The 138,052-nt window shown below is 58.3% G+C and overlaps 3 protein-coding genes and 1 long non-coding RNA gene across 7 annotated transcripts in view; 2 read left to right on the top strand and 2 right to left on the bottom strand.

Moving 5' to 3' along the window:
* The window catches only part of OPRL1 (opioid related nociceptin receptor 1), a 13,190-nt gene extending 4,714 nt beyond the window's left edge, over positions 1–8,476 (top strand). Inside the window, exons 2-4 of one of the 2 annotated variants that reach the window (XM_020281913.2) lie at positions 1,684–1,711; positions 3,355–3,710; positions 3,826–8,476. In XM_020281913.2, coding sequence (XP_020137502.1) covers positions 1,684–1,711; positions 3,355–3,710; positions 3,826–4,349 — 908 coding nt within the window. In that variant the 3' untranslated portion in view covers positions 4,350–8,476. The remainder of the gene's footprint in view (positions 1–1,683; positions 1,712–3,354; positions 3,711–3,825) is intronic. The other variant, XM_012773040.3, reaches the window with a different exon arrangement.
* A 1,233-nt stretch (positions 8,477–9,709) lies between these two features.
* Positions 9,710–10,711, bottom strand: NPBWR2 (neuropeptides B and W receptor 2). The gene has a single exon (XM_075993346.1). The coding sequence runs from the start codon at positions 10,709–10,711 to the stop codon at positions 9,710–9,712; it is 1,002 nt and encodes a 333-aa protein (XP_075849461.1).
* Positions 10,712–55,144: 44,433 nt separating this feature from the next.
* MYT1 (myelin transcription factor 1) lies at positions 55,145–131,013 on the top strand. Of its 3 annotated transcripts, none has more exons than XM_012773048.3 (23): positions 55,145–55,480; positions 77,151–77,251; positions 83,340–83,394; positions 84,366–84,396; positions 88,500–88,562; positions 90,048–90,295; positions 92,065–92,937; positions 95,472–95,606; positions 96,289–96,379; positions 97,534–97,647; positions 100,696–100,910; positions 102,666–102,790; positions 103,421–103,690; positions 107,008–107,162; positions 108,248–108,310; positions 108,424–108,492; positions 113,193–113,255; positions 113,662–113,745; positions 117,647–117,868; positions 122,774–122,865; positions 123,555–123,658; positions 126,100–126,243; positions 126,652–131,013. In XM_012773048.3, the coding sequence occupies exons 3-23, from the start codon at positions 83,340–83,342 to the stop codon at positions 126,790–126,792; spliced, it is 3,357 nt and encodes a 1,118-aa protein (XP_012628502.2). In that variant the 5' UTR covers positions 55,145–55,480; positions 77,151–77,251; the 3' UTR covers positions 126,793–131,013. The 3 variants fall into 3 exon arrangements, with proteins under 3 accessions (XP_012628502.2, XP_012628503.2, XP_012628505.2); XM_012773051.2 differs by lacking the exon at positions 55,145–55,480 and adding an exon at positions 55,508–55,936; XM_012773049.3 differs by lacking the exon at positions 77,151–77,251.
* LOC142876838 (uncharacterized) lies at positions 114,161–116,019 on the bottom strand. The gene is made up of 3 exons (XR_012923652.1): positions 115,955–116,019; positions 115,693–115,810; positions 114,161–114,239 (listed from the first exon to the last, which is right to left on the bottom strand). It is a non-coding gene; the product is annotated as an uncharacterized LOC142876838 (long non-coding RNA).
* Positions 131,014–138,052: the final 7,039 nt, after the last annotated feature.

The raw sequence follows: 138,052 nt of genomic DNA, 5'->3' as shown, positions 1-138,052 counted from the left end.
GGGGACAGCATGGGGGGACATTGAGGGGACAGCATGGGGGGACATTGAAGGGACAGCATGGGTGACATTGAGGGGGACAGCATGGGGGACATTGAGGGGACAGCATGGGGGATAGCATGAGGGACATTGAGGGGAAAGCATGGGGGGACATTGAGGGGACTGCAAGGGGGACCATGGGGGGACATTGAGGGGACAGCATGGGGGGACATTGAGGGGACAGCATGGGGGAACAGAGTGGGGGACAGCATGGGGGGACATTGAGGGGACAGCATGGGGGAACAGAGTCGGGGGACAGTATGGGGACAGTGTGGGGGAACAGGGTGGGAGGACATTGAGGGGGACAGCAAGAGAGGAAAGAGTGGAAGGACAGCATAGGGCAGATGCTGAAGGGGACATTGAGGGGAGCACAGTGGGGGGACATTGAGGGGACAGCATGGGGGGACATTGTGGGGGAGATAGGGTGGGGGAATAGGGTGGAGGGACATTGAGCGGGACAGGGTAGAGGGACAGCGTGGTGGGGACAGTGTGTGGAGTGACAGGACCCTTCCCATGGAATGTGCATTGGGCACATAGAGGACAGAGGTGACCCAGGCAGAAAGGGAGGGTTTTATGGGCAGAGGAAACGAGGGACCCCACCCATCCAGATAAGAGAGAACTGAAGGGGCTGGGGCGGCAGGTGGAGTTTTGCATGGCAGGCCAGGAGACGGTTCTTACGTAGTAGGGCGCCGTGGGAGGTGCCCAGGCGAGAACATGGCACGGCAAGAATTAAGTTTCTTACTGATCCAGGGTGTGTCCTGAGGAAAGTGCTCAGAGCTCTAAAGAAAGTGGTTCCTCCTTATAACCTCAAAGGCCCCAACCAGGGGTGTCAGGGTAGGAACGGTGTTGGGGAGGCAGGGCAGGGAAGTGGGGGTGTCCAGGCCCTGCCTCCCCAACCCCATCCTCTGAGTGTCTCTGAGAAAACCTTGTTCCCTTCTGGCCCTTGTTTTTCTCATCTGGAATGTGGAAGGTGGATCACATAACCACATGCATGTGCATGTGTGTGTACATGTGTGTGTGATGCATGGTCAGACAACAGGGTGGGAAGGGCAGCTGCCTCCTCCCCAGTGCCAATCCCCATGGGAGGATTCTGGGGAGACTCTTCCATGATCCACCTGCCCCTTTGTGGCTGGAGGGTGTGTCATGGGTCAGAAGTACAGCAACCTGAGGAGGTCCGTGTGTCTTGACCACCCTTCCTGTTGTCAGTGCTTCCCTTCTCTGTCTCTCCTCTGCAGTGGGGCTTAAAATTCTCAGAGCCACTTCCTGGATTAAAGCAAACAGGGAGGGTCATCTTGCCCATCAGATCCCCAGAGAGAATGATGCTCAGGAACTGCCAGCCACATTGGCCCGAGAGGCAGCACACGTTGTCTTTGAGCCAGCGGACTGGGGTGGAGTCCCTGGAGTCCGGCACACCTGGTTCTGAGCCCTGCTCTGCTTCTTACTGGCCCTAAGGTCTTAAAGAAGCAACTTAGATCCTCAGTTCCCTCCTTGATAGAGTAGGGATCAGTACGGCATTTTTGTAAGTCTTAAGTGAGATAAAATCCATGTGAAGACCTTGGCACAGGTATCTGCCATGATCATTTTCATTATTGCTGTTTGGTTGTAATTGAGGCCTTTTTGTGCTTATTCATAATTCCTCTCTAAGAGGCAGAACTAAACCCCAGATGGAAATCTGGCAGCTAAACTGATATAGAATATTGTTATCTCTGGAGCTGCTGCCACCACCATCATCATCACCACTATCATCCCCATCACCATCATCATCATCACCACCACCACCATCACCATCATCATCACCACTATCATCACCATCACCATCATCATCATCACCACCACCATCATCACCATCATCATCATCACCATCACCACCATCACCATCACCATCACCATCATCATCATCACCACCACCATCATCACCATCATCATCATCACCATCACCACCATCGCCATCACCATCATCACCACCACCATCATCACCATCATCATCATCACCATCACCACCATCACCACCATCACCATCAACATCATCATCACCATTACCACCATCATCATCACCATCATCACCATCACCATCATCATTATCACCACCACCATCATCACCATCATCACCATCACCACCATCATCATCATCACCATCACCATCACCATCACCACCATCATCACCATCACCACCATCATCATCATCACCATCACCATCACCATCACCACCATCATCACCATCACTATCATCATATCATCATCACCATCACCATCATCATCACCACCATCACCATCACCACCATCATCATCATCTGTCACCACCACTGCCACCACCATCACCATCATAATTCCCCCCTCTAATAATACAATAATTAATTAATTCAATAAAAAATTATTAATCACCTACAACTTTCCCAGCTCTGTTCTAGGTACTTGGATACACTCAGACCCCATTAGCCTCCCTCCTGTCCCTGTCACCATCTTCTGTCTCCATTACTGGATAGCAGTGTGGACGGGGAAGGCCTTTTTTTTTTTTCGTTTTGAGACAGAGTCTCACTCTGTTGCCCGGGCTAGAGTGCCCTGGCGTCAGCCTAGCTCACAGCAACCTCCAACTCCTGGGCTCAAGCGATCCTTCTGCCTCAGCCTCCCGAGTAGCTGGGACTACAGGCATGCGCCACCATGCCTGGCTAATTTTTTCTATATATTTTTTAGTTGGCCAATTAATTTCTTCCTATGTTTAGTAGAGATGGGGGGGTCTCACTTTTGCTCAGGCTGGTTTCGAACTCCTGACCTTGAGAGATCCTCCCATGTCGGCCTCCCAGAGTGCTAGGATTACAGGCGTGAGCCACTGGGCCCGGCCGGGGAAGGCCTTCGATATGCTCTTATGACTCCGGAGCCCTCAGAAACCTCTGGCAGCTGGAGGGTCAGCATTTGAGTCTACGAGGGGTTTTGGGGGAGACTCAAAAGGGAGGACAGTTCTTTCTCTTCTTATTCTACCCCTTTGCTCCTGTGCAGAGTCCATGTGTGCTCCAGTACCCCACATGCCCCCGCTGTTCAAAGCAGACCAGTCTTTAAGGTTGCAACCCTTTTGTGTGTGTCAGAATCACTCAAGGAGCTTGTCACAGTGTTTGATTCCAGGCTCCATCCCCTGAGGTGACTCAGTGGGTCTCCGTTTGGGTCCAGGAGCCTACCGTCCTACCAGCCCCTTGGGGACATGGATGTTGAGGGACTCAGAGATGGTGCCCCTCGTTGGGGGCCAAAGAGATGAACCCCTTGCCCTTTGCTGCCAGGTCCAGCCAGGGTGGCCAAACAAAGCCCTCTCCTCCCTGTCCTCTGCAGGCACACCAAGATGAAGACAGCCACCAACATCTACATCTTTAACCTGGCCCTGGCAGACACCCTGGTCTTGCTGACGCTGCCTTTCCAGGGCACAGACATCCTCCTGGGCTTCTGGCCATTTGGGAATGCCCTGTGCAAGACGGTCATTGCCATCGACTACTACAACATGTTCACCAGCACCTTCACGCTGACCGCCATGAGCGTGGACCGCTACGTAGCCATCTGCCACCCCATCCGCGCCCTTGATGTCCGGACGTCCAGCAAAGCCCAGGCCGTGAACGTGGCCATCTGGGCCCTGGCCTCCGTGGTCGGCGTCCCCGTTGCCATCATGGGCTCGGCACAGGTGGAGGACGAAGGTTGGTGGGCGGCTCCCCTCCCCGTGCCAGGCTCCCTGTGCTTCCGGGGGCTCTTCTGAGCCGCCTGCCCTCCCTGTCTCCTGGGGCCCGCTCTGACCCGTCTCTCTTCTTGCAGAGATCGAGTGCCTGGTGGAGATCCCCACCCCGCAGGACTACTGGGGGCCCGTGTTCGCCGTCTGCATCTTCCTCTTCTCCTTCATCATCCCCGTGCTCATCATCTCCGTCTGCTACAGCCTCATGATCCGGCGGCTGCGTGGCGTGCGGCTGCTCTCGGGCTCCCGCGAGAAGGACCGGAACCTGCGGCGCATCACGCGGCTGGTGCTGGTGGTGGTGGCCGTGTTTGTGGGCTGCTGGACGCCCGTGCAGGTCTTCGTGCTGGTCCAGGGGCTGGGCGTTCAGCCGGGCAGCGAGACCGCCGTGGCCATTCTGCGTTTCTGCACCGCCCTGGGCTACGTCAACAGCTGCCTCAACCCCGTCCTCTACGCCTTCCTGGACGAGAACTTCAAGGCCTGCTTCCGAAAGTTCTGCTGCGCGTCTGCCCTGCGCCGGGAAACGCAGGTGTCTGACCGCGTGCGCAGCGTTGCCAAGGATGTGGCCCTGGCCTGCAAGACCTCCGAGACTGTACCGCGGCCGGCATGACTAGGCGTGGACCTGCCCATGGCGCCTGTCAGCCCACAGAGCCCGTCGACGCCCAACACGGAGCTCACGCAGGTCACTGCCCTCTAGGCTGACGCAGCCTGAGCCCTCAGACCAGAGCCTTGAGTGGGCTTTCTTCCCCTTTGGCCCAGGGACACTCGGTCCCGTGACATCACGGGACAGGCCACGGCATGAGGGCTGCCTCCGCGGCCCCGGTCAGATTAAAGCTGCCCCCCCCCCCCGTGCAGGGCTGGGGGGCACATGGAGCATCCATTGCCCTGGTGGGCGTGCCCGGCTGGAGCCCATGCACTTGCTTTCTCCAGACTCTCTCTGGCCTCTCCCCTTGTGGAGTCTGTGGACCTACGTCCTCTGGACGGGACACCCGCGGGTGTGACGGCAACTGTGCGGCCGTGTGCAGCCACGTGCCGGGCACTGCGTGCACAGCGGGGCTCTGGCAGCCTTGGGCCCTGTGGTCTCTGCTCAGGGCAGCTGACAGGCTTGGCGCCGCCCAGGACGTGCGTCGGGCAGCGTTTCTTTGGGGTGGGACTTGCCCTGAGGTTGGAGCTGCCACCTGCCTGCCCTGACCCCACCTGTGCAGCCAGGGTTGCCTACGGAGGGTGTCCTGGTGGCTGGAGGCCCTGGCGGGCCCGGGCAGCTGCTTCTCTGAGCGTTCTCCGTGCGCTGGGGGCCGTGGGCGTGTTCTCGCCTGTGTCTCAGCACGGCTGCCGCCTGACTGCTCGCGCCCAGCCTCCGCCTGGCTCTGGGCCTGACGCCCACCTCCCTGCAGGACTCCAGCAACCCTTTCCGGAAATGCGACGGGCTGCCATCCTCGGCCTGTCCTGTGAACTCCGCTTCTGCATGTGCAGGATGCGGCCCAGGAGGAAGGCGCTGCTCCCTCACGCACGAGGTGGACGCCCTGCATTCCCAGTCGTGGCCGTTCTGTCTGAGGCAAGGCAGGGAACATTCCCTGGGGATCCCCACGTCCTCCCAGGACTCCACCACAGCCCCTCCTTTGCTTGAAACCAGAGCTCGGCGGCGGTGCTGGGCTGTGCGGGAGGATTTCCCGGCGTGACCACCTGCTTCATCGCACCCCTCGGGGAGTCTCTGGGTAAGGCCTGAGCTTGCTGCCAAGTCAGAGGACGGCTTTGCACACAGAGCCGGTGCCAGGGACGGGCCTGCAGGCCTTGCTCGAGCCACGCTGGGGCTACAGGATCACTGTGGGGCCGTCTCTGCACCTTGGGATGCCCAGGGACTCACCTTACCTGGTCTGCAGATGGAAGCTGCAGGTTGGTGTCCCTTCCTGCAGACGAACTATTGACATATCTGCAACATTGAAAAGACTCTGTTGTTTTTTTTTTTTTACTGAGACCTTGGCCAGGTGACCTTAGGCACCTGCAAAAAGCAGAAGCGCTGGCTAACTCAGCCGCAGGGCCTGGGCTGGCTCCTGCCTCAGAGAACTGTGGTCCTGGGGATTGTTCCTGGGGAGGCTGGGCTCTCCCCGATGCCTGTGCTAGGAGGCTCTGAGGGCAGGAGCTGGCTGGCTGCGCTGTTTTCTTGCCAAGGCTAAAAATTCGTGAATCTGTGCTGGTGTGGTGTGCATCTTCGTGTATTTATGCATGCAGCAAGTCTCATCTCCCATGCACGTGGCCAGCCCTGCACCTGTCTCTGCGGCAATGACGGGGAGCCCTGACACCTGCTCGCTGGCCGGGGCTCTTCTTTCTGCATGAGCTTCTGAGTCCTGCCACGAGGTGGTTGTTGGCCTGTGGGTGGGAGGGGCTTTCGGGTATGGGTCAAGGATCCTCCTACCTACTCCGCTGTGCTCTCAACAGGCCGGGTTCTGCCTTAGTGGGGGGGTCACCCAGGATGCCCAAGCCTGGGAGAGTGAGTCTGGTTCACGGTGTATTGGCAGGGGCTGCTGCCTTTGCTTCAGCACAAATAGTTTCTCCTTCAACAACCAACTGCTGCACCTCTCTCTTGCCTCCCGTGGAGAGAGGGTCCTCTGGACCGGTGGGTAGATGCCTCTCCCACCGGGGCGGCAGGGATTTCTTCCTTCCCTCTCAGCCCAAGCCCACTCCTGCCACGTCCCTGGAGCAGGTCTGAGGACAGTCTTGGCGGAGCATGAGCAGAGTGGCCCCTCGGAGGCTGAGCCTTCCCCGGCTCCGCCTGGGCCCAGCTCTGCCCAGGTTGTCGGAGGGGCTCGGGTGGGGCGGGGTGAGAGTGCTCCGGTCGAAGTGCTCATCTCCAGGGCTGGTTTTGTGCAAGTTTTAAGGATGAGCACTATCTTATCCCGGCTCCCGTAACAAGACTCCGCAGACCAGGCGGCTTATAAACAGCAGGCATTTATTCCCACAGCTCTGGAGGCTGGAAGCCCCATCGGGGTGTCCGTGGGGTCAGCTTCTGGCGGGGGCTGTCCCCGACCCCACGCAGGAGGCCGAGGGTCCACCCTCCTGCCCCGATCCCCCAAGGCCCCACTCCTCATCCCTCACATTAGGGGTCAGGGTTTCAACACAGACTTGGGGGGACAGAGAGGCCGTAAGACACAGCGCTGCGCAAACACATGTTAGCATTGAGGAGGCATTCGGGAGGGTGGACAGGCCCCACGGTGCAGGGGACGCGGTGACCTGGCCAAGGAGGCCCGGTCTGGGGTCCTGGGCTGCTGACCCTCCTCCACCGTGGGGGGTCCGGGGCCAACACCACAGCTGGCGTCTGCCAGGAGCCAGGTCTGGCAGGGGCGAGGGGCCGCAGGAAGGGTGGGGGTTCTCCAGGACTGTGCCCCCTCTTCCTCCCCTGCCTCCCCTCTGCCTGCACCCCCTCCCCTGCTGCTGGGCTTGGTCAAGTCCTTCGACTTCTCTGAGCCTCAGTTTCCTCCTCTGGGCAAAGGGGACTGTGGAGCCTTCCTTGTGGGGCCGTGGGGAGAGGCTGGCGGGGTCCTGAGGGCTCAGGGGTCCCACCCCACCTCAGGAAACCTGGGGTCACCAGTTGCTTTGGACTCTGCCCACCAGGGGGCGCAGTAGGCCCGCGCAGGCCCAGCTGAGGGTCCCAGAGGGGACGGCAGTGAGGTTTGGGGTCTGGAAGCCTGGACCAGGCTCTCCCAGAGCTGGGGGCAGGGCAGGGTGAGCCCCTCAGTGTGGGCCCCTTCCCCGGGCCCCACCAGTCTCAGGCAGTCCTGGTGCAGGGCGCAGACCCTGGGGAGGGCTTGCCTCTCCCTCCCTCTTGGCTGGCTGTGGCTCCCTAGTCCCTGGGTCTTGCTGGGCCCTGGGGGAGGGCCCCTCTGTCCTTGGCTGTGCCTGACCTCTCCTGGTCCCCAGGGGAAGACACTGGGCTCCCTTGCTGGGCGTGGGTGGGGCGGGTCTGGTTCTTAGAGGAAGCCTGGGCGCACCTTACCTGGTGTGGAGGTGGGGCGGGCAGGGGCACTGGCCCTGCCTCTTGCCTGGCCTGGTGCCCCTCCCTGCTCCTCAAGCCCCCCCACCTCCTCTCCACCTCCCTTGTTGGCACCTCCTCAAGCCTCACACCTGGCTCCCCGTTCGAGCTGGGCCCGGCGCCTGGGAAGCGCAGGCCAGAGTCTGAGCGTCTCCTCGAGGAGCTCTTAGGGACTGAGAGGAGCTCTTAGGGACTGAGCGGAGGCGGACGTGGTAATTAGGCTTGAGGTGTGACTGCAGACGCTGAGGAGAGACAACGGCTCCAGGAACGGCGCGTTCCCTGGCTCCGCGTGGCGTGGCGACTTGCTCCTAACGAGCACCATGCGGTGGAGGGGACGCGGGTGACCCTGAGACTCCGTCACCAACGGCCTTGAGGCTCCTCCGGGCCCTCTGGGACCTCGCGGCCACCGTGCGTGGGGAGGGGACTTGGGTGACCCCGAGACTCCGTCACCAACGGCCTTGAGGCTCCTCTGGGCCCTCTGGGACCTCGCGGCCACCGTGCGTGGGGAGGGCCGAGGCCTCCCGCGGGAATCGCGCCGGGGACGCCGTCTGGCAAGCAGCTCCTCCAGTCCCTGCCCAGCCCTTGGGTGACCAGAGTCTTGGCCAATGTCTCGACTGAAGTCTCACGAGAGACCCTGAGCCAGAACCGCCCGAACAAGCCATTTCAAAAGCCCTGGCCCACAGAGGCTGTGAAATAATAAACGTCGTTTGAAGCTGCTTAGTTTTGGAGGAATTTGTTAAGCAGCCATAGGCTGAGCAGTTCTGTGTCCGCAGGCAGGGCCCCCTGGCCTGCAGTGGGGGGTGGGCAGGTGGGCGGTCCCCCCGGGGCAGGTGGGCGGTCTCCTCGGGGCAGGGCACTCGTGGGGTGGTAACTGGCGGGTCCTGCATGCCAGCTGGGTGGACTGGTCAGTGCTCTGGGTCATGAGAGCGGAAACCATTCCGGGCAACTCACCACCACACAGCAAGGCTGGGGCCAGCCCAGAGCTGGGACTGAGGGGGTCTGGCCACGGCGCACCTGCGTGGTCTTCCAGGACCTGCCTCTGGCCTCTCCCACCCACAGTCAGGGGTCTCCGAGCAGCCTGCTCCGCAGAACCCTCCACCTGGGCTTTCAGCTCACAGCTCCTGCTGGCTGAGTCCAGGCCAGGCCACACCTGGGAGGAAGGAGTCAGGGTGACAGATGGCATGGGGCATGAAGGGGCGGACGGGCCCCTGGGGAAGGGTGGCCTTGCTTCCTCGCGGTGGCTTTCATGGTTTCGTTCTACATGTGCATCCTCAGCCTTTGCAGCCACAGGACAGCAGTCCCAGCATTGCAGCCCGAGGGGCCCGCACTTGGGTCGCCTCCCAGTCCTGTCTCGGAGGAGACCAGGGGTCCTGGCTGTGGACCTCAGTGCTCAAGGACAAGGCCACAGTCCAGGTCCCCTCCCCCAAGACCTATCTTTAGGGCTTTCAGGTCCCCAGAGAGGGGCTGTCCGCTGTCCAGGGGGCCGTCTGTCTCCCTGGGGCGGGTAGCCCAGGACACCTGCTGCGTGGGGATCTTCTGCCCGGACCCAGGTCCCTGCCGCTGCCTTCCAGGGGCTGCCCAGGGAGCAGAGACGTGGCAGGGACACGTCATGGCCGTCTTGCAGGGCTGTTGGCCAGTCTCCGAGGGTCTTAGTCTCTCTGGGTGGAGAAGACCAGACAGCCATGAACAGATAGATGCTCCCTGGGGGGTGGGGTGGGGCGCTCAGGGGGTGAGGGTGGGGTGCTCACGGGCGGGGGTGGGGCGGGGTGCTCAGGGGGTGGGTTGGGAGTGGGGCGCTCGGGGTGGGGGTAGGGGCGGGTGCTCAGGGGGTGGGGTGGGGGTGGGGGTAGGGACGGGGTGCTCAGGGGGTGGGGTGGGGACGGGGCGCTCAGGGGGTGGGGGTAGGGGCGGGGTGCTCAGGGTGTGGGGTGGGGGCGGGGCGGTCAGCAGCGGAACACAGCGTGGAAACTCTTGCGGAAGCCGTCGTCCAGGAAGGCGTAGAGGAAGGGGTTGAGGCAGGAGTTGGCGTAGCTGAGGCCAGTGATGGCGTAGGACACGCCGATGACCAGTGACGTCTGGGGCAGGTCCGTGGTCAGGGCCACGATGGAGGCCACGTGGAAGGGCGTCCAGCAGAGGAGGCACACGGCCAGCACCACGAGGACCAGGACGGTCACCTTCCGCCGGGCCTTGCTCAGAGCCTTGGCGCCCGTGCGCAGCCGCACGGCCCGCAGCCTGCGCAGCAGGTCTGCGTAGAGCGTGCAGATGGTGCACACGGGCACCAGGAAGCCCAGCACCAGCGTGTAGACGCGGCTGGCCTGGAGCCAGGCCCGCTCGGGCGGCGGGAAGCTCAGCCCGCAGCTCGGGACCTGCAGCTCGTTGCTGTAGACGCCGGCGAAGCAGAAGAAGGGCAGGACCAGCACCGTCATGCCCAGCCAGACGCACAGGCTGGCCACCTTGGCCGCCCGGCGGGTGCGCCAGGGCGCGCGGCGGGACCGCACGGTGGCCAGCACCACCAGGTAGCGGTCCAGGCTCATCGCGGCCAGGAAGTAGACGCTGGAGAAGATGTTGTAGTGGTCGGCGGTCAGCACCAGCTTGCAGAGCGGCTCCCCGAAGGGCCAGCGCTGCAGCAGGTGCTCCGCGATGTTGGCCGGCAGCACCAGCGCGAAGAGCCCGTCCGCCACCGCCAGGTTCAGGATGAACACGTTGGTCACCGTCTTCATCTTGGGCGCCCGCAGGATCACGAAGATGACGGCCGTGTTGCTGGCCAGCCCCACGGCGCAGATGGTGGCGTACACCACCGGCAGGGCCACGTAGAGGGCGGGCAGCGGCCCGGGGAGGGTGGCGTTGGGCCTGGTGCCGTTGTCCCGGGAGACGTCGGTGCCCGACTCGGCAGGGAAGGGGAGACCCCCGTCCTCGAGGGGCTCCGGGTGCCCGGTAGCCTGCATCACGAGCCCGGACTGCCGAAGGCTGTGCCCCGGGCGGGCGAGGTGCCCGGAGCTGGGTGTCTGGGCGGGGCCCTCCTTGGCCTGGAGTCTGGGGAAGAAACAACCGTACACTTTGGGGTCCGGCTGTGAGAACAGCAGCCACGCCGAGTTCTCTGGCAGAGGTTGTGGCCACTTGGCTGGGTCAAGGGCACACGGGGTCACTCTGTCCCTTCAGGTCTTGGGGCCAGAGGGAGCCCAGAGGGGCATTCGGGGGCCTTCTCTGCCCTCCCCTGGGAGGCACTTTTGGTCCCCAAACCATTCCCGCTGACCACACCCTCCTGGGAGCGGGGGACTTGCCCGTGCCCCCCTGTGCTGCCCTGGAGGTCCCGGTGCACAATCCAAATAAAGTCAGGGTGGGCCCGTGGCAATGCACCTCCCCATGCATCTCCAGCCCCTGCGAACCCCAAAAGCCTTCTTCCCGGTGTCCCAGAGCATACGCCCGCCCGGCACCTGCCCGGTGGTGCAGGGCCTCCCTGCTCCCACTGACCTGTCCTGTGCTTCGTGGCCAGAAGTTGGTGGCCTTGGTGTGCTCTGTGCTCTCTGCAGGCAGTCGCTGGAGCAGGTGGCGGGAGGGTGCAGGGGAGGCCTGGCCGTCACTGGTCACTGACAGACCCCAGCTGGGGGGTGGAGGGAGCTTGCAGGACCTGCCTGGCTGGCTGCCGCAGCCCCAGCCCGCTGGCTCCCTGAGAGGCAGTGCTGAGGGAGGGAGGCGGGCCCACTTGCTGGAGGCAGTGCTGAGGGAGGGAGGCGGGCCCACTTGCTGACGCGGAGCCAAGGGAGGTGCCCCCTCGTGCTGCAGTGGCGCCTGCCACTGGCTGTCCCAGGGTCCCCGCAGCACTCACTCACCCAGGCGGACGCCCCAGTGTGCACGTGTGTGCCTGCGCGTCAGGAAGGCCCAGGTCTGCAGGCGGTGGGCACTGAGGGCACCTGTGCCTCTGTCTGTGGGTCGCTATGGACGTGTGCGTGTGCGTGTGCGTGGCCTGTGTCTGCCTGCACGGGGGCTTCTGCGGGGAGCTCTGTGCTGCGTCTGAGGTGGGCTGTGTGTCCTCAGCTGAGTGTGGGGTCTGTTTGTCCTCATGTGGAAGCAGAACTTGGCCACAGACAATCCAACTTCTCTTTTGTCTTTTGCTGAAAGAGGAGCACAGACTCCCGCAGAACTGGGCCAGCCGTGAGAGGCTGCAGAGAACCCACCCTGGCGCCCACCTGAGCTGCCCGCTGCCACCAGCCACAGGCGAGTCTGCTTGGGCGGTGAGAGGTTGGGCTTCAGTTCCCTCCCGTCCCCCACGTTTCTTCCTTGGCTAGTTGCACCCCGACTCACCGGCCCCAGTTTGTGGACGGCGGGCTGCTCTGGCCGTGTTCCGCAGGCAGGCGTGGTGGCCAGCCCGTCCCAGGCGGTTCCTGGGGTGGACTTGGGGGGGCGGGTCAGAGGGCCCCTGTGCTTTCAGCCGGCTCCCGCACCCACAGTCGGCTCCTTCTGCAAGAGCCCTCAGGCCTGGGGTCGGGTGCGCTGCGGGGGCTCCCCCGCCCCCGTCCCCTCCCCAGACGGCCGGAACACTCGGCCAGCTCCAGCGAGCCGGGTCTGTTCTTACTGTCATTTCACAGAGGATATGGCGGCCACCCTCGCCTCTCCTGCAGCGCTGCCTGTGACTCGGGTCTCCACACACACATGCACACACATGTACCCGCACACACAGCACACGTACAGACCCACGTGGAAACGCTTGGGTGTGTGTTGGCCATGTCAGCTCTGGCAGGTGGGGGGCTCTGCCCGCACGTGGAGTCCAGCCACGTGCCCTGCTCCCTGCCTCCTGGCGGCTCCCGAGGACGGGGACGGGCCACTAAGGCCAGCAGGAGGCCCGGCCCCAGCCACCTCTAAGCAGGTGACTCTGGGCGGCTTCGCTCTTCAGAGCAGTGGCAGTGATTCCACGCCAGTCTCCCGGGATTCCAGGTGGATTCTCAGGGAAGCGGAGAGAACACAATGTATTTGTAAAACCGGGAGGGACCAAGTCTCACCCAGGACACCCTGCACGCCCCTGGTCACCTGCTGCCTCTCTCTGCTCTGCCAATCAGCACTGAGCCACCCCAGGGGGGCCTCGGTTTATGGGTTCTGATCCCCGACCCGCCCATGCAGGCAGGGCCCTCGGCTGGGGCAGGTGAGAGGGCTGGGGCAGGTGAGAGGGCTGGGGCAGGTGAGAGGGCTGGGGCAGGTGAGAGGGCTGGGGCAGGTGAGAGGGCTGGGGCAGGTGAGAGGGCTGGGGCAGGTGAGGGGGTTTCGTGCAGGGGCTTCTCAGCCACCTCCCAAATACCCTACCCTTAGGCCCTGAGTCTTTCACTGACTTTGCAGATACTTACCCAGGAATGTAGCAGGGAACAAAGAGGAAAAACTCCTGCTCTCACAGGGCTGACCCTTCAGCAGGGGAGGCCGACAGTGACTAGGTAGTGAGTGCGAGTGTGTGTACAGGGAGGAGCTCTGGGAGAAACAGCGGGGAGGTTGGTAGGGGAGGCCAGGCAACTGGGGGAGGCCAGGGCCTCGAGGAAGGGAGGGCCCAGGGGTGAGGTCCTCTGGCCAGAGGTTGGGGCAGAAGGGGCTGAGCAGGCTGGGGCAGACGCCATTGCAGCGGCCCTGCCCTGGAGTTGTCCGGGGCAGGGAGGTCAGAGGTCGGGATGGCATGCCAAGTCCTGTGGGCAGCAGCACGGCCTTCGGGTGGTGGGGCTGGCAGAGCAGCCGGGGCGTGGCGCCTCCCTTTTGCGCTAACGCTGAGCCTGCCCTGCCCGTGTGCCGCCCCACCCTACATGGCGCATGTAGGCGGCAGGTCCCTGCTCAGGGAACCTGTCTGCAAAGCTTCCATCACGACTTGCACACACAAACAGGAAGGAGGCACGATCAGTCGCTCCCTGGAGGGCCCAGGCTGGTCTCAGGGCTGGGGGTGGGTTGTTTAAGTCACCTACAAAGCGCTTGCTCTGCTCCCTGCTTCCTCCCACAAAGGCCCCGAGGGGCCACCTTCCCCAGCCTTCCTCCCTGGGTCCCCCGTGGTAGGAGAGGCTGAAGGGGTCTCACCTGTGCCCAGGCTGGAGGCAGCTGTGGTCACGTGGAGATCACGGCAGAGCGGGAGGGGAGGGCGATCTCCAGTGGGAGGGTTAGTCGGGCGCTCAGTTCCCGTGGACACGCATGAGGGTGGGCAGGAGGGCGTGTGCCCTGTGACTTCTCCACCGGTGCCCGCAGGGTGGCCCAGGCCGAGTCTCTCCCAGGCTGCGTGTTCTTGCCAAGAGATCCTTGGACAGCAAGGCTGGTTCATGCCTAAGTCCCCGGGCTTCCGGCTCCATCCTTGGCTCCTGCGGAACCACTGTGGCCAAGACAAGAAAGCCAGGCCTTGCTATGGCCCCACAGGCCTGGGGGCTCGTCCTTCTGCAGGGGCCCGGCTGGCTTCCGGGCCTGTGGAGCGTGGGCATCAGCTCTGGGAGCTGTAGTGGCCGGGACTGTCGACCTCGGGCCAGGCTCTCCCTCCGTGGGCAAATGAGGCACGGGTGGAAGGTTGGAGGAGAAAGGCCGGGCTGAGGCAGGTCCCATCTTCCGGAAGCCACAACCTGGGGCTCCCGGGCAGGGGAGAACAGGTCCAGGCTGGCAGCTGGCAGGGCCAGAATGATGGGCTCTTTTAGTGGTCAGGGAGCTTCTGGCCTGGCCCATTTCCTTCCCCTTCTATCTGCCTGGCACCAACCCGGAGCTCAGAGGAAGGAGCTGGCCTGAGCCTCCTGCAAAAGCCTCAGCTGTCCTGGTCAGTGCTGGTGTCCTGAGCATAGTGCACACACATGCACAGACACACGCCTGCACACAGATTCCAGCACACGCACACATGCCCTCCCTCACACAGTCACATACGTGCACCCCACATTTGCACGGACGTCTCCAGATCAGTGCTGGACCGTGCATTGCCGTGTCCTGCTGACACTGCTGCGTGCGGATGGTGGGGTGAGGATCTCTTGGGCTGGGCTGGGGGAGCTGGCAGGAGAGGTCTGGGGCGGAGGGGGCGTCAGAGGTGGAGCAGGAGGTCAGCACAGTTGCGGAGCCCCGCGGCCACATGGTCACTGTCCCACATGCATTTCCTGTCCTCTGTTCATGGCATCTCACCCACATGTGCCGTGTTCACATGCCCCGTCCCATTTGCTCATGCTAGGCTGACACGGTTGGCTCCACTCACATTCACACGGGTGACTTGTGGATGCAGTTCCACGCCCCATTCGGGCCTGCACACACGTCTCACGGACATGCTCTGAGGCTCTCTCCCAAGTACGGAGCCTGAGGGTGCCTGTTACCTGGGGGCCTGTGCCCGGTGCCGCCTCTGCTCGAGGGGCCGTGGAGCAGTGCCCGGTGGGCGGTGGGGAGGGCTGGCAGGACACATCTGCTGCCCACATGCTCTCTGTGGCCCCTTCGTCCGGCGAGCAGGGTGCCGCTGTGCGGAGCAGGTCATGGTCTAGGGGACGCCGGGGGGCGTTGGTGAGCTTCAGGACTCTGTGGGCCCTGATCCTGGGAGGGGTCCGAGGCGGCCCCCCGGGCTGCAGGGGTGGCATCCAACCATTGGGCCTGTTGTACCATCTCCCTCTGGATCTCCGTCCTCTGCACGGGGGGGGAATTCTGCTGTGCAAGCCAGGACAGGGGTAAAGGCACCCTCAGCCCTGGGGCCCCCAGCCATGGCACTAGCCCCCCCCACCCCCGGCCTCCTGCAGGTAGGGCTGCCCCGGCCCCACTTTCTCTCCTTTGCTCCCGTGTAAACAGACACCCGTGTGCCCCACCAAGCACCACGCCCTGGGCTCAGTGCTGGGGGCCCAGACTGGGCTGGGACCTGGGGGTTGGGGGTGGCACCTCTGTCCGGGGTCACGGAAGGGACCCTCTTGCCACCACTCTGGCAGTGGTGGGAGAGGGGGCTAGGGCTGTGACCCCAGGCCCTGGTGAGGACGGCAGCTCTACCCAGCCCAGAACCTGGTCAGGCAGGGGCGGGATCTGCTGCCAGAGTCTGGGGTGGGGGCTTTGTGTAAGGGACTGAGCTGGACAGAGATGTGAGTGGGGACTCAGGTCTGGGAAGCCAAGGAATCTTCACGGTCAGAAGGGGCTTCAGCTTCTCCATTCGTCCTGGCCCTTTTGGCCAATGCCCTGTGGGACACACACATCTGTCCTTCCTGCCCACACTCCCTGGAGTCCTGGACGGGGGCCTGGGTTCACTCTGTCCGCATCCCAGTGTGCTCAGCCCAGTATGGCAGGGAGACTTGCTGGGCCCCTCCCACAGGGTCCTGGAGGGCTTCCTTCCTCCACCCTAGGGATGGCAGGTGGAGGGGCTTTCGCTGGGAGAGGAACTGGAAGAAGCAGGCTTTCAAAGTCGTGAGGTTGCCACAGCAACTGCATCCCTGCTGGGTTGGGAGGCTGCATGGATGTGGGTGTGATGTCCGTGTGTTGGAGCTGGGTGTGCACACATGGCGTGGGGGGACTCCAGGCTGGTGCCGTGGGCTGTGCTGGGAGGCGGTGTGTGGCCTGGTCAGGGCCTCCGTCCATCTCCAACATGCATGTCTGCAGCTGGGAAGGGCAGGAATTGTGCCCCACCCCCGGCCCTGTGCTGACCTGGGTCCCTGCCTGGCCTGCTGGGTCACGCAGCAGGTTTCTGCAGTGAGAATCTAGGTGTGCCGGGCCCACCTATGGCCACCATAGTTTTTGGTCCTCAAGGGGGTGGACAGAGGTTTAAATCCAGGACTGGACGATTCCTTCACCTTCTGCCCACAGAGCTGTGGTCTCAGTCATTGCGGACAAGGCCAGGCCAGCAAGGAGGGAAGCTGGGCAGTGTCTTCTGCTGGGTCTTGTGGCCATCAAACTGCCACCCTGAGCCAGGCCTGGGGGCATGGGGGGCACGTTGCCTGCTGCCCACAGCTCCTTGGTGTTTGCAGCTATGGGGTAACAATTCTAACCCCGAGTTGCAGGCTCTTTGGCTTCCAGAATCATGAGCTCACGGGGCTTTGGGCTCATTGGCCCAAAATGAGGGTGTGGCCCCTCATTTTGCAGACCTGGGGAACCCGAGGAGGTCGGGACCTCATCCCAAGCCAGGGTTTGGTGTTGGCCACGTCACCGTCCACCATGTTTGTGGGTGATTTAAAGAACACGCACAGCAACAGAATTCAGCTTGATGGCTTGAGTACAGAAGCCAGGAGCAGAGCCTGGGCCAGACCCGGGAGGCCAGGGCACCGGGCTGGACGGAGCCTGGGCCGGGCAGGGACCAGGGGAGCCAGGGTCAGGCTGGGGTCCCTGAGGGGAGAGGAGGGTCCACCGGGGCTGAGGGCACAAGGAGCTTCATGGCGCCCATCTGGGAGGGGAGTAGAGTCCAGACAAGCCTGGGAGGGGCACAGAGAGGGGTGGACGACCAGGAGGCCGCCACGGCCCCTCCACGGGCTTGGGGCACCCAGCTCGGCTCCTGCCCTCGGTCGGGGCCGCCTTCCCATGCCCAGAGCACCCCAAGCTCCTCTACACGCCCCCTCTCTGTCTCCCCGCTGTCTGTGCTGTGCCTGGGTGTGGACAGTGGGTCTTATGAGTGTGTCTAGAACCCAGGACCCGGGGCTCTTCCTTCCCAGCTGGAGGGGGCCAGGTGCTCCTGCCTGGCCCAGGTGAGGCTGGGCCCTTCCCCCAACTCCAGGGAGTCACAGCCAAGGCCCAGGCCCCACCCCCACGAGTGGGCCTTGCTCTCCTGTAGCCATGGCGACCGAGTCAGGCTATTGTGAGCACAGGCCCTGGCGTTGGTGCCCTCTCAAGAGCCCTGCCCTGGTGACCCCGTGACCCCCACACCCCCTCTGTGGGAGGACGATGACCAGGAGTCTGGGTGTGTCTGGGATTGTCCAGCTCTCAGCTGGGTGTCCCACATCCCGGGAAACCTCTTGGCCCGGACAAGCCGTGTCGGTGGGGTCAGTGGGGGTGTGAGAGGTGCCCCCCGGGGAGGCCGTGCTGGGCCTTGGAGCGTCTGGATGTGGGAGGGGCCGGGCGGGGGCACGGCCAGAAGATAGCTCTGCCCCTCCCCCCGCATGGCCGGGCTGGCTTCTGTCCCCCACGCTTGCCGAGTCCTGAGGTCCAAGCACCCTCTGTCCATCTCCAGTTCTGGTGCTTCTGTGTCAGCTGCTGACAGCTGAGAGCACATCTCCACGGCGACCAGGAGGTGGTGAGGCTGCTGCCCCGTTTTGCGGGTGACGAGGAGTCTCGCTGGCGTGTGCTTGCTGACCCTGCAGCCACAGGGCACTGAGCTTCCCCGAGGAGCTGCCGCCACCCTGGGCTCCCCGGAAACTCGGAGCCCGCGGCTTCCTCCGATGAGTGCGGGAGCCGCCTTGCAGGGGAGCCCTCAGACCCTGCTCATCGTCGTGGCCACTGTGGCCACTCGAGACGCTGGAGGCAGAGGCGGGACTCTGCTCCCGTCCCTCGCCTGCCCCCCTGGGGTGCCCCAGGGCACAGGGCGCCCGCGTGCTGCCTGTGACCTGGCCTAGAGTCTGGTCCACTGCCGCAGCCGGGTGCGTCCCGTGCAGCCAGGGCTCTGTCCTGGCAGAGTCTGGGCAGGGGCCCTGTGAACCCGTGCTCCAGACCGGCCGTCACGCACGCCGCGGGGGCTGGACCCTCTCCCGAGGGAGGAAGACCAGGAGGGCGGGGCTGGAGGTGGCTCCCTTCTTCCTGTGTGACCCAGGGCGAGTTGCCCAAACTCTCTGAGCCTCCGTGTCGTCGTTTGCCAAACTGGGGTCATAATTCTCCTGCCCCAGAGTGAGGAAAGGACTAGGCTGAGATCCTGGGGGCGCCAGGCTTTCACGTGTAGGGCCGGTGTGTGTTGTCCCAGAAGGAGCCCCACCTGCCCACACCCGGGTAGGTCTCAGCCTGGGGCCTGGGCAGCTCGCCTGGGTGCCTGGAGGGAACATTGACCTCCAGTCAGCTGAGTAGGGCAGGAGGCTGGCGAGGGGCAGGCTGCAGCAGGGAGGACTTCCTGGAGGTGGTGTGTGTGTACATGCGAGATGCTCAGCTTGTGCAGGGAAGAGAACCAGCCCCCGTTCTCAGGTGTGGGGCTGTGGGTGCAGGGAAGCACTTTGCAGACCCCCTCCTCCATGAGGCCTCCCGACTAGCCCTGCCCAACCACAGGGAGTGGGGCGGGGTCCCCTCGCTCCTGGTGGAGCCCCGTTCTGCGCGATGCTGCCCGATGCTGACCTCCAGTGGCCGGTCTGCGCGTGCTGCAGAGGAGCCAACCGGGCGGCGGGACCACTGAGCAGGTCTCCAGACCCCAGCCCGTCCCTTGGCGCCTTCCTGGAGCGCACACCAGGGAGCCCCGGTGCTGAGCCTCAGGCTTGGCCGCAGGGCAGCCGCTTGCATGTGGCTTGGGAGGGCAGATACGGAGGGTGTCGGCCCCTGGGGTTGGGCGTTGGTCCCCTCCAACACTATTGAAATCTGACCCCCAGGGTGGCAGCGTGGAGAGGTAGGGCCTTAGGAAGTGCGTGGGTCAGGAGGCCCCTCCCCCAGGAGTGGATTAATCCATTCCCGATTAGTGGGTTGTCGGGGCAGTGCGGCCGGTGGGGGGCTTTACAGGGAGAGGAAGGGAGACCTGAGCCAGCAGGTCAGCACGCTCAGCCCCGCACCCTGGCCGCCCTGGGCCGCCCCGGACGCCACGGAGTCCCTGCCAGCAAAGGGCTCTCGCAGGATGCAGCCCCTCAGCCTCGACTCCCAGCCCCAGACCGTCAGAGATAAACTTCGTGGCTTACAGATTACCCAGTCTCGGGCATTCTGCCGTAAGCAATGGACACAGACTAAGACTAGGGACGAGGCAGTCCCTGCCCCCAGGGAGCCCGTCCTGCTGCTGAGAGACCCAGGCACACAGCTATGGCCCTGGTCCCACTGGAGACTTGTTTTGTGGCGGCCCCAGCCGTGGTGGGCTGGGCAGGCTCCCGGAGAGGCGGCGTCTTTGGGGTGAGCGGGGAGACCAGGGAGGGTGGGTAGCCGCACGTGGGCGTGGCGTGAGCGAGACTGGCGGGAGCCACGCCTGTCTGCGGCTGAGTTGGGGCCGAGGTGAGGCTAGAGGGCAGGAGGGCTGGGCTGTGGGGAAACCACAGCAGGGACTGGGCCTCCGTCTGCCGGCAGTGGGGGCCACAGAGGGTTTTAAGCGGAGGAGTAACGTGGCCACGTTTGTGCTTCAAAGCCATCGCTCTGGCCACGGGGTGGAGGGTGGGTGGAAGGATTGAGGTCGGAAGCCGGAGACTAGTAAGAACGGCAGCTGCTGAGCCCCCAACCTTCCCTGAGTGGAGGGCAGGGTAGGCAGGGCCTGGGACAGGCTGGCCTGGCGGGAGCGTGACTTGGAGGGCATCACGCATGCTGGTGTCTGTTGGGATATGTGGGCTGTAATTGCACGTATGCCCATTGCTAGCTGCATGATCTCAGCCGAGCTACTTCTGCGCTTTGAGCTTCATTTTTACATCTGTAATGGGAAGAACGTGCCTTGCCTCTGTTAGGTTGAGATGAGCTACCAGTGGGGCCGAGAGCCTTGGAGTCTGGAAACGCCACCCCCCACTCGCCGGCTCGGGCTGCCTCAGCCGGCATCGTGGCCTCGCTGAGCCTCGGTTCCCTTGCTGGCACCGTCGCCCTGCCCCGGAGGCCCCAAGGATGTCACTCTAGGTCTGGCACTGGGGCCCAGAGAGCTCCAGACGGGTCCCACCTGCCCAGGTGTGCTCACCTATCAGGGTGCTCAGTGGAAGCCGAGATTAGCACCTGGGGATGTTTGCCGGGGACCGAAGCCGAAGGAGCAGCGGCTTCTAGGCGAGATGTTTCTGTCCTTTTGGATGTGCGGATCCCAGCGCTGTGGGCACCCGGCAGAGCGTCCTCTTCCCGTGAGTCACCAGGGGAGCCCAGAGACCCTGGAGAGCCGGGTGCTTGGGCACAGGTGGGTGTGGTGGGCAGAACCCAGGCTGGGGAGAGGAGCCCAGGGAGGAACTGGGGAAGGAACAGCCGGAGGGTAGGGAGGGCCCCAGAGGCCCTGGGGCCTGTGGCCATGTGGAGAGAGGGTCCCCGACTCCGGGAGGGGTGCAGGGCAGCCCAGACACACTGTGGGGGGCGGGGGAGGGGGCGTGTGGCTCGACAGTGGGGGAGGGGGGAGGGCTCTGCCTCCAGCTGCCAGAAATAGGGAAGTACGGCACAGATTTGGGGACAGTGTCCTGTGAGCTAGTCCATAGGGGACAGCACCACTGATGGCACAGATGCTCTGAATTAAGTGAATTTTATATCCAAACGGTAGTACGATAACCACAGAATTCCAAGCAGCAATTTATTCTTAACTTACAGCACTTTGTAAAAGAACCAAATCAGTTCTACATAACAAATTAAACTCAGGGTAAATGTGTGTACACAGTTTGAACAGCAGGCAAATATTCTTAGTGGTGAAAATTAAAACTTGTGTTAAAACTCGGCGTGCCGATCTTACAAAGGGTGTTTTTGTCTGTGGAATATTCCCGCCCATGGTTCTCCATCTCGGACGCATGTTAGAATTAGCTGGGCCCCCACTGCCCTCCCCAGCTCCTGCTGTTCTTGGTCCGGGTCAGGGCCTGGGCATCGGTGTTTTTGAGGCATTCCCAGGCGTTTTCAACCCGGGGTAGAAACCCTGGGTTGGCGTTGTGTTTCAGAGCCTGGAGACCTGAGGTCTGGGCATCGCCCAGCTTCCCTGCTGGGATTCTCAGCGCTTGGGGCAGCAACACCCTTGAGGAGATCTGGGACCCTCTCCTCCAATAAAGGCACAAACGTTCTCATCTAGCTTCAGCCGTTCTCCGGTCCCTGAAGGCTTCCTAGCCTCCCCCAGGACTTCCCTTGCAATTTCATACTAGATCGAATTGTTAACACACAGCAGCTGCACTCGCTCCGTCTGTCCCACTGCTCCCAAACTTCCACGTATTTCCTAGTTGATGATTATCCGTTTGTGAGGCCGTGGGAAACCCTGCACCACAGGCCCGGCCCCCAGAGCCCTGGCAAGTCCCCCTCTCGCCTCGTCTGTGAAGGGTGATGACGGTACCGGCCCAGCCGACGAGCTCTCCTTGGGATGGGCCGAGAGACGCTGTGTTTGTGTTTAGGTTCACCCCGATCACGTCTGGACGCCGAGTGCCGCGTCGGTGGCTGGAGAGGGGCAGGGGGCAGAGGGCGGCCTGGGCTCAGCCGAGCTCTGTATGCCCAGAGCCGCACCCTCCCCTCGCTGGAGCGAGACTCTTCCCAGACTCCGGCCACTCTTGGCGGCTCCCACACCAGCCGTGGCGGCTGGTCTGTGGCCGGCCCTGATCCTGCCGCCGGGCAGCTTTGGCCGTTGTCCCAGCAGCTGTCTGGACAGGCCCAAGTGGTCCGTGTGGGCCTCGAGGGTCCTGTCGGCCTGGCCGCAGCGTGGGGGTGAGCTGCCCTCAAGGGCTCCACACCCTGTTTGGGGACTGTCCCCTCCGACCCTGCAGGACACGGTGTGGGGTGAGAGGACCACAGTCTCACTGTGCAGCAGCAGCGGGAAGGGGTGGAACGGGACCGGGGCCGGGTTTGTGTCTGACCTCTCCCCTGTGCCAGGCCTCTCCTCTCCGTGCCTCAGTTTGCCCTTCTGGCCCTAACATGGACTTGATCCTTGTTGTGGGTCAAGTTCTTGGGAAACAGGTTCTGAGATGGAGCTTTGCGGGCAGGAAGGTGATGGAGAGTCTCTCGGGACCAGCCTGTGAAGGGGCGTCCGGAAGCCACCGCACGCATCTGCTTCTCTTTCAACAGCGGATGAGCGGCGAGTGACGGACGAATTCAAGGCGGCAACTGGTATTTTGTGTGTGCCTGCGTGCACGTTTGCGCGACGCTTGTGTGTGAACGTTCACACGGACGTGTTTCCTCTTCTCCTGCGCAGACACCAGAGCGCCCGGCCGGCCCCGTGGCGCGGTGCTCAGCGCTCACAGGGTCTGCGGCCTGCGCCCAGAGTGGCTGCGCCGTTTCACGCCCCGCCGTGCGGCTGCTCACACCATCGTCCCGCTCGGTTGGTTCGTCGTCTTGGTTCTAGACGTTCTCGAGAGTGTCGGGGCGCCTCATGATCTCAGCTTCGTTTTCCCCTCAGGGGCCACGCGGAGCCTCGTTTGCGGGTCGTGTCCTTAGGGGACCTGTCTGTCCACAGGTCTGTCCACAGCTTTTCCCCATTTTAATAATTAGGTTGGTCGCTCTGTAACGAAAACCCAAACTGTTCTTCCTCTGCTCCCCCCACGACAACCAGCGCGGAAAACTTCTGTGCCCAAACGTGTGTGTGAGTTTTTCCCTAGATGTGTGAGTTTCCCCCCCACACACCACACAGTCAATCCAGCCATGCCGTGGACACCCCCGGGCTCCTCCAGTTCAATCCCGACACTGCCTGCCTAGAGGCGGCGTCAGGATGCACAAGTGGGGGGCTCAGTCCCACAGACTGCCCCCCACTTCCGATGCCCATGGAAGCCCCAGGTGCTTCCGACTGACTGGCCAGGTATCGGGGTTCCTGTGACCCCCCTTGGGCTGGGTTGATTTGCTAGAGCCCCTCACAGAACTCAGGGGTCACTAACGTGTGCTAGTGTATCATGAAGGGTATCACAGGATGAACGCCACAGCCACGTGGAAGGGCTGTGCAGGGGGAGGTGCGGGGAGCAGGTGGGGAGCGCCCCTGCCCCCTTCATGTGCCGCCCTCCAGGGACCTCCTCGTGCTCAGCTACAAAGTGATTGGTCATGTCACCAGCCACTGGTGATTGACTTAACCTTCTCCCCTCCCCGGACGGTGGGGCTGGGCTGATAGTCCCACCCTCTTACCCTGCCTCGGTCTTTCCTGTGACCAGCTCCACCTGAAGCTGCCTAGGAGGAGCCAGCCACCGCCAACTCATCAGCATGCAAGGAGACACTCAGTACTTTGGTTAAGCCAAGGATTTTAGGGCAGGACAAAGAACAAATATGTATTTTGCAATATCATGATTGTTACAGCCACGATGCCTGGACTGTAGTTTTGATGTATAGGGTCTTGCATATCATTTGTCAGTTTTATTTCTAGGTATTTCATAATTTTTGATGCTACTATAAATAGCATTATTTTTAAAGATTTTTTTTTCTTTGAGACAGAGTCTCGCTCTGTTGCCTGGGCTAGAGTGCCATGGCGTCAGCCTAGCTCACAGAAACCTCCAACTCCTGGGCTCAAGTGATCCTCCTGCCTCAGCCTCCCGAGTAACTGGGACTACAGACAGTGGGATCTGAGCACATCTGTACTGGACTGCTGACACTTTGTTGTTCAGCCCAGTGACAGTGGCTCCATGGATGTGAGTGCGTGTGCCACATATTCGTATGGAGCACGTGGTGTAGGCTCTGAGAAGCAGGCCTGGGTGGGTGACGTGGCCATCTGGGCGCCACCACTGCACGCCCGGCCCTGAGGCATTGGCTGGGCAGGAGGCGGACGAACATGGCCCCTGGGCTGCAGACGGGTCCACCGGGCTATGGGCCCAGGAGGGGCAGGAGGGGCAGCTCACAGGGTGTGGCTGAAACAACTCTGGGCCCAGGTAGGCAGGCTTGGGGGGGGTCCCATCTCCCTGATCCCATCCCTGTCCCGGCCCCTGTCCAGTCCTGCACGACCCCCTCCCGACTCCATCCCCGACCCTCGGTGGCTGGGTAGGTTGGGCTGCATTTGCTTCCCGGGCCCCTGGGACTTTGGCCTGGGTCTTGCTGCACAGGGGCCACAGGGAAGGGGCACTCTATCTCTTGCTTCGGGCGCCTCTGGGGGCATGTGAGCCTTGGCGTGATCCCACTGCCAAGACAGCTCTGGAAGGGGCTGGGCATGGGGTTATTTATTTATTTACACATCAGAGCACAACGGACACACTGAGCACCAGGGCGTGGCCCGTGGACTCTCACAGTGAGCTCTGGGCCACACAGAACACAGAACTGTGAGGTTCGGACAGGTCTTGGGGGCCTGCCGCTCCCTGAAGTTCCAGGAACCCCACCTGGGTCCCCGGGCTGTGTCTCTGGCCTTGTCCACCAGAGGGCGGCAGCGCCTGCTCTTTCTTGCCCACCTGGGCCTCCGTGCGGGAGGCGGGAGAGGCCCAGGAGGCCGCCCTGGAAAGGAGGCCGCAGCCTGTTTGTGCCCAACACTTGGGATCCCTCTGGAGCCACACCCAGGCCCCGGAGTCAGCCACAGGGTTAGGGGTTTGAGAATGTATTTAAATTTTTTTCCTTCTTATGGGGAAATAGGTCATAAATGTAGATGGTTTGAAAAGCAAAAGGTGTAAAAATAATTTTTTTAAAAAATTTTATTTTATTTATTTTTGAGACAGAGTCTCACTCTGTTGCCCAAGCTAGAGTGCCGTGGCGTCAGCCTAGCCCACAGCAACCTCTAACTCCTGGGCTCAAGCGATCCTCCTGCCTCAGCCTCCTGAATAGCTGGGACTACAGGCATGCACCACTATGCCCAGGTAATTTTTTCTATATATTTTTAGTTGGCCAATTAATTTATTTCTATTTTTTTAGTAGAGACGGAGGTCTCGCTCTTGCTTAGGCTGGTTTCGAACTCCTGACCTTGAGTGATCCTCCCACCTCGGCCTCCCAGAGTGTTAGGATTACAGGTGTGAGCCAACATGCTGGGCAATAATAGTTTTTTAAAAAGCAAAAGGCACAAAGGCACAGCAAAATGAAGTCTTGCTTCTTTGCTCCTCTGGCGTGTCTCGTGGGTCCTCCATGGAGACCGTGGGTGGCACAAGCACACATGATCCCCCCGCCCGGACTCTGGCCTTGCCCTTCCCTGTGGCTCCGTGGCTTGGGGACCCCCCATTGTCAGGGCATCCCGGCCATGGCACGGCTGCCTCCTGACTCATTTCATCCTTACGACGGACACTTAGGTTGTTTTCACCCTTTTTTTCGTGGACATGTCCTTGAACACGGGTTGTTTCCCTCTGGGTGGGTCCATCGTAGGGTGGAAGGGGCCGCACAGTCCCGCAGAGCCGGTCCCTGCACCCGCTCCGCAGCACGGGGAGAAGAGGCCTTGCTCCCCGCACCCTCCTCGCATGCTTGTGTTACGAAGCCTTCGCTCCTTACTAACCTAAGAGTTAGAAAGAGACATGCTCTGCAGTTTGAGTTTGCATTTCTCCTGCTATGAGTCAGGTTGAACAACTTTTCGTTTGTTTCAAAATCATTTTTTCCCTGTTCTGTATTTATATTCTGGACTCATTTTTTATTGGGTTGTTGGACTTTGTCTTATTGATCTGTGCAGGCTGTTTACGTATTAAGGGCTTTAATCCCTAAATACTTGCAAATATTCTTCTTGGTTTGTTTTTTGACTTTGGTTTTCTGGGTTTGTTATTTGTTATGCTTTTTTTTCCCCTAGTACTTTCATGGTTATTTTGAACACTTTTAAATCTTTGACATATTGAGGATTTATTTTGGTATAAATCCCACCAATTTTGTTTGGTATAAGACCCGTGTCAGCTAGGGCCCAGGTAAGAGCCAGATGTCGCCCTCAAATTGGGACATTGGAGGAGAGCTGGATAAAGGGATTAAGGTGTGATCAGGGTGTAGAGAAACCGCTCAGGACAATGCTGGGCGGGTCCAGCGTCAGGCCTAGAGCATGCAGGGGGCTGCAGGGGGCTGTCTGGTGGGAGCTGAAACCCGCAGGGAGGGCTGGGGAATAACTACTTCCCCCCTTTGCCTGCGGGGCTCCCTGTTGGCTAATCCCAACCAGCAGCTGGGACGCAGGTGGCCACAGGCACTCTGCGGGTCACCCTGGGGCGCTGGGCAGGGTGAAGAGGTGGGAAGCGGGGTGGGCCAGGTGCCGAAGGCGTCCAGCACAGGGTGCTGGGACATGTTGCCAGTGACCGAGCCAGCATGCCGTCTTGGGGAACGGGGCAGTTCTAGCAGCCCCCCAGGGGCTTGGACACAGCCCCCAGGGGTGCAGGGTGGGGTTGTGTGTTGGAGGGCTCAGGCTTGCAAGGGCCTGTGTGGGAGGAGCTAACCACAGCTGGTCTGGACCGATTCTGACCTGCCTTTGCGATCAGGGCTGTCCGGAGAGTGCTGTGGACCTCTCGACCCGATTTCAGTGTTGTGGGGCGGGGTTGGAGGGCTGGTGGTGCTGGGGTGCTGGAGCAGATGGGGCAGGGGCTTGGGGGTTGCATGGACACCCCACTGCGCCCTCCTTCCCTCAGCAGGTGCTGGCGAGACCCTGCTCCAGCCAGGCCCTGCACCGAGGCCAGTGGCTGTGTTTACTGAGCACCACTGTGTGCAGGCCCTGCTGTTGGCCCTCAGGAGCTCGTTTAATGCTCACGACAGCCCCACCCTCTCAGTTAGGACACTGGGGTTGGGAGAGGTTACGTGACCGTCCCTCATCACAGACCCGGGAGCTGGACCCGGACCGGACTGCTGACTCCAGGGCCCAAGCTCCCTCCTGTGAAACTGGGCGTCCAGAAAGTCTCTTGGCCAGGCTGCCTCTCCTTTTGGGGAACTGATCCTCCGCTGGGTGGGGGACTCACCGACTTGCAGGACAGTGGAGGGATCGGTGTGAGCTGGAGGCACCACCCACCCACCGTTCATTCCTTCCTGCAGCACCTGTGTGTGGAGACCTCACCAAACGTCACGGTGCTCCTCCACCTAAAATTCAACACTAAACCATAACATCAGTGTAAGGAAGTCTAAAGCTGCTGACTTTCCCCAGGTTGACAACTTGGACGTTTTTGTAAAAAAATACCAAATTTCTTAGAACAACTGATTTGTTACTGATTTGATGGTTCTCTAAACACTTGCTTTGACGGTTAGAGATTAGTGTGCAGGTGGTGCCTCAGTGGGTCCAATCCAGGAGCAGAAGTGGGGCTTGATGCCAGTGCAGACAGTCTGGAAAGAGGGGCCAGGCCGCTGTCCTGCAGGCGCTCTGGTGCTGGGGGCAGGGGCCCGGGGCCACCAAGGACTCCCAACAGGTGGGTCAGCAGTGTGGTGTGTGGTGTCACAGGGAGGGACCCCCAGCCCGACGGCCAGGTTGGGGACCAGGAAATCTACTGGCTGTTCCTCTTGGAGCACCTGGTAGAAGTGAGGGTGTCCAGACCCTAGGGGGGTGCTGATGAGGGCGAGCAGTGTCCACCTCCTGGGCAGGCTGGGATCTGGGATTCACAGGAACCCTTTGTCCCCAGTAAGGCCAGGAGCACTGGGGTGGGGGAGTCCTAGGACAGAGAAGGGTTTCACTGGTGGAGAGTTGCATTTGGGTTAGGGTTAGGGTTAGGGTTAAGGTCAGGTGGAGGGCCCAGGCAGGTACGCTTGGGGGCAGTGAGCAGGAAGCCCTCTGGGGTGGGGGGCTGCTTGTCCCACCCATGCTCCACTGTCCTGGTTTGCCCAGAGGGGGGGCTTCCAGGAACTCTCAGTTTCAAAACCAGCACAATCTGGGCACAGGGGATGAGTTGGCCGCCTGCTGTGTGTATGGTCCTAGTGCGGCTGAGCAGGTCAGCGTGGCTGCCTATGTCCCAGGGGCCAGGGACAAAAGCCAGGTCAAAGTGCAAACAGCTTCCCTTGCCCCAAACCACGGGGTCATGGCCTGAGGGCAGCCCTCCAGGAGGTGCTGGGGCCCTTCCTCCACCGAGACCCCCTTGTCACTGTCCTTGCCCTGGGCCTCGCCGTGTTCTGTCTCCTTGGTGCTGGCAGGAGGGAGGGTTCCCAGAGCCCTGCTACCTGCAGTGAGGCCCACCTCCTCTTCTGTGCCAGGCTGGGCTTCTCTGCATTTTCATGGCAAGTTTGTTTTTCAAGCTGTTGTTGAAGCACCATTGTTGAAACACTGGAAGCGGAGAAAATGCATTTGCTCTGTCACCTTTCCCCATGTGACAAGTCCTGTAAAATCTATTAAAGCCTTTAATGAAATCCCTGCTCAGAGCTGCTCTGTGAATGAATGTGGAATTGGAATTTAAATTAAAATGTTGTTTTTGTAGTCTAGAGGGAAGAAATTAAAGGGACAGTGCACCCTGCTGCCGCTGCCTTCAGGCTGGTGGGCGCCTCGCCCAGAGGCCCTGGGCCCAGGGCTGGACCTGCCTGTGACCCCGGCTGGGCCCAGGTGCTGCGGGGACACTGAGGTGGTGGCTGTCCCCGCCTCAGGCGGCAGGTGCACCTGTGGGCCAGGTGGCCACTTGAGATTGGAGGTCGTGTTTACTCAGAAGCAGACGGGTGGAGCTCACAGGCTGGCAGGCTGGGGGGTGAGGGGGGAGGACAGATCCCTGGAAGAGGAAGGAAGGAGAGCGAGGGAGTGTGGAGGGGTCGGCGCAAGGTGGAGGAGTCAGGGGACGTCACCAGGAATGGGTGCCGAGGCGGGAGGCGGTGAGGTGGAGGAGGAGTGCAACTGGCTGGCCCGGCCTTCTAGGGCCTTCCCACTGCAGCTGTTCCTTCCCTTCCCTCACGTGCCCTTTGGACTCCAAATGCACTCGGGATCAGCCGCCAGCCTCCCCCTCCCCCGCCCACGTCCACAGACTGGAAATGCGCTCAGGACCTAAAAAGGTGCTTTTCTTTCCTGTTTTCCAAGTTGCTCTGTTCCTTCCATAATGAAAAGGAATTCTAGAAACACTCAAGACATTTAAAAAGTGTGTAGCAGGCCGGGCGCGGTGGCTCACGCCTGTAATCCTAGCTCTCTGGGAGGCCGAGGCGGGTGGATCGTTTGAGCTCAGAAGTTCAAGACCAGCCTGAGCAAGAGCGAGACCCCGTCTCTACTAAAAATAAAAAAATAAAAAAAAAGTTAATTGGCCAACTGAAAATGGAAAAAAAAAAATAAAGGAATAAAAAAAATTAAAAAAAAAAAGTGTGTAGCAGCCAAGTGCTGTGGGGCTGCCAAGGGGAGGTCCTGGTTCCCAGGAAGAGGCCAGGAGCCCACCAGGAGGGGAGGCGCCCAGGGCAGGGACCGCGTGGGCAGGTGGCTCTGGGAGAGGGTCCAGGGCTGCGACACCGTTATGGCCCGAGGAGAGGCAGGATGCACAGCTGACGTGGACGTTATGAGATACGACCAGCAAGGACTAGTCTCCAGACTGTAGGGACAATGGTTACGTATCAACAGAAAACCACAATCAAACAGGAAGAAATGGACAAGCACAGGCTGAGCAGAGACGAGTTTTCCAGAAGACAGTGGAGGCGGAGAAATGGTTTGGGGGACCCCTGCGTCTGCCTCCCTTTCTCCCCAAAAGAGAGGGGGCCCTGTGGGTGCTGGGCAGCATCTGAGAAGCAGGAGACCCCGATACTTGTGGCCTCTGGGGTGGGTCTCCTTGAGGGAGTTAGGGCACAGTGCTGGTGTGGAGAATGTTCCGGGCCCCGGAGTCCCCCAGAGGCAAGAGCCTGTGAGAAGCCTTTCCCACCCCCCGTGACATCTGCCCTGGAAGGTCTGGGCCCTTGGCCACCAAACTGGGAAGTTGCGTGTGTGGTGGCCCCTTTCTGTCCATGTGCCTGCTTCCACAGGCCCAAGTCGTGCGAAAAGACACCCAACCCCACCAGTCGCCTGGGAAGTGCTGCGGGTTGGCGAAACTGAGCACTGAACTGCGCGGAGCACAGGAGGGTCCCTGCGACAGGCGGCCCTCAGGTGCGGAGCGAGGGGCGCAGCTCAAGCCCGAGAGCCTCCTCTGTGACACCCAGCACGGCAGACGGGGGCGTTGAAGATGCACTTGTGACAGCGCAAGGTGAACCTCGGTGTCCCTCCGTGGGAAGGCGCAGAGGAGTGGCTTGCTCATTCGATGTGCCACACAGGGTCAGATCAACCTGGATAGACCTCAGAAATGACATCCAGCGATAAAAGCATGTCTCGAGGGCTTGGTTATGATGATAGCGTGATGCAAACCTGGCACCCCCAAGCCCTGGTCCGTGGTCTGTTAGGGACCCGGCCACAGAGCTCCGCTGCAGCGCCTACCCTCCCTGCCCAACCCTTGTCTGTGGAAAATTGTCTCCGTGAGACGTAGGAAGTGGGGCGCACCGAGGCAGGGGAGCAGCGGCGAGCACGAGAAGTTCATCTGTGTCTACAGCCGCCAGCCGCTCCCCGTGGCTCACGCCAGAGCCTGAACTCCACCCCACCCCCAGCCGTGGAAAAATTATCTTCCATGAAACTGGTGCCAAAAAGGTTGGGCACCGCTGAGGCACTGAAGGCATGTTACGCATTGTTCTTGGCTGTGCGCGTAGACACTAAAACCATGAAAACATGCAGAGGGGTGACACCAACCGGTTTCAGATGGCACCCCTTTGGGGAGGACGGTGTGAGCTGAGTGTTCATCATTGTCTGTGTGTTTGCAGATTTTCAAGCTTAAAAATCAAACCACAAAATACAATGGGGGTGAAGAGGAGGCGGCTGAAGGACATCCATCCCCCGGTGGTGGGGCGGGGGTTGAGCCAGGGTGGGGGCTGGGCAGGGGGGACGTGGGACTCCAGGCAGACTAGGCAGGGAGAGGCAGAGCTGGGAGAAGGCTGGGGAGGGCTGGGGGCCGGGCATGGGGTGGGGGCCCGGCTCTGTGGCCCTTCCAGGAACCTGAAGCCCAGGTGGGTGCACGTGTGTCTCCCCATGGTGGTGGGCGAGGGTCTGTGCAGTGAGGCCGTGTACGCCTCGGGAGGGTCCGATCCTTTCTGCTCCAGCTTCAGGGGTTGGTGCTGGGCCAAGGCAGGGCTGGAGATCTGCAGACAGTGAGTGCTAAGACGGTCGAGCTTGCAGAAGGCGGTTCACAAAGCAAACGGAGCTGAAGCCTGGCTCAGTCGTGGAGAGCTGTTTCCTGTGGCTCAACAAGTTTATAATAAACACAGTTAAACTTTTATTTATGGCACAGCTGCTAATTGCACCATAAACATTTTTCATCAAGCAATTGCTGTTTACTCATTTGCCAATCAGCACGTTATCCAGCTACCTCGACTGGCTCCTGCCTCCCCACTTCCCAAATCCTGCTGTTTCTAGCGACTCCCCGCAGCTGTCCTCCAGGCTGGCTGCCTGGCCCGCCTCCTGGCAGGCTGGTCCCCTCCAGGGGCTGCCCAGGGCTGTCCTGCTGCCCCCAGGGCTGGCCTCACCATGTCCTGCTGGGCCTCCCGACCACTCTCCTCTGGCTCCCAAACCTCACAGCCTCTGGGCAGGCTCACCCCCTCTCTCTGCCTTCATCTCACCCCACCGGTCTCCGTACATGACAGGAATCACACAAAGCTTACGCCTGTGTCCCTGAAGGCCACCCCATCCCTAACACGCAGCTCTTGCCACCCGCTTGCTGGCGTCAGCGTGGCTCCCCACGCACACCGTCTCTCAGAGTGCTGAGATGGGCTTGCCCTTGTTCATGCCCCGGTCATGCAGCTGTGGCCACCTCCTGGGGGGCACGGTGTGAGCCCCCTCCCCCATGCCCCCTCTGCAGGGCCAGCCCCAGGGTGAGCCTGAGCTGGGAGGGCTTCGGGTGGAAGGAAGTCCCAGTCCTGCCCAATTACCATGACGCTCACCCCATGAGGCACCAGGTGGATGGGGACCAGAGTCTTAGGGCACATGTCCCTGCGCTCGGCAACACACACTTTGGGGGCATGAGCATTAGTGGGCATGCATGTGAGTGTGAGCACACACATGTGGCATATGCATTTGTTTAGGTGAGTATACATGCGCATGTGTGTGTAAATGGTATACGCATATACACATGTATACAAAGATATGTGAGCATTGTGCATGTGAATGGCATGCATGTTCATGCACTCATACATGTGTGCATTGCATATACAACGTGCTCATGTGTGTAAATTTGCATACATGTGTGAATGTGTGAGTGGTTTTGCATGTTCACATGTAGGTTTTTGTGCATACGTAAATGTAAATGTGCATATAAATGGTGAATGTGTATTCGTGTGTATATGTGTCTGTAAATGTGTATGCATGTGCTCATGTGCATATATGTATATGCATGTGCTTGTGAGTGTATAGGGTGTGAGTGGTGTGTATGCACATATATGCATGTATTTATGTACATGTATATGTGCCCACAAATGTTTACATGCGTGCAGTGTGTGTATTCATATGTGTATATCTCTGAGTGGTACCTGTGCACATGTGTATGTGCATACAGGTGAGTTCATGTGTGTACATGTGCATTGTGTACTTGTGAGTGTGGTGTAGTGGGTTTGCACAGAGGCCTCAGACTGAGTCTGATGGGGCTCCTGGGGAGGCCGGGACGTGTCATCAGAGCCTGGTGGCAGGGCCGAATGTGGCGTGTGCTCAGGGATCTGCTCTGCCCTCCTCCACTGAGCCAGGCACAGACCTGGACATCTGGCCCGGGGGATGTTGGACTGCAGTTGGCTGTGTGTGCTTGTACATGTATGTGTGTATACATGTGTTGCACGTGTTTGTGCACTGTGTCTGGCTGTGAGCATAGGCAGCTACTTGGGGGTGTATCTGGGGGCCCACGAGGGGCACCGAAGGTGCAGGGACAAAGCAGGTGCCCAGGAGTCTGAGTTCGGACTTGACTTTTTGCCTGGGTTGGCCCAGATTTTTCCACATGGAAGTGAGAAGGTGGGAAAGAGGAATCTTTGGGGGCCTGTCTCTATCCCTTAAGTCTCCAGGAGCCCAAGGACAGTAAGAAGGCCCAGGCTTTGATTTCTGATCTCTTTGGGAGTGACTGAGTGATCTTCGGGTCCTTTCCGGGCTCCCTCAGTACAGAGCAATTGGCTGAGCACTTCCTGTGGGCAGAGCCTCCCGTGATGCTGCTCCGTGCCAGCAATCGGCCATGCTGAAGGCCAGCTGAGAGCAGCAGGCATTTGCACGGGAGAGACCACGCCTGTCCCACCAGCCTCTGCTCCTCGACATCGTGCACACGAGAGCCCTTCCAGTGGACTTCAAGGGTCCTGGTGGACATTGGCGGGGGCGGGGGAAGGACATCAGGGCCCCTCCCCTACGGTGTACTCACTTTTGGGGAGAGGGAAAGCCTGGGTCCAACACGGGCCTATGAGTGGGAGACTAAATTCTGGACACTGGGATTAACGCCAGAAGCCCCCAAGGCTTTGGATCTCTGCCTTGCCCAGGCTGGTCAGTCGTGACCCCGCCCCTGCGGCCGCCTGAGGGGGCCGGGGCCGCAGAGGTGCGGTGGGTCGAGCGAGAGCAGCAGGGCTGTGCAGGGCCAGTGGCCACGTTGGAGCGGCGCTGCCCGGGCACGGCGAGGCTGCCCCGGGGCTGCTGTACACAAGGCTCTGGGCGCAGGACCGCCTCCTCTGGGCTGAGCCCGGCGTTGTTGCATGATTGGTGTGCGTTTCGGGGGAGGGGCCAAGAAGGAAATCATAGACTTTAGGGTTTGGAGGCTCAGACACTAATTGGAGAAGCAAACCCCCATGACCTTGTTCCGTCTTGAACTGAGGAGGGGTCACCCACACCCACTCCTTCCCAGGTGCTTCCTGGCCCTGCCGGCCCCTTGGCAGGTCTCCCGGCTGGCGGTGGAACAGACTGGTTACAGTCACGTTGAGCTGTGGTGCACAGGCCCAGGTGCACACAGTGCTGTCGCAGGTGGCCCCCGCGACCCCGTCAGCTCGGGGCCTGGCACGGTGGGGCTGTTTGTGGATGCATCAGTGAGCCAGCAGGCTGCTGGATTCCACAGGCGTAAGAGACTCCGAGCACCTGGTCTCAGCCCACATCAGCCCCCACCTCTTTACCCACCTGGGGTCAGACACACCCTGGCTTGAGGCTGGCCCCTTCTCACGGAGTCCACAGCAGGGGCTCAGCTGGGCCTGGGTCAGGAGACAGACAGCCACCCTGGTGGGGGCGCTGGGCAGCTGAGGGACTTCGGCCCTGCCTTGGGTGTCTGCTTGGCTGGAAGCTGGCCTGCTAGCTTCTTGGACAGAAACCCCGCCCAACCCCCCAAGACTCTGTTTTCAATCAGTTCAATTAGTCCAACTTTAAGGCAATTAGGGAGAATTAGTGGCCAGACTGCTGCAGGCAGAGAGTGACGGCCAGGCACACCCAGTCCCCCACCAGTCCCCCCTTTCTGCCCCAGGCAGAGCGCCCCTCCCCCAGCCTGATGGCTGCTGTGGGCTGGGGGCGCCCAGGCCTTGCGCCCTTCCCTGGTCACTCGACTGTGTCTCCGAAGACCCAGCCCAGGCCTTCCCTCAAGGGCCCGAAGAGGGTAGGGTGGGCAGTCCAGGGGAGAGACTGAGGCAGGGGCCCTGGGACTGGGAGGGTGGGGAGGCCCAGGCTTGGGCCTGCTTTGAGGAGACCAGACAGGGGTGTGGGTTAGATGAGGGTGAGGACGCCGGTGCACACTCGGAGCACTGGGCAGGGGGTGGCCTGGCCGTGCCCCTGCACCCCCTGGAGCCCCTGGCGCTGGTGAGGGCCAGCACCCACCCCAGGAGGAGGCCTTGCCCAGCGGGGAGGGTGGCAGTGAGGCCCCGGCTGCTGCGTGTCAAAGGCCTGTGAGCCAGCTCTGGGGGTGGAGGAGACCCCCTTGGTGCTGCCCCCCCAGCCCCGTGGGAGGGCGCCAGGCGTGAGTTTGCATCGAGTGTGCCAGGGAGGTGTGGGGCGACTTGCAGACGGAGCCCTGTGTGAGGGAACCCCGTATCTAAAGCCCCCCAGCCAACCTAACGGACCCCCTCTTGGCCAAGGGGACCCCCCAAGAAAAAGACCTTAAAGCCAAGTTGGCAGCCCTGAGGACAAGGGAGATCAGACAGGCTTGGTTATGTCCCGAGGCTTTCTGAGTTATTTTTTGTAACGATAAGATACAAAATCATTAAGAAGCCCAAGGCCATGTAAGACAGAGGCTAAACCTCACTTCACCTAGCAGATCACTTGAGTCTGGATATGTGCCCGGTGTATGTCTGGCGCTTGTCTCTACTTAACAGCTCCTTATCTTAAAACATTCCAGTCCTTTAGACAAAGCTTCATTTCTTTAACCAGTTGCAAATCAAAGGATCTTTAAACCGACCTACAACCTGTAAGCCCCCGCTTGGAGATGTCCTGCCTTTTTGGGCCAAACCAATGTACACCTGACTTCTGACTTCTGATTTACGACTTCACGTGTAGCTCCTGCTCCCTGAAGTGTATAAGACCAAACTGTGGCCCAGGCACCGCCAGGCACCTGCAAGGCAGCCCACGCAGCCCCTGGCCTTTGGCTGGTGCTGGGCAGACGGTGACACACCCAATCGTGCAATGCCAGCTGTGACAAGGACCGCCGGGAGAGCTCCGCGGAGGCTGAAACCTAGTCTGGAAGCTTCCCTGAGACTGGCTTAGCAGGAAATTCCTGGGGAAGGAGATGGTAGAGCAGGATGGGAGCTGGGAGGGAGGGGCAGAGGGGCGGAGGTATGAGCCTGTGTGTTGTCCTGCAGTGCTGGGACCCTGGGCGCAGGATGGGGTGGTGCTTGCTGTTGGGCAGGGGCTGGGAGGCCTGAGTGGGGGGCAGAGGAGGCCCCACCTGTGACCTCAACGCTAACCCACGCAGGGAGGGCTCACCAGGCCCATCGTGCCTGGCCCAAGTCCATGCCCTGTGTCCCCACTGAGAAGCGTGAGTCTGCAAGGGGGGGCCCTGGGGAGGGGACGCTGAGGGGTGCGAGGTGGCATGGGCTTCAGACTTGGGGATCTCGCAACCCAGCAAAATTCTGTTAGAAACGGTCCATTGACAGGGTTGCTCTGGACTGCAAGCTCACGTCAGCTCCAGGCGGAAGCCATCAGACACCCCACTAGAGGGACGTCATCTCAGACCCAGGGCAGGTGCATGTCCCTTCCCACTGAGGCCACTCAGCTTCATCAAAACCTCTCCTCTGACCCTGAGCACTAGCTCTGCCCTAGGCTTGGGGGTGAGGGTCAGCTTCCCCGGGGGCCTCCCAGAAGAGAGGGGCCACGTCCTGTCCCCCACTCCCCAGCTCTGCGGAGGGCACAGGACGAGACACAGGACGAGACGAGAGGAGAGGGGTCGTGAAGGACGCGTCACGGCCAGGACTTCCTCTCCCAGGAGCTTGCTGTGCTCATCTTGGCGAGGGCAAAGTGAATGTCCCCGCCGGGCCAGCTCTGCAAGGGCCCGAGGGTGGAGGTGCCTGAGGCCTGGTCGGGGGCTGCGCGTGGCCCACTTTAAGGACGCTTGCTGGTCTGAGGAGGATACAGGGCAGCATGACGGGCCCCTGGCTGGGAGGGAGGTGAAGACCGGTGGGTGCGGATCCAGGCTGGGCCGGGGGGCTCTCTTGTGGGTGACGGGCTCGACCTGAAGTTCCTGTGCTTCTTCAGTCCCAGTGCCCGTCATGGGGGCAGAAGTAGCGTGTGCACACATGCTCAATGGCATGCATATGTGCATACAGACATGCGCATAGAAATGTGCATGCACAGACAGGCTGTGCCCATACAGATGCACACACGCAGACGTGCACACCCAGACATGTGCACATAGATGCACACACGCAGACGTGCACACCCAGACATGTACACACAGATGCACACACGCAGACGTGCACACCCAGACGTGCACACAGATGCACACACGCAGACGTGCACACCCAGACGTGCACACAGATGCACACACGCAGACGTGCACACCCAGACATGTGCACACAGATGCACACACGCAGACGTGCACACCCAGACATGTGCACACAGATGCACACACGCAGACGTGCACACCCAGACATGTACACACAGATGCACACACGCAGACGTGCACACCCAGACGTGCACACAGATGCACACACGCAGACGTGCACACCCAGACATGTGCACACAGATGCACACACGCAGACGTGCACACCCAGACATGTGCACACAGATGCACACACGCAGACGTGCACACCCAGACATGTGCACACAGATGCACACACGCAGACGTGCACACCCAGACATGTGCACACAGATGCACACACGCAGACGTGCACACCCAGACATGTGCACACAGATGCACACACGCAGACGTGCACACCCAGACATGTGCACACAGATGCACACACGCAGACGTGCACACCCAGACATGTGCACACAGATGCACACACGCAGACGTGCACACCCAGACATGTGCACACAGATGCACACACGCAGATGTGCACACCCAGACATGTGCACACAGATGCACACACGCAGATGTGCACACCCAGACATGTACACACAGATGCACACACGCAGATGTGCACACCCAGACATGTACACACAGATGCACACATGCAGGTGTGCACACCCACCCAGAAATGTGCACACAGATATAGCCCTTCTATGCGGCTCTCCTGCTGCCTGCCTCAGGTTGGGGCCATTCGGGGTGACTACCGCCCTTTCTCCCTGTCTTGCGCCTTGAGGCTATAGAGCCCAGAGGACAAGGGCTTGCTCTCTGGAAGCAGAAGGCCTGGGTTCAAATCCTGGTTCTTTGCCAGGCCTCAGCTTTCTGGTCTGTGGACTGGGGACGTTGGAGTCTCGCTCACGGTTGCTGGAGGGATGAGGGCCCTGAAGCGCTGTGGTGTGTGGGGCTGGGACCGCTGTAGGGAGCAGGTTGGGACCCCTCTGGGGCCTGGGAGTGGCCTGGAGGATCTCTTCCTGTGCTGCAGTGGGGCTGCCTCGCCCAGACTGGCAGGGCTGGGCTCCCGCAGAGTGTGGCTGCTGGGATTCCCTCCCTGCAGCCAGACCCGCAACCCCACGGTGCTTCTGAGAGGCCTTCTGGTTGAGAAGCCCAGTGACTGTGCACAGAGGGCCAGGGTTGGGGGAGGCTTTGAGGAGTCCCAGTGAGTTGAGAGCTTTCCAAGGACAAGGTCTGCTGATCTGTGGCTGGGGTTGGGGTCTCCACCCCTGAGACTGGGGCTGATCAGGGCAGGGCAGTTCTGTCTTCTCACCCTGCCGGGCAGCTTCTTGCTGAAAGATGCCCCTGCTGTTCCCACTGGTGTCTGCATACCCATCCTGAGGACCCCAGCCCAAGGGGACAGAGGCCTCAAGGGACAGATGACACAGTGGCCATACACACCCTGTGCCCTGGGAGCTCAGGGAGGTAAGAGGGCAGGAGGGAGGGAGGAGGGAGGAGCTGAGGGGAGCATGCCCAGGTAAGAGCCTTGCTGAGACCCAGGCGACACTGAGCTGGGGTCCCAGGAACCCGAGAGCGGCAGGGGTCGGAACTTGAGTGGGGCCTCTGCTCCTGAGGTTCATCCTGTGCAGGGCACAGAGACCAGGCGGCTTCCAGACGCCAGGAAATTCTGTGTCCTCCTTATTCAGGTCACGCGATCATTTGTTTAAGACCCACAAGCACGCCCTGTGTGGAGCCACGGAGCAGGGTCCGCGTTTCGGAGCAGCGAGGGCGCTGTGCACAGTGGGCAGCACTGCCCTAGGTGGGGTGGTATGGACAGTGGGCAGTTGTGGTGTAGACAGGGACTTGTGTGTGCATGTGTGTCCAGTCCTGTGTGCACCTGGTGTGCACACAATGCTTTCACACATGTGTATTTGTCTGTATTCGGTGTTTTGTGTACCTTGTCTGCACACACTGTTAGCCCACGGGTGTGTGTCTTCCCTGTGTGCACATATCATTGCATGTATGAGTGTGTGTTTGGCCTTCTGTCTGCCAGTGTGCACACAGTGTCTGGAAGTGTGTGTGTCTGCGTGTGCGTCCAGTGCCCTGTATAGCCGTGTTGCACACATCGTCTGCAGGTGTGTGTGTGTCTCGCCCCCGTGTCTTTGGTATGCATACATTGCACAAATGTGCGTGTGTTTCAGCCCCATGTTCCTGGTGTGCACGCGTCGCATGTGGGCCTTTGTCGGCAGCTCTCGCCTTAGGCCACACTTGCGTGCACCTCAGCAAAGCTGCGTGAGCTCGCTGAGCCCGGGAAGCAGGGACACCGGTCTCACTCTCGGGTGGTGACGATGCCCTGGACAACCTGAGCAGGCTGGAGCCGGCCCCGGCTGCCGGTGGTCCCTGGCTTTCTCCTCTTGCTGCCCTTTCACGCAGACCTAGCGGGCCCCGCGCAGGTGTCCAGGAGACTTCGCAGCTGCGTGAGAGGACAGGTCAACTCCACACGGCCTGTGCCGTGCCCACGCTCCAAGCACCGTGTTCCTCAGCCGGGCAGCTCCTCCCTCAGAGCTGGGGGTTCCAGGCTCTGGGTGAGGGTCTGCACCCCGTCCCGTGACCCTGCTCTTCCCTCCAGGTGGGGCCGGCGCACAGCTGTCTCCCCAGGTCACCTCCGCCCTGCCCTTCTCTCCCCTGCTCAAGTCTGTTTGGCTCAGCCTCCCCCCCCCCCCGTGGGATTTGCATACAGGTGCCCTGGGCAGCTGAGGCCGCGGGGGTGGGGCCTGCAGCCCACCTGGGAGGGCCACGGCAGGAGGCACAGGTGGGGGCGTCGCGCCCCTGCCTGCTGCATGCCTGGGGCTTGCACCTCGCTCCTGCACACCGGTGGGTGGGCTGCCAGGTTTGCGGCTTCTGGGGAGCCCTTGCTCTGCTGTTGTCTCCCCGGAGCCTTGGTCAGTTCAGCCACTGAGTCTTAGCTCCTTGTGGTAAGCGGGCCGTGCGTAAGGCAGAGCTGATGGCCTCGCGTGCTGGTGGTGGAGGGGTGGGTGTCCCTGTTGTCTGCACGCTGCAGGGCCGTGGCAGCCGCAGGGCCCTCTGGGCCAGGCTCCCCAAGGCCTCCCACGAAGCCTCCGGCTCCCTCCAGAGGGATTCACGGGCGGGCGGGAGGCTCGGGGCATCACACAGCTGCACCGGCACACACTGGGCCCGCGAGGCCCACGGAGCGTCTGGAGTGACGCGTCCACCTGGCGTCATTGCCTCGCACGGCCCGGGAGCCCGGGGGGACCCTCCCCTCTCCACTGCCTTGCCAGTGCTGGGGTCCAGGCGGCAGCGCCCCCAGATGCCCGCCCTCCCCTCAGCCCTCCCTCCGGGCCTGTGTTCTGGCCTCCCTCCCGTCCAGACCCAGGGACGCTGCGTGTGTCTGGGCTCTGGGGCGGGCTGTTGCTCTGGAGGCTGAGGCGAGCCAGGCCACGGGGACACCAGGGACAGCCCCACGCCTGCGGGGCCACCCCACTGCCCTGCACCCACCCGCCCGAGAGGCTCAAGGCCGGGGGTGTGAGGTCAGGGCCGTCCACCGGCTCAACACAGCTCACCCAGCAGGCTCAGGGCTCTGGGTTTTGTGTGTCTGTGTCTGTGTGTGGGGGGTGCATGTGTGTGCATGTGTGCACGGTGTGTGTAGGGTGTGTATGTATATATGTGGCGTGTGTGTCTGTGCTTGTGTGTGTGGTGTGTGCATGTATGTGGTGCATATTCATATATTTGTGCAGTGTATGTGGTGTGTATGTTCATGTGTTGTGTCTATGTGTGTAGTGTGTGATGGGTATGTGTGTATTTGTGTGTGGTGTGTGATGGGTATGTATTTATGTATGTGTGTGGTGTGTGTATGTGTGGCATGTACGTGTATATTTGTGTGGTGTGTGGGTGTGTATGTTCATGTGTGTGTATTTGTGTGTGGTGTGTATATTCACATGTGGTGTGTATGTTTGTGGTATGTGATGGGCATATGTGTATTTGTGTGTGGTGTGTATGTGTGTGGTATGTGATGGGTATGTATTTGTGTATGTGTGTGGTGTGTGTATGTGTGGCGTGTATGTGTGGCATATATGTGTATATTTGTGTGGTGTGTGGGTGTGTATGTTCATGTGTGGTGTGTATGTGTGTGGTATGTGATGGGCATATGTGTATTTGTGTGTGGTATGTATGTGTGTGGTGTGTGATGGGCATGTGTGTATTTGTGTGTGTGGTATGTATGTTCATGTGTGGTGTGTGTGGTGTGTGACGCACATGTGTGTATTTGTGTGTGGTGTGTATGTGTGTTGTGTGTGATGGGTATGAGTGTGTGTATCTGTGTGTGGTATGTATGTTCATGTGTGGTGTGTGTGGTGTGTGACGGGCATGTGTGTATTTGTGTGTGGCATGTATGTTCATGTGCGGTGTGTGTGGTGGGCATGTGTGTATTTGTGTGTGTGGCATGTATGTTCATGTGCGGTGTGTGTGGTGTGTGATGGGCATGTGTGTATTTGTGTGTGTGGTATGTATGTTCATGTGTGGTGTGTGTGGCGTGTGACGGGCATGTGTGTATTTGTGTATGTGGTATGTATGTTCATGTGTGGTGTGTGTGGTGTGTGACGGGCATGTGTGTATTTGTGTGTGGCATGTATGTTCATGTGTGGTGTGTGTGGTGTGTGACGGGCATGTGTGTATTTGTGTGTGGCATGTATGTTCATGTGTGGTGTGTGTGGTGTCTGACGGGCATGTGTGTATTTGTGTGTGTGGTATGTATGTTCATGTGTGGTGTGTGTGGCGTGTGATGGGCATGTGTGTATTTGTGTATGTGGTATGTATGTTCATGTGTGGTGTGTGTGGTGTCTGACGGGCATGTGTGTATTTGTGTGTGGCATGTATGTTCATGTGCGGTGTGTGTGGTGTGTGATGGGCATGTGTGTATTTGTGTGTGTGGCATGTATGTTCATGTGTGGTATGTATGGTGTGTGACAGGCATGTGTGTATTTGTGTGTGGTGTGTATGTGTGTTGTGTGTGATGGGTATGAGTGTGTGTATTTGTGTGTGTGGTATGTATGTTCATGTGTGGTGTGTGTGGTGTGTGACGGGCATGTGTGTATTTGTGTGTGTGGCATGTATGTTCATGTGTAGTGTGTGACGGGCATGTGAGTATTTGTGTGTGATGAGGGTGTGTGTGGGGTGTGTGGTCTGCTGTATGTGGTGGCGTGGGAGGCTGGCTTAGGGCTCTGGGCTGTGGGTTCTGGGCTGTGGGCTGTGGGCTGTGGGCTGTGGGCTGTGGGTTCTGGGCTGTGGGCTGTGGGCTGTGGGCTGTGGGTTCTGGGCTGTGGGCTGTGGGCTGTGGGCTGTGGGCTGTGGGCTGTGGGCTGTGGGCTGTGGGCTCTGGGCTGTGGGTTCTGGGCTCTGGGCTGTGGGCTCTGGGCTGTGGGCTGTGGGCTGTGGGCTCTGGGCTGTGGGTTCTGGGCTGTGGGCTGTGGGCTCTGGGCTGTGGGTTCTGGGCTGTGGGCTGTGGGCTCTGGGCTGTGGGCTCTGGGCTGTGGGTTCTGGGCTGTGGGCTGTGGGTTCTGGGCTGTGGGCTGTGGGTTCTGGGCTGTGGGCTCTGGGCTCTGGGCTGTGGGCTGTGGGCTGTGGGTTCTGGGCTGTGGGCTCTGGGCTGTGGGTTCTGGGCTGTGGGCTCTGGGCTGTGGGCTGTGGGCTGTGGGCTCTGGGCTCTGGGCTATGGGTTCTGGGCTGTGGGCTGTGGGCTCTGGGCTGTGGGTTCTGGGCTGTGGGCTCTGGGCTGTGGGCTCTGGGCTGTGGGTTCTGGGCTGTGGGCTGTGGGCTGTGGGCTCTGGGCTGTGGGTTCTGGGCTGTGGGCTGTGGGCTCTGGGCTGTGGGCTGTGGGTTCTGGGCTGTGGGCTGTGGGTTCTGGGCTGTGGGCTCTGGGCTGTGGGCTCTGGGCTGTGGGCTCTGGGCTCTGGGCTGTGGGCTCTGGGCTGTGGGTTCTGGGCTGTGGGCTCTGGGCTGTGGGTTCTGGGCTGTGGGCTCTGGGCTGTGGGCTCTGGGCTCTGGGCTCTGGGCTCTGGGCTATGGGTTCTGGGCTGTGGGCTCTGGGCTGTGGGCTGTGGGCTGTGGGCTGTGGGCTGTGGGCTCTGGGCTCTGGGCTGTGGGCTGTGGGCTGTGGGCTCTGGGCTGTGGGCTGTGGGCTCTGGGCTGTGGGCTGTGGGCTGTGGGCTCTGGGCTGTGGGTTCTGGGCTGTGGGATGTGGGCTCTGGGCTGTGGGCTGTGGGCTCTGGGCTCTGGGCTGTGGGCTGTGGGCTCTGGGCTGTGGGTTCTGGGCTGTGGGATGTGGGCTCTGGGCTGTGGGCTGTGGGCTCTGGGCTGTGGGTTCTGGGCTGTGGGCTGTGGGCTCTGGGCTGTGGGCTGTGGGCTCTGGGCTGTGGGTTCTGGGCTGTGGGCTCTGGGCTGTGGGCTGTGGGCTGTGGGTTCTGGGCTCTGGGCTGTGGGTTCTGGGCTGTGGGCTGTGGGCTCTGGGTTCTGGGCTGTGGGCTGTGGGCTGTGGGCTGTGGGTTCTGGGCTCTGGGCTATGGGTTCTGGGCTGTGGGCTGTGGGCTCTGGGCTGTGGGTTCTGGGCTGTGGGCTGTGGGCTGTGGGCTGTGGGCTCTGGGCTCTCGGTTCTGGGCTGTGGGCTGTGGGCTGTGGGCTCTGGGCTGTGGGTTCTGGGCTGTGGGCTGTGGGCTCTGGGCTGTGGGTTCTGGGCTGTGGGCTGTGGGCTCTGGGCTCTGGCCTGTGGGTTCTGGGCTGTGGGCTCTGGGTTCTGGGCTGTGGGCTGTGAGCTGTGGGCTGTGGGCTGTGGGTTCTGGGCTGTGGGCTGTGGGTTCTGGGCTGTGGGCTGTGGGCTCTGGGCTCTGGGCTGTGGGTTCTGGGCTGTGGGTTCTGGGCTGTGGGTTCTGGGCTGTGGGCTGTGGGCTGTGGGTTCTGGGCTGTGGGCTGTGGGCTCTGGGCTGTGGGTTCTGGGCTGTGGGCTCTGGGCTGTGGGCTCTGGGCTGTGGGTTCTGGGCTGTGGGTTCTGGGCTGTGGGCTCTGGGCTGTGGGTTCTGGGCTGTGGGCTGTGGGCTGTGGGCTCTGGGCTGTGGGCTGTGGGCTCTGGGCTGTGGGCTCTGGGCTGTGGGTTCTGGGCTGTGGGCTGTGGGCTGTGGGCTGTGGGCTCTGGGCTGTGGGCTCTGGGCTGTGGGTTCTGGGCTGTGGGCTGTGGGCTCTGGGCTCTGGGCTGTGGGCTCTGGGCTGTGGGTTCTGGGCTGTGGGCTCTGGGCTGTGGGCTCTGGGCTGTGGGTTCTGGGCTGTGGGCTCTGGGCTGTGGGCTCTGGGCTGTGGGCTCTGGGCTCTGGGCTGTGGGCTCTGGGCTGTGGGTTCTGGGCTGTGGGCTGTGGGCTGTGGGCTCTGGGCTCTGGGCTGTGGGCTCTGGGCTGTGGGTTCTGGGCTGTGGGCTGTGGGCTGTGGGCTCTGGGCTGTGGGTTCTGGGCTGTGGGCTCTGGGCTGTTGGCTCTGGGCTGTGGGTTCTGGGCTGTGGGCTCTGGGCTGTGGGCTGTGGGCTGTGGGTTCTGGGCTGTGGGCTCTGGGCTGTGGGCTGTGGGCTCTGGGCTGTGGGCTGTGGGCTCTGGGCTGTGGGTTCTGGGCTGTGGGCTGTGGGCTGTGGGCTCTGGGCTCTGGGCTGTGGGCTCTGGGCTGTGGGTTCTGGGCTGTGGGCTGTGGGCTGTGGGCTCTGGGCTGTGGGCTGTGGGCTCTGGGCTGTGGGCTGTGGGCTCTGGGCTGTGGGTTCTGGGCTGTGGGCTGTGGGCTGTGGGCTCTGGGCTCTGGGCTGTGGGCTCTGGGCTGTGGGTTCTGGGCTGTGGGCTGTGGGCTGTGGGCTCTGGGCTGTGGGCTCTGGGCTGTGGGTTCTGGGCTGTGGGCTGTGGGCTGTGGGCTCTGGGCTGTGGGCTGTGGGCTGTGGGCTGTGGGCTGTGGGCTCTGGGCTGTGGGTTCTGGGCTGTGGGCTCTGGGCTGTGGGCTGTGGGCTCTGGGCTGTGGGCTGTGGGCTCTGGGCTGTGGGTTCTGGGCTGTGGGCTGTGGGCTGTGGGCTCTGGGCTCTGGGCTGTGGGCTCTGGGCTGTGGGTTCTGGGCTGTGGGCTGTGGGCTGTGGGCTCTGGGCTGTGGGTTCTGGGCTGTGGGCTCTGGGCTGTGGGCTCTGGGCTGTGGGTTCTGGGCTGTGGGCTGTGGGCTGTGGGCTCTGGGCTGTGGGCTGTGGGCTGTGGGCTCTGGGCTGTGGGCTCTGGGCTGTGGGTTCTGGGCTGTGGGCTGTGGGCTGTGGGTTCTGGGCTGTGGGCTCTGGGCTGTGGGTTCTGGGCTGTGGGCTCTGGGCTGTGGGCTCTGGGCTGTGGGTTCTGGGCTGTGGGCTGTGGGCTCTGGGCTGTGAACTGTGGGCTGTGGGCTGTGGGCTGTGAGCTGTGGGCTGTGAGCTGTGGGCTGTGGGTTCTGGCCTGTGGGTTCTGGCCTGTGGGCTGTGGTGGCCTGTGCGGCCCCAGGTCGGAGGCTGGGCTGTCTGGGGCTGTCCTGGGCAGGGGTCCTGGGGTAGGTAGAGCTGCTGGGCCTGGCCTGGTTCCGGCCCCCGGACAAGCTGGACGGTCAGAGGTGGAGCAGGGCCTGGGCTCTCCCGGGTCTGTGGCCAGTGTGCCCTGTGTTGTCCTGGCAGGTGTCATTGGAAGCACCTGTCCGGGGACCCTCTGCCACCCCAGCCTCCCCCCACGGGGACGTCCCTCCCAGCGTGGCCAGGCCGGCACGGCTGCTCCCCTGGACCTCGGCCCGCAGCAGCGCCCGCCCCCGCGCTCGGTGCTGGGCACTGAGGGCTGACGCCCAGGTGGGGGCCCTTCCCTTGTAGGCTGTGCTGGGTTCCTCCCCGCGGCCCGTCGTGACGTGCGCGCCTCGCCCTGTCCACTAATGAGCGGGCTCCTCCAGCCCAGCCTGCCATGGCAACCGCCCGCGGCCGCCCTCCGTCCAGGCGCCTGGCGGCTTTATCTCGCGGCCATCTGTTCTGGGAGCACAATTCCAAAGCCATTTAAACAGAGCCTGGAGCGGTGGGGGGCGCCGAGCCCTCCGTCCTCACGCGTGTGTGCACACGCTCACGCGCACACGCAGACGCCGGGGGAGCCCCGCGGGTGGCAGGCGCTGACTGTTCCTGCCCTCCCCCAGCCAGTCCGGGAAGCCCTGGAGGCCGGTCGGTCTGTCCCTGGGCAGCTGCTCTCTGCGTCTGTCCGCGCCTGCCTGGAGTGTGGGGCCGTGTCCACCTCTGTCTCTCCTTGGTCCCCACGCCCTTTGTTTCCTTTCCTGCCTATCTGTGTCCTGTCCCTGTTCAGTACCCTCGAGCCCGGCCTCGAGCCGCCCACCGGGTGCCTGTGCGTCTCTGCCCGTTGTCCCTCCACCCCCTCCTCCCTTCCTGCGCTGCCTTTCGCCCTTGACCTGCTTTCTGTCCTGGCAGGACCAGGCCCCCAGGCTTTCTAGCCCCCGCCTCCCCTCCCTGACGCTGCTAGAACTACCAGGCAGGGTCTTGTCCCTCCCTGCCCACCTGGGCTGCTCTGGGCACACTTGTCTCCTTCCTGTCTCCGTAGCCTCAGGATGGCCTGGCCCCGGCTGTGTGTACTGTGAGACACTGTCTCGGCTTCCTGGGCACCCAGGGCACTGTGCCCTCGGCAACCCTGAGCCTCCTTCAGGCCACATGGCCTGTGCTCAGCTGTGCCTGCCTGGCACCCCTCCCCCGCCAGGTCTGCTCCCTCCAACAAGACCAGACCTTGGGCAGGTGCAGTGTCCTGGGCCACCTCGCTTCTTCCCAGCTGGCCTGGCTGAGCTCGCTGTCCCGCGCCCCTGCCCTGCGGGACCCTGCGAGCCCCTCGGCCCTCTGACACCAGGCTGACGTGCAGCGCTGGGAGGGAAGCCTCTCTCTGGAGCTGCCTCCAGCTCTTCCTGTGATCCAGCCAGACTGCAGACTGCAGGGAGAGGTCCCTCCTGTGCTGTGGCAGCCACAGTGACTGCCTTCTGCAGCTGCCCCCAGTCCCTGGCTGTCCCTGGGCCCGGGCTGTTGCTGAATCTGCTACAAGCTGCCCACAGACCCCAGGACCCCTGGGCTGTGACCTCCAGGTGCCTGAAGGCCCAGGGGCCTGGGTCCTTGCAGTGGCTTCTGTCCTCCAGATTGATGTGCCCAGAGCCCCAGCTGTGTCCCTGCGGCCACCTCCCCTCAGCCCAGCCAACTACATAGGACGGCTCCTTCCAGGGTGTCCCTTTCTGCACCTGAGCAGCAGGCTGGCCTGTGCGTGGGTGGGGTTCTCCTGTCTGGTACCCTCCGGTCTAAGGAAGGTGAGGCTGTGTCCAGGCAGGGGAAGTTTTTGGGTCCCTTAGCCCCCCCTTAGCCCCCCTGGGCCTAGCAGGGGAGGTTTCTGGGTCCTTTAGCCCTGGACTATGCTGAGGCCTGAGAGGCCCCGGCAGCCCTGGGCCTGGCAGGGGAGCCAAATGGGAAGATCAGGGGGCTTCATGGGTGCACATGGAGTAGGGGTGCCCTACTGCAGCACCACCGGAGACCGGTGGCAGCCTGGAGGGCTGATGGCCAGCGCCAGAAAGCTCAGCACTCTGGCCAGCCCGTGACCTCTGGAGCCCAGGGCGGGCCCAGCAGGCGGGACCCCCGCTCTGGTGCACGGTGCTGGGTCTCGCTGGAACCCCACTGTGGCGGGTGACTCCAGAGGGCTTCCCTTGGGTCAGCTGTGGCCCATCCGTGGCTGCCCACATCCCCTGAGCCAGGCCGGGGTGATGCCACCCCAGCAGCCAGAGCTTCCTCCGAAACGCAGGGTGGGACTCTCCCAGGCTGTGGGGTGTGGCCTGAGGCAAAGGCTCCTGGGGCTCAGGTCCCTGACTGTGGGCTGAGTGGGGGCGAGGCCTCGAGCACCTCTCAGAGCAGACCTTTGGAGAAGAGCATGACGGTCTCACCTGATTCTGTACCTGGCCAGGTGTTTCTCACAGGATGGACTATGAGGCTGGTGGGCCCTACTAAAAGGAAGTAGCGCGTGTGTCTCCTGGATTCTCATTAGTTTTTCTTTAAATAATCAATTTTGATCGACTCTATCCAAGGGATGCATTTTCCCCAAGGGTGGGGGGGTCCACACAGGTGAGCACCCAGGAGCTGCAGGGGCCCCGGGGCACAGGGTGTGGGGGTGGGAGGCCATCCATTGGCAGGGAGTCCACGCCACTTCTGCTGGCGCTGACTGGCACCCCTCATTTGACAGATGAGGAAACTGAGTCACAGAGAGTTTGGAAACTGCTCCAGGTTGCTTCTGCTGTCGGGTACAGACGTCTTCGCTGAGGGGAACACAGAACCCAGTTGGACAGCCCTTGCACCCACAATGTCTGGGTCCCCTTTTCCTCTTCCCTCCAATCCCCTCCTGCACCCTCTTCCCCTCCTGCACCCCCTGCCCCACCTGCACCCCTTTCCCCACCTGCACCCCCTTTCCCACTTGCACCCCTTCCTCTCCTGTACCCCCTTCCCCTTCTGCACCCCCTTCCCCACCTGTACCCCCTCCCCACCTGCACCCCCTTTCCCACCTGCACCCCCTTCCTGGCCTGTACCCCCTTCCCCTCCTGCACCCCCTTCCCCACCGGTATCCCCTCCCCACCTGCACCCCCTCCCCCTCCTGTACTCCCATTCCCTCCTGCACCCCCTTCCCTACCTGTACCACTACCTCTCCTGTACCCCCTTCCCTACCTGTACCACTCCCTCTCCTGTACCCCCTTTCCCTCCTGTACCCCCTTCCCCTCCTGCACCCCCATCCCCACCTGTACCCCTCCCTCTCCTGCACCCACTTCCCCACCTGTACCCCCTCCCCAACTGCACACCCTCCCCCTCCTGCACCCCATCCCCTCCTACACCCCTTTCCTACCTGTACCCACTCTGTCTCCTGCACCGCCTTTCCCTCCTGCCCCATTCCCCACCTGCACCCCTTCCCTCTTGCACCTACTCCTCCTGCTGCAACCCCTCTCCCCTGCATCCCCTCCTGCACCCCTCCCCCTCCTGCTCCCTTCCCACCCGCACCCCTTCCCCTCCTGCATCCCTTCCCCTATTGCCACCCTTCCCCTTCTGCCCCCTTCCCCACCTGCCCCCCTGCTTATCCTGCTGCACCCCTCCCCCAAATGCACCCCTTCCCCACCTGCACCCTTCCCTCACCTGCACCCCCTTCCCCACCTGCACCCTCTTCCCCTCCTGCACCCTCTTCCCCACCTGCACCCTCTTCCCCACCTGTACCCCTTCCCCAACTGCACACCCTTCCACTCCTGCACTCCCTTCCCTACCTATACCCTCTTCCCCACCTGCACCTCCTTCCCCCTCCTGCACCCCCTTCCCCTTCTGTACCCCCCTCCCCACCTATACCCCCTTCCCCACCTGCACCCCCTTCCCCACCTGCACCCCTTTCCCCTCCTGCACCCCCTTCCCCACCTGCACCCCCTTCCCCACCTGCACCCCTTTCCCCTCCTGCACCCCTTTCCCCTCCTGTACCCCCTTCCCCACCTGCACTCTCTTCCCTACCTGCACCCCCTTCCCCACCTGCACCCCTTTCCCTTCCTGCACCCCTTTCCCTTCCTGTACCCCCTTCTCCACCTGCACCCTCTTCCCCACCTGCATCCCCTTTCCCAACTGCACCCCCTTCCCCTCCTGCACCCCCTTCCCCACCTGCACCCCCTTCCCCTCCTGCACCCCCTTCCCTACCTACACACCTTTCCCCTCCTGCACCCCTTTCCTCACCTGTACCCCCTTCCCCACCTGCACCCTTTCCCCTCCCTGCCTCAGGTTTCCACTTCTGATTGGTTTGCTCCTCTCTCCTCCTTCCTGCACCCTCACCTGCCTCTCAGCATATCCATCCCTCACAGCTCTCTCCTCCAAAGGAGACAATGCCCCTTTTAGTTCCAGCCCAGTCTCTGCCTGAGCCTCAGCTGTCCCCATTATGGGGTGACTGGCAGGCGCTCAGACACCAGGCAGTAACCTGGATTCCCACACACCTGCCCTTCACCAAGCCTCCCCCCAGGAGGCCCCCAGTGGCCCTGTGTCTGCCCCCCATGTGCAAACCTCAGCCCCTGGACCTGCCCCCAGGTGGACCCCAGCTTGGGTGACCCATGGCTTCCTCCTTCTCCTTGGACTCCCCTTGAGTACCCATTGCTACGTCAGCAGAGGCCTCGCTGCAGATGTGGATGCTGAACAGTTTGCTGCAGGTGCACAGCTGTGAGGGGCGGCCAGGGCTCCCCTGCCTCCCCCAGATGCTCCCCAGGATAGAAGTCACCGGCCACAGGACCGGAGAAGCCACAACTCATCCAGGCCTCCACCCATCAGGGAGAGACCCCTGCAGCGCTGAGGACCAGGAGGTGACCCCGAGCTGCCTGGGGGTGAGTGGGGGCCTCCCCTAGCGCGGGGGAGCTGAGAGAGGGGCAGCGTGCTCAGAGGTGTGGTCAAGTTCATTGTTCCAAAGGGTCTCAGTGGGCAGTGAAGGGTCCTGAACTCGAACTCGGGTGAGGCAGAAGGAACCATCCCAGAAAAGGCCTCCCCAGCTCGACCTCACTCCTGCCCCCTCCACCCCGTCTGGACGGAGCCACTGGAAGGCCCAGTCCCCCCAGCAGCCCTCTCCCTCTGCCCCTGTCCCCCCCTGCTTGCCCAACCTGCCCCTCGCTCCCTTCTGCCTGCCTACGTCTATTCCTGACCGCTGGGATCAACCGCAGCTGAGGGGCCTGCCCTCGAGGTGGCCAGTGACCGGGTCGGGAAGAGGCCAGGACTGACGCACCCGGCCTTCCTGACCGGTCTCACACCCGTCTCAGGCTTGACCTCAGCTGGCAGCCCCGCCCCTCCTCACTGCCTCATTAGTGAGGGGCGGGGCTGAGTCCTGCCTCCCCCTCCCGCCCCACCCTGCGGGGGCATTGTCTGGGGCGAGGCCCATTGTGCGGGGAAGGAAGCCTCATTGGCAGGCCAGGGGACACAGGCTGTGATGATCTGTCCCTGGTCTTGATTGGCTGGAGGCAGAGGGGGCTCCCCAGGGCCCTGGGACACAAGTTTGAACAGCAACTTTCTCCAGCATGAAGTGACATGTGTCCAGGCCCCGGAGAGAAGGTGCACCTGCCCGGGCAGGATGGCGTTCTGCGGGATCTTCCTGGGTGCGTACCACCCCAGCCCCGGCACCCTCCCTGCCTGCTCACTGTTTCTGCTGAGATGCCAAAGGGGCTAATCAGCGATGCGTGTCTTCCCACCAGTGCTCAGTGCTCTTTTCTGGGCAGCCCAGGAGGTGACAGACACATGGTCCCTCCCAAGCGACAGCTAGGGCCCTTCTGGAAAGGGCTGCCTCCCCTTCGGCGGACCCTGGGGCTTGCAGACGTTCTGACTTCTCAGAGCCCTGGGAATGCTGAGTGGGGAGGGCGGTGGGCTGGGTGTCTGCAGGTGCCAGCCAGGCCTCTTCAGTTAATGTACCTGCCCTTCAGGTCTGCCCAGCAGGCAAGGCAGCCGCAGGGTGTCAGGAGAGCCTGGCCAGGCAGGCTCTGTGGGGCGGTGGGTGGAGAGAATGTGAGTGTGTGACAGATGTCCCCCTGGGGCTTTGGCTGGGCTGCTGCTCCTTGTGTCTCATCACAGCGAAGTTACTGTGTGTGAGCACGCATGTGTGAGTGTGTGCACGTGTGTGTGAGTCTCACGAGCCAGTCGCCAAGCATTTGTGAGTTTCTGCATGAGTGTGAGACAGACACACAAAGTCAGCCCAGAGTGTGGGTGAGAGTGGCTCCTGGTTTTGTTCGCTCCATCTGCCAGGGCCGGCCTGGGGCAGCGCCCCCGCCCTCAGCTGTTCTATACAATATTAATGCTAACCATCTCGCCGCACACAACGGCCCTAATTGTCGTCTGCAGCATTAAGGCAGGCGCCCATCTGCGGGGAAGCTTTCAGAAGGAAACAAGAAAACCCTCACCCCCAGCTGGTCACCGGAGAAGGTGGTGCCAATTACAGATGCAGAAAGTTTAGACCAAAATTACTTGAAAGAGTTTTTATGAAGCAAATGAACTGACACTTGGAATGTCTGTGTGCAGATTTGCACAAGTAATTACACTTTATTTGAAATGATCTTACCAGCTAAGCGATCATTAAGCCTGCTTCCCCAGCTCACACAAAGCACTTGCGCAGGGAGCACGCAGCAGCCGCAAGTGTAGTTTTAGTTTAGCTTTGCAAATCTCCCTTTTTCCTCCCGTGAGGATTCTGAGAACCCACCAGTCAGACAGTTGTTTCCCTGTAGATCTCCCCAAACTTGATATTAAAAGTTGGCATGCGACTTCCCCACCGATTTTTATGAAATAAAACCTAAAGGAATAGCATGCACCATGCTCAGTTATGGGAAAGAAAATATTTTATGATTTTTAAAAACCCTGATAAATGTTCACCCCATGTAAGAAAAAGAGTTTTAGAATATACCTTTCTGTTGTCACTTACAAGTACGGATCCGCTGGGGTTGGGAGCCCTGGGTTTGGAATTGCCCCTCTCAGCCTGGAGTTTATCGCCTGCTGGATGCTGGCGCAAACCCCTGAGTCTTCCGAGCGCCCAGAACAAAGGCCGGAGCGTATGGAGAGAGCGCTGTCCAAAGTGCTGATCAGACCTCGGTCCACCCACCGCTCAGGCTCCTTCCTGGGGCTGGAGGGAAGCGGCAAACCTGAGATACTGGCGGGCAAACTCCTCTGCCCTGCTCTTTTCCCGTGACTCCCTCTTTGTTCTCTTGATGGTGTCAGCTAAAGATTTGGAACCTTTACTCACCCAAACCCGTCTTCTGAAACTGCTCGTGCGGCTTTACAATCTCCCAGTGGGAGCCCCCAGGGCTCTGGGCTCTGCCAGCCAGAGCTGATTCCAAGTTTCAAGCACTTTCTGGATGCCCCTCCCCCAGCAGCCCCAGGTAGGGTCTGGGGCCCCCATTCCCAGAGCTACACACCTCAGGGAGCATGTGGTTGTCCAGAGGGGAAGGTGAAATGCTGAGAACTGAAGTTCGTGCAAATATAATTTCTATTGCCTGAAGAAACTATCGTGCCTCATGAGGTCCTTCTGTTGCACATACTGATTTCTCCCTGTCGTCACCCCCATTTTGCTGTTGTTTCTTACGTTCTCAGCTAGCACATGTCTGAATTAAATAGCTGTCAGGAAACACTGGGTGTTGTTGGGGAATACGGCTGATTCAGCACCGGCCCTCCCTCTGATTCTATCTCCATGCTGAACAATGGCCCGCAAGGCTGCCCTGAGCCTGCAGCCTGCCGATAAGAGTTTAATAGAATTTCTGAATGCCGGAGGTTTGGGATGTAAAATATCCCAGCACTCACAGCGTGTCCAGAGGAGATAGAAATGGCTTTTCAGGAGTGCTCTCAGCTGAATGTGTCCTTTTATGCTAATGGATATGAGTTTATGAAAGAATAAAAAACCGGTAGGCAGTCATTGTAGGAGCCTCAAACTGTTCTCATTTGGCTAATTAATATTTCATCCTCAGTTTGACCAGTGCAGGCTTGCATTCATTTCGTTTTGCTCAATCTAAATGAATGCCCTGCATGCATTTTGTGTTTTATTTGTTGAGAATAATGTGTATGCATAAAAATCTAACATACTTGCTGTTGGGATGAAGCTTATAGGTTTATATGTAATGTGTAGAGCATGAACTGCATGTTGAAATAATCTAATATTTTCAAAACATGCTCTCTTAGAGAAAGCTAAATGTTTTAGTTCTGTCTCATTCATACCTTTGGTGGCTTGAGTCCTCTAGTGCGAATTAAGGTGAGGGCATTTTTTCCTACATAATTTACCAAGACATGACATTTAGTGTCTGTTGAAGTCTCTGCACTGAACTTCCGAGACATGAGTTTTACTAGTTCTCCAGCTGGCCTGTGATGGTCTTTGCAGGTATCTGAAATTCAGTTTTCATACTTGTGTCTCACAGTATAGTTTCTAACATCCTGATATGACAAGAGACTAGATTTATCAGAACAAGAAGGGAATTTGGATAGCAAACAAGAGCCCCCTGGCTCTTGTGTAGTCCATTGAGGAAATTCCTATCTTTATCCCTGAATGTGGAAAAAAGTCACAAACTGGCAGATGAGAAAGCACAGGGCCAGGGCGCACAGAGGGGCGGGCACTTCCATTGTGTGTGTGTTGTGGGCTTTTCTCTTCTCGGTTTTCATTGGATAGCTTGTTTCAGGCAGTTTAGAAAAGAGTTGGGAGAAGAAGGAGCAGAAAACTTGAGCAACGTGCTTCCCTCCGGTTGGGACAAACGTGTGCTGTTAGGGATTGGGACGTCTGTGCCTCCGGGTCCCCGAGTTCTCTTTGGGATGGTTCTGTTGTTTTAAAAATTAAGACAAAAAGGGAAGTGTGACAACAGAAAAATGTATTTTCCTGATCTATTCTTTGTGCACATGACTTTATTTTTTGGTCTGTAGCCATAGGTACCTTTGATGCAGTTAAAAACACACACACACATCCATTTAAGTCACTGGTACTTGAATATGCAGATGAGCCAATATGTGATATTCCTGGCTCACTTGAGTAATAAATTCTGCAGCCTGTTCTTTACGACGGTAGGTCATATTCCTAACCACCAATAAATATTGTAAAGTACTTTCGCTGCAGCCATGCTAACCCAGGGCATCTGTCATTCCGGTCGCTGCTATTAGGAATTATTGGACTGAACCACTGGCACAGGAAGCAGAGGGGGGTGAGCAGGCAGCTGTAATGCTCTCTGCCCTTTTGTGTGTCTCGCACTGAAAAAAAACCCTCAACATGCTGTACATAGATTATGGATCAGTGTGGGCAAGTGTGGGCACCTTCTGTTGGCTGAGGCTCAGAGCAGGGCACGGGGCTCTGCCAGCCTGGGCACCTCTCACCCCTGACTCCCCAGACCCATCTTTCTGATGCTATACTGTAAATTTATTTCACCTCAGAGAGTAAACAGATATATTGGCGCCCCAAGGGTTCATGGGTAGCGTATTTACAAAGGAGCCTCCTGCGCCAGCCCGTGCCACCGCTAATGAGAGCCGTCATTAAGTAAATGAGACGTCGCCGTTAGCTGGCTTAGGAGTTCGCACACTAAGGGGAGAAGATATTTAATTGAAATCCGCACACAGGCTTCCCCACATGTGACCGCTGCGAGGGAGGCAGCTGCCTGCCCTCTCCTCCCCCAAGTCCACCCGGCACCCCCCATGTAAATTTCATGATTGCTTTCCGTGATGTCATCTTGAAAGAGGACAGACAATAGCTGTGGGGAAAGGTAAGTCAATGCTATGTTCTTTCGCTGACAAAGGCAGATACCCAGTGCCTGGCTTTCCCCCTGGACAGCGGGGAGAGGGCGTGCGGGCAGAGTTGATCTCTAAGGCGAAGGCTTTCTTTACGGGCAGAGCAGGTCTGGGGTGGCTTTTAAAGCTGCCCTGGAGGACTGAGGCTTTCTTCTCCTCCCGTCTGCTGTGCGCTGCTCCTCCTGCTCCTCTGCCACTCGCCCGCTCTGAGATCCGGGGACATGTTGTGCGTCTGAGAGGAGGCACGGGAGGGAGGGCGCTCCGCAGCGAGAAACTTTGTGCACATTTCTGGGAGAGGAACAGCAGACATGTCGGCAGCCGTGGGACCCGGTGGCTCCGTGCCGGGGGAGGCGGCTGGTCCCCGAAGCAGAAGCCGTCTCTGAAACGGGGTCTCAGAGTCTGGGGTGTCTCGCGTGTGACCCGTGCGCAAGGTACCAAGTGGAGATGCTCACGTGAGCGTTTTGTCTTTGCGTGTCATGTTTTTCTCAGCTTGCGGGTGGGTGTCTAGGGTGCGTGTGTCTCCGGGGCAGATGTGCAGAGCTGAGTGTCAGCCTCCTCCCCTGCTCCTTTCGCCTGGCGTGGTCGTGGGGTCGTGGGGTTGTGGAGTGTGGCCGTTTGTGGTGTTAGTGTCACTGGATTTGCATATTCAAAGCTAAAAATCAGTGTTGGCTAAGAAGCCAGTTTGAGCTTTGAACACCTTAATGCCGTCACCCGTGGTTCTGGGGCTGTGGACTTTGGTTCTGCCCATTGAATTCACTTTGTTCTTTATAAACCGGGAAAATAAACAAGCACCCAGTGGCTTTTGTGTTTTGGTGTGGAGGGTCCTCACCGCTTGCTCTTTCTGAGTCACCAAGAGCTTTTCTTGTCTCAGCATCACCTTTGACATCATTGGCTGGTAAAGTTGGGTGTGTAATAACCCAACATCTGGGGCAGGGGCGGGGGTTGGTGGCTGCATGTGGATTTGGTCTTGGGGCACGGACCGTGTGACTATAAAGATGATAATCACAGTGATGATTATAATTATCCTTTTGGGAGAGGAAGGTGGGGAATTTTGTCCTGGTGGCTTAAAAAAAATCACAGGGAAACCTGAGGACGTCTCTGAGGCTAGTGGCTGCATGAACAAAAGGGTTCACACGAACAGAGGGTGTTGGGACAGACACGGGGGGCCCGGTGTGGTGCTAGGGGTGCACTCCGGCTCTGTCTCCTCGGAGGTGCCCGCGGAGTCTGCCCTGACCTCACTCTGGCCTGGGGAGGGGCTGCTGTGTCCTCACCCAGGACTGGCCCGAGTTCCCTGCACAAGAGCCTCCCCCCTGCCACTGGGCTTGGCTGTGATTGTCACCTCCTTCCATATGGCCGGTTAATTGATGGTAAACAAAAGAGAGGCAGCCCAGGGACTGGAGTCTTGCAGTGGCCAGCCAGGTGCACTGTCCCCCTGGGTGGCTGTTCCTGGCGCAGAGGAGTGGGTCAGGGCTCAGAGGGCAGTGTGCTTCCAAGGAGAGAGAGGCAGCTCTACGAACTCTTCTGTCCTATGGAGACTGAAGCTCCTACTGGGTCCCCCCTACCGCCTGGGCACCGGGGCAGTGCCAGACCTCACACGGGTGCTTGCTGGCCCAGGAGGCTGAGCAGGAGTCACTGGGAGTTGGGCATGAGGATCTTTCCATCCTGGCACCTCCTGGGCTCTGACCCCTCAGACCACAGCCTCCCCACGTGGGTCTAGGAGCTCACTTGGGGCAGGGGGGCTGCTTTTGTCTAAAGTGCAGCTCAAGGGGCCTGTGTGTGACCCTCAGGCATTGCCCACAGATCTGGAGGCAACCCCAATGCTTGGAGCCAATGCTCTGGCCCCTCGTGGAAGATTCCAGCAAAGGTAGTGGTCACTCGTAGCCCCGAATGCCCCTGGTGCCCGAGTGGGGAGAACCCACTCTTGGGTGACCCTTCTGCCCTTTGGGGCTGCGAAGTTGCTCTGTCCTGGGGGCTAAAGCAGCCCCTACTTGAAAGTCCTGGTGCTGTCCGGAGACGCCAGGTCGAGCGACCGGAGGCTGTGCTGGGTGGGCCACACTGAGGCAGCTCGCTTCCGCCATGCTCACTCTGGAGGCAGCCTCGAGGGTGGCTGGGCCTTGACCTGTCCCCTGGCCGTGGTGGCACTCTCCCAGATGCTGCCTGGAGCCCGTCCCTCCCCCTCTGGCCTGGGGCCACCACACGTGCAGAGGTGGCCTGGGTGGCACTGTTTCTGGTGAGGGGCAGAGAAGGCTCCCACTGCCCTGCGTCTGGGAGACGGCACCTTCCTGGTGCTGCCCACCTGGTGAGGTCTGGACCTTTGGGGATGCTGGTTTGCAGGGCCCAGCCCTGGGCAGAGAGCGGGAGAGGTCCAGCAGACCGATAAGTGCCACAGAGGCACCTGCGGCCTCTGGAAGCTGCGTGGAGGCCGTGGGGGCCGAGCTCCCCTGGATGGGCTTGGTGCCAGAGGTCTCCCCTGGAAAAGAGCAGCAGGGAATGGAGTCGCCGCCCTCTGCCTGGCTTGGTGGGGAGGTGGGGCCAGGAGCAGCCTGAGCACTTTGGTCAGCACTGGGCTTGGGGTGCAGGTGGAGGGCAGGGGCTGGCCCAGCAGCTCCACCTGAGAGGGGGCTGTGAGGCTGGTGGGGCTGCGGGTGGTCACGTGATCCACGGGCAGGCCGGGCACTGGATGCCGGCCAGACCTGCAGGTCACTCAGGCACCTCGGAAAGAGAGTCCTCTGCCCACCCCAATCCTGGAAGAGTCGACCCAGAGACCCCTCTCTGCTGGCTTTCTTCTTGCAGAAACCTGGGCAGGAGACCCCAGCAGGGTGCCTGGGCTGGGGGTCCCTTCTCTCGCCTCCACCAGCCCCTCCATCCTCCGCATCCTGGACCCTCCCTCTACCCTGTCCTGTGAACTCACTTGTGAATACACAGAAGTTAGTTGTCTACGAATGTGATCTTAGCAGGAATTCTATGGTGTGTTTACAGGAAGATGGTCTCCGGGAGCCAGCGTCACTGGGTTAGTCAGGCTGAAGTGATGTCACGTTTCCCAGAAGGGCGAGCAGCAGGCTCGGTCCCCTGACCCCCCGGGGCCTGTCCCTTCTCCAGGGCACCCGCCGGGGGCTGGCCACTGCCTGGCAAGCGTTTGCGTAGGGTGGGGCACGCGCCTCCATTAGCTGTCTTTCATAGGTGGTTGAATTTCCCCAAATGTCCCTTTAAAAAACTCCAAACAGAAATGAGTGAGAGGCACTTCCACCAGAATTAATATGTTTTGATCTCAGGCTTCCACTGAGCCTGCTTCAGAGAGAATAGATTAATACATGCTTGCAAGGGGAAAGCGTGGTCTGAGATGTTACCGGAGCCAACGCAGAGCGAGTTTGGGCCTCTCCCCCAGCTGGTGCCATTAGGAGCATGTGTGCTTTTTCTTCTTTTTTTTTTTTTTGTGAGAAGATGAGTTTTTCCCATTGCTTCATCCCTTTTTTATTACCTTTTTACTTTTCTTTTTTTTGAGACAGAGTCTCACTGTGTTGCCCAGGTTAGAGCATCTCTTTTTCATTTTCAAATTTGCACTTAAAAATGCAATATTGGCTGGGCATAGTGGCGTCTGCCTATAATTCCAGCACTCTGGGAGGCCAAGGCCGGAGGATCTCTTTTTTTAAAAATTTATTTTTATTTTTATTTTTTTAAGTCTCCTCGTAGTAACTTCTACAGGGAGGATCTCTTGAGGCCAGGAGTTCAAGGCCAGCCTGGGTGACATATTGAGACCCTGTCACTACAAAAAGTGGAAAAAATTAGCCAAGTGTGGTGGCTCACACCTGTAGCCCCAGCTACTTGGGAGGTTGAGGTTGGGAGATCACTTGCGCCCAGGACTGTGAGGTGGCTGTGATCGATCACACTGCTGCACTCTAGCCTGGGTGTCAGAGTGAGACCCTCTCTCTAAAAGTAATAAAATGAATTGAAATAAAATGTTGTTATAATCAGAGAAATGAAAGTTACTCACAGGACGTTTTAATCTGCCAGCATCAGTCCGGCCCTTGGAGAGGGCAGAGGTCGTAGGCGGTCATGGGTGTCCATGGTGACTCTGTGCTCAGGCAGCTGCAGGATACAGGTTTGCCCTGGGGCTGCTTGGGGTCATTTGGACAAGTGCACTGTGCCTTGGGGTCATTTGGACAAGTGCACTGTGCCTTGGGGTCATTTGGACAAGTGCACTGTGTCTTGGGGTCACTTGGACAAGTGCACTGTGCCTTGGGGTCACTTGGACAAGTGCACTGTGCCTTGGGGTCACTTGGACAAGTGCACTGTGCCTTGGGGTCACTTGGACAAGTGCACTGTGCCTTGGGGTCACTTGGACAAGTGCACTGTGCCTTGGGGTCACTTGGACAAGTGCACTGTGCCTTGGGGTCACTTGGACAAGTGCACTGTGCCTTGGGGTCACTTGGACAAGGGCACTGTGCCTTGGAGTCATTTGGAGCTGTGGTCCACTATGCCTTGGGGTCATTTGGACAATTGCACTGTGCCTTGGGGTCATTTGGACAAATCCACTGTGCCTTGGGGTCATTTGGACAAGTGCACTGTGCCTTGGAGTCATTTGGAGCTGTGGTCCACTGTGCCTTGGGGTCACTTGGACAAGTGCACTGTGCCTTGGGGTCACTTGGACAAGTGCACTGTGCCTTGGAGTCATTTGGAGCTGTGGTCCACTGTGCCTTGGGGTCATTTGGACAATTGCACTGTGCCTTGGGGTCATTTGGACAAATCCACTGTGCCTTGGGGTCATTTGGACAAGTGCACTGTGCCTTGGGGTCATTTAGACAAGTCCACTGTGCCTTGGGATCACTTGGACAAGTCCACTGTGCCTTGGGGTCACTTGGACAAATCCACTGTGCCTTGGGGTCATATGGATAAATTCACTGTGCCTTGGGGTCATTTGGACAATTGCACTGTGCCTTGGGGTCACTTGTACAAGTCCACTGTGCCTTGAGGTCATTTGGACAAGTGCACTGTGCCTTGGGGCCACTTGGACAAGTGCACTGTGCCTTGGGGTCACTTGGACAAGTGCACTGCGCCTTGGGGTCACTTGGACAAGTGCACTGTGCCTTGAGGTCACTTGGAAAAGTCCACTGTGCCTTGGGGTCACTTGGACAAGTGCACTGTGCCTTGGGGTCACTTGGACAAGTGCACTGCGCCTTGGGGTCACTTGGACAAGTGCACTGTGCCTTGGGGTCACTTGGAAAAGTCCACTGTGCCTTGGGGTCACTTGGACAAGTGCACTGTGCCTTGGGGCCACTTGGACAAGTGCACTGTGCCTTGGGGCCACTTGGACAAGTGCACTGTGCCTTGGGGCCACTTGGACAAGTGCACTGTGCCTTGAGGTCATTTGGACAAGTGCACTGTGCCTTGGGGTCACTTGGACAAGTGCACTGTGCCTTGAGGTCATTTGGACAAGTGCACTGTGCCTTGGGGCCACTTGGACAAGTGCACTGTGCCTTGGGGTCACTTGGACAAGTGCACTGTGCCTTGAGGTCATTTAGACAAGTGCACTGTGCCTTGGGGCCACTTGGACAAGTGCACTGTGCCTTGGGGCCACTTGGACAAGTGCACTGTGCCTTGGGGCCACTTGGACAAGTGCACTGTGCCTTGGGGTCACTTGGACAAGTGCACTGTGCCTTGGGGTCATTTGGATAAATTCACTGTGCTTGGGGTCATTTGGACAATTGCACTGTGCCTTGGGGTCACTTGTATAAGTCCACTGTGCCTTGAGGTCATTTGGACAAGTGCACTGTGCCTTGGGGTCACTTGGACAAGTGCACTGTGCCTTGGGGTCACTTGGACAAGTGCACTGTGCCTTGGGGTCACTTGGACAAGTGCACTGTGCCTTGAGGTCATTTGGAAAAGTCCACTGTGCCTTGGGGTCATTTAGACAAGTCTACTGTGCCTTGGGGTCACTTGGACAAGTGCACTGTGCCTTGGGGTCACTTGGACAAGTGCACTGTGCCTTGGGGTCACTTGGACAAGTGCACTGTGCCTTGGGGTCATTTGGACAAGTGCACTGTGCCTTGGGGTCATTTGGAGCTGTGGCCTGGGCACGGCCTGTGCTGGACAGTGTCTGGGACAGCCCTGGGAGGACTGGCGTGCACATCAGCAAGTGGGCACCGCAGTCTTCGCGGGCCAGGGTGGCTGGCAAAGCAGGAATGAGCGCTCTGGATCTGGACGTTGTGGAGGGAGAGTACAGGCACCATCTGGCCGGAGCTGCTGACAGATCAGCTTGCCGGCCCACCTTGCTCTCACGCCTGGCTTCACACCTCCGCTGCGTCCAACACTGGTCTGAGGGCTGGCCACAGCCATCTGGGTCCTCTCCCTTTTCCCCATTTCGCTGTCTGCAGTCCATGCATCGGAGAGGCCATGCAAGAAGAAGGGCCCCAGCGTGGGGCGGAGCCTGCACCCTCTCACCTGGGCCCAGGGCCCTCCCAGTCTCCCTGGCTCAGAGACCCACAGCAGCTGGGAGGCTGCCCCACCCCACCCCTGATTTCTACGTGCGTCTTGCTGAGTCAAACTGTCAAAGCAGTTGGGCCTTTATACTTACAGGGTTAGTTCAGCAGTTGTTCTCTGTGGGCAGCCCGAGCGGTTTCTAACCGAAGGTGCTGCCTCTTCTTTGCTAGACTCAGAGCATGGAGACACGGACCCTCTGGGCTCTGGGCCTCCCAGAGCATCTGTTTTCCTGGGGACCTGGACCTGGGTGGCTCAAAATGACCTGCTTTGTCACCAAACTGCTAACCGGACAGTTGGTTTGTTAGCCATCGGTCAACACGTGAAATTGTGTTGTTTCTCATACATCCCACCTTTACCCAGGTTTTGTTTAGGGAAAAACAGGGACTGGAAATTGGGAAGGCTTGCCATATTTTACATTGTTTTCATTGAAACTGGGCCCTCACCTGTGAACGGGACCAAAAATATGACTTAGGTTGTGAGGGGCAGATAGGCACATCTGACGCTGTTATTTTAACCACTGTGCTTGGTGCTGTGCTAACTGGCTCAATCCCCATCAGCATGTTCCGTGCTGGATGCTGAGCTGGGAGGCTGGTTGGCTCCCCAGGTGAGTGGCATAGCTGGGGTTCGAAATGATCCTGGAAGAGCCTCCCTCTCGCAGCCCCACCCGCCCAACCCAGCCTTCTTGCCCAGCGTCCCAGACAGCCGTGGGGTTTGCCCCACACATGGGCGGCCTTCACTACCTCATCACCTCCCCACGGCCTGGGAGACACCTGGGTCTGTCCCCAGCCTGCTGTCCAGTCCCGTCCCCATCCCCAACCAGTTGTCCCCAAGAGCCCTGATTGCCTCCCCTCCTGCAGGTGGGTTTTTGCTTCTCTTTTGGGAGTTAGTACGGGTCCCCCACCCCCGCATAGCCTCTCTGCTCGCCCTTGCTCTCACCGGCCCACCGCCCTCGGGCAGCTGTGTCCCGCAAGCCGCCAGGGGAGCCTGGGACAGCCCGCTCGGGGCTGCCTGGCCCGAGGAGAAGGGCCCAAGGCTGGCCTGGGGGCTCCCTGCCACCCAGCGAGTGGACTCCCCTGGGATGATCGTAGTCGGGGAAAGGTCTGTATTTTGGCTCCAAGATAGGAAGGAAACTGGGAGTGGGAAGAAAAACTACTTACATGCTTAACTGATGAGTTTTCCCTTCACTCTCTGCTCCTTTGTGAGGTTAAGCCCTGCCTTTTGGTGATTTGAGACCAAGTGCACCCAGATAAAAAGCTGGACTACAAATCAGCACTAAAGGAGTACCTCTTGTCGTCAATTTTTAATGGCCTGGTTTGCTTTGGCAAGGTTATTTTATTTCCAAGGCGATGCCCAGCCCTGCCCCAGCGAAGCGCAGCCGTGGTCACTGTGCAGGATCTCGCTGAGGCATTGGAGTGCGTCAGCTGTGGGCTGTTCCCCCACAACACACAGAGACGAGCAAGTTCCCCGATTGTTAGGAGCGGTGAGCAGGCTGCCTTCTCTCGTCCAGGGGTGCCTCCTATACAGTCAGACGTCCACTGGCCAGATGCATCAGCTGGGTGGGAAAAGAAGAGTGATTTGTTGTGTGACTTGCATCTCATTGAGCTTGCTGACCCCTCGGTGGGCTGCCTGGAGCTTGTGAGAGGATCCCACCAGGCTCCGGGCCCGGCCCCTCTCCCCTGTGGGTGCCCCTTGAGGCTGTTGCTGGCCTGGTAAATCACAGGAGCAGCTTCCGAGTTAGAACCTGTGGCCGGTGACGGGTTCCCTCCACCCCCAGTGTCTGAACTTTCACACTCGCCTGACAACCTGCACCTCTGGCATCCAGAGGAACCCAGACTAGCTTTGTTAGGAGAGTTAGAGTCCACTCTTCTCCCTGGAGCGCTGGGAGCTTGTGTGTGGTGGGGTGCAGGGCGTGGCCTGCTGGCCTGGGGGTTCTCCTTATGCCAGCCCCAGTCGTTAGGCCAGGCCACCCCTGGTGTGTGTGGAGTGTTTGTGTTCTGTGTGCTGAGCACTGTCCGTCCATGTTGGGAAATCAGCATGTACACCCCGTTTTTCTAACCTGAAAAGCAGAAGGGGCCATGCTGAGCCCTGGAGCTGGGGCTGCAGTTAAACCCACCCGGGAGCAGCTGCCTGGGCTCCCTCTTCTGCACCCAGACGGGTGTGGGTGGGGTCCTGCAGCTGGAGAGACTGGGGCAGGAGAAGGAAGTGGGGGCTGCTGTCCAACCTTCATCCCTGGGGACTCTGAGCCCAGGGTCTCCTTGCCTCACAGCCCAGTGCCCTGAGCCCACTCCTTTCTGGACTGGAGATGAGCCAGGGTGTGGACAGACCCTCATGGGAATGTTGAGGTAGCGCTTTCTGGTTGGGTTATCTTCAGGGACCTCAATAAAGTATGTTTTTTGCTTTTAAAAAGTTTTTAGAGATAGGGCCTCCATTTGTCTCCAGGCTGGAGTGCAGTGGCACCATCACAGCTCGCTGCAGCCTGGAATTCCTGGGCTCGAGCCAACCTCCTGCCTCAGCCTCTGGAGTAGCTGTGACTACAGGTGCCACCACCATGCCCAGCTACTTCATAAAATTTTTGTAGAGATGAGGTCTCATTATGTTTACCAGGCTGGTCTCAAACTCCTGGTCTCGGGCGATCCTCCTACCTTAGCCTCCCAATGTGCTGGGATTACAGGCGAGAGCCACTGCACCTGGCTAAAGAGTGGCTTTACGGAAGAAGGCGCTGGCCATTTCTCCTCTCCCTGTGCTGGACAGCTGCACGGTTCTGACCAAGAGCGGAGTCTCTGGGACCAAGACTGGGGCAGAGTTCCCGAGTGGGCCCCTCACGGCCCTGGAGGCCAACTGGTCCTCTGAGTAGCTCCCGAACACCCACAGGAGGACCGCTCTGGAACCACGCCCTCTTAATTCCCGTCCCAGCCCCTTCCCATTGCCTTTGTTTTCTCTGTGTCCCCACCCTGGCCATGCCCCGGGATTCATACAGGTGAGTCCAGTTTTGCCTGGTCTGAAAAGGGGCCTGTGGTGGTGGCCCAGCTAGGCCAGCCCTGGGGGCAGCAGCCACAGACACCGAAGGTGGCAGCTGGGTGAGTGTGACTGGGCCTCCCTGGGCTTTTCCCTGGCCTGTGGCCTGGACTGGTCAGCGGGGTAGGCCGGGGTGCGGGAGGGCCCCTCCTTCCCGTCTGTGTGCGCTGTGGTGCGTCCTTTTCCCACCCAAGGCATCTTTTCTGCGGCCCTGGTGGGCTCCTGGGAGCTGCCTGTTTCTGGAGCAACCACTCCTGGCTCCCTGCCCTGGGGGTGGGGTGAGCGTGCCACCCCCGAGCCCTAAGAGCACCTGTGGCCGTGCCGGCTGGATGGAGGTCGGGATGGGACGAGGGCTGGTCATGCCGGATGGACGAGGGCCGGTCATGCCGGCTGGATGGAGGTCGGGACGAGGGCCGGTCATGCCGGCTGGATGGATGTCAGGATGGGACGAGGGCTGGTCATGCCGGATGGACGAGGGTCGGTCATGCCGGCTGGATGGAGGTCAGGACGAGGGCGGGTCATGCCGGCTGGATGGAGGTCGGGATGGGATGAGGGCCGGTCATGCCGGCTGGATGGAGGTCGGGACGAGGCCCGGTCATGCTGGCTGGATGGAGGTCGGGACGAGGCCCGGTCATGCAGGATGGATGGAGGTCGGGATGAGGGCCGAGATCATGCTGGCTGGATGGAGGCCGGGACGAGGGCCACAGTGCTGGACTGCACTTGGGGCTGAGGATGTTTTCATCTCGGGGAATCCTGTCTGTGTCTGGGAGGGTGGGGGCAGCGTGTGCTGAGCGATTGCTCCGTGCAGCCTGGTTCTGGGCGCCTGGCCTGGGCATGAGGCTTGGTCACACGGCCGGGCTGCTCTCTCAGGGACCCTGGGGTAGAGGCAGTGTGACATTATCTGTGTCCCTCCTGGGACACTCTGCCTGCTGGGCTGGGCGCCCTCCTCCCTGTTGGCAGCCTCGGATGACAGGCTGCCTGGCGGAAAGTCATTATTACTGCACGCAGTTTAGCTGTTGTTTTTACAGCGTTGGTAAGGTTAAAAGAAATAATGATAATAATATAAGAAAGACTCAGCCACAGTAACTGCCTGCAACATGCTATTTGCATTTTTAAGGAAACACTTCTTTGAGACAGCCTGGGTGAAAGGTCACTATTTGCATATAAATGGAAAAGAAAGTGTATGATGCTGGAAGTTACATCTGTATTATTTTCTCAGCAGTGAGCTGCTGTTGGAGAGATTAAGGGACATGGCTTGCATTTGGCTTTTATTGAATAGAGAAAGTACCAGCAAGGCTGATTTAGAAGCAAAATAATGAGAGAAATGTGCAAAGCTATAGAATTGCCAACTCCCCCTGCCCCCACCTCTCCCTTCTCTCATTTTCACCTAAACTCAGCAAAAGCTGGTCTTTGCGCCACTCAGCAAGTCTTCATTTTACTTCTCTCTGGATTCCAGCTTAAAAAAAAAAAAGACCAAAACTTGCCCTCATTTTCCCCTCAGCCCTATTCGTGTTTCCTGCCAAAAGCTCTTCCAATGGGAAGGATGACAATGCTGCCTTCTCGATGCCCCCAAATTCAGGAGCAGAACCCCCCACCACAACTGTGCTCTTCCAGGGTGTGGGGTGGGGTGAGAGGGCTCCCACCTCCTGGAGCTCTTGGGGCTGTTCCAGACCTTCTGCAGGGCCAGGCTGGGGCAAGTGTCAAACGGGGGGGGGGGGGGGGTCCTGTGAGGGCGGGGACAGCCCTGTGCCACCTTCCCTGCAGCCCCAGGGGACTCGGTTTCTAGGGCACAGGCTCCACCTTCCTCGAGGAGATGTTCGCAGTTGTCACACTCTCCCGGGTGCCTGGCCAGGAGGCCTCAGGGCAGAGCCCGTCACCCCAGACAGAAACCCTGGGTGCAGCTGGGGCCGGCGTGGGGAGCCCCCTGGTCCTGGATCCAACCTCCTCCCTACAGAGGCCTCCACTGACCTCTGCTTGCTCACATCACACCCCTATCCTTATTATTTTTAAATTTTTAAAAAAGACAATCTCAAACCCACAGACACATTTCAAGTCCAGGACAGAACTGATTTTCCTGAACCATCTGAAAGCGCGGTGCGGATGTGATGCCGTCACCCGGGACGCCTGGGCGGTGTTTCCGACAGAGAGGACCCTCTGCCGCGGACCCTCCTCCCTGCGCAGCCGGGTCCCCCAGCCCTTCACAGGAGGGGCTCAGCGGTGTGTGCTGTGCTTAGTCTTTGTGTCTCTGGTCTTTGTCCGCCTGGGGCGGCCGGGTCCCCCAGCCCTTCACAGGAGGGGCTCAGCGGTGTGTGCTGTGCTTAGTCTTTGTGTCTCTGGTCTTTGTCCGCCTGGGGCGGTCTTCTGCCTGCCTGCCTCTCGTGACCTTGAGGCTTGTGAAGAGCAGCCCTTCAGTCGGGTCTGTCCGAGGCTGCTTGGGATGGGACGTGGGTCGCTCAGAACACCCAAGTAAGGGTGTCGCTCCCTCCCTGCCCCGGAAGCCGGTCCGCCCCTTACCCGATGGCGTGGACTTGCGCACGGGATGAGATGGGGCACCCAGCACCCAGCTGCCCAGCTCATCTCCCTTTCCACCTGACAAGTATGGGGGCAGGTATTTTTTTTTTTTTTTTTTTTTGAGACAGAGTCTCGCTTTCTTGCCTAGGCTAGAGTGAGTGCCGTGGCATCAGCCTAGCTCACAGCAACCTCAAACTCCTGGGCTCAAGCGATCCTCCTGCCTCAGCCTCCCGAGTAGCTGGGACTACAGGCACGAGCCACCATGCCCGGCTGATTTTTATATTATATATATTAGTTGGCCAATTAATTTCTTTCTATTTTTATGGTAGAGACGGGGTCTCGCTCAGGCTGGTTTTGAACTCCTGACCTTGAGTAATCCGCCCGCCTCGGCCTCCCAGAGTGCTAGGATTACAGGCGTGAGCCACCGCGCCCGGCCAGGGGGCAGGTATTTTGAAACCGTGGAGATATGTCCTTCCTCATCAAACTGTCAGTTTGTATGTTTTCATGGACATCTCTGCAGACTCGTGGTTTCTTGTTTCTTCCAGGGTGTCCTGAGCTTAGTCCTGGTGCTCAGACGCTCCCGGACTGGCCAGCGGAAGCCCAGCACTGGCCTCCCCACTTCCCTGGCCACACCTGGTGCCTCCCTCCTGCCTTCGCCGCCCGGGCTTGGAGCCGGGTCCCTCTCCTTGGGACAGTGGTCAGCACGGGGCTGGGCGCCGAGCGCCCCCCAGTGGACAGGGCTGGAAGGCACACGTGTGTGGCACGCACACGCAGACGCGGTGCACACGGGCACACACACCTAGGTCTGCTGTTGTCATTTCTCCGTCTGTTGGCGACTATTGAAAAGCACGAGTTCGCACGGACACTCCGGCTCCCGCCGGGGTCCATTCTGGGCTCCCCGTGGCCATAACTTCCGACCGTGAGAAACGGGGTTCCGTCATCCGCCACGTGTTTACTTTCTCTGTCCCCTTCCCTGCAGCAGCACCCTTGTCGCCCCACGGAGCTCCGGCCCCTCGCTGGCCCCTCAGCGCCCCTGCTTGCCCGCCCTGGGCGGCCAACACGCCCCTGCCTGGCGCGGGCTCCAGGGAGCCCCAGTGGCGGTCGCCCAGGGCTGGGGGTCACCTCAGCCTCCCCGGCCCCCCTGTGGCGTCAGAGCTGAGCCCTGCTCTTCACACTCGCAGCACCGGTTTGCTTCCTGTAGTGTCGGACATCGTCTCTGTTTATTTTCCATGTTTCACTGCTGGGCCAGGTAGTATGTGCCAGCGTTAATTCTCGTAGAAATCTTTGTTTTTCTCATAGATAACACCCCCTGCCCTGCCGCCCCGCACCTCAGCTTGCTGTCCTCTGGGCAGTTTTTGAAACCACGCATTTCTGGAAATATTTTTATTCTGCTACTTCCTTTGATTAATATTTTGTCTGGGCATAAAGGGGACACCCTGAAGTTGAAAATTAATGCCCTTAAAATTTCGAGGGCCTTTCTCTGCGGTCTGCACCTCCCCTGCTGCCAAGCAACATGACACTGGTCTGGTTATAGGCTTTGTTTGTGACCTTTCCCTTCTTCCGAAGGTTTTAGGGTCCTTTTTCTATTCCTGGTGTTTTAAAATTTTAGTGTTGGGATTGGCTGGATGTGGGTCTCTTTTCATTTACAGTGCTGGGTACCTAATGGGCCTTTTAATCTAAAAACATAATTTCCTTTAGTGGTGGGAATTTTTTCTCATTTTTTAATTCACACTGTCCCTCCTGGATCTGTGGCTCCCGCTCTCTGGAGCGCCCTCCCTGGGTGGCAGGGCTCATGCTGCTTTTCTTCCGTGTCTCCCTTCTCTTTGTCTTTTCGTTCGGTTTTCTAGTATGTTTCTTCAGCTCTATCCCTCAACTCTTGTATTGGATTTTTCATTTTGGTTGCATGGTTTATTTCCAAGTTGGGGAAGACAGGTGCACGCCTCAGACCTTCTCAAACAATTCCCTGTCACCGCCTGGGCCAGGCCACAGCCGTTCTGTCCAGTTCTCATGGAGGGTCTGTCCTAGCACCCGTGCCAGCCTGTCCACGCTGTGGATGGAGGAGCTACTGGAATGTTCATTCCGTTACCTGTGCGGTCAGGGGAAGTCCCAGGAGCAGCTGTCATTGAGCTCCCCGAGGCTCTTGGACTGGAGTGGGGACCTCACTCTGCACGTTGAGAGACGCTGGAGCTGGTTCTCCCGCTGCTCCCTCCGGGAGCCGAGGACGTGGGCGTGAGTCTGCTGCCTCCAAGGGCCTCGCCGTCCACATCTGGGGCACAGCGTGGACTCAGGCCGCCGGCGCCAGAGGCTCTCTGGGTCCAGAGAGTGGAATTCTGCGTTGTGTTTCCCCCATAGTCCACTCGACCTGTGGCCGGTTTTGTGAGGGCCTTAGACTGCTCCTACATTTTTATCCTAGAGTTGTTCTTCCTGCCTTGCGAGGCTTTGCTTTGAACTTGAGTAGCAGCAAGGAGGGGATAAATGAGGGATTGAGATGGAAAGTAAGAAAATATTGTTTCCTTTCAAATGGCAAGATATAAGTTTCTGCTCAGTTCCAGGGCCCAGCTTTTCCGTTTCACTCTGAATGAGGAGTGATGAGAGCTAAGGAGGCCTTCCCTCACCAGGGCAGTGGGGCCCACGGCAGGTGCGGCTATGTCCTGGGATGAGGCAGGTCCAGCGGTGCCTGTGCACAGGCAGGGCCGGCGCCGTGTGGTTGGGTCAGTCATCGGGCTGGATCGGTGGCAAGCCTTAGCTCAGCTATGCAATTAGCGGCTGACACACCTGACATGGCCCCAGCAGACGTGGAGACGAGTTTGTGCCGTTCTGGCTGCACAGAAGCAGCTGTCTTCCCAAGCCCCTGTTGACCATGGACAGCAGTTACTGCCCCAGGGGAGTGGGAGGGTGCGGTGGGTCTGAGAGACCTCACCTGCCCTTGGTGGCCTGTCCCACATCTCTGCCATCACCTGTTCTCCGGCTATACCCCTGGGCCCAGCCCTCCCTGGCCTTCAGGAGTAAGGGGTGGTGGGGAGTCCAGGGTGGTCCAGCTTGGGGTTGAGGCAGTGGTCATGACGGGCCAGGCTGGACCAGGACATGGGTTCACAGGGTCCAGCCTGGAGAGCCAAAGGCGACCTGCTGGGACCCCTGCTCTGTGCCAGAGTGCCTGGAAGTGGTGACCCGCTGCGCCCCCTGCCCTGCACAGAGTCCTCAGAGGCGGCTCACTGCCGCTTTTTTTTTTTTTTTTTTTTTTTTGATACAGAGTCTCACTTTGTTGCCTAGGCTAGAGTGAGTGCCGTGGCGTCAGCCTAGCTCACAGCAACCTCAGACTCCTGGGCTCAAGCGATCCTTCTGTCTCAGCCTCCCAAGTAGCTGGGACTACAGGCATGCGCCACCATGCCCGGCTAATTTTTTCTATATATATATTAGTTGGCCAATTAGTTTCTTTCTATTTATAGTAGAGACGGGGTCTCGCTCTTGCTCAGGCTGGTTTTGAACTCCCGACCTCGAGCAATCCGCCCGCCTCGGCCTCCCAGAGAGCTAGGATTACAGGCGTGAGCCACCGCGCCCGTCACATGCCGCTTTTTAAAAACAGCTTTATTGGAGTATGACTTACCCATCATAGAGTTCACCTATCAGAAGTATACGGTTAAACGGTTTTAGCATATTTATAGAGCTGTACCTCTGTCACCACAATCTAATTTCAGAACACTTCATCACCCCAAAATAAACCCCGTGGCCGTTAACAGTCACTCTCCATTTGCACCCCGCCCTCCAGCCCTAAGCCACTGTACCCCACTTTCTGTCCGGGTGGATTTGCCTTTTCCGCACATTTCATATACGTGGAATTGTGTGACCCGTGGTCTTTTGCATTTTGCTTCTTTCACGGAGCATAAGCGTTTGATGTTCACGGCTTTCGCATGTGTGAGCACTTTACTCCTTCCCATTGCCAAACACTCTGCAGTTGTGTTTTGCATCGTCTACTCAGCAGTTAATGGACATTTGGGTTTTTCTACTTTTTGGCTAGTATGATAAAACTGCTATAAATAATTGTGTACACCGCTTTATGTAGACATGTTTTCATTTCTCTTGGGTAGATGTTTAGGAGTAGAATTTCTGAGTCATATGATAACTCTGTGTTTAACAATTTGGGTGCCTGCCAGACTGTTTTCCAAAGCAACTGTGCGGTTTTATGTTCCCGTCAGCGATGTGTGAGGGTTCCAGTTTCTCCATACTCTCGTCAACACTTGTTGTTGTCTGTTCTTTTTTTTAAGTTATAGCCATTTTAGGGACTGTGCAGTGGTATCTGATTATCGCCTTTGATTTGCATTTCCCTAATTACTAGACGCTAAGCAGCTTTCCATATGTTTATTGGCCATTTATATGTTGTCTTTGGAGAATCGTCCACTCTATTCAAATCCTTTGACCATTTTCAAATTGGCCTATTTGTGTTGTTATGGAGTTGTCAGAGTTCTTTATCAGATACATGATTTGCAAGAATTTTCTCCCAGTCTGTGGGTTGTCTTTTTTTTTTTTTTTTGTGGGTTGTCTTTTCATCTTATTAATGGTGTTATTTTAAGTACAAAAGTTTTAACATTGATAAAGTCCAATATATCAATTTTTTCTTTTATGGCTTGTGCTTTTGATGTCATATCTGAGAAACCATTGCCTAACCCAAAGTCAGGAAGATTTACTCCTGTGTTTTCTTAGAGTTTTAGTTCTTATATTTAGATCTGTGATCCATTTTGGGTTAATTTTTGTGGGATAGGGGTCCATACTCATTTTATTCAGATATTCACTTGTCCCAGAACATTTGTTGAAAAGATTATTCTTTTCCATTAAATTGTCTTAGCACCATTGTCAAAAATCAATGGACCATAAGTGTAAGGGATTATTTCTGGCTCTCAATTCTATCCCGTTTGTCTGTCTGTCTGTCCTTGTCTTCAGTGCCACCTTGTCTTGGTTACTGCAGCCTTGCAGTAAGTTTTGAAATGGAGAAGTATGAGTCTTCCAACTTTGTTCTTTTTCAAAATTGTTTTGGCTATTCTATATTCCTTGAATTACCGTATGAATTTTAGGCTGAGTTTGTCAAATTTCGCAACAAAACAAAACAGAACAGCTGGAGAGGTCAGAAGTGGTCAGATTCTGAAAATAACATCGCCAGGATCTGGGGCCCTGGGCCACCCCGGGTTCTGGCTGGAGAAGCTGGCAGCTGAGCAGGGGAGAGAAGAGCCCAAGTCACACAGGAAGCAGGTGTTGTGGGCAGGGGGGAGTCAGAGAGAGAGGGCTTCTGGTGTCTGGTGGCCAGGTGGCCAGGTAGAGCTGGAAGGGCCTGCACAGGTGACGGAGGAGAGGGTGGGGGTGAGTGTCGCTGCGGGAGAGCAATGGGCCCTTGTGCACCCTGCGGCCATGACGTGGCCGCTGCTTGGACGGAGGGATGTGGTGGAGGCTGACTGTGGGGGCAGTGAGGGCTAGAGCGGGCAAGTTGGGCTCCCTAAGAAACGTGGCTGTGAAGATATGGAGACAGCGGTAGCCGCAGGGTGTGGGGTCTAGACAGATTGTCAAACGGGGATGCCTCAAGCTTATTGAGGGTTGGAAAGGGTGCTTCAATATTTCACAGGAATGAGGGTAGTGTTGACACCCTTGGACGTTCCAGTTGACAGTGGGGAGGAGGTGCACAAAACCCAAATGCAGGGGTGGCTCAGCCGGGAGGCAAGGCCTCACTTCCCTCCGTGGGGGACAGAGGAGGGCTGAGGGGCTGCCAGACGCTCGGTTCAGCGTGTGCTGGGTGTGGGGTGCACGGGACAGCCGGGGTGAGGGCCCCCTCGAGTGACTGCCATTCTCCTCGTTGCATGCTGGGGCGGGTGGTGACGGCCGTGGTCACCAGGATGAAGACCGTTTGACTTTCCACACTCAACACTAGGCCTCTCGCTCAGCCTTCCTGTTATTTGTTCTTATTTTGGGGGTGAGGAGGCTTTGCCCAGTGGAAGGGGCTGGGCTGCCAGGGCCGGGGCAGAGCCAGAGCCGACCACGGTGGGGACTCCTGGCAGGGCGGGGGGTTGTGCTGCTGCGCAGGTTGCCTCAGGCCGACTCAAATGACCCAGCAAGAGTCACAGCAGACACAGCCTCCTGTGGGGTCCTCCCGGGGCTGTGCGGTGGGGGTGGCCGCAGCACCAGTGCGAGGAGGATGTAGATGCTGTCTGTGGGTTGAGGGTGCTGGGGCGTTAGGGGCAGGCCGAGTGGCCGCAGAGGGCAGCCTCCTTGCAGGCTGGCAGCGTCGTCCAGACTGGCCCAGCCTGGGTTCCGGGTCCAGGTCTTTGGCTGCTTTCGCTGCAGATTTAATATCCAGGGCCTGAGTCAGGCTGGTCTCAGGTTTGCAGGGCTGCTGGGCTGGAGGCAGTGGGCTTCGTTGGGATGGGACAGACCGGGCTGCGTGTGGCCTGTGCTGGCGTCTGGTCCAGCGAAGGGCGAGTCCCTTTCCCGCGGACCCACGAGCATCCTTCTCAGCCGAGCAGGCGTGCTTGCTACACTGTCTTGCTGCCCGCCGCCGTCCTGCGGCAGTGAGTATGGCTGCTGTGGGCAGAGCTCAAGGTGCAGATGCCAGGTCCCTGAAGAGGGGCACGGCCGCACCACCCCTCTGTTCCTAAGTGGCTTGTTATCTGAGACGCTGCTCAGGATGTGGCGGCCTCTGACGGCCAGTGTCCTGTTCGCATCAGTGAGCGGGGATCCGCGTTAACTCATTAGAGACGTAAGAGCCCCAAACAGGGCCCCCCTTGATGAAAACCTCTGCACTTCAGATTCTTGTTAAGAAAGGTGACGATGACAACAGCAGTGGCATCTTCAGGCATTCACTGAAGGCTCTTTCCATCCACGTCCCTCGGATGCAGAACTTAAATCTCAGCGAGGGTAGGTGACTTGCCAATCGGGTCTAGATGGCCGTGCTCTGTGTGAGCCTCAGGGCCCCTTGGCCACACCGCGGGGTGTCCACAGAGCAGCATGTCTTTTGGAAGGGGTGCCTCTGTGGAACCCCCTACGTTTCTATGCAGAGTTCTTCAGCCTGTGGACCCTCACGTTTCTTGGTGCGTGGGGACTTAATGTGCTGCCAAGGGCGCGGCTCGTGCTGTATCTGGGACAGTCTCATCTGGGGCAGAGCATGCTAAGTCTAGGGGGTGGGGCCTGGCCACATGCAGGTCCCTGTGGGGGACCCAGAGGCCCACAGGAGAAGAACGGGCACACCCTGCTGGGCTACTGGCAGTGACTGTGGTTTGCTGCCAAGAAATTCCCTGGAAAAGGGAAACAGAATCATGTCCTGGGTAAGCTGAGTCCTTGCGAATGTGGTTCTGAGCTTGCAGGTATTTGTTTGATTAATCCCAGGAGAGTGGGACTGAGTCCTTCACCAGGTGCCGTTCTGCTCTCTCGCCCCGAGACACTCGGTGGCTTTGATGCCTGCGGGAGCAGGAGTGGCTCTTTGGGGGGCAGATGATCCCAGTGCTTTGCCTGAGCAGATGTGGGGCTGAGGGCGGCTGAGCCGAGGGCTGACATGAGGACAGGGGTGCGAGGGGGTGAGCAGTGGGGAATTCCACAGGGCTTCGTTTCCAGACTCTCGGGGGTGGGTGGGTGTGGAGAAGTCCTCGTGTTTATCCCATCAAACAGAAGACTGGAGGCCCCTTTGCAGAGAGACTTTTGTAGTTCACACCCACCTGCCTTCTCTGAGGAGCAGAGACCTAGAGCAGAAGGACACAGGGAGCTGCGCCCAGAGCAGGCAGCTTCTCTGGAGCACCCTGCACTGCGTGGCGATGGACCTCGAGTCCCTTCCTCCAGCTATCCCCAAGACGTGACCCAGTCACTTTGCATATTTGCATGCGTAACTGTAACAAGAAACTCTGTTGAGTGTTGCAGACTCCAGTGTGTAGGTTCCTGTAGCATCTTCTCTCCTGGGATGGATGCTCAGAAAGTGAGCCCTGTGCACTTGGGTGCCCGGCTGTCTCTCAGCTTCTGTTGTCACCACAGAGGAGATGCAGGGAGGGGCCTCCTCCTCTAGCTTAAAAGTGTGAAGCACACTCCATACCTAGCACAACTCTTATTTGTCCACTTCCTGATTTTCCAACATGTTTTTCCTCCCTTTCCTCCTCCCTGTGCTGGGTCCTCCTTTCCTTAAACCCCTCAAGCTATTGGCTGCATCTGCCTTGTGAGTTCAGTGCCCTAGGGTCTCTTAAGTGCTACCCCCACATCTGTGCCCTGGGTTTGAGGGTTTGGTTACCTGGTGCACAGGCTTGGCCCCGCTTAGAGGACCTCACTGTGGCTCAGTGCTGACAGCCAGTAGCAGATGGGACCTAGGGTGCCCAGAGATCTTGGGTGGTGGGGAAAATCCCACTGCCCACTCCTCACTGGTCAAGGCACCAGGGCTTGCAGTCAAAGCCCTGTCATCACAGCAATCGCTGTGGCTGGTGAGTCTCAGCTCAATGAGGGGGAGGCTCATAGTAGGTGCACACAGTAGGTGCCAAATCCTAGTGGCTACCCATTCCTTTGAAGACCTTGCATTATGCTGTCTCCTTGACTACCAAATCTCCTGTCCTCAGTGTCTGTGCTCTGGAAGGTAATCCAAGGCCCTTTAAAGGGATGGAGGCATTTCTAGATAACAAGAGGGATGTTGAGGCCAGAGCCACAGGGCTGCCTGGGGCCAGGAGTGGTGGAAATCTTGAGAAAAATAGCATTTGGGGAAGCACATCAAAAATATGGGGAGAAAAAAACCCAATGGATACAACAGTATTTCTGGCCCGCTTTCAGCAGAATCCAAACTCACTTCCAAGGAGAAACCGAGAGCAGAATGCAGAAATATTCATTTCCTGTTTTTATTGTTGGTTACTTAATGACCTTCCTTTGAAATGCCGCTGCAGTTGTAGAAAGCAGGTTGTCATGGAAACAGAGAGTGACGTGCAGGGAATAGGTACACAATGCATTTCTTTGTCATGTCCAGCTGATGCATTCAGCCTTGGCTTAGACTTGCGAATCTATGTAGGGAATTAAATATTAACTGGAGGCATTGCCCTGGAGAGAGGCAGCAACACAGGGCGAGAAAAGATGCTGGAAGGAGGCAAAGAGTGCCCGTGGGGCCCAGGGCTCCTGTGGGAGGCAAAGCGGATGGGAACCGCGAGTGGACCTCACTGTCCTCAGTCAAAGGGCTCCAGAGAAGTTGTGCAAAGCAATCTTTTTTTTTTTTTTTCTTTTTTGCAAATGGATCTGTGCTGTTCATTCTTTTGGGGTCAGTGAAGGATCTAGTTGTGATGTGAATAGTTACTCATTAGATAGCTCATTTTCAAAGTTGGAATTTGGATGCCAAGTTTTCTCAAAGTGGGGCTCACCTGGACCTTGGTGGAAGGGCTGTGTTGGGGGGACCAGCCCCACTGAGTCCGGAGACGGCGGCAGAGCAGGGCCATAGTGCAGAGGAGGTTCCCCAGTCAGAGAGGGGTTTCCTCTTTCCCTGGAAGACCATGGGGCCATGACTGTGTCCCTTTTTCTGGCGGGTTCCAGAGAGGGGAGATTGTATCAGGGCCCCGAGAAAGTGGCCCCAGTTTCTTATTTCTCCCCTGGAGCCAGCATGCTGGCTCTCCCCAGGCTTCCCTTTTCTGACCCTGTATCTTTCTAAATCCTCAGAAAATGAGTTCCGGGGTGAACTGCTAAACCAAAGGTGGACACACAGAGGCCAGGCCAGCAGCTGCAGGACCTCGAGACGCCTCCCGGGCAGACACGGCAAGGTGAGGCGCCCAGAGGGCAGCGTGTGCGAAGCCTCTTCTTGGTCCTCAGGTGCGATGCACGGAGGCGACTTTTGGTCTAATCATCTTCAAAATCCAGATTAGGCGAAGAATAAATGGGGACCAGGGCCATTGATGATCTTGTCACTCTAAAATTAAAGGAAGAGGTGGGGCACAGTGGCTCACATCTATAATCCCCAGCACCTTGGGAGGCCGAGGGGGGAGGATCACTAGAGGCCAGGAGTTCGAGACCAGCCTGAGCAACATAGTGAGACCCCATCTATACAAACAATAGAAAAATTAGCTGGGCATGGTGGCGCATGCCTGTAGTCCCAGCTACTCAGGAGGCTGAGGCAGGAGGATGCTTCAGCCTAGGAATTCCAGGCTGCAGTGAGCTATGATGATACTACTGCACTCCAGCCCAGGCAACAGAGTGAGACCCCATCTAAAACATAAATAAATAAATAAATTAATTAAATTAAAGGAAGAAAAATGACTGAGTAGAGTCAAACTAAAGTGTGACTGCAGAGTCTCACTTTCCAGTCAGTTCTCTGCTTTGAGGTGTGATCCTACCTGGCTCCTTACTGTGCCTCAGCAACCTGTTCTTTCTTTACCGTGCTTTTACCTGGGCAGGCTGCGAGTCCCTCCAGGGTCTGACAGCAGACTTTGCTGGCAGGAGCTCATGAGGTCTGTTGGCCTTGGCCTTGTTCCATTCTGGTCTTCCCAAGTGGAGGCAGATGGTGCGTGCTCTTCTTGTACCTGCCTAGAGCTCACGGTGGAGGGGGCAGGCCCTCCCGGGGGACACTCCCTCACCCTGGGACACCACATGTACTCACAGTCTCCGTTCTCCATCACGTACTGCAGAACTTCCCACCAATATGCTGTGGGCGAGGCCAGGTTCCGGGCCAGGTTCCGGGCCAGGTATGCCTCGGAGACAGAGTGCAGGCTCACAACGGGCTTGGAGCAGCCCTTCCCAGGCCAGACTCCGACCCCCGCTCCCTCCCACTTCCTGTAGCGGTTCTCCAGCAAGGATCCAACTGTGACCAGGGCATGGCCACCAAGCCAGCGGTGGCCCAGGCTGGAGGCAGGGAGGGCTACCCAGTTGAGGTGGGAGCTTGTATTTTACTCTCAAAACCTAACATTTTTCTTTTGAATCTGGCGTGGAGAATGTACACTGTGGTGGTCAGAGTTCTGTTGGCTGGAGTTGGAGCCTAAGGCCCTGTCTCTTAAAGTTTTGGTGTTTTATTTATCATGGACTTTTTGCATTAGTGTTGATGTTTTAAAATACTGAATTAAAATGTTGTTTATTTTGATCATTGAGTTTCGGCCTAATCCTATGTCAGCCCTGAGGACTCGCACAGAGCTGCATGGGCATGAGATCACATGACCAGGAGAACTGCTGCTTTGGGGCCAGGGCCTCTGAGTGAGTGCGTCTGCAATTGTCCAGCGCCACGTTGGGGTTGCGTAGGAAAATCTCTGTCTTCCTCGTGGCCAAGGTGTGACAAGCTCAGAGGGTGTGGGGTCCGCCACGGACAACGTGTGACTGTTCAAAACGCAGCTGCCAGGAGCAGACCTGTGGCCCCTGCTCAGGCTCTCCTGGCACCACCAGCTGACTCGTCACTGCTCCACTCCAGAGGCATTCCCTCTATTTTGGGCAGGTAGGGCTGGAGTCACTGCTCTGAGTAGAGAAGTTAAGACGAAGAGTGGGCTAGAGAAGGAGGGAGGACATGGAAGGGCTGGTTGCCCAGAGGACTTTGGGGCTGGCAGGTGATGTCTTCTGAGCGAGGAGGCTGAGGAGGTGGCAGCTCAGAGGTGAGTGGTGGCCACAGTGCAGGAACGTCACATAGCCACAGTAGATCACAGTCAGCCTCTCAGGGGCTGACCAAAGACAGGAGGTGGGTGGGCCAGGATGCCAGCACAGGAGGGCAGCCGGGCAGGCAGATCCTGGGCAGGAGGCACGGACAGCCTGCGTGTGCCTGAGTTCAGCACTAGGCGTGTGGACAGCTCAGAGCCCTTTCCACAAGGGGCTGCCTGAAAAAAGGTAGGTGGTGGTATGTTAGAGGAAGTGCAGGCATTGATGGTAGCTCCTTAAGCCCCTTCCTGACCTCGAGAAGGAAAGATTTGGGCCCCAAATTGCATAACATTTGGTGGATGACTGCACAGTTATGGAGTCCAGGAGAAGGTTGATTGCGAGGGTGTTTTGCCAGCCCCTCTGACCACACCTCTGCACCCACCCTAGGTCTGGAGTTTCACAGACATTTGCAACCATCCCCATTATTCATTCATTCATTCATTCATTCATTCATTCATTCATCCACCTGTTCATCCACTCATCCTCTCTGTAGGAGAGTCAGTGGCCTTACAACCGTGAATAAATGAGCTCATTTCATATTGAGATGAGAATCATAAGGGAAATGAGCTGGAGAGTGAGAGAGGTGGGGGAAGGAGGGGTGCCCACCGCCCCAGGGTGCTCCCAGCTCCAGTGTGCAGTGCCTCCTCCCACACACCTGCAGGTCTGTGCTGCCCACTCACCCTCCCTGCCCCACCTGGCTCTCAAGCCTCAGGAGCTCCCTCTCCCCGAGCACCCCTTGCCTCTCTGCAGTGACATACACACCTTGGGGATACCAGGGCTGGTGCCCTAGGGCCATGACACCTCCTACTGGGGCCAGGCTTCAGTCTGGATTCTGCCCTGCGGCTGGCTCTGGGCCATCAGAGGGGCAGGGATATGGTACCGGCTGGAGAAGGGAAGCTCTTCACCTCTGAAAGCCCTGGGAGAAAGCACAAAAGAAGAATGAAAGAGGGAGAGAGAGACAGAGACAGAGACAGAGAGAGACAGAGACAGAGATAGAGACAGAGAGTGAGAGAGAAAGGAGGAAGGGGGGCACCCCTCTGTGGACATCCCTGAGCTTGGGCTGGGGCAAGGGGTGGGCAGACACGGCCTCTGGGGGCAAAGGTGAAAGTTGGCACAAACCCTGCTGGGCTTCATGGAAAGTCTCTAACCCTGACATTTTTGGAAGTTGAGTCCACCGTTTCCCTAAAGACTAAATACATGAGTGGTTTGTTATTAGCTATACTTCCGGATTCTTAGTGCATTTCTCACAACTTCAGTCTACGAGTCCAGAGAAGTCTGCAGGTTTCAGGGCTGCTTATTGTGTTTGTCCTTTTGGTCCCTGAGTTTGCAAACGCCCAATTCAGATAACTCAGTTTTGGCAAGGGTAACATGCCAGGTCTGGAAAAGGGGCTGGTCTTTGTAGCCTGTCCTGGTGCAAACTGTGTATATTTTGAAAAAAACTTACATGATTAATCTTGACTTTATTAAAAAGAAATACAAAACAGAACAAAGCAAAAAATCCTCTATAGGAGACTACTTTTATATGGTATTGAGAAAGCAAGTTAAATGAATGGATGAAGAGACAATTCTCTCTGGTTAATAAATGTGGCAAAACATGGTGCACTTGCATTTGTAAATTACTCTCCTCCCCATAGTTTTCATATTGAAGACAGAAGTATTGAAATATTAATCAGGGCTGTAAGACATGCTCCTGGTGGCAGAATGAAGTTGGAGTCGACAGAGAGCAGGCGTTGCTCTCAAGAGAGATTGCTGGCCTGGCAACGAGAGTGGGTGTGAGGTTGGTCTGTCTCAACAAGAGGGTCTTTTCACTCACAAGGAAGTGGACTTTGAATTATTTGTGGGCCGTACGAAAACAGGGACCTGGTTGGTTTGTGCATGGAACAAGTAAACGGTTCTTTGTGCATGGAACAAGTAAACAACCAACGAGAAATTGTGAAGTGTCTCATTGTCTTTGCACCACTGAGCTGCCCTTTCAGGCACGGCTGTCGTGGGGCGCAGCCAGGAGGCCTGGGGGTGTTGGGCACAGGGCTGCTCTGGGCACTGGCTCTCCACCTGCCACATAGAGACACTGATGGTGAGGCAGGAGGACAGCAGAGAACCCACCTCTGAGGTGCTTTGAGTTCCTCGCAAGAGGAAGATGATGCAGATTGCGCAGTGCTGGTTTTACCAGCTTCGCCTGAGTGCTTTCATGTGAGCCAGCACTGCTCTTTCCAAACAGCTCATATGCCGGTTTCCCTGCTCTGTCGTTGATGTCCCAAGTCACCCAGCTCTTGCAAACTCATTCTCATTTAAAGGGCCTGGTTTTCCTCCTGTAGATTCAGTGTTTTCCCCTTCTAAAATCAAAGCTACATGCACCGAAGAGAACTTCTCACTTATTGACCGTTTGATGCAGATAAATTGCAAATGGAAAGGTGCTCAGCAGAGTGAATGCCACAGCTGTGGGCTCCATCAATGGGCACTCACAGTCTGCGAGCGGCGCCCATTACGCATCCCTGCAACCCTCTCTATTCTCTGCTCTCTGAATAATTTATCTGCAGGAAATCCAAATTGCCAAGGCACGCTTTAACCTAGCAGAATGCTTGCCAATTTCCTTGGGAAAACTGACACACACAAAAAAACGCCGTAGATTGCATTTCAGCTGAATGCAGGCACCCGGCAATCAGACGCATCAGCCCCATTGTGCAGCCTGCGTCGGAAGGCGCTGCGCATGGGCTCAGAGCAGACGACGTTTGAAGGCTCATAAAGTAATGAAGTCCCTGTGACACCTGCTCCTCTCTTCACTTTAAATGTGAGCCGTTGGTCCATGGGGAACCTCTGCCTTAAAAATAGAAATCATAGTAATTGTCTTCTGTTCCTTTGGAAGGCTGTAATAAACGCACAGCTCACAGCGCTGTGTTCCACAGCCCCGAGCCGACAGGTTGCATAAATTACCCAGGTTTTGATTTTTCTTCCTTAACAAATCACATACATCATTGTGTGTTAGTGCTGCCACACAGGGGAGGTTCACTTTGCAAATTTCATCTTACTAATTGGGGGAATTCCTTTTTCTTTCTTCCCAGGTGGTACCACAGACATTTGTCTCTTGCTGGCTCTTAGGGACTAAAGCCCCACTTAAGACAGGGCTTCTGAGCCCCTCCTACTGCCTCCCCTTCTTTCTTCTGCTACTTCCCCCGAGTCCCTTTGACAGCCTCAGACACGGAGCCCGGGCCACCCTGGTGTCTGTGGCCTGGGACAGGTGTGGATTTGCTGCCTCACCTTCCTGGCCACGGCTGACAGGTGGTGAAGCTGGGCAGCTCTCCGCCTGCCCCTGGCGGGCATGGAGCACTCCCTGCCTGGCCTCGCTCCCTGGGAGAGGATTGCTTTGCATAGTGTGGAGTGCAGAGGATGTGGGATTTTACCTGCCCGCCCAGATTTGTCATGGGCGACATAGGACAAGGATTCTATGTGATGACCCTTAGCTCCCAGGGACCCGTCTGTGACCGTCATCCCCAGACATGTCTATTCTGTGATTGTCACCCTCCTGGGGAAGCGCCCTTGACTCCCTTGCAGGACAATGCTGTGGGCAGCGTCCCTGTGGGGACTGGTCAGAGTCGGGGAGTGGGGGGCTCAAGCGAGGCATCCAGACCCCCACGGCTGGAGGACACGGGGGCCGGGGCTGCCTCAGGCTGCCTGTTCCCAACAGGACGACCCTTGTGTGCTTCTGCTGAGTGGGCAGCCGTGCTCTGGGCCTAGGAGCAGTCGGCTCACCTGGCTCCACTGGTGGTGACTGTGTCTATGGCAGGTGAGCGCCCTGGTGCCTCTGCATCTGGGCCACACGAGGAGAGCAGTGAGCGTCACTCCTCGCCAGGACAGGAGACCCTCATGTCACAAAATACCAGCATTCGTGAGGATTCAGTGGGGTAGGCCCCACACTGAGGCTTTTGCTGGCAGGTGCACACCTGGGCACAGTGGGGGGGCCAGGTGTACCGCGGCCCCTTTGCTGAGGGCTGGGGAGATGCCAGCAGGACGCTCTGAGCCTGGTAGTCTCTGTCCAGCAGCACCTCCCCACGTCCTCCCACCTGCGGCTCTGGGCCCAGCCCTCTCCTGCCCTGTAAGCCCACTCTGGATGTTGTAGGCCACAGAAGTAACTTCACTGTCAAAGCTTGAGCCAGAAAATGGCCAGACGTCCCTGACAGTTCTGAACTTGGAAGGTGTAGGCTGGGTTTCCTTATTGACATCACAGTTGTTTTTCGCTTGCAGATGAGCTTAGAAAATGATGACAAGCGAGCTCGCACCCGATCCAAGGCCCTCCGAGGTGAGTACGCTGCCCCTCCTGGCCGTGTCTGGGCGCTTGTCCCCGGCCCTTGGCTGCTGCTTTCTCTGACACGGTGAGTGCCGCTGTCTCAAGCCCCACGGCGAGTGCTCAGGGCTGCCCTGGGCGCCGGGGCCTCAGGCCTCTTCAGCCTCTCCTACCCTCAGGGCTGCTGGGCTTTGAGGGCAGCCTCTGAGAGAATTGCCGAGGGGCTTTGGGCCAGACACACCCGCCTGGGGCAGAGATGCGGAGACAGACGCACGCCACAGAGCGGGAGCAGCCAAGCTCAGTTATGAGACCCTTCCGTTTGGAAACAAGAGGCTGCGGCCTTCTGTCCCCCGCCCCTCCTCTCCTAGCAGGTCAGTCTTGGTGCTGACGACGTCGGGGGGCTGTGGGTTGACTGGCCGTGGGGTGCGGAGGAGAGGAGCCAAGGCTCTGCTCACTCTGCTGGGACGAGAGCCCAACCCTGTGGCCGGCCTCACTTCTTTGGCACCTGAGGGGCTTCCTCTTGTGCCCGCGGAGTGGCCAGGGGCCCCGGGCACCTGCCATCTTCTCAGGCAGGGCCCCAGCACTGGCCAGCCACTTGGCCATAGGTCCTTTTCTCTGCCCAGCTTGGTCTGGTGGGTCGTGTTTCCTGGCAAAAGCTGATTTCTGTCTGCAGTTAGACAAAGATGCCAGCCTGGCCCTGAGGGCCCAGAGAACCTGTTGTAGGCGGAACACCTGTTCCACGCTGCGAGACTGGGAGGCCCCGCTGGGGAGGGCCTAGAGTGAGTCCTGGCTGCATGAAGCAGCTCATGCCCTTGACCTCGGACACTCTAGGGGTCAGGCAAGGGCGGGGCCCTGAAGAAACAGCTCGGGCCCCCTTGCACTTGTCCTTGGCAGACCTCTCAGCTGTCTGACTTAGCTTATAGGGCAACACGCCTTTGAAATGCAAACTCCCACATGTGTTTTCCCTGTTTCTCTCTCTTACCCAGGACCCCCAGAGACCACAGCTGCAGACCTCAGGTAAGGAGGTCTTCCTGTTAGCCCAAGCGTTGCCCTTGTGCCTGTGGCCCTGTAGAAGTCCTAGGTGTCCCAAATGGGGTCTTCTTGGCTTGACCAAACACCCCTCTGCAAGCCCCTGCTTTCCCCAAGGAGACTGCCTTCCTCCTGGCCACGTGGCCAGCTATCTTGGCTCTCTCTGCCTTTCTTGCCCCTGTCCTGGCCCCTTCACGAGATGGCCAGCCTCAGAGCGGGACATAAGCATGGTCATACCTGGTTACCACCAGGACCTGGACTGTCACCAGAGTCCCCCAAACCAGGGACAAGGCACTTTCTTGGTGGAGTCTCACAAGGGCTTCTGTGCCTGATGGCTGGAGGCCCAACACGGCCAGAGAGGAGAGAACAGGGTCCTCCACGTCCTGAGCATTCCACGGCTCGAGATGCAAACACTGGTTTTGTGAGCTGATGACCTCGCCGACTGGGCTGTGACTGTTTCCTTCCCACTTCTCAGGGGAAAAGATTCTCATTAATCTATGAACAGACCAGGGCAGGAACTGTCTTATTCTTCACTGCCCAGTTGCAGAGTGGATCGGTGGCTGCTGCCAATCAGGAAAATGAGAGGGCTGCAAAGTTCTCCTCGCAAACCTTGCACGGAGGTGGACAGGACGACAGTGTCCCAGTCCTCGAGGCTGCAACTTAGAGACGGAGGGCGAGGGGCTGTGGGTTGGGCCTGGGTGCCCCAAGCCCCAAGTGCGTCAGTGGCCGCTCATTTCAGTCTTGGTCTCTGGGGATCTCGTGGAAGCACCACCTGACAGTGTGATTCCATTGTTGAAGTGGGGCTCACGTTTATCCAACCAGAAGAGCCAAATCACATGCTCTACTCCTGGAAGCCCAGCCCCGGGCCACAGCGTGGGAGGGATAGGGTGGACCGCAGCCAACCCCGGCCACACGCCGGCACTTCTGGCTGTCAGCGCCTGTGGGTGCTCCCTGAACCCACAAGACCGGCTCCCTGGAGGGGAGACACCACCTGAGGGTTAACCTGTGGAACAAGCAGAGATGATGATGCTCAGAGGGCCCAGGAAAAGAGGGGGGTATCAGCTGGCACCTGCCTGGGGACACCCTGGGGCTGGGGTGGGGGAGGCCACAGGTGAGGGAGGTACTTGCACCCCGATGACTCAGAATTTCACAGCCCATGGTGTCCCCCACTCCAGCTCATTGTCCCTCAACCACCCCAAGTGGAGCTCCCGGGAAGACACCTGTGCTCTGGGCAACTGCCCTGAGCTGCTGTCTCTGACCTCTGGAGCCACTGTGTTTCCCTGTGCCCTGAATTTAACACCCTGAGGGCCCCAGAGAAGAGACGGGTGTAATGGTTTTTCCCTTCGTGCCGGTGGAAGGACTGAGATGCTGCAACGTGTATCCTAGCAGGGTCCACCTGCTGGCCCTGGAGTGGCTCTGCTAGAGGCGAAGGTTAGGGAGGATTAGGGCTGGGCTGGTGTCTCTGAGCTGGTGTGGCACTGACTGCGTGCTGTTGGGCGTTCAGGGTGTCTCCAAGTTCAGAGAGACCACACCTACATCCTGATTCCTTGTACCTGGCCCTTCCTCTGCTGGGGTCTTGCTTCTTGTGCCCACAGCCAGCTTCTAGCCAGAAAGCAGAAGGGAGTGGGGCCTTCCCTCTGCCCTGGGGTGGGAGGGAAGCAGGTCCCTTAGGGGAGTGGTAGCCAGAGCACAGGCCCCGAGCTGGGGTTCCTTGATGCGTGTTGTTCACCTTGTTGTTCAGCTTGGGTCCCTCCCAGCTGCCATGCAGGATGTCTGCTGAGGGGTGGCTGTGAGCCATGCCCTCTGCCAAGCCTCACCTGCATCTCTGATGCCAGCCTAGTCACACGGGGGGAGCACAGGCTGGGGAGTTCAGGGTCTTGCTGTCGAGAGGCAGGGTGAGGAATCGACGTGGGTCTCTCCCTCCTCCCACAGTGGGGAAAGGCTCTTTAATCCTGGAGCTCTTGCCAGCTTCCTCCCCTGCAGCCGGGCCTGGGCACATGGAGGACATCAGCAGATACTGCACCGCGTCTGCTCGCAGGTGCACCTGTGTGAGCCGTGAGGCCCGAGGCTGGCGTCTGCTGGCATAACAGTCTCTGGAGACCCCAGCTGGGTCTCCTGTCCACTGCCTGACGCCCCTTGGCTGCTGCGTAGGGCACAGGCGGCCAGAGTCTCCAGCTCCCTGCCCCAGGGTGGCCTCGCCAGCTCCGTGCACTTGGCTCACGGCCCCGTCTCGCACCCTCTGCGGCTGGGGCTGGGAGGTGCCGGCCCACCTGGCATGGGACCAGGGCTCCTGAACTGGGATAGAGGAGTGGCTTGGAGCAGGTGACGTGTTCGAGGGTAGTGCCAGTCCCCGCAGGCCTCCATGGCAGCTGTCACCTAATTGCCTGATTAACTCAGTGATTAATCGACTAATTGGGACCTCAGCTTCAAATCCCCAATAACAAGGAGCTTTTTGTGAAAAGTCTCAAAGCTAGTTCTTGAGAGAGTGAAAGCAAGTGTGGGCCTGGAATTTAGAATAGACTGGCGGGGGCCGGGGGTGGGCAGTGGCAACTCCCCTCTGTTGGAAAGGAAATCTGCAGTAAGAAGTGGCATGCCCTCCCTCTCCCTCCTCCCTCTCCTCCTCCCTCTCCTTCCTCCCTCTCCTCCTCCCTCTCCCCCTCCCTTTCTTCTTTTGTAACACATTGAGATCAGCACTGAGATCAGCCTTGGTGGCCCCACCGGGGAAGGCTGCAGGGAACATCCTCACTGGAGCCCCCACCCGTGCCGTGGCTGCCTCAAGCTCGGGGTTAGGGTGGCCGCAGGCTCCACAGACTGTTCTCCCTGCCATCTGCGAGTGTGGCCTGCATGGCCAGCGGGGCCCACGGTCAGGCCTGTGGTCAGTCAAATAAGACGCCGTCAGAGGTCTGCTCAGAGGCTGGAGGTGGGGCTGTTTCCGTGAGTCTAGGGCTGGCCTTCCTTCACAGGCTCTGGAAGACGTGCCCGTGTTTTAGGAAACCCCGATCCCGGGCAGGAGCTCAGGTCCATGGCAATCCTGTCAAAAACCAGGCCTTCCCGTCCTGGCCAGGGGCCGCCTCTGTCCTCTGTGAGGACCGCAGGCCTTGCCCTCCCTCCCCAAGGGACCCCGAGTGGTTTCTCCGTCTTGCTGCTCCGCAGAAGCACAGGGTAGTGACAGCTCCCCGCAGAGACCTTGACCTGGGGACGCATCCAACAGCCCACTGGAGCCTGAGCGGTGGTGGCCCGTGGCCCCACACCCCAAACAGGCCCCCGTGACCACTCTTTCCCAGTCTCCTGTGGGAACTGTGGCCCTGCTGCCACGATTGGGCATGCATTCAGTGCTCACGAGCAGAAGTTTCCAGAGTTCCCGCTGGTTTGGCTATGTTGGGAGACAGATGATGGTTGAGGACCAGGAACTCCTGGGGCCTTGCCTTGTGCTCACCAGGCCTGGGTGGGAGCTGTGAGCACCGCCCAGGATCCTCCAGCAAGACAGGCGTGCAGCCCCCAGCTCCTTGGCCCTGTGGGATTCGCTTTCCTCCCTGGCAGCTGCAGGTGCTGGGCTGGAGTCTTCATTACTCCTGCGTGCCCGCCTCGGCTGGGGTTGCTGGGGTGAAGGCACCCAGCAGAGAATGCAGAGACTGTTGCCCTCGGCGGCCACGGGCTTTGCAGCTTCAGTGACAGGCCCGGGGAATTCCTATCTCGTGCTTCGGGCTCGGGCCCGACTCAAGCTCTGAGCCCTTTTCGAGAGGGCCTTTGTTCAGGGCACCTCAGAGCGTCTTGTGGATAAACCCCTGGAACCCTGGAAGTCAGTAAACCCCAGCAGCCCGTAGAACACCTGCGTGGGGAGCCACCTGGCCACCCTGGCATCTGTGTAAGAAGTCTTATACACACAGATCTTTCATTAAACACACTCGTAAAACTCCAATGAGCCGTTCATTTATTTAAATGGGGTGAATCATTTCATTAACGTTTATCTGACCGCAACCGCCATTCTGAGGTGAACTGCTTGGAGATGATCTTCTGCTCCCCAGGGCGAGGGTCTGGGGGGGCCTGAAATCCAACCTGTTGTCCAGATGACCTCTTCCGCTTGTCCCCAGCTGCCCCACCCCGGGATGCACAGGCTCAGGACACGTCCGGGGCAAGTACTCCAGGCACCGAAGGTAAGAGGCCCCTCGGCTCTCCCCGAGGCCCCACCCTGCCCTGGACTCTTCCATGGACTAACGACCTTCCGTCCCTGTCTGAGGCTGCGGAGGCCAGGCCCACCCGGCTCTTCTGAGCTCGGGCCCTCCCCCGTGGCCACGGTACCGTGGTGCTTTCGTGGAGGCTGGCGTGGCTGTGGCCTCTAGTGCAGGGGCGGCTGGACTGCCGGCCCCGCCTCACATCCTGGTTTTCCTGTCGGGGCTGCTGCCAGGGCGAGCTGAGTCCGTGGGGAGCTAGAGCAGGCGTGGCACTCGTGGTGTGGCCCGGCGGGGTGCTGCCGGGGCGAGCTGAGTCCGTGGGGAGCTAGAGCAGGTGTGGCGCACGTGGCGTGGCCCGGCGGGGTGCTGCCGGGGCGAGCTGAGTCCATGGGGAGCTAGAGCAGGCGTGGCACTCGTGGCGTGGCCCGGCGGGGTGCTGCCGGGGCGAGCTGAGTCCATGGGGAGCTAGAGCAGGCGTGGCACTCGTGGCGCACGTGGCGTGGCCTGGCGGGGTGCTGCCAGGGCAAGCTGAGTCCGTGGGGAGCTAGAAGCAGGTGTGGCGCACGTGGCGTGGCCCGGCGGGGTGCTGCCGGGGCGAGCTGAGTCCATGGGGAGCTAGAGCAGGCGTGGCACTCGTGGCGCACGTGGCGTGGCCCGGCGGGGTGCTGCCAGGGCGAGCTGAGTCCGTGGGGAGCTAGAGCAGGCGTGGCACTCGTGGCGTGGCCCGGCGGGCTGCTGCCGGGGGTCGGCCCGTGCGGGTTTCAGAGGGCGGGTGTGGGCATGGGGCCGGTGGGGAAGGAAAGGCTCCAGGTGGGAGCGACGGGCCAGGATCAGATCAGGGGGAACGTGGGACGCTGGCCGGGTCCCAGACGGCTCCGATGGGTGGACGTGGCTCACTGCAGTTAGGTCTTCCCACCGCTCAAGAGAAGCAGGAAATGAGATTTAAAACAGTCAGGAACTTTTATTTATTTATTTATTTTTTGAGACAGAGTCTGACTCTGTTGTCCCGGCTAGAGTGCCGCAGCGTCAGCCTGGCTCACAGCAACCTCAAACTCCTGGGCTCAAATGATCCTCCTGCCTCAGCCTCCTGAGTAGCTGGGACTACAGGCATGCGCCACCATGCCTGGCTAATTTTTTCTATATATTTTTAGTTGGCCAATTAATCTCTTTCTATTTATAGTAGAGACGGGGTCTTGCTCTTGCTCAGGATGGTTTCTAACTCCTGACCTTGAGCAATCCGCCCGCACGGGCCTCCCGGAGTGCTAGGATTACAGGCGTGAGCCACTGCCCGGCCAGGGACTTTCAAATGTATGCAATGAAATGTAAAAGTTCAAGCGGATCCGAGTGTGGGGCTTCCGGCTAGGAGCGGCTGCAGGGGTGGAGGGAGAGGGCACCCGGGAGGCGCTCAAGGGGTGTCTGAGGCCCGGGCCCCAGCCCGGCTCCTCCACCACCCACGCCTCCCCCCAGTTTGCAGAGCTGCCCTCTGGCCAAGAAGAGGAAGCTGGAGGGAGTGGAGGCCGAGCACCTGGTGTCCAAGAGGAAGTCGCAGCCCCTGAAGCTGGCTCTGCACGAGGGCTGTGGTGTGGACAGCGACGGCAGTGAGGACACCGAGGTGAAGGACGCCTCTGTTTCAGATGAATCGGAAGGAACTCTGGAGGGGGCCGAGGCCGAGCTGTCTGGACAGGAGGAGATTCATCGCCCCGAGCCAGCTGAAGGTGCTTTGTCGCGCCCTGTGCCCGGATAAAGGGTGCTCAGTGTGGCCCTGGAGAATCGCAGCCTGTGAGCGGGCAGGGGCTCGCACTGGCAAGAGAAAGCCTTCCCGAGAACAAGGCGCGTCTTGTGCCGACATTTGCCGGCTTCCTGGGCAGGGGCTCTGCGGTGTGCCGTGGGAGCGCTGTGCGGGAGGAGACGGCAGACTCGCAGACACGGGGCGGGGGTGCGCAGCTGCGGCCTGTTCCAGCAGGTGTGTCTGCGTGCGGGAGGGACAGACGGGCTGTGTTTCTGGAGCCTCCGTGGGGTGGGGTCCTAGACAGAGTCCCTTCTGCCTGCCCGCGAGAGCTGCCTGGCAGGGGCGAGGCTCCCTCGCAGGCAGGCACTGAGGAAACACCCGGGCTGAACCGGAGGTGATGGGGGACCACGTGGGGCCCCTGCTTCCTCGCGGGGCCTCCCAGGACTGGCCGTGTCAGGGGACCTGGCCCTTGGCAAAAGCAGGTGCAGGATTTCAGAACCAGGCATCGTAGTGAAATTTTAAAAATTATTTAAATAAAAAAGTAACAAAATAAAAAAAGAGAGAGAACAATTTAAGTTAAAAAATAATAAAAATAAATAAAAGCAGGCACAGGTGCTCCGAGTCCCGGAGGGAGGCGTCTGTGTCCCGACAGCCCCGCAGGCCTGCGGCGTGCTGGGGTCCAGGCTGAGGTCTCTGGATGCCCCACCAGCAGCCCCAGCGTCCGGCATCCACTGGCCTTGGAGGGTCTCAGGGAATTCACATTTTATCTTTGAGGCCAGTCGAGGCAGGTCCTCACACCTCCCTCCTCCTGGGGCTCTGGAGTGAGTGTGAGGCCCCACCGAGTCACAGCAGGCCTGGACCCCAGTGGAGGAGACACTAACTTGCCGCTTTCTCATAAGGAAGGTGTTGGAGTTCCGCACCAGCCCTGGGATTCGCCCCTTCTCCACAGAGTGAGGGTGGCAGGCCCGCTCCCAGCACTGCGGGGGTGCCGGCCAGGAATCCTCCCGGATCATCCCACAGGGCCTGCCTGCAGTGGGCACCCACGGCGTCTTAGTTATTGTGGTTGAAAGGATTACATTTGGGCCCTTTTAAAATAAAAGTTTATTTACTGCTTTTCTTTTTTCTTTTTAATTTTGTTTTGTTTTTAGAGACAGGGTCTCACTCTGTCACCCAGCCTGGAGTGCAGTGGTGTGATCGTGGCTCACTGCAGCCTCGAGCTCCCGGGCTAAAGCGATCTGCCTGCCTCAGCCTCCCCAGTAGCTGGGACTACAGGTGTGAGCCACCATGCCTGGCTCCTTTTTAAAATGTTTATAGACACAGGGGTCTTGCTATATCGTCCAGGCTGATCGTGAACTTCTGGCTTCAAATGATCCTCCTGCCTCAGCCTCCCAAAGTGATTTAGTGCTTTTCAGTTATGAAGTAATTTTTAAAAATGTGATTTGCTCCATTTTATAAATGCCGGTTTATCCGATCTGGAAAGCTCATGTAATGGGGGAAGAATATTAAGAAAATATATTAAAATGATTCTCAGCTTTAAAAACACATCAGCAGCTCATGACCGACCTCCTAAAATAAGTGCGCCGTGATATCTGGTTTGGGCGGAGGGGCCGACAGAGACACCCACACCAGTCCCCACGCTGGGACTCCCTTGCCTTCCCCGGGCTGCGGTGTCAAGAGCGGGAGGTGGGAAGGGTGGAGGGCTGGAGACTCCCCGTGTACCCTCCCCGGCCCCATGGCGTTTCTGGTTCTGTGCAGGAAGGAGCCCCATCAAGCCCCACTTTGGGGCCAACCCCGTCAGCAGCCCCGCCGGCTCCTCCAAGGGCAGCTACGGCAGCTACAAGGGAATCATCGCCACTTCTCTGCTGAACTTGGGCCGGATCGCTGAAGAGACCCTGGTCGGGGAGGACCTGGGCCAGGTGGCCAAGCCAGGCCCCCGCATCGTGCACCTGCTTCAGGAGGAGGCTGCAGAGGGGGCCACCAGTGACGAGGGTGAAAAGGACCTCTTCATCCAGCCCGAGGATGCGGAGGAGGTCGTCGAGGTCACCAGCGAGCGCTCCCAGGAGCTGTGTCCCGCGTCCCTGGAGGATGTGGCCAGCGAGGAGTCCAGCACGCACAAAGGCGTCCTGGGTCACGAGGAGGAGGAGGATGATGAGGAGGAGGAGGACGAGGAGGAGGAGGAGGAGGAGGAGGAAGAGGAGGAGGAGGAGGAGGAAGAAGGGGAGGAAGAGGAGGAGGAAGGGGAGGAGGGAGAGGAGGGGGCAGCTGCCGACGTGATCTTCGAGGAGGACGCCGCCCGCGCCTCTGCCCAGAAGGCCCCTGAGCTCCGGCGCCCGGAGCCGCCCAGCCCCAAGCCCGAGTACGCCGTCATCGTGGAGGTCTGCTCGGACGACGACAAGAACGAGGACGCACGCTCCCAGAAGTCGGCGGTCACGGACGAGTCGGAGATGCACGACATGATGACCCGGGGGAACCTGGGCCTCCTGGAGCAGGCCATCGCCCTGAAGGCCGAGCAGGTGCGAGCCGTGTGCGAGCCGGGCGCCCCCGCGGAGCAGGGCCCGCTGGGCCTGGGCGAGCCAGCGAAGGCGGCGAGGCCCCTGGATGCCGGGCGCAAGAGCTACTACAGCAAAGGTAGGGCTGCGGCTGGCCCCGAGCCCCTCCCTCCGCGGGGACCCGCCCCGCCCCGGCACACGGCGCTTGCAGGCAGGGGGGGGGGGGGGGCTGGGGGCAGAAGGGCAGACAGGGGACAAAGACACACGCCCCAGACCGTGGTCGCGTGCTGAGGAAAGGGCTCACACCGCTGTCCACGGGTGATCTGGGGAGAGACGCGGAGCTGAGACGTGGGAAGGAGCAGGAGGCAGAGAGCAGGCTGGGAGGGACAGTGACCCGGCCACAGTGGCTGCTCACAGCAGCATTTGCCGTCTGGACAGGCTGGGGCCTTCTGGTCCCTGCCCCCCAACTTCTGCCTGTGGCAGAACCCACACTCGGCTGCCTTTGGCCCCAGAAAGCTGCTTGCTGCAGCCGTGCTGGGTCATCCTGACCCCGTTGCAGGCTGAGGCCAGCCGGCAGCACGAGGGACGCCTGTCTGTCGCCGGCTTCTCTGTAGGGAGCAGCCTTCTGCTGGCTCCACACCTGCATCTGGATTTGGCCCTAAATTGTGCAGGGCATGGGGCAGCACCCCCTGGCCTCGCTGGTGGAGCGGCAGTCAGGCGGGGCCGACGTGGTTGGGGAGGGGCTGGGAGACTGGAGGCCAGACTGGGTGGCCCCTTAGTGAACAGTCGTAGCCACCACCGTCACCTGGGGAGTCAGGGTCTGGACCACAGGCTGCCCATCTCGAGGACTTCCTAGGCCCAAGGACAAGGGTCAGGGTGCAGGATCCAGGGTTGGCCAGGGGCTGCTCCCTACGTGAGCTAACCTGACCGCCAGGGGACAGGTCTGGGACAGGTCGGCTCTGGCCCTGTGCACGCCCATGGGGCTGGCACGGAAGCCCCTGCACCTGGTCACTTGGCCTCCGTTCTCCCAGACCAGGGAGCTACTCTGACCTCAGTCTCTTCTCTCCTTACCCTAGTCCGGCTTCCTCTTTCGTGGGTCTGGGCAGTGGGAGTCCCTGGTGCTCTTCCAGCGACTGGTCTGGGAAGGGCTAGCTGAGACCAGGTAGGGAGCAGACAAGCGGGGAGAACTGGCCTGGGGGTGACTCAGATGCTGGAGCCAGGAGCTGAAAAGCACAGGAGATGCAGACTTGGGACAGACCCTGGGAGGACGCGCTGGGGTCCCCGGAGAGACGGGCTCGAACGACACAGCTTGAGGGCGTCATAGCCAGGAGGGGGTGGAGACACAGGGACACATTTTCTGGGGACACCGTGCACACCAGACAAGCCCGGAGGGCAGACGCTGAGGGACACAGGCCGGGGGTGTGATTTCAGGGAGGGATGGACCTGAAGGGTGGCTCTGGGGGACACCTGGGGGACACCCTTTCGGGTGACACAGCTAGGGGCAGCTGTTCAGGGACTCAGATTGAGGCCAGGCCTCGAGGGGCCGTAGGCAGGAGGAGACACAGGCTGAAGGTGCAGCAGACTCAGGGACAAGCGTGGCTGCGAGTCTGGGTGTGGCACGCTTGGGCCACAAGTCAGGGCAGACTGTGGCGGGACACATGCGAGGGACGCTGTCACCAAATGACAGCCAGGCGCAGGTGTTGAAGGACTCAGACCTGTGGGAGAGACACTGGGCTACCCAGACACAAGGTGTCCTGCCTTCAGAAATGTATTTTGAGGGCACAGGCCGGGGACAGAGCCCCAGGGTGGCCCAGGGGGCTGGGCGGAGTGTACCAGGAAGGCCAGGTCAAGCTGCGCAGATGCACGTGTGTCGACACGTGGCGCTGGGGTGCGGCTGCAGTGGCAGCCCTGCTGCAGTGGCAGCAGCTCAGGAGGCAAATGTCGGGCACAGATGTGGGAGCCCCTCAGGGTGCCCTGTCCAGAGGGGTGGACGTGACTTCCCGCCCCTCTGGACTCGCAGTGGCAGAGCCAGGGGCTCTTCCCTTTGGAGCCGCTGCTGGGTCCGAGTTCAGCACTGTGACTTCTGCAAACTCCCAACGGGGCATCTTTCATCCAGAAAGAGTTTCTCTGGGATGTCGGCTGTGCTCTAAGGACCCTTCTTGTCCCTTCTGGTCCCCATGCTCAGTAGTGACCTGCCTGGGCCTGCAGAGGCCAGATGCGGCCAGTGACTGGGATTTGGTTTAAATTTCTGCCCAGGCATTTTAGCCAAGCAGCCTTGGGAAAGGTGCTTAGCCTCTCGTCTCCCTGTTTTGTCCAATACCAAGGCTGTCTCCTGGCAGGGGTGTCACCGAGCGCCTTTACCACTCCGCACGGGCCTGCGGGGCCTCCACACTGCCGGCAGGAGGGAGGGAAGAGGACCCAGCTGCCATCTGGACTGTTCCTTTAAGATGCTGCACATCCCAGTCTTCGGGGTAGTTGAGGCAGTCTCTGGGCTTTTCTACGCAAATAGCCAGTGTGGGCCCCAGGGCCATCTCACGTCCAGCCCCTGGCCCTTTGCGAGCTCCTGGGCAGTTCTCATCCCTTCTCTCTGGACAGCCAGAGTGACCCGCCCTCCCTGCTAGCCACCCACCACCCAGCTTCCTGGCTCTAACTGGTGCGTCTTGTGCATTTTAGATCCATCGAGAGCTGAGAAGCGGGAGATCAAGTGTCCGACACCAGGCTGTGACGGCACTGGCCACGTCACTGGCTTGTACCCGCACCACCGCAGCCTGTCGGGCTGCCCCCACAAGGACAGGATCCCCCCGGAGAGTGAGTAGCTCTCCGCAGGGTCGGCCCAAACCTCGAGGCTCAGGCCCATCTGTGGTGTCTGGGTGGTGTCCACGGGGAGGGGCAGCTTGCCCGGGGCCGTCCCTACGGTTTGTCCAGAGGCTCATCTGAACGCTCCCACACTCAAGCTGCCCGGAACCTCCTAAGCCCAGACTTGAGCCCCGTGAGGCCAGGGACACGCGTCTGCCCGGTTGTCCACCCAGAGATGCCCACTGGGTCAGAGCCCTGCAAGACTGCCACGGACACAGGTCGAGGGGAGGGGACAGGCCAGTGTCAGCCCACCTGGAAAGGCTCAGGGTTTCACGTAGTGACCTCTGTGTTCTGGATGCTCAGAAAAGGAATGCTTGCTCTTATTTCTAGGCTGGAAGCAGTAATTTTGAAAATTAAGTTTAGAGGAGTACAACACAGAACAAGAAGTTTTAAAGCTGAGGGTAGTTACTGCCACAGGACGGCGGGGACCATGCTAGGAGGGGCGTGTCCTGACCTGGCTGGCGGTGGGGCTGCCTGGGGGCTGGAGCTGCCCTGGGGCCTGCTCCGCTGCCTGCCCCGTCTCTGCAGAGCAGAGCTTCGCACAGGGCTCTTCCCCTCCAGGGCTGCCCCCACAGCCACACGTGGCTCACGGGCCTCTCACAGCCGTGGCTCCCCATCCCTGGTTCTCTTACAGTCTTGGCCATGCATGAGAACGTGCTGAAGTGCCCTACTCCTGGCTGCACGGGCCAGGGCCACGTGAACAGCAACCGCAACACACACAGAAGGTATCAGCTGCGCTGAGCCACGGGGGACTGTGGACGGTGGGGGGCCGAGTGTGGGGAGCAATCTGGTCTGGGCCTGTCGTGTGTGTCCTGCTCAGGCTTTGGGCCCTCCCCTGAGACAGGGTCTGGCCTGCCAGCTGGCCCCCTGAGTGCCACCCTCCTCCCTGCCTGCTGCCCAAGGGGGGGTGCGAGGTCAGGGCAGACCTGAGGCGGGGAGGACCTGCGTGGGTGGAGCAGACCCCAGAGGGCAGTCAGCCAGTGGTGTTGCTCTGCACCCTGTGAGCGGGGTCCCAGGAGGCCAGGGGCGGCTTGCAGAGGAGTGAGTGTGTGCTGCTTGGAGAGATCTGACTCCGTGCAGAGAGCCAGGTGCAGACTTTGCGTCCTGCCCACACTCGCAGAACCTCTGCATGCCAGCAGACACAAACAGGGGCCTCTCGGCAGGCCAGGGTTCTGCCCCGGGCTGCTCCGTGGAAGTGAGGCTCGTCTTCCATGATGATGAGGGACCACACCCGAGCCTTACCTGAAGGGCCATAGGTGGCTCTGGCCCCCACGGGACGTGCCTTTGCCCCAGGGGGCACATGCTCAGCTGAGAGGGCTGCCAGAGCTTTTGAGGCCACTTCATGTGAAAAGGGGCCAAGTTCCCCATCACGTCACGTCTCCATGCTGGCTGAGGGGCTGCCCTAGAGCTCAGGTCACTCAGATGAATCTGCTCCCCGTCTTAGACCGAGCGTGTGCCTGGTGCCCAGGTCGTGGTCTGGGAGGGGCCCTGGGCTGCCTCGAGGCAGGTAATGGAATATAAGCCAGAGATGGTTCCAGGATCTGGCTCTGGGAGCTGGGGAGGGGAGAGCACGGAGGTGAGGACCCAGGCAGAGGAGGCATCTTTGTCCGGAGCTTCAAAAGCCTTTAGGATGTGTGTCATTGGCTTAGAATTTCCCCAAACAGAAACTGACTGAGTAGCTTGTACTTTGAGGGCTTGAGGACAGAGCCAGAGGGAAAAACCCGTCCTGCAGAAGCGACAGGCCTGTTACTCCTGGCTCTGGGCTTCTTGCATGCTTAGCGCCCTCACGCCTGAGTTCTGAGACCCACGCCCTCGGCCACCCAGCGTGGGTCAGGTCTGGAGAAGAAGGTTCAACTGTCCTTCCCTTTCCTTCCTCTAGTTTATCTGGCTGTCCCATTGCTGCTGCCGAAAAATTAGCCAAATCTCATGAGAAGCAGCAGCCACAGACGGGAGATCCTTCCAAGAATAGCTCCAATTCAGATCGAATCCTCAGGTGAGTGAGAGGAGCCATGGCCCTTCCCCAGCCTGCTCTGGAGGGTTCCTCAGAAGGTGGGGTCCCACTCATGCTCTGTGGGTGTACTTACCATCCCATCCACGGGCACCTTCACCCTGCAAGCCCAGCTGGCTCTCACACTGGTTCGAAGCTGCCTTTTCCCTCCATCTTACTTGCTACCTTCCAGCTTCCTGTCACTTGCTAATTCAATCCTGTCCTTGCTTTGAGCTAAGCACTGGTGAAATGTCAAACGAGCAGTTTGGCCTGGGTGTGAGGCTGGGTGAGCCAGAGAGAGGGTCAAACAGGCTCCTCCCTGGAGGCTGCACTCCCTGGGACCTCAGTTCGTTCACCTGTAAAAGGACGACAGCAAACTGCAAGGCTGCTGGTGGGGCTTTCGTGACACTCTGCCCCCAGCCCACGGGGAGCTGGTGGCTGTGGTCAGGGTGGGGCAGCCTCCCGTTGGGCTCTGTGGGTTCTGTCTGGCCTGCATTTCCCATGTTGTGCTCTGGGGTTTTTAGTTTGCCTTTCCCCTGCTGGTGCCCACTGGCCTGACTCCTGCAACTTTTCTAGATGCTACTGGGCCAGCATCCAGCCCAGGCTTCCCACCTTTCTTGGGGAAGGGGCATACGCCCACTCCCTGATGGTGTCCAGTTTTCCCAGACCCTTCAGAGCTGACCATCATGGTTGCAGGGCCAGCCTGGTGGTTCTGTGCACCAGGCTTCTGTTCTCAGTCCACAATTAAGTCTTGTAGCACCTAGTTCCTTGCAGGCCCTCACTGTTAGCTCCTTCTTCACACTTGATCTTAGCCAAAAGGCCGAGAAGCGATGTTAGCTCCTTCTTAATTCCATTTGTTGCACCCTTTCCAGACTGGTGTCCTTGCTTGGGGCAGACAGGACCCTCTTCCTCTCTGAGTTGACTTGATGAAGCCTCTCTGTCCCCTGTGTGGCCACCAGCCTCCACTGCCAGTCTTTCTTCCCTGCCTCCTGTGCCCCCATGCCCTGTCTTCATGCCATCTTTTGTGCATGCAAGAACCTTAAGTCTTCCAAGAGCTTCAGCAACAGTGAACTAAAGGCCTCCCATGGCCTTTTCATGCCTGTTGTCATGGCCATGTCAACCTGGCTTTCAGAAGCCAGGTTTTTCAGAACCACTGAGGGCTGAGTCCCTGGCTGAGTGGAGAGCCAGTAGGACCTGCCCTGAGGTTGCTCCTCAGAAATGCACCTGACCCAACCAGTATCCCCTCTAGCTTCCCCAACTGCCTCCCTGCTGGGGAGTTCTAGGATATTCTGCTGCTAGGATTCTGGCTTGGATTGGCTTGCTGCCATTCTGGGCTGTGTTGCTGTTGGGGTCCCTGCTGATAGCTCACAGTAATTGTAGCTGAGTTGTTTGAGCCTGCTTTCCTAAGTTATGGGAAAAGTCTCAGGTCCCCCCACCTCTGGCTATTGCTGTCAGCCTGAAGACAGGCCATTGTTTCTTTGAGGTTCCATTGCTTCCTCCCTGCAGGCAATTCTCTCCCGTACAGATCCCAGGCCTGCCCTAGGAGCCTTTCACTCTGGGAGGTGAAATGCTGACCAGGCTTTAGTGGTGGCATGTGTGTGAGGGGTGTATCCCTGGGTCTCCATTCTCTCAAGGCTCTGGGGGTTCCACGCCTGGGCCATGGGATGGGGTCTAGGGGTCTCCATTCTCTCAAGGCTCTGGGGGATCCACGCCTGGGCCATGGGATGGGGTCTAGGGATCTCCATTCTCTCAAGGCTCTGGGGGGTCCGTGCCTGGGCCATGGGATGGGGTCTAGGGGTCTCCATTCTCTCAAGGCTCTGGGGGTTCCACGCCTGGGCCATGGGATGGGGTCTAGGGGTCTCCGTTCTCTCAAGGCTCTGGGGGTTCCACGCCTGGGCCATGGGATGGGGTCTAGGGGTCTCCATTCTCTCAAGGCTCTGGGGGTCTGTGCCTGGGCCATGGGATGGGGTCTAGGGGTCTCCATTCTCTCAAGGCTCTGGGGGGTCCGTGCCTGGGCCATGGGATGGGGTCTAGGGGTCTCCATTCTCTCAAGGCTCTGGGGGGTCCACGCCTGGGCCATGGGATGGGGTCTAGGGGTCTCCATTCTCTCAAGGCTCTGGGGGATCCACGCCTGGGCCATGGGATGGGGTCTAGGGGTCTCCATTCTCTCAAGGCTCTGGGGGTTCCACGCCTGGGCCATGGGATGGGGTCTAGGGGTCTCCATTCTCTCAAGGCTCTGGGGGTTCCACGCCTGGGCCATGGGATGGGGTCTAGGGATCTCCATTCTCTCAAGGCTCTAGGGGATCCATGCCTGGGCCATGGGATGGGGTCTAGGGGTCTCCATTCTCTCAAGGCTCTGGGGGTCTGTGCCTGGGCCATGGGATGGGGTCTAGGGGTCTCCATTCTCTCAAGGCTCTGGGGGGTCCATGCCTGAGCCATGGGATGGGGTCTAGGGGTCTCCATTCTCTCAAGGCTCTGGGGGTCTGTGCCTGGGCCATGGGATGGGGTCTAGGGGTCTCCATTCTCTCAAGGCTCTGGGGGGTCCGTGCCTGGGCCATGGGATGGGGTCTAGGGGTCTCCATTCTCTCAAGGCTCTGGGGGTTCCATGCCTGGGCCATGGGATGGGGTCTAGGGGTCTCCATTCTCTCAAGGCTCTGGGGGTTCCATGCCTGGGCCATGGGATGGGGTCTAGGGGTCTCCATTCTCTCAAGGCTCTGGGGGTTCCACGCCTGGGCCATGGGATGGGGTCTAGGGATCTCCATTCTCTCAAGGCTCTGGGGAGTCCACGCCTGGGCCATGGGATGGGGTCTAGGGGTCTCCATTCTCTCAAGGCTCTGGGGGTTCCACACCTGGGCCATGGGATGGGGTCTAGGGGTCTCCATTCTCTCAAGGCTCTGGGGGTTCCACGCCTGGGCCATGGGATGGGGTCTAGGGATCTCCATTCTCTCAAGGCTCTGGGGGGTCCGTGCCTGGGCCATGGGATGGGGTCTAGGGGTTGCGCAAGGGTCCCTGGATCCCTCTCTCACTGGCTCTGCTTCCCTGTCCTGCACCCAGGCCCATGTGCTTTGTGAAGCAGCTCGAGGTCCCTCCGTACGGGAGCTACCGGCCCAGTGTGGCTCCTACCACGCCCAGGGCCAACTTGGCCAAGGAGCTGGAGAAGTTCTCCAAGGTCACCTTTGACTACGCAAGTTTCGATGCTCAGGTTTTTGGCAAACGCATGCTTGCCCCAAAGATACAGACCAGCGAAACCTCACCTAAAGCCTTTCAATGTAAGTTTGGGGCAATTGTTGTTGTTTCTCTCCCTGTGTTCTCCTGGGAGCAGCAGGACTCAGGAGCCTGTGGAGAAGGGCCTCTCAAGGAGCTAGAAGGGAGGAATCTCCACCTTCGCTGGGGCACCAGGGTGCAGGCGAGGCCTTAGCTGTCTCGTGGACAGGATCGTGGCTTTCTTGGGGGGCCAGATCTTACTCATATTGCTCTGCCATGTTCACCATTAACCTTTACGTGTCTCCCAATTATTTATGAAAGAAAACTCGATCCTTTATGGGCATGTATGTTCAAATACTTAAGAATAACTTCTCTGATGAGCCCCTCTCCTGACCATCCTTGTGCGACCTGTGCAATCCCAGCACTGCCTCCCAGAGCGGCTGGATGTGGAGCCGGGTGGGGCCTAGAACTGCTGGGGTGGGCCCAGGACGCTGACGGGAGCCACAGCTTTCCTGCATGGGACCATCTCACTGGGTATTACTGTGGCCTCAGGAACGGATTTTCTAGATAGTTGTACTGACAAAAATCATTCCTACAAATCTTCAAGAACAACCTTTCTTGTCTTTTTTTTTTTTTTTTTTTTTGAGACAAAGTCTCACTCCGTTGCCCAGGCTAGAGTGCCGTGGTGTCAGCCTAGCTCACAGCAGCCTCAAACTCCTGGGCTCAAGCGAACCTCCTGCTTCAGCCTCCCGAGCAGCTGGGACTACAGGCATGAGCCACCACGGCCGGCTAATTTTTTTCTATGTATTTTTAGTTGGCCAATTAATTTCTTTCTATTTTTAGTAGAGACGGGGTCTCGCTTTTGCTCAGGCTGGTTTCGAACTCCTGACCTTGAGCGATCCGCCCGCCTCAGCCTCCCAGACCTTCTTGTCTTTTCTTGTCACTTGACGCACTAATTTGTGCAATAAGCCTCTTAGCCCTGAAGAGGCACTCGAGGTGGAGAAGCACCCGGCGTACACGTGGGCTTGGCAGCTCGGGTGGGTGTCCTCAGCCAGAGGCGACAGGGATGGGTTTCCTGCATGTGGATCGCAGCAGCACTGAGGGGCGCGATGCCATTGGGTGTGAGCCTGTCTTCCTAACTCGGCAGAACCTGCCCGTCAGGACGGAGCCTTCGTGATGGTGCCGGTGGGGCCTCACGAGGAACTGCTGCTGTGGTTGCTCGGAATGTCGTGCATGCGAGCGAGCTCATGGCTATGGCACCATTGCTGGAAAAGATAACATTTTATGCCTTATTTTGTCTTGTTTGTTTGAACAATAATATTACTCTATTAAGGCAGTGACTATTACTGGGGACACCAAAATCAGCCTAAATATGGTAACGCCCTTTGGAGAGTGTCCTACTTGAGTGATATTCCAAACACTCATCCTGCTAATATTTACAGAAATCCTCAGTTTCTCAGCAAGCATTCGCTGATAGACAAAATGTTTTGTTGGAAACGTCAGGGCTGCTAGAATATCGTTGAAGGGTTTTGCTCTTTCTGCCCAAATCTTGGTCAGGCCAGAAGTGAGACTGCCTCCTCCGGACGCCGAAGGAGGGCAGGTGGGAGTGGGGTTGGTGACGAGCCCTGGCGTGTAGCTGTGCCCTGGGCCCTCCCCGCCCTCCCAAGTCCCCTTGATGTGTCTGCGTTGTCACCTCCGTTCACGCTGTGTCTCAGCCTGGTGTTGTTCCCTCTTTGCAGCCAAACCTTTCCCAAAGGCCTCCTCCCCCAGGCACAGCCCCTCCAGTAGTTATGCGAGGAGCACTTCCTCCTCTTCTGCAGGCTTCGACTACTCGCACGACGCGGAGGCGGCGCACATGGCTGCCACTGCCATCCTGAACCTCTCCACGCGCTGCTGGGAGATGCCCGAGAACCTCAGCACGAAGCCGCAGGAGCCCCCCGGCAAGGTCGGTGGTTCCCACGAGCCCTCCTGGGGAGAGGCGGCGGTGGAACCTGCAGTCAGGCCGCCTGCTCCCTGCACAGAATGGCCCCAGGGACTCCCTGTAGTTAGCAGCTCTCATCCTTACCCTCTCCCCCACCTGGACACGCCCCGTGACTGCAGAGTAGGCGTGTCCTCCCGAGACAGACCTGGCGCAGGCCACGTGCCCAGATGTCCCCTCTGAGTCCGAGGCTGGTGCACATGGTGTGTTCCGTGTTCCCTGCTTGGTCTGGCTGTTGTGCACATGTGTTTCCTACAGTCTGAAGGTTGTGCACGTACCCTGTCCACGCGTGTTTCCCGCAGTCTCATGGCTGCTGATGTGTCCCGCCTCAGAGGACCTGGCTTCACCCCTGCCTATAGCATGTCTTGAGGGGCTGGTTTCATGCTGCTGGGGGGCAAGAGGAATCACAGGGCCTCCCTCATGTGGAATCGGGGTGGCACAGTGGGCTTTCTGTCCTCCTAGTGGCTGTCCATGCTGGCCACTGTTTCCTTCCATGGGAATTGGTGTTCTAGACTCTGTAAATTTGATTAAAATGCACCAGACGGCGTGCATGGGAGGGGCTGGAGTCCCTAACAGATCTCACCTTTCCGACTGCAGTCTGTGGACATCGAGGTAGATGAAAACGGAACGCTGGACTTGAGCATGCATAAACACCGCAAGCGGGAAAGCACCTTCCCCAGCAGCAGCAGCTGCAGCAGCAGCCCCGGCGTGAAGTCTCCTGATGCCACCCAGCGCCAGAGCAGCACCAGTGCCCCCAGCAGCTCCATGACCTCGCCCCAGTCCAGCCAGGCCTCCCGCCAGGACGAGTGGGACCGGCCCCTGGACTACACCAAGCCCAGCCGCCTGAGAGAGGAGGAGCCGGAGGAGGTGGGTGCCGGGCCTGAGAGGGCTTCAGGGCTGCAGCCGGCTGGCCCTGCCTGAGGATGGCTGTGGCGGCCGCTCGCTTCCCCAGGCAGCCCCTCACGGGCTTCTGGCAGAGCCTCTGAGGGACCTGCTCCTTGCCACACAGGGCCGTCCACCCCGCGGCTGGGACTCAGAGTCCTGACCGCCAGGAGGGGCGTTGAACCCCAGGGCCTCGCTGTAGCCTTGTCCCTTCTCACTTCTGTGGAGCGTGGTGGCCACACCACCATGGGGGCTCTGCAGGCAGGGACTTGTTTTAGACCCCAGGAGATGACTAGGGACAAGCTCAGGGTTGTGAGCCTCCCACTCCACCCACCTGCTGAGCACACCTGCCAGGTGTGCTCCCACCCCACCCACCTGCTGAGCACACCTGCCACCAGACAGGGGCTTGGCTGCTTGACTCCCTGGGCTAAGGCAGTGGGTAAACTCCTGCCCCAGGGCCCGTGGGCTTTGATTCCGCTGTGGTGGGCAGTGGCCTGAGTTCCTGAGACCAGGACTGACCTGGCATGGGTGCTGAGCTGTGGTCTGGGCAGCAGTGGAACATTCCTTTCTCAATTGTTCCTTAGAACATGTAAAAAAAAAAGAGCCCCTCAGATTGTCAGGGCTGACTGTTTTGAGGGGTGTTGCTCTGGTTCTTTGGCTCCTGGTTTGGAAGAATCACAGGCTGGGCTCGTGCCATAGAGAGATGACAGATCCAAGTGACTCACACAAGCAGCTTCTATTGCGGGCTATTTTTGCACAGAAATAGAAAGCAAAAGAATGTTTCCTGAAGGGAAACAGGTCTACCTAGGTGAGTGCAGAAGACACTGGGGTCTTACCTCTACTTTTACGTCTACACCTTATGATGTACTGAATGGTGGGTGGAATATTCATTATTTCTCTGGCAAAAGGGTGAGTGTTCTCAGAGCTAAGGGCTCTCCCCATTTTTGCCCTTATAGGGTAACTTCCTGGGGTTGCCATGACACTTGTAAACTGTGGTGGCCCTGGCGGGTGTGACGTCCACTGTGTCAATGTATGTTGATGGGGAAAAGATCACCATGACGTGGGCTTCTCCTCTCTGTACATGCTCCTGGCCGGAACAGTAACGAACCGCGAGTCTCTGCCTTTGCGCATTGGGTTCTAAATGCTCGTTGGCCTCCTCATTTTTGTCCCCCCCTTTCCTGTGGTTGGTGCTGCCAACCTGCACCTGTTCCCAACAAGATTCGGGCTGACTCCGAGCTTTTTCCCCAAGGAGGTCTGTCCCGAAGAGCAAGGTCCAGCTCTGAGGGCAGCCCAGGGTGCAGGTGGCGTCAGCAGCAAGTGTGAGGCCTGGGGGCCCCTCCCTCCCCTGCGCCCCCGCCCCTCCCTCCCAGGCCCTCAAGAGGGGAGGTGGGGCCGGGTCTGCAAAGGGTGGGGGCTGGGACGACGCCCTCATAGGACCCCTATAGGTGGACTCCCTGATCACCCCATTTTACAGAGGGACAGTCTGAGCCCCCGTGGGTCACATGGCTCAGCCACTAGCTCCCCCTCAGGGGCAGGGCTCAGGAGGGCCCAGACTGAGCCCCGAATGGAGGAAGGCAGTGCCTGGAGTCATGTCTGCCTGAGACTGCTGAGCCGGTTTCTCCGATGCTTGGCAGGAGTTCTGCCTGAGGTGGCCCCCTGGCGCCGGGCGTCCTGGGCTGTACCTCCCGTCTGCTTCCACCCTTGGGCCCAGCGGCCTCGATGTTTACGTCTAACTCCCAGGACTGAGCCACCCACCACTCCCTCCTTCACGCACCCTCACCGTGCCCTCCTGACCTACTGGTCACGCCTCCTCAGCCAGCTGTTTTCCGGGCTCGAGCGTGTGGGTGACCCACACCCTGCGGCCTGTCCTTTCCTGCCTCTCTTCTCGACCCCAGCTCAGCACCAGTCTGCCCGGGCTGCCTCGCCTCCCTTCTCCCGTTACGTCCCTCCCAGGAACACAGCCCCTTCTGTGGGGTGACTCGGGTCTCAGAACTCCTCAGGTCCTTGCCCTGAGGCCTGTCCCCATGCGCCACCCGGCATCTGTGGCCAGTGGTCCACTCTGCTGCCAGAAGCCTGGGCTCGCCCCTAAACCTGGGCTCGCCCCTACCCATCTCCTAGGCACAGGCCACCCCAGAAATGCCTCCTGCATCTGGGCCTTCCCACTGCCCGGACTCCTGACTCAGAGCCTCCTTCCCGCTCTGCCCAGGCTCCTTGCCTCCACCTGCCTTGGGCGAGGCCGCCCTCTGCAGCCTCACCCCCGCACCCCTGCCCTGGCAGCACGCCATTCACAGTCCCGGATGCTCCAGGCCTTGTGTGTCCGAGATGCTCTCCTTGTACTGGCACGGCCTCCTCCCCTCTGCGTCCGAGAAGCCCCGTTTATCCCAAACGTGTCCTCTGAAGGCCTCGTCCACCTTGCTCGGGTGAATCAGGGGCTTCCTCGCCTCGGCTCACGTGCGGCGACAGGAGTAGCAATGGCAGCACCGCAGCACTGTCCCCGTCTGCGCCAGTCACCCAGTCTGTCACGCTGGACTGCACGCGTCACGGGCATGTCCTCATTTGATCCCCCAAAAGCCTGAGAGGGGCTGCTGTCACCCTAGGTCTGGAAGTGCGGTGCCCGGGCCCCAGAGGTTGCTCCATTTGCCTGGGACGCACAGCAGGTGCCTGTCAGCACGGGACGGGGCTCCTGCCACAGCCGTTGGTAGAACACGGCCTGTCTGAGCCTCCCTGCCCTGCAGTGCTGCACCGGCACGTGGCCCAGCGCTCAGCCTGCAGCATTATCTAGTGCCTGCGCTGTCAGGGTGTCTCGGTGGAGGGTGTCAGGCCGGGTGGGCTCCAGGTCATGGCGATGGTCACAAGCTGCGTGTTATGACTCTCATGGTGCTGTCTTGTTGTCACGGCACCACAGCAACACTCACTGGGCCTGTTGCCTGCCGGGCGCCTTTCCTGGCTTTGACGGGAGCTGTCTCCTGGTGTTTGCATGGTGGGGTGACTTCGTGGGGGTGACCCACACACCCAAGGCCACAGAGGATGTCGAGAGCCGCTGCACTGAGCACCACCAGGCCTCCTTGTTTCTGGGGTGGTTCAGGGGCTCTGGCTGCAGTGGGGAAGGAGTCCAGCCCCCCAGGGTGCTGTCTTCTGTGTCCCTTGTGGGGAGCCAGGTCTTCCTTGTCCAGAAGACAAGAGACTCCGGGAAGCGCCTCTGTTGTCACTCTCCTGAAGGGTCCCTCGCCCTTGCCCACCGGGTTGGGAGCCCGGGCTTCCCCGCCAGCCGGTTAAAACGTCTCCCTGCTGGTCTTTTGCAGTCAGAGCCAGCAGCCCATTCTTTTGCTTCTTCTGAAGCAGATGACCAGGAAGTGTCGGAAGAGAATTTCGAGGAGCGGAAGTACCCGGGGGAAGTCACCCTGACCAACTTTAAGCTGAAGTTTCTCTCCAAGGACATAAAGAAAGAGCTGCTCACGTAAGTCCCTGCCTGGGCCAGCAGCTCAGCTCCTAGGAGAACTTCTATCACCTGGGAAGGAGCAGGCCTGGTCCTAGCCCATGATGACCAGGTCTGCTCGGTCCAGGGCCTTCTCCCTGCCCTGTCCTGTCCTCCTTGAGCTAGGTGACCCACCACAGGTGACAGGGGTGTCATCTCTGCACTGCACTGGGCTTTAACACAATCCTCTAAAAGTAATTAAGAAAAGGAAGAGCCCCTGGCCCAGTTTACAAATCAGCACAGAGCAAAGCAGGAGGAGAGTGGAGGAGAGGTGAGCAGAGAGCTCTGGAGGATGCCCCGGGGCAGCCAGAGGCCAGGCCCTTTCCCTGAGGCCGCAGCTGGGTGCTTTCTGCCCTGGGCTCGGTGCCCAGAGTGCCCTGCCTTGAGACTCAGCCTCAGCTCTGGCAGCCCTGCTGGGCCCGAGGCAGCCCTCTGAGCACATCCCCTCGGGGCTGAGCCAGACAGAGTCGTTGTTAGACACGAGTCATGTGCTGACGCCAGTGTGAGCACTAGTGACCTTCTGGTCAGCACCCCCTTGCCAACCACCTGCCCTAGACTGTGTGAGGCAGCGCAGACACCTGCACCACAGGTGACCCAGCCCTCACACGCGCTCATGCCTGGGCTCCCTCCTCTCTCCGCCCTGAATCCCACTAGTTTCCTCGTATCTATGGCTTGCCCTCCCTGGTTGGTGGATCCAGGCTCTGGTCTGGAGCCTCTTCCTCAGGGAAGGCTTTGCTGCTTCGGGGGCGGGGAAAAGGGAAGGAGCTCCCTGCTTACATGTTCACAGGCACACGCATGTGCACACATGTGATGACATGTGCTTCAGAGGCATCCCAACTCCACATTCGACTTGAGTCTGGCCACGTTTTCCTCCTCGAGTTGAGTTGTATGGGAGAAACTTCCAGCCCCAAAGGCAAGGGCTGAGTGCCAGGGACCACGGGTAGAGCTGCTGCCCGGCTCCTGGGCAAGCCGGGAACAGGCGCCAGGTGCCCTTTCGGAGCAGGCTCCGCCTGGGCAGGCCTGCAGGCGTGCGCTGCCCTCTCCTGACACTCTTTTTCTTTGTCCAGCTGTCCCACCCCTGGCTGTGACGGCAGCGGCCACATCACCGGGAACTATGCCTCCCACCGCAGGTTCGTCCCCTGCTCGGGTCCGGCTGGCCTGGGTGCTTCGTGGTGGGTCTTCCTCCTCTCCTCTCCGCTCCCCCTCTTTGGCTCACCCCGATATCCCATCTCTTCTCTTTCAGCCTCTCTGGTTGCCCTCTTGCTGACAAGAGCCTCAGAAACCTCATGGCTGCCCACTCTGCTGACCTCAAGTATGTTTGCGCTCCCTGACCTCCTGTCTCCAGGGCAGCACGCTCGCTTTGCGCTCTTCTTCCGTGAGGCTCCTGCCAAAATCGGCCTCTCCCTGGCACGAGGCCCAGACTGGCCCCGCTGCCCTGGGCTGGGGCCGGGGGCCGGCTGTGGAGGGGCCGATCCTGCTTGGCTGGGGCCAGGGCTGCGGGCCCTGCTCTGAGCGCTGCTGTCTGCGCCTCCGGGGCCAGGGCTGCTGCAGGCTCCTGCACGGTCCTCGCCCCCAGCCCAGCCTCACCTGGAGGGAGACCTCCACAGGGCTGCAGGCCCTGCTCTGAGCGCTGCTGTCTGCACCTCCGGGGACCAGGGCTGCTGCAGGCTCCTGCACGGTCCTCGCCCCCAGCCCAGCCTCACCTGGAGGGAGACCTCCACAGGGCTGCAGGCCCTGCTCTGAGCGCTGCTGTCTGCACCTCCGGGGACCAGGGCTGCTGCAGGCTCCTGCACGGTCCTCGCCCCCAGCCCAGCCTCTCCTGGAGGGAGACCTCCCACAGGGCTGCAGGCCCTGCTTTCCTCACTGCCCCAGAGATTCTGGAAAAGCCCGGAGTTGGCCGTGGCTTGTCAGTCCTGCCCTGGCTTGGCAGATGCAGGCTGCGTGGCTATTGCTGAATGATCTGGACACTGGTGGTGATGAGAAAGCTCCCCCTTCCTGCGACCCTCCAGCTGCTTCTGCCTTGGTCCTGGGGCCCCCAGACACGCTCTGCTCCATGCCTGCCTCGCCTTCTCTCTGCTGGGCCCTTTCGCTTCTGTGGCTCCCTGCCCCTAGCGCGTGGGCAGGGCAGGCCCTATGGCACCAGCTGGCCTGCTTGACCGTCCTCACAGAGAGCCACGAGCACTCAGAGGTTTCCGGGTGTCAGTGTCCTCGTGGGGCTGGAGTCTGGGACCGTGGCTGCCTTTGGCTTTCCTGCCTTCAGCTGGGCTGTGTGACCTCCCATCGCAGCCAGTGGGACCTGAGCTCAGGAAGCTCGTCCTGGGCTCCGGGGTTGAGCTGAGGCCTTGGAGGAAAGAGGTCCCACTCTTGCTCCGCAGGTCACCCTCTCCAGGGGTGCCCCTCTGTCCTGGGGCTTCTGTGTTGGGGTCTCTGATTCCAGGCCAACGCTCCCTGGCATGTTCTTTTCTGGGGCCAGACAGTAGCCAGGCACTGGTGCCTCTAACATGAAGAAAGGAAGTTGCCAAAGGTTTCTAGGGACCTGAGCTGGCTCGGAGAAGGACAGAAAGCTTGGGGCCTCCAGAGCCCCCAGTGGCACCCTTGACTCAGCCTCTCTGTGGAGGCTGCTGTGGCCCCAGCCTCCAGGAGGACTGTCCACAGCCCTTCAGTCCCCACAGAGGAGGCCGGGGCAGGGTTCATTGGCTCCGTGTGTTTCTGGAAGCTGACAGGCTTCACACCTGTTGCCAGGGGAGACTCACAGGTTCACGTGCTCATTCATTCTGGCCCCACCACGTCTGGCCCCAGAAACCCAGAGCTGGAAAAGCCCTGCAGCTTCAGAGACTCCTCTCTTTCCCTCTCTCCTTCTTCTCTTGCCATCTTTCTTGCATTCCTTTTTCCTATTTTCTTTTCCAATTCTGCTTTCCTCTGTAATTCCATGGTTTTCCAGTTTGAGGGCCTAAATAATAAGAGTGGGAGATGTGGCCGCAGGCACCGTGTCCCCAAACGTTGATGGTGTCCCTCTGCTTGCGAAGCAGAGGCTGGGGGATGGTGGCAGAAACTTGGCACGATCTGGGCCTGGGGACACAGCTGTCTGGGACAGTTAGTGTGTTTTTAAGACCGAGAGCCTGTGAAGAACCTCAACTCAAAACTTCTGCAGAAGCAGCAACAAAAATTCTTCCTTGTGTGAAGGAAATCCAATGCCTCATCAGCCTCAGCAAGGCCTGGTGGCAGCAGAGGGTCCTGACTCCCGCTGGGGCTCTTGTCCACCCTGAGGGCCTTTCTGTTGGGAGGCCGCTTCCCTGCCTCCCCTAGACCGAGCGTGGGCTTGGGATGGTGGTAGCCCCACCACTGCCCTGTGCATGGATGCTCCCCGTGCTCCCTCCCCCTTCTCCTGGGCCCGTGTGCACCAAGCACAGGCTGCTCCTGGGCAGCCTCTGGGCAGCGATGGGCACAGGTGACCCATCCAGAGCCAGGACAACGGATGCTCTTTTTGTGGCCTCCCTTTCCACACCTGGATGCAGACACAGTCTTGGATGATGCATTTTCTGCATTCTAAGTGAGTCCCGAGGTGTTTGCTCTTCCCTTCCGTATGCTCGGTGTGGTCAGGGACTGCAGACGTAGGGCTGAGAGGGCAGGGCCAACTCAGGCCACTCAATGCACCGTGCGTAGGGAGTTGGGGCGCAGCTGCGCATCTGCCAGGGCGCGACAGTCTCGGTGCAGGGTGGAGGATGGCCCCCACAGCGCAGGGGTGGAGCTCAGAGGTGAGACCCAGCAAGCACCGCCAAGGCAGGAGGGCGTCCCTCAGACACTGGCGTTTCCTTCTGCCCAGACAAGGTGCCCAGAGTAGGTGGTGGGAGGGCAGAGGTGGCACCGGGCTCCAGGCCTCTGCGGGTCCACAGGGCTGTACGGAGTACCCAGGAGGACACGGGCTCCTCTGACCACATGAGCGCTGGCCTGTCTGGATGTAACTCTTGGGAAAAGACACTGAATTGGGTCTCAGAGGGGTGTACTAGATGGCCCCACCTGCGTGTCAGGTGCCTGTGGACCTCGTGGGAGTCATGCCCACCCCCACTCACAGGTGCCATCGGGGTGTATCTATACCACCACTGGTGCCACTCACAGCCCAGAGCTTTGCTCACCCTGCTGGGGCAGGTCTGTGGCCCAGCTACCTGAGTGGCCACTGCCCACAGCACTGGACCCAAGTGCTGCCAGACGCTCCACGGCCACTGAGAAGAAGACTGGCCACATGAATAGCTGCCAACTCAGGAGGAGCTGTGGGCTGACTTCAGTTCTCAGGGCTTCGCCTTCTGGAGAGCGGGGACATCCTGTTGGTGACGCGTCCCCATGGCTGGAGGGCATAGTGTGGTCCCGTAGAGACTGAGGAATGTTTGACAGGTGGGCCAGTGAGGTGTCTGATATGTGACCCACAGGGCAAGGATGAGCAAACCCAAGACGCCCCCAGAGGACACCCCAACAAAACTCCGAAGGCCCACAGAGAAGGCTGCAGGAGGTGGGGCCAGCCCTGCCCTGCCTGCCACAGGACTCCTTTGAGTGCCAGACTGTGCCCAGCTTCTGTCCTCCAAGCACGATGTCTTGCCCCGCAGTCCAGAGGCCATGTGTGCTGGTGGAAGACTCTGGCAAGGAAGGGCCATGTTCACAGCACAGAAAGTGAGGCCTGAGTGCCGCGGCCAAGCGCTCTGTAACGAGCTGTCCAGACAAAGGCACCAGACTCTTGCCCAGCTCCTGCAAGGCTGGGAGCCTCCCCAGGGCAAGTTGCGGAGCAGCAGACCTGAAGGGGGCTGAATCCACCTGCAGGATCAGGTCACCTCCTCCCACTGGCCAATGCTGTCCCACAGCAGGCAGGTCTATGCAAACCAGCCCCCAAGGTCTGAGGAAGCTGAAAGGCCAGAGAAAGAGGCCGACTTACGCAGGGTCTCAGGAGGAAAGAAACTGTCTCAGGCAATGGCAAGGGAAGATGAGCTGGTGGATCTCCGTGCCATCACCCGTAGACCTGGGCTGCTAGATCCCAGGAAGGAATGGGATAGATAACTGAGGTTGTCACATGAATCTGCCCAAGGGCAGGATTTGTGATCAAGGTCGTCCTGGTGTCAGGGCAGGGTTTATGGTGACAGTGGATAAAATAGGAATCTAAAGGCTTTCCCAGAACAGGGGTTAATCAGAAGTCAGCGTGGTGGAGCAGCATCCAAAATGGGGCTGCTTCACTTCTGCAAGCACCGGCAGGAACTCACACGCTCTTCCTCACGGACGTCCAGGAGAAAGTAATGAAAGAACGTCCATGCTTGTAATCTTAGAGTGGAATTTTTTACCACATTATGTGACACATTCATCAAACATTTTTGGGTGTATAAAGCTGGACTTTTGTGTTTCCCGTCCTCACCCTCTGCTGGCACCACCACCTCAAAAGCCACAGGCTGAGTGGGCTCTGCCCTCAGCCAGAGGAGCACCAGGTCTGGAGCAGCCGGCGTCTGCCCCTGCAGGTACCCAGGAAGCTCCGCCCAGGAAGCTCCGCCCACTCGCTCAGCCCTCCCGGCCCATCCAGGAAGACGTGCTGGTCCTAGGGGTTAAGTTTGCCTTCCTGAGCTCTCCTGTTGGAAGTTATGGCTCAGTTGTGTTCTGGACGCTTCTAGTCCAGCCTAGACCCAATAGAAGGTGGAGACGGGATGCAGTGGACCCAACAGGCTGGTCCCGACATCCAGGCCTGCTGTCTGGGCGTAAACCGGGCCCTCGAGCAGCGGCCAGTTGCTCCCCTCTTGGCTCTCCTGGCCTCCCTGGGAGGACCGAGGGGCAGCATACTGAAGCCCGGGACACCCTGTTGCTGGCAGGAGGCAGGTGAGGCGAGCTTCGGCGACGTTCCTCTGTGGAGAAGCACTTAAGGAGTCCAGTCTGGGGAAGGTGGGGAGTGTGCACACGAGGACTGTGTGTCGGGGGGTCGCAGGTCTCTGGACCGAGGATGGATGCCTTCACAGGCTCTGGTCCCAGCTCTGCTTTCCTCCGCAGGTGCCCCACGCCCGGCTGCGATGGCTCCGGCCACATCACAGGGAACTACGCCTCTCACCGGAGGTGAGCCTGCCACACCCTTGGGTCCTGGGCCCTCGAGGTGGGTGGGGGCCTCTTCCTTAGACAAAGCCACGAAAGTCTGAATCAGACACTGATGTTGCTGACAGCTAGAGCTCACTCCCATCTCTTTGGGCTGAAATGTCTCTGCTCCCAGAACCCGATCAGGGCGCCCCGTGCAGTAAGATGCAGATGAGGCTCAGAGTTGGGCGCTCACGGGACCTGCTCCTTCCAAGCCCCACTGCCCTGTGCAAAGGCTCTGCGGCTGCAGACCACTCCTTAGAGTTGGTGGGTCAGTTGACCCCCCCCCCCCGACCTGGGGTCACAGCACTTGAAGGGAGAGGATGAGATGGACGGGTGCAAGGCTGCTATTCTAGGACTAAGGTGGCCCTTTTTCCTCTTTTAAAACCAGCTTGTCAGGCTGCCCTCGTGCCAAGAAAAGTGGAGTGAAAGTGGCCCCCACCAAGGATGACAAGGAGGACCCTGAGCTGATGAAGTACGTCAGGCCATGCTGGCTTCTTCATTGCTTTGCAGAATTGGGATTTTCCTGTGTTTTATAATTTTAAAAAATCTCCTAGATTCCCTTTTCAGTAAACCTGTGATCAAGAAACTGACCCATGCCAACATTCCCTTTTGTAGAAGTGCTCACATTCTGTGCATTGGCACCTGTGATGGTGTGAGTCCCGGTGTTTCATCCAGGCACGCTGCTGGCCCCTCTGGGCTTCCCAGGGCTGGAGTGTTTGAGAGGCAGAGCACCCTGCTGCCTGTGACGGGGCCAGCTGGGCATGGGCCTCAGGGCCTTGGGTGGCCCCAGGGCCTCTGTAGGACTTTCATCTGGCAGGAAAGTTCAGGTGCAGAAGTCCAGAAGGAAAGGATGGTTAGAAAGACGTTGGACCTTTGAATCCTCTGTGTCCAAACATCCACACCCCTGTGCAGAGAGCAGGTAGGGTGAGATTGTCCAGGAAGATCAAAACTGGGAACTAGACACTGCTGGAGGAGAGAGGACATCTTCAGCCTTAAGTGACCCAGTTTCTGAAGCAAAAAGACTCTACTGCCCTTCTCACTGTGGTGAGGGTGGGGGCTGATGTGTCTTCTAGGGGGTCATGGGTGAGCCCAGACTCTGCGTGACCCTACTTGATGGGGGCTTGCTCCGTGTCCAGCCTGTTCTCCCAGCAGGAAGCTGGTCCCCCGCACCGCCCACTCGTAGGTGGGGACAGTACTGTGCTGCAGGCTCCAACAGTGTGACCCACTGGCCAGTGTTCCCAGGACCAAGGGATTTTCAGAGCTGACACTGGCCAATGGGTGGTGGGGCCCCTGGCAGGTGAGCAGTGGAGGTGCCCACGACCTGGGCCTCGGGCTGGCTTGTTTGGGGCAGGGCCTGGCAGGCCTGCAGGAAACAGGTTTGCCCTGACTGTTACCTGCTGAGCCAAGAGTAGCAGCACTCACCCCTGCAGAGGGACAGCTTTGCCCCAGATTCGGTTGCTCTTGCTCACTGTGCCCAAACATCTGCTCGGCCACAAGGGAGGGGCCTGATGGACTAAGTCGCACCCTCAGAAGGGGACAGCCCCACCAGCTGTTTGGTGTAATAAGGCTGTAGCTTGTTTATTTATTTAATTTTTACAATAAAACTGTAATGAATGCTAAATTAACAATGCAAAATAGGAGGTTGTTTGTATTACAAATGCTGCATACTAAATGCTGGAGTGCGTAAAAAGTATTTTTCCCCCTGAGAAGCCAGGAATTTGTCTGTGATCATATAAATGCAATGCTTTGATGGATTTAGCAAGCACCCTGCTGGCAGGGATTTTATAAGTGAATTGTGCTACATTTACAAATGATTAAAATCAAGATCAGCATTTTTCAAATTAACTAGGAAAAATGTTTTTCCTCTTTTTAATGTGCTGTCAACTTTGCTTTTAAAAAAACAAGAGTTCTGAAGCCAAGTGGAGGTTGTGACTTAGAAACAGATCAACATTTGCAGGATAAAGTTCCTAGCAGCTCCCTGGCAAAGGGGGGCCGCCCACTTAGCGCCTCCATTTTATAGGGCCTCCCCCTGCCATAAACGTTAACTGTATTTGTAATTGACTAGCATCTTTACACAAGTGCATGCTGAAGCAGAAACTTTAGCGATGCACCAGGTCTGAGGCATGGGATTTCATTAGCATGCATGAACTGTGTTTTTGGAGAGGCTGACACCTCATGTCTGCACCATTTAAAATTAAGTCACGTCGGCACGTAGTGGTAAATCCCTTTTGCCACAGCTTTATAACTGGTCATAAAACTCTGGTGGGCTGGGCGCGGTGGCTCACGCCTACAATCCTAGCACTCAGGGAAGTCAAGGTGGGAGGATCGCCTGAGGTCAGGAGTTTGAGACTAGCCTGAGCAAGAGTGAGACTTCATCTTTACAAAAATAGAAAAATTAGCTGGGCATGGTGGTGCATACCTGTAGTCCCGGCTCCTTGAGAGGCTGAGGCAGGAGGATCACTTAAGCCCAGGAGTTTAAGGTTGCAGTGAGCTGTGATGACATCACCACACTCTAGCTGGGGCGGCAGAGTGAGACTCTGTCTCAAAAAAAGAAAAAAAAAACAGTCTGTGGAGGTTCTGGCGTGGGAGTCAGGAGGTGAATGATTCCTCCACCCCACCCATTGCCCCTGGAGGGGGCCCACCCTGCCTGGCCACACTGGCATCTGACAGACAAAACGCACCTCTGGTCCCTGGTCCTGGCCACGTCTCATGTCACCGGTGGATGAGGTTCCTGTGGCCTGCCACCTGTGAGGAAGCAGCAGCTCACCCAAGGAACAGGAAACCACGCCAACTCAGTGCCCCTCGCACGTTTCAGCGTGATGCCCCCTGGCGGGCCTGAGGTTCCGCACTGGGTGCGGAGAAAAGGAAGCCCCTATCTGAAATCCTCTCCTTGTACTCAATGGCAGGGATTATTAACCCTTCCTCCGGATGAAGGGTCTTAGGGTTTTGTGAGAAAGTAAAACATTCCGTTCAGATTCTACCGTGCAGAGTGACTGAAGAACCACCTCTCACTTGGCCCCTTGATCCTGGGAGTCACCTCTGTGACTCAGCAGGTGCCTCTCCTGGCCTAGGCCCCCAGCTCAGGCCTACCTGTGCCTGGTCCAGCTGTGAGGCATCCGGGTTTGAGGGGGCCAGACATGGAATAGGAACCTCCCAGAGCCTCCACAGGAGCCCCTGGCAGTGCTCTGGCCCCTGCTCTGCACTGCTGGCTGAGACGACCTTGGACTGGCCCAGTGGACACCTGTGAGTGTCCAAGAGCTGGAGGCCAGGATGAGTAAGAAAGGGAGGAGAGAGGAAAGAGGAAGAAGCAGGCCCTGGCCGCAGTGGCTGGGAAGTTGTCTACAACGACTGCCCCTAAGACGAGGCCAGGATTGTGGGGGCAGCGAGCCTTGGACGGCCCTCCCTGGGCCCCCATCCCACCCTGCAGCACGAGCCTCTGCTGACAATCCTCTTTCCTCCTGAAGGCTTCCTGCCTTGACTTCTCTGTGTGATCGGGGGCCTCTCTATAGATGGGACGATGGTGTCCCCTCTTGGGGTCCCAGGCTACCAGGCATTTATCATACAGCGAGTGTGTGAATGAAGGTAGTTTGGATGTGTTTTATTTGTTGGAGAAAGAAGACTGGAATTTGTAGATCAAAGATCTTGTCCTAGGCCAGGTGTGAGTTCCTGGGTGATCTGGTCTGCCACCCCCAGGGCAGTGGGACAGACACCCAGAGAGGGACTGGCCCTGGGCCCTCTGCATCACCCTGTTTGTCTCTGACCCACACTGTGCTGGGCCTTTGCCAATCCACGTTTGTGTTGTTTCCATAAGCACCTCTATCCTCTCCTTGAATACTCAGAACAAAGGAAAGGAAAATGCCATCCAGGCCAGCCTTGGGTAGGACTGATTGCGGGATATCCAAGTGGCAAAGGGTGCCCTGTGATCGACAGGCCCCCAGGCCTCCCCAGGCCCATGCTTAGCGCAAGATCCCAGGGAGTGGCCTCTGGGTGGTCTTGGCTGACAGCAGAGTTCTGCATTGCTGAAGAGGCACAGCAGTGACCCCAGCAGCAAGGCCTTGGTGTGAACCTGAGAGCCAGCCCCAGGCACAGGGTCGCAGCTGCGGGAGGGTGGGGAGAGGTGTCTGCTGACACCTCCAGCCTCCAGCCATGCAGGGGCCGTGAGCCCAAGGTGCATGGCCCTGGCAGCCTTCACGTCCAGCCTGAAGGCCCAGCTTCTTCCCCAAGGCTCCAGGACTCTGGCTGTGCCTCTGCCTCACTCAGGAGCTCCCTTCGTGCGCCATGTGGGTTCTCTCTGTGTCTGTCTCGGGAGGTCTCCAGGCTTTTCCTCCCAACACTGGTGCCCCTGTCCTCACCTCTGGCCTTTCTGCGCCCAGGTGCCCAGTTCCAGGCTGTGTGGGGCTTGGTCACATCAGCGGCAAATACGCCTCCCACAGAAGTGCATCTGGCTGCCCGCTGGCTGCCCGGAGGCAGAAAGAAGGTTCCCTCAATGGCTCGTCGTTCTCCTGGAAGTCCCTGAAGAACGAGGGGCCAACCTGCCCCACCCCCGGCTGCGACGGCTCTGGCCACGCCAACGGGAGCTTCCTCACCCACCGAAGGTAACTGTCCCCCCACACCCTGCCCTGTCTGAGCAGTGAGTAGGAACCCCAGCAGGGGCTGGGGGCAAGACTCCTAGGAGGGCCAGATACGGTGGCTCATGCCTGTAGTCCTAGCACTGTGGGAGGCCAAGGCGAGAGGATTGCTTGAGGCCAGGAGTTCAAGACCTGGGCAACGTAGTAAGACCCCGTCTCTATAAAAAAACAAAAAATAAAAAAGTTAGCCAGGCATGGTGGTGTGTGCCTGTAGTCCCAGCTACTTGGGAGGCTGAAGCAGGAGGATCGCTGGAGCCCAGGCCTTCAAGGATGCATAAGCTGTGATCACACCACTGCACCCCAGCATGGGCAACAGAGCGAGACCTCGTCTCAAGAAAAAAAAAAAGAGAAAAAAGAAAAAAAGGAAAGCAAGAGGAAAGGAGGAAGGGAAGGTAGGGAAGGAAGGACAAGCAATGCCTAATGGGTAGCTGACGAAGGGAAGCCAAAGAAGCTCTGTTGGTGCCAGGAGATGGCGTTGGCGATGGCTGTCCCACGTGCCTCCTCTCACGAGCCTCCCTCCACATCCTCACGGAGTCCCTCCGGGGCGTGGAGGCCACACGTGAGCAGAGCCTCATGTCTGACACGCACGTTCTCTTAGTAACTTCTCAGGAAAAGTTTTTCTCCTCCTTCCTTCCTTTCTTATTTCCTCTACCCTAACCCTAACCCTACAAGACTGACTAACTCATTCAGTTAACAAAGCATTCACACCGCTGTGCACCAAGCCCTGGAGACAGAGCAGAGGACAGAAGGACAAGCAGCCCCGTCCTCTGGAGTGCAGCTTGGCAGGGTGGGTGGGAGACGCCGTAAGCAGATGCATAAGTGGGACGCCTACTGTGGTGAGTGCTGGAGAGCACTCTGGGGAAAGAGCCGCGGGGATGGGGCAAGGAAGGCCTCTCTGAGGAGGAAGCAGGAACTTGTCCAAACCGTCTGGGGGACAAGCCTTCCGTGGACTGGCTGGAGCCGGGAATGGCCTGGCCTGCTGGACAGGTTTGGAGGAGCCAGGCTGCGGTGTGCTGGAGCCAGGGAAGAGGGAGCAACAGGAGAGGAGGCGGAAATTTCTGAGCCAGGATCTTTCCATCCTGCCAGCTGGTAAGGTCTCAGCCTGTGTGTGAGCGAGGGCCCCGGCAAGGAGCAGAGGAGAGCCTGAGTCTGACCTGGGCAGCTGGCTCAGCTGCAAGCCGCAAAGGAGGCTGCTAGGCCTGGGTCAGGCAGGCAGAGGAGTCACATTCTGGGCTTCCTATGGACATTGCAACTTGCCTCAATCTACCTTTACTTATGATGTGGATAAAATCACTGGATTAACTCAAATCATGCCTGAGAATCCACACCCTTTTATGTATTTCTCAGTTTTAATGTCTATATCCAAGGAATCATCTGTGAGTATCATTACAACCACAACCTGAAGGGTCTCCTGGGGCAGTGTCCGCTAGGAGGGCCTCCTTGGGGTTGGGGTGGGGTGCAGTCAGGGCTGCAAAGTGCCAGCAAGTGAGTCAGCGGACCTTAGACCTTAAAGAGGGAGCAGCAAAGCCCGGCCCCTCCAGTGCCAAGCAGGGTCCACCATGGCATGCCAGACAGGGAGAGCTCTGGGGCGGGGAGTCACCTTCCTGGTCCCTGCCCTGACCGGATGTAGCTTCTTCTACTCCAGGAAGGACAGAGAGGTGATGAGAAGCAGTTCAGCCATAGGAAGGCCCGCAGGGTCACCTGGGTGAGATGGAACTTGCCTTGTACTGGTCCATAAAGCATGACATTGGACTGGCCATGGTGTATGACATTGGACTGGCCATGGTGTGTGACCTTGGACTGGCCATGGTGTATGACCTTGGACGGGCCATGGTGTGTGACCTTGGACTGGCCATGGTGTGTGACCTTGGACTGGCCATGGTGTGTGACCTTGGACTGGCCATGGTATGTGACCTTGGACTGGCCATGGTGTGTGACCTTGGACTGGCCATGGTGTGTGATCTTGGACTGGCCATGGTGTGTGACCCCACACTGGCCATGGAGTGTGACCCCACACTGGCCATGGTGTGTGACCCCACACTGGCCATGGAGTGTGACCCCCACACTGGCCATGGAGTGTGACCCCCACACTGGCCATGGTGTGTGACCCCACACTGGCCATGGTGTGTGACCTCCACACTGGCCATGGTGTGTGACCTCCACACTGGTCATGGTGTGTGACCTCCACACTGGCCATGGTGTGTGACCCCACACTGACCATGGTGTGAGACCCCACACTGGCCATGGAGTGTGACCCCACAGTGGCCATGGTGTGTGACCCCACACTGGCCATGGTGTGTGAGCCTGCACTGGTCATGGTGTGTGACCTCCACACTGGTCATGGTGTGTGAGCCTGCACTGGCCATGGTGTGTGACCCCACACTGGCCATGGTGTGTGACCTCCACACTGGCCATGGTGTGTGACCTCCACACTGGCCATGGTGTGTGACCTCCACACTGGTCATGGTGTGTGACCTGCACACTGGCCATGGAGTGTGACCTCCACACTGGCCATGGAGTGTGACCTCCACACTGGTCATGGTGTGTGACCTCCACACTGGCCATGGAGTGTGACCTCCACACTGGTCATGGTGTGTGACCTCCACACTGGCCATGGTGTGTGACCCCACGCTGGCCATGGTGTGAGACCCCACGCTGGCCATGGAGTGTGACCCCACACTGACCATGGTGTGAGACCCCACACTGGCCATGGAGTGTGACCCCACAGTGGCCATGGTATGTGACCTCCACACTGGCCATGGTGTGTGACCTCCACACTGGTCATGGTGTGTGACCTCCACACTGGCCATGGTGTGTGACCTCCACACTGGCCATGGTGTGTGACCTCCACACTGGTCATGGTGTGTGACCTCCACACTGGCCATGGTGTGTGACCCCACGCTGGCCATGGTGTGAGACCCCACGCTGGCCATGGAGTGTGACCCCACACTGACCATGGTGTGAGACCCCACACTGGCCATGGAGTGTGACCCCACAGTGGCCATGGTATGTGACCTCCACACTGGCCATGGTGTGTGACCTCCACACTGGTCATGGTGTGTGACCTCCACACTGGCCATGGAGTGTGACCTCCACACTGGTCATGGTGTGTGACCTCCACACTGGTCATGGTGTGTGACCTCCACACTGGCCATGGTGTGTGACCCCACACTGACCATGGTGTGAGACCCCACACTGGCCATGGAGTGTGACCCCCACACTGGTCATGGTGTGTGACCCCACACTGGCCATGGAGTATGACCTCCACACTGGCCATGGAGTATGACCTCCACACTGGCCATGGTGTGTGACCTCCACACTGGCCATGGTGTGTGACCTCCACACTGGCCATGGAGTGTGACCTCCACACTGGTCATGGTGTGTGACCTCCACACTGGCCATGGTGTGTGACCCCACACTGACCATGGTGTGAGACCCCACACTGGCCATGGAGTGTGACCCCCACACTGGTCATGGTGTGTGACCCCACACTGGCCATGGAGTATGACCTCCACACTGGCCATGGAGTATGACCTCCACACTGGCCATGGTGTGTGACCTCCACACTGGCCATGGTGTGTGACCTCCACACTGGTCATGGTGTGTGACCTGCACACTGGCCATGGAGTGTGACCCCACACTGGCCATGGAGTATGACCTCCACACTGGCCATGGAGTGTGACCCCACAGTGGCCATGGTGTGTGACCCCACACTGGCCATGGTGTGTGACCTCCACACTGGTCATGGTGTGTGAGCCTGCACTGGCCATGGTGTGTGACCTCCACACTGGTCATGGTGTGTGACCTGCACACTGGCCATGGAGTGTGACCCCACACTGGCCATGGAGTATGACCTCCACACTGGCCATGGAGTGTGACCCCACAGTGGCCATGGTGTGTGACCCCACACTGGCCATGGTGTGTGAGCCTGCACTGGTCATGGTGTATGACCTCCACACTGGTCATGGTGTGTGAGCCTGCACTGGCCATGGTGTGTGACCTCCACACTGGCCATGGTGTGTGACCTCCACACTGGCCATGGTGTGTGACCTCCACACTGGTCATGGTGTGTGACCTGCACACTGGCCATGGAGTGTGACCTCCACACTGGTCATGGTGTGTGACCTCCACACTGGTCATGGTGTGTGACCTCTACACTGGCCATGGTGTGTGACCCCACGCTGGCCATGGTGTGAGACCCCACACTGGCCATGGAGTGTGACCCCACAGTGGCCATGGTGTGTGACCTCACACTGGCCATGGTGTGTGAGCCTGCACTGGCCATGGTGTGTTACCTCCACACTGGCCATGGTGTGTGACCTCCACACTGGCCATGGTGTGTGACCTCCACACTGGCCATGGTGTGTGACCTCCACACTGGTCATGGTGTGTGACCTCCACACTGGCCATGGAGTGTGACCCCACAGTGGCCATGGTGTGTGACCTCACACTGGCCATGGTGTGTGAGCCTGCACTGGCCATGGTGTGTGACCTCCACACTGGCCATGGTGTGTGACCTCCACACTGGCCATGGTGTGTGACCTCCACACTGGCCATGGTGTGTGACCTCCACACTGGTCATGGTGTGTGACCTCCACACTGGCCATGGAGTGTGACCCCACAGTGGCCATGGTGTGTGACCTCACACTGGCCATGGTGTGTGAGCCTGCACTGGCCATGGTGTGTTACCTCCACACTGGTCATGGTGTGTGACCTCCACACTGGCCATGGTGTGTGACCTCCACACTGGCCATGGTGTGAGACCCCACAGTGGCCATGGAGTGTGACCCCACAGTGGCCATGGTGTGTGACCTCACACTGGCCATGGTGTGTGAGCCTGCACTGGTCAATGATATGTGACCTCTCTTCCAGTTTGTCAGGCTGTCCCAGAGCAACATTTGCTGGGAAGAAGGGAAAACTCTCAGGGGAAGAGGTTCTCAGCCCAAAGTTCAAGACCAGTGACGGTAAGAGTGCCCTCCTGTGCTCCCTGCTCATGACTGGGGACCCAGGTGCATGAGAGCCTAGTCCCTCTTCATGCTGGTTGGAAGGGGCAGGCAGATGAGCCCCTCCTGGAATGAATCGTGGTGGAGACAGACCCTGTACCCTGAGCTGACAGCGCTCCTGCCCTTGGCTCTGACGCTCCGGATGCCCATGTCTAGGCCCCTGGGCCTCAGGCTGTCATGCCAGCTCTCACCTGGGCCTTGGTGACCGTGGGACTGATTCCACCGGCACAAGAAGCCACATCTGATGAGTTTGTGGAAAGTGTGACTCACTTCCACTTAGGTGAGGAAATTTAGCGTGATCTGGACAAACTTTCATTTTTGTCTTAACAATTGATGCCTCCCAAAGAGACTTAAGCCTTTCCACTGGCAACCTCGGCAAGGGACGAGCAGCACACACTCATCTCCCAGTGTTCAAGACAGGCTTTCCCAGTGTGGAATGAGGGTACGAGCCCCAAGAGACGAGCTTGGAAAGCCAGGCAGAAGTCCTCTGCCACACTGGGGCTTCTAGTTCTTTCTAGAAAGCAGGGTCCCCACACCATGCTGGCCTGGCCTGAGGCCCAGAGCCATCACTGGGGTTTCTAGTTCTTTCTAGAAAGCGGGGTCCCCTGGCCTGAGGCCCAGAGCTATCACTGGGGTTTTTCTCCGGGCAGTGCTAGAGAATGACGAGGAGATCAAGCAGCTGAACCAGGAGATCCGAGACCTGAATGAGTCCAACTCGGAGATGGAGGCCGCCATGGTGCAGCTGCAGTCCCAGGTGGGTGGCACTGTCCCCCAGCCCCAGGCTCTCTGCCCTCCCAACCCAAATGTCCATGCCAGGGACAGTGCAGCATCCATCAGCACCTGTCTAGGCTGCTTCAGGGCCGAGCTGGTGGACACCGTGGCACCTGGCACTTGGGACACCCAGTGCGTGCTGGCTGTCCACGTCAGTGCCTGTGAAGTCACGCTGAGCACAGGCAGCCTGGGTGCTAGCTGTCCACGTCAGTGCCTGTGAAGTCACGCTGAGCGCAGGCAGCCCGGGTGCTGGCTGTCCACGTCAGTGCCTGTGAAGTCACGCTGAGCGTAGGCAGCCTGGGTGCTGGCTGTCCACGTCAGTGCCTGTGAAGTCACGCTGAGCGCAGGCAGCCTGGGGTGCTGGCTGTCCACGTCAGTGCCTGTGAAGTCACGCTGAGCGCAGGCAGCCTGGGTGCTGGCTGTCCACGTCAGTGCCTGTGAAGTCACGCTGAGCGCAGGCAGCCTGGGTGCTGGCTGCCCGACTGGGGCTGGTGGTCATGTTAGTGTTAACAGTAGTATTAGTCTTGTCAGGCTCATTAAGATTAGCAGTACTACTGGTATTAGTTTCATTAGTCTGAGTAGTCCTATCGGGGTTAGTAGTCCTTCTAGGGTTACTAGTCATGTTAGTGCCAGTAGCCCCATTAGTGTGGTACCTAACAGCCTGGTCCCTGGAGCTGGGTTACGACCCTGGCACAGCCACGTGCCAGCTGAGCGACCTGGAAAACCTTCTGGCCTCTTTGTTCCTCAATGTCTCCATCAGCAAATTGAAGAATAGGTTCTACTCCCTGTGATTGTCGCGGGATGAACGCATTTCTTTGGCTTATGTGCCTGTCCCGGAGTAAGTGGGGTCGATGGGAGCTGCTGTTGCTGAGGAACAGGATTACAAATTGCTTTAAATGTGTGTGTCATATTTCTCTGATTTCCCCAAAGTGAGCATTTGTAATCAGAAAAAAAGGCAGTAGAGATTTTATTTTGAAAATAAGAACATACCCCACCCTCTGGAAGCTGAGTGGAGTCTGGAGCAACATGGGGGGAGTAGGCACATGGGGGGAGTAGGCACATGCAGGTGTGTCCCCAGGGGCTGGAAGGACAAAGGACAGGAGGTGACCCAGCCCCACAGGGAATGTGGGCAGAGCCCCTTCCTGGGCAGGGACAGATGGGAAGATGACAAGGCCTCTGCCCCAGGCTATAGAAGACGGGTGACGAATTCCTACCCTACGTGTCTTGTTGCTTTGCTCTTTTCTCTGCTGGCAAACAGGCTCCTGTCGACCACTCTTTACTCGAGAGCCTGCATAAAAATAGCATCACCCCTGGCAGTCTGGAAGGACTTGCACTCTGTCGTGCACATGTTGATACGCTCCCCCCCAGGTTCCCAGGCAGCAGCAACAGAGAACTGTCTCTGTCTCCTAGTGACATCTCTGGGGTGTAGAGACGTGGGCCTGTGTGGGTCACACCTGTGCTCCCTGCTCCTTCCCTTCTCAAGGGAAAAACCTTGAGAAGGGAAGGGCCCTCATCAGCATCAGTGTCCCTGGGACAGCACCTCTGGTTTCTTGATATTTGCCAAGAAGACCAATCTTTTTGCAGACAGAGTGCTGCCTTTCACTGCATCCCTCTGGAAGGACTCAGAAGCCTGCCTGTCCCTTTGAGGGAGCATGGCGAGTGGCACCTGCTCCAGAAGGGCAAAGGCCAAGAGAAGGCAGGTCCTTGTCTCCCTCTCATGTCTTTTAAAGCTGCCAGCTTGCCACCTGCGGGCAGAGGGAGAGAGCTCAGCCCAACCACAGCCTCCCAGGAGGGCTGCTGTCCTGTGCCACACACACAATCTTCTTGGGCACTTAGCCTCTGACCCCACGGCTCCTTGGAGAGGTGCAGTCAGGCTGGGGCTGTCCCTTGATATCAAAGGCCTCAGGGCCAGCATGACCCTGGGCAGGTCCACGACCAGGTGGGGAGGTGAGAAGACTTGCCTGTGCCTGGCCTGGGAGGCAGCTCGTCAGTTTTCTTAGCCAGGGGAAGACCCAGAGGCAGTCTGACACCCATGAGGTGGGTATGGTCACTCCCCTGTTACAGACAGGAATAGGAAGCACCAAGGCTGAGAGCACAGCTGGTGGTGTCCAGGACTGAGACCAGGCACTGTGGGTTTGTGCTCTCACCACACCCCGGTAGGACGGACAAGGCCAGCGAGTGGTGCCACTGTGGCCCCAGCTCAGTCTCCACACCCACACCCTGGCTTCCCTCGGGTTGGCTGTTTCCCTCCTGCATCTAGGGCCAGGGCACTGCGGCAGGGCCTCCACAGGAAGGCAGGGTCCCTGCCTCTTCCCCCATCCCAGGGCCCTGCCCTCTCCTAGGGTTTATGCGGTTCGGCCCAGCGTGCTCCCAGGAAGATGGGGGGCCACGGGCAGGAGACACTCAAGCCTCCCTCTGGCACAGATCTCCTCCATGGAGAAGAACCTGAAGAGCATCGAGGAGGAGAACAAGCTCATCGAGGAGCAGAATGAAGCCCTGTTTCTGGAGCTGTCCGGCCTGAGCCAGGCCCTCATCCAAAGTCTCGCCAATATCCGCCTTCCACACATGGTAGGCAGCATGCGGCCCTGTGGGCCCCTCGGCTGGGCTGGCCGCCCCCCAGGGGCTCTTCAGGGCAGGGAGGGCAGAGTGTCTCTCACCCACCAGTGTCTGGGCTCTGCTGGAGGGTCCTGAGCCCTTCGTGGAGAGTCTCTTTGCCCCAGTGGCCCTGGCAGGCACCGCCCACGGCTGCTCTGGGCCTCGCAGATCACTTAGGAATCCCAAACAAAATGGTGGTTCCCACAGCAAAGAGCTGGTGTGGAATCGCTGCAGAGGGACACACTCGTGGCTGTTTCCACACAGGGGGTGCAGCCAGCACTGTCCTGGCTGGCACGGGCTTGTCTCAGGTCTCGTGGGGACGTGGGTGACGCTGCCTCTCGCCGTGCGGGTGGGGCTTGCTAACCTGGTTCTGCTCTCCAGGAGCCAATATGCGAACAGAACTTCGATGCCTATGTGAGCACGCTCACCGACATGTACTCCAACCAGGAGTGCTACCAGAACCCTGCGAACAAGGACCTCCTGGAGAGCATCAAGCAGGCCGTGAGGGGCATCCAGGTCTAGGCCGTGTGTCCTGAGGAGCGCCCAGCCCGCCTCATCATCACCTCCCACTCCCGCCCTTGCGGCGGGATCCCCAACTCACAGTGACTTCTCGTTCGAAGCCCAGCGTGGCCTCGGGCGGGTTTATCCAAAGGGGTGCCTGGAAATTAGTGTCCCCCACGATGCCCCTGCCAGGCTTGGGGCTGTGAGCCACCCACGAGGGGCACTGGGGCACTGAAGTATTACAAAGTGATTTATTTTTGTTTTCTGGAAGAAATCCGAAAAGCAGCTCAAAGTCTCCAGTGGAAGCTCATGGACAAGGTTCTCAGGGAAGTTTTGGAGTTTGCAACCACAGTATTTTGTCTGTCGAGGCTGGGAGGGTGGCCGCGGGCACAGTGGCGGGTGGTGGGAGGCTGAGGCTCAGCCTGGGGCAGCGTGTCTGTGCTCGGTGAGGGCCCTGTGGCACGTGTGTTTTCTGTTTTTGTTTAATTCCGTTTGTGTTAAGGGTGGAACAAAGCTCTGTTCCAGAGGGAAAGTCAGGAGCAGGCCTTCCAGACTACCACTCGCGATGGTTGGCAAGCATCGCGGCCCACAGTCAGCTCAAGGAATTTAAGCCTGGGACACCCCTGAAAATCAGCCTTGTGTCTGGGGATGTGGGCACCCAGAGCCTGTGCAGACACGTGTGTCTTGGGGTCATGGCTCCCTCTGGGAGCTGTAGCCTCTAGACCGCGGGTCTGGGCTCCAAGCCCAGGGACCACCAGGCCAGGCCTCTGGCTTCTGTGTGTCCACCCAGGCCCCTGGCCTGTCACTGCCACATTTCCTGGGTCCTGTCTGGCTTGGTCTTTGTGTCCCAGGTGAGGTGGGGATGACATCATTAAGGTTGGGGGTAAATTCCTAACAGGAGGCCACCAAGGTTTCACTTCTTTTAGATCCATTTGAGATGTGAAAAAAGGTGAATTTTAATTTAATGTGTTAAAAACACAATGTTCCTACTGTGTAAATAGAGTCCAAGTCAATGGTGACTGCAATTCAGAGTTAGTATTTAAAAGTAGAGAAATTGCACTTCTTGGAAGAAATTAAAAAGTAGTTAGTTTAATTATTCTGTAAATTATTTAATTTTGTCAAGATGTAAGTATTTATATTCACAACCTCTTATGTTAACGTTTGCTATTTATTTAACATTTTTATTTATTAATTTTATACTATTTCAAATAGATCCCACACTAGGGCACCATAAGAGGGAAAAAAGTGAAATCAAAGCAAAGTAACTATTTGACTATAATATAGGCCACAAAAAAAATCTTGATATAACTTCTAGTTATAATTTTGATGCAACCAAGTTATTTTTTATATATTTTGTTATTTATTCTTTTAATAATGGAATTTTTAAAAAAGTATTTTGTAACTGAGGAATTTTGATAATTTGGGGATTTTTTTTCCCCTTAGTCTGGTGGAGAGAAAGACTTTTTGGTTTTCTTTTTCCCTTTTGGGTTCCTTTTGTTTCAGGCAGAGATAACAGCAAATGGAATTCTGTATTTATTATTATTTAAGCGTAGCGCAGATGTGCGTGCTCTGGCGTGTTTCTCGTGTCTGTGTGTGTGTTGGCTCTCACGGCTGAGCCGTCCTGTGAGGGAGTCTGGCCGCAGGCGCCGAGGAGCCTCCGGACGCAAGGCTCGCCGCCCTCCCTCTGACAGCTCTGATACTGTGACCCTCCTTCCTCAGGAAACGCTTGAACCCACAGCACTGGCGTGTCTGCAGGGTGATTTCCTAATAAAAGTCCACTCTGACTGTGAGTCGGCGCCGTGTCTCTGCTCCCCACAGCCCTCTCGCTCGCCCCGGGAGTGCGTGCTCGGCAGGCAGGGTCGCACTCTCCGTGTCTGGGGTCTCTCTGGTGGCACACATGGACCCACCCTGCGTAGGCCCAGCCAACATCCTTCCCTCCTGCCCCGTGGTTCTAGAAGGTCTAAGTCGCCATGCCAGGCCCTTTCCGCATGACCAGCGTGTGCAAATTGGAGTTTCCCCAGGAGTTCTCTCTGAGGTTAGACTGGGGCATGGAGTTGGGCTGTCCTGGGCCACCTCTCCTGGCCACAGGGAGAAAGCGGCTGCAGTGGGGAGAGGGGTCAGGCTTTCTGGAGAGAGGCAGAGCTGAGAAACGGAGGTGGAAGATGGAGGAAGGGAGCGAGAGCTGTCTGCTGACATTTTCAGAGCCAGGCTGTAGGCGCTCTGCCCTTGGACACCCCCATTATGTGAGGCGGTGACCCTTTCTCTAGCTGGTTGCCGGCTCTATGGCCTTGCAGTGGCTCCTCATGGTTCCGTTCTCACACTTGCCTCCCGGGGAGAGACTAGTCACATTCAACCTGAACTGTCAGCCTGCTTTCGACCTCCCTGGGAATCTGGCCCTAGAGGCAGACCTGGAGCTCCCATCCGACATGCAAAAAAAGGATCTGCATTCACAGACAAATCCTTGGACATTCTGGGCCGAGTTTCCAGCCTCGGTTCCAGTCAGACAGGGTCCGTGACACCTGGGGCATTGGTACTCTCTGCAGGACTCCAGCTGCTGGCCGTGGGGCCAGAGCAGGCGCCAGCGCACTAGCAGGCAATGCGGCACTTGTGCAGCCACGAGGGAGGGCTCCTGGAGTCACCTCTGAGGCCCTGCTGGGAACAGGGAGATCGGTGGCCTGGTGCTGCACCCCTTCACACCAGATGCTGAGGTGTGGGGTGGGTGTGAGCGAGACTGATTCTGAGGCATCCCTGTTGCAAGCTGAGGTGAAGTTCTCTGGGGAGCATGAGAGTTGGCAGGAGAGGTGGAGGCTGTTCCGGTGGGGACAGGCTACTACCACAACATTAGAAAGTTGCACAGTCCCACAGTGTGACGATGGCATGAGCTGGTCCCCTCAAGAAGATGCCCTCACCTTCGACTCAGAGGGGCAGGCCGGGCCACCAGCTTGCTGGGAGCAGAGGAGTGTCTTGGGGGCACAGGCATGTGCTCTCTTAGGATTGACTTGGGTGTGGGACCCCCACCCAAACCGGGCCTTCTCCACTAGCTTGCAATCCCTCTCTTTTATCCTCTCTAGAGAATAAAGCTCAAGGATTTATACAGAAAGAGGGGACTGTTAGTCTGGCTCTCAGAGGCAGAGCAGGGTTCTGGGGGCTCTGCCAGCTTCTGAAACACTTTCTACCAGTTGTCTTTGTTTCAGCCCTTCTCCAGTCTCCAGAAGAACCTAGGGCTGCCTGCTCTTGGGGGTTCTGGAATGTGGACTCCGTTGGTTTTGAGCTTTCTGCACTCTGCCTAGAATTCAGTGTTTTGGGTCTCCTGGGCCATTTATTTCATATCTGTGAGTTTTCTGGCTTCTCAATTGCACTGTTGCCTTTGCTTCCATCTCCTCACTCCTGCCAATTCATACCTTCAAAGCTGTCCCCTTAGCTGGGTTTAAGAGAGAAGCAAGGTAGATACAGGTGTGCACCTGCTTTCCTTACCTGGATGTGTATGCTCCAAGCTGATGAGCACATGATGGTCTCCCTGTGCAGATGAGAAGTCGGCTCAGTGCTGGATCAACATCACCCCGTGAGTAAGTGGAGCCTCAAGTTCAGGTGAGACTTTCTACCCTTAACCACTCTGTCCCTGTGAAGCTGGTGGTTCTTAGAGGCTGCTACAGATATGAGTGTGGAGGGTTTCTTGTCAGCTGACTGTGAACCTTGTGGCACAGGCCCCCCATGCTCCCCAGGGCTTACAGTCTCTGCACCATTCCCTTTGCTGTCCTTACAGCAGGAGGTAGAACGTGGGCTTCTCCAACACAGCTAATGTGCTAACCAAGTTAAAACAGTGGAACACACCAGGCGCCTTTATTCATTCCTGTAGGTGCCCTGGGCCCCCACCAGGCAGCTGACCCTTGGTAGAGCTGTACTCCCGGGTGCTGGGCTCATGCCCAGAGGCTGAGCACTAGGTGGCCCTCACTGCCCAGCCCCACCTCCCCTCGTGGGTGCTACTGTTGTCCCTGTATCTCAGTGTCTGAAGTGTGCGCCTCAGTGTGTGCGGACTTTTCTAAAGACTGACCTGTCCCCTTCCAGCACTTTCTATGGCTCCCTCCTCCTCCACTGTACCCTCCTGTCACCTCTTGTGCCCTCTTGGCCTCTCCTCCTTTCTGATTTCTACTCTACCCTGCAGCTGCCCCTGCATGCTCCTTGGGGGCTTCCTATGACCCGGCCACTTTCTCCTCATTCCCAAGGCTGACGGCTACTATGTGCATCCCCAAGCCTGCTTTCCCTGGCTTAGAACCTTCTGGGTTTCCACTTGGATGTCCCGTAGGCATCAGGACACATGGCCAGGTGACCACAACAGCCTGACTGCTACTTTGAGCCTGGCCCTCCTGGGCCCAGCAGGGCACCAGGCCCTATTCTTCACTAGCCAGCTGATGGTCTCACAGCTACACGAGAGTCACCAGGAGGGGCCACAACTGCCTAATTTGCCACATGGGTGTGATGCCTCCATGGAGCACCAACCTGGTGGTATGTGCCACCTGGGTGGGGCCCAACGTGGAGTGGCCCCAAGGGGGCTGGTGTGTGATGTGGAGGAAGAAAGGATAGTTATTTGGGATCCTGCCTGATGCTGTGCAGGGATACGCATAGGACAGCACGGGCCATGCTCCACCCCCAGGTGGCCACAGTGGTCCTAAGCTCCAAGGGAACCCTTCCCTGTAACTGGTGTGACAGTTTGGCTGAGGTGTCTACTCTGGCTTGGTCTAGCTCCTGAGGCAGCCTCATGGCAGCCTCATGAGCCAGTGTAGGCATTAGAGGCACACCTGGAGCCCCATTTGGTTGGAGGAGGGGATACAGCCTCAGCCCTGCAGAGCCATCCCTGAGCACCCACCTCTCCAGGGTGAGGGGCTTTTCGGGAGGGGGAAGGGGAGCCCAGGGACAGGAGGCTGAGTGGGAAAGTGCAGCCACCTCCCAGCACCCAGTGAGCACCTCATGGGTCCCACTCCCATCCTCTACTGAAATAGACACACTTTGGCCTGTTTCTTTCACACACTGTCAAAAGTGCTCTTCTTATCTTTAGTGCTTCCACAGCTCATTCTGTAGAAGTTGTCAAAATAGCAAAAGACAAACTTGGTAACATTTATGACTAAAGATGGCGAGGGGCTATCCAAGACCCACACTGCTGCCTCATAAAGACCAAGCAGAAGTGTTGGTTTCACCCCATCTCCCTGGGCCACTGCTTGGGACCCTCGAGCACCGGTTGGTAATCTGAGACCCCATCGGGCACCAAAATCAGAAGGGCTCAGTTACAGCAGCCCCGGTTCTCACCTCACACAGAAGCCCTCCTGGCTCAGATCTGAGCAGGTGCGGGAGAGAGATGAACACTGACAGCTACCGAGTTGAATCCTGAGCCCTTCCATATGGATGGGCTCCTTCCACCTCTCAACCACCTGTGAGGAAGATAGTAGGATTGTCCCCGTCATATGGGTGATGCAACCAAGGCCCAAGGAGGCCCAGGGTCAGACAGGGGGTTGGCTGTGCAGCCAGGACATGCCTGCAGGCCCCTGACACCAAGGCTGCCACCTTGGGTACCCACATGATGGTGCCCACAGCACACACTGCAGTGGCCCTCAGGGTCTCTCTCTCCAGGAGGGGAGGGCGTGTCAGCCCAGCTGGATCCTCACAGACCAGTCATACCCAGTGGGCAACTGCAGGGCTGGAGCAGAAGGGCTGCCATGGTCCCTCGTCCAGTGTGAGGGGATGAGAAAGAACCCACCTGGGCAGGACAAGGAGAGCCAGGAGCACGTTGCTGTGTTGGCCCAGCCTCAGGAGAGCTGGGAACCACTGGGCCACCTGTCAGGGTGCCTGGAGAGGAGACCTGGGGAGGCCAGGTACATTCCATTGCCTCCCAGGATACTGATTATTCCCCAGGACAAGTGGGACTGGCTGGAGGCCCTGAAGACCCCTTGAAGTGGAGGCAGATGCTTCAGCCTCCTCTGGAGAATTTATATATTTGGTGAAAAGAGCTACAGAGAAATCAAAGGGGGAAGGGGGCATGAGGGCGGGCAGGGATGCTCCTCACAGGGGGATCTGTGCTTGACCTGAAGAGGGAGGGGCCAGCTCTGTGGGCGTCTGACACAGGGGCAGGGACCCTGGCGTGAGGGGAAAGGGTGCCAGCCAGTGGGCAGAGTCGAGGAACGATGGCGGAGGGGCTCAGTCATGGCCATACTTTGACTCTGTGTGAGGTACAAAATGCTGGGCAGTTTTGAGCAGTGCAGGGACATTGCTGATTTCTCTTCTGGTTTATTGTGTGCCCAAGATCCCTGAGAAAAGGGTCTCATCATACTAACCCTGGATGCCCAGGGTCCAGAGAGGGACATGCTTTTGTAGGCGAACAGCACGTGCTGTTGAGTGAATGGAGGGAGGGAGGGAAGGAGGGAGGGGGATCCCAAGGGGATCCAAGGGGGATTCAAGTTGCTGGGGACATCTGGGCAGGCGTAGGGACAGGCAGGCCACATGGCATCTCCTCACTGAGAGATCCCAGTGCTGGGCTGCCCGGGAGGAGCCGACTTGGAGCTGGCCTTTCCAGAGATCAGGCAACTGGGTGCCTCTCCCTGCACCTGGCCCTCCTGCTGCCATGTAAAGCCAGTCCACAGAGGCTCACGGAGGCCCAGGTCACTCCCCACCTCAGACACTTCAGGGATTTCCTTGCACCTCCCATCTATATACCAGCCACCACTCTTGGCTCTGAGGTAGGCCACTGGTAGAATGCCAGCTACCTGATGTCTGACAGCTACTGCCAGCAGGTTTGGAGGTACCACCTGAGGCCCTCCTGTCTGCACTGACAGGTCCAGCTTCCACCTACCTGGTGCCAGATGAAAACATCACTCCTGTGAAAATGTCTGCCGCTACCACCTCCTCCTGGTGACTAGTCTGTTCTACCACCAGTTGCAGTCAGAAGTTTCTAGAGCAACCTCTGCTTCTCCAAGGCTGCTACCCTCTCACACTTTCCCATAAACCACAAGAGACAATGAGTAGTGGGGAGTGGCAGAGGGGTTGGTGCAGGGGACGGGAACGCTGAGTTCCTCTCAGTGGCAGCAACATCGCTGAGAACCCTGGGTCCCACACCCTAAGAAGTGTGGGTGTCAGCTCCTCAGGGTACTTCCTCCTCAAGTGTCCCATGGACGGACCTCCGGGTCCTGGTCTGACAAAACCTCTTTGTAGGGATCCTGTGTGTGTGTGTATCTCCAGTATATATGTCCAGCCAAGTCGACATTAAATCGATCATTGCAGACCCCTTCCCCGTGCCCACTTAAAACCTTTTTGTTTTAAGATGAGAAATCATTTTTAAGAATCCTTCCCAACCATTGTATGAATGTGAACACATTTGAGTTAATCGATATTTTCAGATCAACGTCACACTGCTGTCCCCCGTGTGGTGTGAATAGCGAGCAGCCTTGGCCCATGTCTGAAAACTGACAGTGGTTAATTCCGTTCTCTTTAAGCTACAGGGCTTCAAATGAGGTGGAACTACTTTTTGCCTTTTCAGATGACCTAGTTTGTCTCCTCCCAACAGAGCAGCTGTGCAGTGGCGACACCTTGTGGTAAGGTCTTCCTCTTGTCATTGCCCATGTCCCCAGCCCTATGGCCCTGACCCTCCTGGCTCTTGCACAGATTGGGCAGAGGCAGGAGAGACATCTCCCAGGTGTAACTTCCTTCCTTAAGAGTGCTGCCCCTTCCCCTCGGCCCTGACAGGGCCGACTAGTGTCCATGTGTCTGTGGCAAGTATCTCAGAGGTCCAGCACACTGAGAGCACAAGACCTTCCCCTTCCACTGGACTGCAAAGAGCGCCCAGAGGAGACGTTGGAAGAGCAGCAGGGAAGCGGCCGAGGACAAAGAGTGGCTGTCCCAGGGACCCTTGTCCATACATTCACTCACTTCCCCTGCAAAAGGCAGTGGTGGTAGTGTGGGCAGCGCTTCCTGCTTAGCATGGAGGAGCACTGCTGGCACGTCATCTATCAGAGCTTCCTGTTCTAACTCTGCTCCCTTTAGCTAGCCCTGACCCAGCCCTCCTCGACCACCATCAAGTCCAGAGCAGGCAATGGCAAGGCAGCTACTGTCTGGTGTTCAGAAACGGAGCTCCTCATGTGGGCACAGTGGCTCACAGCTGCAGTCCCAGCACTTTGGGAGGCCAAGGCTGGAGGAGCCCTTGAGCCTAGGAGTTCAAGCTTATAGTGAGTTATGATCACGCCACTGTACTCCAGCCTGGGTGACAGCAAGAATCTGTCTCCAAAGGAAAAAAGAAAAGAAATGGAGCTCCTTGAAAGGGGCGGCCTTGCAAAAATAACAGGAAAATACCTAATCCTACAATTTCCCCAGTAACAGTTAAAGATCAATCCTATGAGTTCTCTCTCTAGCAGACACTCCGCAGAGTTCTGTTTTGCACAACTTCTGAAGAAAGCTGAATGGACAGAAAAGAGATGCAAATCTTGCTCTTTAAAAAAAAAATTTTTTTTTTGAGACTCTGCTTTTACAGAGTTCCTAAGTAAACAGCAGAAGAATGAGCGCCAGCCTTAACGATATCTCAAGGGCATGGTCACATCTTCTGTGATAATCCCTTCTCCAAGGAAGGGCAGGAAACCAAGTCTTGGACTTTGACATCCTCGAAGCTTTTGTTATCTACCTGCTGCTGCTTTTGTTATCAACTGAGAGACATCGCTATTTTTTTCTCTTCTTCCCCCTTAAAATCAGTGAGCCAGGGGGCCTTGCCATTGGCATCTCCCTTCTCTTTCTTTGGGATGCCACGCCACCTCTCCGCTCTCTTCCCTCCCACCCACTTCTCTCTCTCTCTCATTCTGTGTCCTTCTAAAGGATAAAATAAACGTTTTCCTTATATATCTTAATCTTTCCCCACCCATGCCATGAACACCTACTAGCCTCTTCCATCCTAACTATTTCACCCAAGTTTACATTTCCAGAATGTCATATTGTTGGAATCACACAGGCTTTTCATACTGGTTTCTTTCATGCAGCAATAAGCATGTAAATTTCCTCCATGTCTTTTCATGGCTCGATTGCTTTTTCTGTTTATCACTGATTCGTGCTCCACTGTATGGACGATCACAGCTTGTTTATCATTCATTCACCTATTGAAGGACACTTTGGCTGCTTCCAGTTTGTGAATTGTGAATAAAGCTGCTATAAATATCTATGTGTAGGTTTTTGTGTGTATATAGTGGTCATTTGGGTGAATACCTAGGAGCACAAATGCTGGATCATAAGGTAAGATGATGTGTAGCTTAGTAAGAAACCATCAAAGTAGACCGGGCGTGGTGGCTCACGCCTGTAATCCTAGCACTCTGGGAGGCTGAGGCGGGTGGATTGCTCGAGGTCGGGATTTCGAAACCAGCCTGAGCGAGACCCCGTCTCTACTAAAAATAGAAAGAAATTAATTGACCAACTAAAAATATATATACAAAAAATTAGCCAGGCATGGTGGCGCATGCCTGTAGTCCCAGCTACTCTAGAGGCTGAGGCAGTAGGATTGCTTGAGCCCAGGAGATTGAGGTTGCTGTGAGCTAGGCTGACTCCATGGTATTCACTCTAGCCTGAGCAACAAAGTGAGACTCTGTTTCAAAAAAAAAAAAAAAAAAAAAAAGAAAGAAAGAAACTATCAAAGTATCTCCCAAAGTGGCCGTACCATTTTGCATTCCCACCAGCAATGAATGAGAGTTCCTACCACTCCACACTGTTGCCAGCATTTGGTGGTGTCAGCATTTTGGATTTTGACCATTCTAATAGGTGTATAGTGGTATCATACTGCTTTTTTCACTTCGCAATTCCCTAATGATATAAGATTAGCATTTTTATATGCTTATTTGCTGTCTGTATATCTTTGCTGAGGCATCTGTTCAGATCTTTTGCCCATTTAAAAATTTTGTTGTTCTCTTATTGTTAAGCTTTAAGAGTACTTTGTATATTTTAGATACCAGTCTTTTATCAGATACATGTTTTGTGAACATTTTCTTTCAGTCTGTGGCTAATCTTTTCATTCTCTTAATAGTGTCTTTAACAAACAGAAGTTTTTAATGTTAATGAAAACCAACATACCTATTTTTTTCATGGATTGTGTGTTTGATTTGTCTAAAAAGTCATCACTAAACCCAAGGTCACCTACATTTTTTCCTATGTTATTTCCTAAAATTTTTATGTGAAAATTATGAGATCTGTGTCTAGATTCATGTTTTTTGCATGTGAATGTCCAATTGTCCCAGCATCATTTGTTGGAAAGTCTATCCTTTCTCCATTGAATTGCTTTTTCTCCTTTGACAAAGGACAGTTGACTATATTTGTGTGGGTCTGCTTCTGTGCTTTCTATGCAGTTCCATCGATGTATTTGTCTATTCTTTTGCCAATACCATTCTCTCTTGACTACTGTAACTTTATAGTAAGTCTTGAAACCAGGTAAGTAGGTCTTGAAAGCAGTTGTCAGTTCTCCAACTTTGTTCTTCAATATTTTGTTGGATATTCTGGGGTTTTGCCTTCCCATATAAAGTTAAAAAGAACAAGTTTGTTCATATCCACAGAATAACTTGTTGAGATTTTGATTAGAGTTGCATTGAATCTATAGGCTCAAGTTGGGAAGAACTTAAATACCCATAAACATACAATATCTGTCCATTTACTTCGATTTTCTTTGATTTCTTTCATCAGAGTTTTGTATCCTTCGTCAAATAGACCTTGTACTTGTTTTGTTAGATTTATACCTAAGTATTTAATTTTTTGGTCCTATTGCAAATAGTATTGTGTTTTAAATTTTAAATTCCAATTATGCATTGCTAGAATATAGAAAAGTGACTGTCTTTTGTATATTGACCTTGTACAGTAGTCTTCCCCATGGCTTCACTTTCCATGATTTCAGTTACCTGAAGTCAACCATAGTCTAAAAATATTAAATTAAAAATTCCAGAAATAAACAATTTATAAGTTTTAAATTATGTGCCATTCTGAGTAATGTGATGAAATCTGGTGCCATCCTGCTCCATCCTGCCCAGGATGTGAATCATCCCTTTGTCCAGTGTATCCACACTGTATACTCTACCTGCCCATTAGTCACTTAGCAGCCAAAAGAGAGATCACATTCCCATAACTTTTATTACAGGCTTTTGTTATAATTGTTCTATTTTATTATTGTTAATATCTTACTATGTCTAATTTATAAACCTTATTATAGTATAGGAAAAAACAGTATATATAGGGTATGGTACTTTCCATAGTTTTGGGCCTCCCTACATATACTGTAGGGGTT

Source organism: Microcebus murinus, chromosome 16, assembly GCF_040939455.1.
Source record: "Microcebus murinus isolate Inina chromosome 16, M.murinus_Inina_mat1.0, whole genome shotgun sequence".
Taxonomy (NCBI): domain Eukaryota; kingdom Metazoa; phylum Chordata; class Mammalia; order Primates; family Cheirogaleidae; genus Microcebus; species Microcebus murinus.
The sequence above is the reverse complement of the archived record's forward strand: the minus strand, read 5'-3'. Positions and strand labels throughout refer to the sequence as shown.

Coding starts and splice junctions, on each gene's coding strand:
- NPBWR2 (XM_075993346.1), bottom strand. CDS start 10,711: ATGCAGGCTACCGGGCACCCGGAGCCCCTCGAGGACGGGGGTCTCCCC.
- MYT1 (XM_012773049.3), top strand. CDS start 83,340: ATGAGCTTAGAAAATGATGACAAGCGAGCTCGCACCCGATCCAAGGCC. Junction 90,296..92,064: donor TCGCCCCGAGCCAGCTGAAG/GTGCTTTGTCGC, acceptor GGTTCTGTGCAG/GAAGGAGCCCCATCAAGCCC. Junction 123,659..126,099: donor TGGTGCAGCTGCAGTCCCAG/GTGGGTGGCACT, acceptor CCTCTGGCACAG/ATCTCCTCCATGGAGAAGAA.